This window comes from Artibeus jamaicensis, unplaced genomic scaffold (assembly GCF_021234435.1).
Source record: "Artibeus jamaicensis isolate MK-2021 breed Jamaican fruit bat unplaced genomic scaffold, CSHL_Jam_final contig_76, whole genome shotgun sequence".
In the NCBI taxonomy this organism is placed as follows: domain Eukaryota; kingdom Metazoa; phylum Chordata; class Mammalia; order Chiroptera; family Phyllostomidae; genus Artibeus; species Artibeus jamaicensis.
Genome location: NW_026521954.1, coordinates 27,222,632 through 27,359,789, shown reverse-complemented (window position 1 = coordinate 27,359,789; position 137,158 = coordinate 27,222,632). Strand labels below are relative to the sequence as shown.

At 62.6% G+C, this 137,158-nt stretch overlaps 4 protein-coding genes and 1 long non-coding RNA gene across 8 annotated transcripts; 1 reads left to right on the top strand and 4 right to left on the bottom strand.

Moving 5' to 3' along the window:
• Positions 1–76,355: 76,355 nt before the first annotated feature.
• On the bottom strand, positions 76,356–90,287 carry FAM53A (family with sequence similarity 53 member A). 4 transcript variants are annotated; one of them, XM_037126963.2, is made up of 7 exons: positions 89,552–90,287; positions 81,993–82,081; positions 81,320–81,448; positions 80,873–81,136; positions 79,747–79,804; positions 78,383–78,993; positions 76,356–76,937 (listed from the first exon to the last, which is right to left on the bottom strand). In XM_037126963.2, exons 4-7 carry the CDS (start codon positions 80,948–80,950, stop codon positions 76,674–76,676), a joined length of 1,011 nt encoding a protein of 336 aa, XP_036982858.2. In that variant the 5' UTR covers positions 80,951–81,136; positions 81,320–81,448; positions 81,993–82,081; positions 89,552–90,287; the 3' UTR covers positions 76,356–76,673. The 4 variants fall into 4 exon arrangements, with proteins under 4 accessions (XP_036982858.2, XP_036982857.2, XP_036982859.2 ...); XM_037126962.2 differs by having other exon boundaries at positions 80,873–81,109; XM_037126964.2 differs by lacking the exon at positions 81,320–81,448 and having other exon boundaries at positions 80,873–81,109.
• A 3,866-nt stretch (positions 90,288–94,153) lies between these two features.
• LOC119035601 (uncharacterized) lies at positions 94,154–95,472 on the bottom strand. The gene is made up of 3 exons (XR_005079843.2): positions 94,858–95,472; positions 94,692–94,743; positions 94,154–94,497 (listed from the first exon to the last, which is right to left on the bottom strand). It is a non-coding gene; the product is annotated as an uncharacterized LOC119035601 (long non-coding RNA).
• Positions 95,473–97,065: 1,593 nt separating this feature from the next.
• On the bottom strand, positions 97,066–107,212 carry SLBP (stem-loop binding protein). Its single transcript, XM_037126939.2, has 8 exons — positions 107,084–107,212; positions 106,867–106,983; positions 104,531–104,635; positions 102,439–102,498; positions 101,247–101,384; positions 100,603–100,752; positions 99,395–99,479; positions 97,066–97,945 (listed from the first exon to the last, which is right to left on the bottom strand). Exons 1-8 carry the CDS (start codon positions 107,140–107,142, stop codon positions 97,829–97,831), a joined length of 831 nt encoding a protein of 276 aa, XP_036982834.2. The 5' UTR covers positions 107,143–107,212; the 3' UTR covers positions 97,066–97,828.
• A 1,258-nt stretch (positions 107,213–108,470) lies between these two features.
• TMEM129 (transmembrane protein 129, E3 ubiquitin ligase) lies at positions 108,471–114,240 on the bottom strand. The gene is made up of 4 exons (XM_037126860.2): positions 113,646–114,240; positions 110,981–111,455; positions 110,162–110,321; positions 108,471–110,028 (listed from the first exon to the last, which is right to left on the bottom strand). The coding sequence occupies exons 1-4, from the start codon at positions 113,848–113,850 to the stop codon at positions 109,780–109,782; spliced, it is 1,089 nt and encodes a 362-aa protein (XP_036982755.2). The 5' UTR covers positions 113,851–114,240; the 3' UTR covers positions 108,471–109,779.
• Positions 114,241–114,422: 182 nt separating this feature from the next.
• On the top strand, positions 114,423–123,905 carry TACC3 (transforming acidic coiled-coil containing protein 3). Its single transcript, XM_053672357.1, has 16 exons — positions 114,423–114,508; positions 115,972–116,134; positions 116,292–116,437; positions 117,811–118,680; positions 119,333–119,408; positions 119,633–119,786; positions 121,057–121,109; positions 121,361–121,464; positions 121,712–121,805; positions 121,956–122,042; positions 122,396–122,472; positions 122,550–122,593; positions 122,715–122,875; positions 123,233–123,339; positions 123,418–123,538; positions 123,686–123,905. The coding sequence occupies exons 2-16, from the start codon at positions 115,973–115,975 to the stop codon at positions 123,749–123,751; spliced, it is 2,322 nt and encodes a 773-aa protein (XP_053528332.1). The 5' UTR covers positions 114,423–114,508; position 115,972; the 3' UTR covers positions 123,752–123,905.
• The last annotated feature ends 13,253 nt before the right edge of the window (positions 123,906–137,158 follow it).

Below are 137,158 nucleotides of genomic sequence, written 5' to 3'. Positions count from 1 at the left end.
TGGGGGTGCCCCCCATGCCTGAGACCATCCTGGAGAGCAGGGCTGGCTCCCAGGTAGGGACAGCTCCCTGGCCAAAGGCCCCCTGAGTCCTGGTGCAAAGCAGAGGCCTGTGACCACCCTCCAGGAAGCCTGGCTAGAAGGGGCCGCCTTGCCCCCCAGACACCCCACAGCTGGGGGGCTGGTATTGCCCCAGAACACAGCCCCCTGAGTCTCAGAAGCATCACCTGAGTGGAGGGGCAGGGCCTGGCGCCCACCTCAGGGCCTGTGCCGGTGCCACGTGCCCGTGGGGACTGGCACAGCATGGAGCCCAGGGCTCGGCTGCAGGCCTCAGCACAGAGGCGGGAAGCTCAGCTTCCTGGAGGGGCAGGGCAGCCTCGGAAGGCTGGCCGGGAGCGGTGCCGTGATCACCAGGCCCCGCAAGGCCAGGGGGTAAAGGCTGGAGGGGGGTAAGCCCAGGCGGGCGTCCAGGCACTCTGGGGGCGGGGGTCCGGGGAGCGTGGCCCAGGCGGGGAGGGGCTGCGTGTGCACAGGCCCTGAGGTCCGGCCGGTCGGGGCCATCTCCCTCCCGCCATGGCTGCTGTTTCCCACGGCGGGGACGGTCTTAATTCATTTTCAGGAGCTGCTGTCCATGGAAAGTAGCCTTTTATCTCCCCGAGGCCTCGTTCCAGGCTGTGTGAGGAGACAGTCGGTCGGCACCTCTGGCATTCTGCCCTGAAAGGTCGCCTGCAGCTGTTCCTGCCTTCCGCCTTGGCCTCACCTGCGGCCGCTGCCTGGGCCCGACTCTCAGCCGCTGGCGACCTTGAGGCTCAGCTCGCCCAGTCAGAACCACCCCGCTGGGAAGCTGAAACACCGCCCCGTCCTTCGCCAGCACTGGGCCCTCTCTCCCCCTGCCCACACCCCACAGAGCCCGTCCCTGGGGGCCGTCTCGCCGCGCTCCTCCGTGGCGAACCCGCCTGCCCTCACGCCTCCGCGGCTCGCCAGAGCATGTCATTACTGAGCTGGTTTCCGTTGAGTCTTCCCAGGCCGAAGCCACGCGACCTGTCAAAAGGGTCGCTTTTCTGCTCTTCCCTGCGGAGGTCCACTTCAGTCAGCTCGGCTCGGAGCCCAGCCCCACGGACCCGAGGCACAAACACCAGAACTTAGTTTCTCAGTCGTGGAGGCCGAAGTCCCAGGTCGGGGGCCCATGGGCATGGTTTCTCCGGGGCCTCCTCTGCCGGACCCCCGGCCTTGGCCTTCAGGCGAGAGCAGTCAGAGCTCAGGGCTGTGGCTAGGCTGGCCTGAGGGGGAGGGGGCAGAGGGCCTGGGGGCCTACTGGGGTCACTTTACCCCAGCCCTGGCTGGGCTGGGCTGGTGGCCCCAGCTCTGCCCGAGGGTCCTGCCAGGCTCCAAGTGGTGTCTCCTGCGGCTGGCGGGCCGGGTGGGGCGGTCTTGGCCGGGCTCACCCGCTGTGGCCCTGGTGGAATGTTCTATATAAATGTAAATTTCCCTCTGAGCTGGCTGCGCGCTCACTCAACAAGCTCCCCGTGTGGCGCTGTCAGTCCGATTTTCCACACTCCGCCTCTGTTTTCTGTCCGGGGTGCACTGGGTGGGCAGCTGGGGAAGTGCAGCCTGGCGGGCGCGGGCAGCCCTCCCAGCAGGCCCCCACCGAGCAGAGGGGGCGGGGGAGGAAGGGACTCCATTCAGGGCCCTGCACCTGCTCAGGGCCTCAGGGTCTCCCTTTCCCTCTGACCCCCATGGGGGCACCGCTGGGGTCTGGAGGTCCACAGGACTCGCCCTCTGGTGCCAGCCTCTTTGGTCAGGAGCCAGCGAGGCTCAGCCAGCCCTGCACCAAGGCCCTGGCACTGGGGGAGGGACAGGCAGGCAGAGCCCCGCAGCCCCGAGTCCGGCGGGGGCCGGCCTGCCTGCTCCCGCCTCCCTGTATCCTACCACCCTCCCCGGCGCTTGCCGCCCACACCTTCAGGGTGTGGGCAGCTTCCCTGGGCACCTGGCCGTCAGTGCTCTCGGGGCTTTGGTGGGGGAAGGCTGTCTGTCCAGGGCCCAGCTGCCGGCCCCACTGGGGACTCGGGCAGAGATGGCCCCAGGCAGGGTGCAGGCCGGCCCAGGACAAACCACAGAGGGTAACCTAATCCTGTCTGGGCACAGCCGCCCGCCCCCGCAGCCCACCCCACCCCCAGCCCCCTGGGCCGTGGGTCACCGCAGGTCAGTGCTCTTTCTGGCATTTCACACAAACGCATCTCCCCTCTGGTCCTTCCCCTTGGCACCACCACCTTGAGAGCAGCCCACTGGCGGCTCAGGACCACCCGCACGGAGCACGGGCGGGTGAGCGCAGTGGCGCTGGGCACAGGTGACTCGGCCCCGCGCGCCTGGCCGTGCCCGGGTGTCCATGCGGACCAGTGTTTCCCCCTCCTGGGCAAACGCCTCCGAGTGCTGTGGCTGGGTCTGCAGGCGCGTTTTTGAAGGATCAGCCAAGCCATGAGCCACTGCTGCCGTAGCCCCGGGCAGGGAGACCTGCCCACCCTGGGCACCTCGGCCTCCTGACGTCTGCCCACCTCCCCGGTGTGCTGGCCCTGGCGTGGCGTGGGTGTGCGCACCCCCAAAGGCGCAGTGTGGGGGGAGTGGGATGGGGAGGGGGGCGTCTTCTCATGGGCTCATTTGCCATCCCTGCACTTCTTTGGTAAAAAAAAAATGCCCACTCAAATCTTGCACCCATTTTTAATTGGGTTGTTTGTCTTCTTAGTATTAAGTTGTAGGAGATGTTGTTTTCCCTGTTTTAAAAAAATTGAGATATAATTCATGTAACATAAAATTCGCCGTTTTAAGGCGTGTAATTCTGAGGTTCTTTCGTATATCACAGGTTGTATAACTATCACCACCCCTAACTCCAGACCCCCGCCCACGGCCCGGACGGAAACTGTCCCCATCACTGCCACGGCCCTGCCTGGCAGTCGGCTTTGGTGACCTTGCTGTCCTAATGTCCTAACAGACGGAACCAGACCACATGCGGACGGACCCCGGGGCACCCAGGCCTCGGGGGAATGCAGCCTGGGGGGAGGCCTTCCCACCCCCTGTCTCTGCTCCAGGAGGCGGGCGGTGGGTGGAGCTCAGAGAAAGAGCGCTCAGGACTGGGAGGGGGCGGGGCAAGGGGAGGGTGCGGAAGGGAAGGGCTGGCTTTGGGCACACAGCTCCAGTCCCACCAGGGACCTGACCAGCCCAGGCCCCCCAGGGCAGGGCAGGGCAGTGACGGCGGCTTCCCAGGGACAGCAGCAGGGGCGGGGGCGTCTCTGCCTGGCACCTGCCAGAGCGGGAGCCGCCCACCAGCCTGATTGATAATGTGTCTCGCTCCAGGTCGTTTGCTTCTCCAAAGGCTGCAGAAATGTAATTGCTCTTTGAAGGGGAAAAAAGCCCTAAATAAAGCCATTAATTGCAAGCAAGTGGCTCCTCTAATGGGCAGTCTTATCGGCCTTGAGGGGCCCACACGCGTGGGACCCTGAGAGGGGCTGCCCAGACCGGAGGGCGGTGGGGTCAGCGAGCTGGAGGCCGACGCAGGGTGGAGGCGTGAAGCCCTCGCCGCGCAGCCCTGTGGCCGGTGGTTAATTGGAAGGATGGCGCCGGTGCCCGAGGCTGCTTCGGGATGCACTCTGCGGCTGATCTCTCTCCTGGGCAGATTAATTAAGTGTTATCAGTGAAAGGCCCGGTTAAAGGGCGCACGGTGGGAGCCGCTTTCTCAGCCACCGTCAGGCCTCCGGGGTCTGGGAGGAGCCGGCAATGCCAGGACCTCAGACGGTGCTCCAGGAGGCAGAAGGGGGCTAAGGACAGGGTGGGGCTGGGCTGGACGGGGGTACACAAGGGGTCACAGTGGCCACAGCTCCCGAGCCACCGCAGCTCGGACTTGTGGACAGTGGCGGGGACCTTTGCGCTGCACCACACGCGGTCACTCGGCCACCTGCCCCTCCGTGTGCGTTAAGTCCAGCTGCACCTTGCCATGGGCCCCACACCCCAGGCCCCCACTGGGCCCCATCCTGGAGCCCAGACCATGATGGCACCGGAGGGGTCCACGCTGGGGTCCAGCCCCCACTGGCAGCCGCTGCTGTTTCAGCCCCTGGGAGGGAAACACTCATCTGTCCAGTGTGCCGGCCGCTCCTGCCCATGAGTGTCAGGGCTGCCCCAGGGGAGCCAGGGCCGCTGGCCGGCCCATGCTCCTGGGCCTGGGGCCAGGGTGAGACTGAGCTGACACGGGTGGCCGCTGAGGGAGCAAGGCACCCCCGGTAGCGCCGAGTCCCCAGGCCTGGAGGACGTGCCCCTCACGGGAACAGAGTCCCAGGCCCCTCACAGGCACAGAAACAAGGCCTCTTCCCCGAGTGCCTGCCTCTGACCCTATCCCCTGCCTCTCTCCCTGGCGGCACTGGCACCCGCAGCATCACTAGACTCCAATGGCGTGTTGAAGCAAGGGTGCTGTGACGAAGAGAGCCCATGGTCACCACGGCTGCTCAGGACCCTGCTCCCAGAACCGGGTCGCTGCCGTGGAGTTGGGGCAGCAGTGCTCTGGAGCTCTGGGGGAGCCTGGGAGGGGAGCCCCCAACCACGCCTGCCCTCCCCACCTCTCTGCACTGAGCGGAGCTGCACGGCCCTTCCCTTCCCCCGTGAGCCAGAGAGCCCTGTGGGGATGGCAGGCCAGCAGACAGCTGTCCTGCGCCATGGAGAGCAAGTCATTTGCAACCGGACTTCGACAGACTTGGCCTCCAGCCCAGGCTTTGCCCTCTGCCAGCTGGGTGGCCTCGGGGTGGCTGCTCTGCCTGTGTGAAGGCAGAGTGTCCTCGTCCTGCTCGGCTGGGCTGATGCAGAGAGTAACTGTGAGCCAGGAAGAGATGGTGACGGTGATGGTGATGGTGACGGTGATGGTGATGGTGACGGTGATGGTGATGGTGACGATGATGATGGTGGTGGTGGTGATGGGTTCTCGTGTCCACCTCCCACTCCAGGGCCTGCGCGCCCCCAAATTCCCCATGAGTCGTGGACAATGACCCTCTCCTCCTTCCACTCCTCAGGAAGCCAGAGTCCCAGGTTTCTGGGCAGAGGTCTGGCTGGTGCTCGGGGACAGGTCTGGCCCCGACAGTCAGGTTGCCATGTGCTGTCCTGGCCCCCCGCCCCCCGGGACAGCTGGGCCGCTCCCTGCCCACAGGGCCACCCTGTCCCCATCCCGGAAGGAGGGTTTGCTGGAGACCCAGAGCTCAGTCACATGTGCCTGGCCCCTCGCTGTGAAGGACCCCAGCCCCAGAGGAGCCCCCAGCACACCCGGCCGGGCCCTCCCCGCTCCACTGTGTCAGTTCTCCCCTCGCCTCCCCCGTGGCAGCCCGGGTCTCTGAGGAATGAACAAAGAATCCCATAATTTCCCGGGCGCTGCCCGATGGGACAGTTTGTAATAAAATTGCTTCTAAAAACATATTTGCAAGTCGCCGGCACATTTTTTAAGCAGAATGATCTCTCGTGGTGCCTCTTCGTCTCCGTGAGTGAGTGGCTGACTTCCCGGCGCCTTCTGTCTATGCGTCTTCGCCAGGCTGCGCAGCCTCCCGTCAGCATCCTGACGTGTGACTTCCAGGCTTATCTGACGAACCCCCCCCCCCAGAGCCATGGGATAAGGCGAGGGAGGGGGCAGCCAGCCCGGTGGGGGGCTGGGCGGGGTCCTGGTGTGGCGGTTCCCGTTCCCCGGGGGGTGAGGGCTGGAGGGCTCAGGGCTGCTTTCTGAGGTGAGACTAATGCTCTGGACTTGACCGTGGTGCTGGCTACTGTCGTGAAAACGGCCACTGTGTGCGCTTGAAAGGGTGTGTGAGTTCTACCTCAGCGCAGGTGCTTGCATAAAAAAGAACAGAATTCGGGCGCCTGGGGCCTGTTGGGGCCTTGGCTTGGAGCCAGGCCAGCCCCCTCCCCTGGCCACCTCCCACCCCACTTGGGGCCACGTCTCTGGCTCCAGCCCTCTGGCACCTGCTTATCTGGGTCACTCGTGACGGCCCCTGGGATGCAGGCCTGGGGGGTAGGCGGCGGCCCCCCACATGGCAGCAGCAAGCAGGGTGGCCCTGGGGGTTCCGCACCTGTGATGGAGCTGTGACAGCCGAGACCCAGGTCTGCAGGACGTGGGGCGGGGCCTTCTTGGAGCCAGACTCCGCCCCAGGGTCCACCCCCAGGCTCTGGAGCAGCCAGAGCTGCGTGAGTCCTTAGGTGCCCGGAGCCAGAGACCCCTGAAGGGCCCCAGAAGGAAACTCAGCAGGGGGTCGCCGGGCCTGTGGGGGCTGCCCCAGCATGGGCTTGATGTGGGGGCGCAGGGGGCCAGCCAGGGGCAGGACCTCAGTGCGAGACAGCCGCTCCCTGGAAGGAGCTGTGGTTCCCACTCACTCTGGGGGCCCCTGCTTGCTGGAGAAGCTCCCCAACCCACTCTGTCTCCATGGGGCAGCCAGATGCCCTCAAGCCCCAGGCCCACCTGGGAGCCCGCTGTGGGTCAGCCCCAGGAGGGGGTCCTGAAGAGAGAGGAGGTGAGGCCCGCGCTGGACCCTCCCCAGGCCCGAGACGCGGACGAGGCACCTGGACGAGGCAGCAGTGGGCCCCCACCTGCCCGGCAGCCCCTCCCCAGCGCCCCGCTCCCCGGGGTAGAAACGGTGGAGATATATTAATTATATTTCTCCCCCTAATGGGCTGCTTCCTTTATGATGCGGGGACCCCGGAGTAAATTTTAAAATCAATTATACAATTACACATGTAGCAATAACAGCGCACACAGCTAATCTCCGGCGGGTCAGGGCGGCCACCCTCCACTAAAGCAGCTTTCATTAGGGGAAGGGCTGTTAGTGCCAGAGCCACAGAAGTAATGGGAGGGGGTGTATTCACGCCAAGTAACAAATGAGGGTGCTGGCGAGATAAGACGCGGAGCCGCTGCCTGGAGAGCCGGCGAGGCCCACGCCTCCGAGGGTCACCTGCGCCTGCCTGGGGACAGGAATTAATTTTAGACGGTTTCTGGGGCCTGGCAGGTGGGGGCTGCTGCCCACCCAGCCACAGCCAGGGCTGGTGGGGGCGAGAGGCCGGGAGCAGGGGAGCATCCCTGGCCCCCTCGCCCTCGCCGCTGCGCTCGCCCTGGGGTCCCCCAGGCTGAGAGCCCCCCCACCCCCTCAGCCTGGGTGACTGGAAACCTCACGGCTCTCGTGGCCACTTCTCACCACAGCCATTGCTGCTGGAGACGTGACCGTCCAGCACCCGTCCCGGTGTCGGAGGGGCCAGGACCAGTGCTCAGAGCAGCAGCTGCCGGGCCCACGGATCCCAGCGTCTGGGGGCGGCCGTCCCCTGGCACCCGTAGCCCAGGGTCATGTGGGGGAGGGGCGGTGTTGCTCTAAGTAGGCCTCTGCGGAGCCAAGGTGACAGCAGCAGTCGGCGTGGCTGAGCTGGGACCGAGAACCCCAGTGATTCCCACAAAAGTGAGCTCCGGGCCTGGCCTGGACTCCAGCAGGGCACTGTGGGGGCCGCCGTGTTGCAAGTCCCACCAAAGGGCTGCTGGTGTTTCCGGCCCCACGTCCCGGTCTGTGGTCACTCTTTGGTGAGACTGTGCCCAGCCTGCTTACAGCCTCGGTCCCTCTTGGGCCTGGGGTCAGGGGTTGCAGGGTGGCTGGGCAGCCGGGAGATACTTCTGGTGAAATGGTGGCCATTTGTGGGAGGTGACAAGGCCAGGCAGCAAGGCCTGGGTCCCCTGAGGCATGACTGCCCAGGTCAGGAGACACCAGGCAAAGCGGAATTTCATACAGTACCAGAGGTCCCCTCTCCCGCCCCAACCCCCGGGCTCACACTTGTTCCTTCCGCTGCCTGGACCTCGGGGTGGTGGCCGGCAGATGGGCGGGCAGAGTCCCTGAGTGATTATGGGCACGATTACCTCACATATAAATGAGCCGGGAGACACCACGGGTGGGCCTCTCCTTCCCAGGTAAGCAAATAGACCCCAATAAGGGGATCTTTGTAATCACATGGCGCTACACTGCTCAATGCTGACTTTTAAATACCGCAGGGCCCAAGAAAGGCGGCAGGGGCACAGAACGCGTGTTTCCCCGGACCGCGGCAGACCCTGTGCCCCGCGCCCACCGCACCCGCCGCCGGCCGCCACCACCTCCTTTGTGAGCACTACCGCTCCATCACAGCGAGATCATTTCCAAATTAAATTTTATGGTCCATTACTTACCGCCTCGACACCGCTCTAATGGAATCTTAAATGGAACTGACTTGATCTGTGTGGGCTGGCCTCTCAGTTAAGATGTTATTTAGTTCTAATTATCAGATAATGAACTCGGGAAATTTAATTTTTAATATTTGTATGTCGAAAGTCCATTGTGCTTTGCCGAGACTCTAAATTAAAAGTTAACGCAGGGCTAGCGCCGGTTCCAGAACACGCCCCCGGGGCGGGGGGCCGCGCAGCCCCTCCTGTGCGCCTCGTCTGTCTGTCCACAGGGAACCCACCGGACCCCACGAGCACCCGGCAGGAGGAGACCCAGGCCCTGGCCCCAGGCGGCACCACGGCGAGGGCGGACGCTGCATCAGGAGAGGCAGGGTGCAGCCCCCCCCAGAGTGTCCCTGCCCAGCCGGTGGCCACCACTGGGGTCCGGGGCCCAGAGACACACTCGGGTCCACTGTCTGTGTCTGTGCCGGCGGCCCCCAGGGCCCTTAGGCAGAGAGGGAGGGCAGAAGGAAGCAGGGCCCCCAGACCCTGGTCCTGGGGGAGACCCTGAGCCCACCTGTCCACTGACCCCGTGGACGAGGGGAAGCCCAGTGTGGGCGAGGGGCTGCAGTTTCATTCTGAGAAGCAGAGGCAGCTCCTCCTCCCCAGGAAGAACTGCCCCACCCTGTCCTCTGTCAACTGAGGGTGGCCGCAGGCCCACATAAGCAAGGACCTGGGTGAGTCACCATCTTGTCCCCGGTCTCCCTGTTCTTTCTTGCACCCTCGGCCTGGGACCCTGTGCCAGCCCCTCCCAAAGCTCTGGGCCCAGGTGTCTCCAGGGAAGCCAGGCTCTGCCTCCCTCCCCGCCCCGTGTGGGCCTGGACCAACACTGGGGCTCACTTTTGCTTCCTGCAAGGAGCTCACGTCTTGGGGGTCTGATTCAACCATTTCTCTGCGTCGGCCAGACTCGTGGGAGCTTTTCCTTGCCCTGAGCTCAGTGAGGGTAAGGGAGAGGAGGGCCTCTCAGAGAGGGAGAGATGGGCTGCCAGAGACCACCTGGTGGGCTTCCTGGAGGAAGGGGCCATGACAGGGAATCTAGAGGGTGGTGGGATTTAGCAATAGACAGAATCACAGAGCACAGGGTAAGGGCGGGGGAGACCATGGTGGGGCGGGTGCTACATGAGGGGACGGAGGGTGGACAAGGTAAGAGGGTTACGGGTCAGGGTCCTGCGGTGGATGACAGGGAGGAGGCTGGTGCGGGATGTGAGAGGCGGCCGCAGAGCTGGGCCCAGAGGCAGAGACCAGCCCTGTGCCCCCAGGCCCAGCGTTGCCCACCTAAACCCACGCTGGCCCAGCTGTCTGCCAGCCACAAGGTCACCTGGACTCCCTGTGGCAGGCAGCCGGCAGCCCTCCCTGTCGGACCCCGTCCAGGCCTCTGCCCTGGTCGGCGGTGAAAAAGGCCTGCCCATCACAGGGGCGTCCATGCCCGTCTCCGGGCAGGGCCCTCCTCAGCAGACGGCACCCTGCTCCTCAGGAGGGGCCCTCGCAGGGCAGGGCCGCGCCCTCTGTCTGCGGGCTGCCGCCCCAGAGGCCTGCTACCACGGCAGCCCCTGGGTTGGGATGTGGGGGTCCCTCAGGGGTGTCCCCCTCGGGGTCTCTGCACTTTAGGCTGAAGCCGCCCCTTTGTTATCTGCTGGCACCTCACTGGCCTCCACGATCGTGAGGCTAAAAACCACACCCACATCCGTGCTGCCCTCGGGGCTCCCTTTTCTCCATCCTCAGGACACTGTCTCTTGTCCTTCCGATGACCGCTGTTCTGACAGGAGGGAGGGGTCCCTCCCTGAGGTTTTGGTTTATGTCCCGATGGTTGGCGATGGTTGAGCATCTTCTCCTGGGGCTGCTGCCCATTTAGACACCATCGTTGAGGACGTGTCTACTCAGGTCCTTTGCCCTTCCTAATTGAGTCGTTTGGTTTGGGAATGCGCTATGTATTCTGAATATTAATCCCTTATCGGATATGAGGGGGGACCCCCCAAAAACAGAATTTATTCATTAGACTTCCGCCAAGATGGAGGCATAGGTGGATGTGCCGTGCCTTCTCACACAACCAAGTTTAGAGACAACTAAATATTAGCAACAGAAAACACAGCCCGAACATGGAAAATTGAACTTTTCGGAAGTCCGTTAACAACAAATTCTTCAGCCTGACCGGTAAGGGGCGAAACCAGCGGCTGGTGAAGCGGGGCTGCACAGGAGGTCTCGGTCAGACGGACTCAGGTGCGGAATCCAGACGCAGGGTCAGACCTAGTGAGTGACCCAGCGAGCCACCAGGCGAGCGACCATGGGGGAGACAGCTGGGCCCGGGGCTGCGTGTTGACTATGGTTGCGCATTTGTGCGCGGGTGGACAGGCGAGGGAGTGGGCGGTTGGACCGGGCCCAGCAGGTCCCCACACAAGCGGCAGTGGAGGGCGCCGCCACTTCCCTGCTCTGACCCCACCTCCACATACAGCGTCATAACCCAGCGACTCTGAGTGGCCCGGCCCAGGTGAACCACCTAAGGCGCTGATCCTCCGCATCCAGCTGTGGGAAGCGGCAGAGGGGGTCGCCATTTCCCCGCTCTGGCCACGCCCCCACATGCAGCGTCACAACCCAGCGACCTGGGAGTCCAAGGCGCCGCTTCTCACACTTAAAGGGCCCGAACAGACCAAGAATGGCGCAGGAGGATCTCAGAGCCCCAGAGCCAATAGATCTAAGCAATGAAGAAATATCAAAACTCACAGATGCACAGTTTAAAACATTGGTGATCAGGATCCTCACAGAACTGGTTGATTATACCGACAAATTAGACAAATATATGAAGGCGAAACTAATTGAAATGAATGGAATTGCACAGGACACCAATAGCAATGAAAAGGAAACTGGGACTCAAATCAATGGAGTGGACCAGAAGAAAGCAAATAATGGCCAAACAGAAAAGAGTCAAGGAGCAAGAATTCAAAGAAATGAGGAGAGTCTTAGGAACCTCCAGGACATCTTTAAACGCTCCAACATCCGAATTATAGGGGTACCAGAAGGGGGAAAAGCACAGCCACCAGTGGAAAACTTATTTGAACAAATAATAAAGGAGAATTTCCCCAATCTGGCAAAGGAAATAGACTTCCAGGAAATGCAGGAAGCTCAGAGAGTCCCAAAGAAGTTGGACCCAAGAAGGAACACACCAAGGCACATCATAATTACATTAGCCAAAATTAAAATGAAGGAGAGAATCCTAGAAGCAGCAAGAAATAAGGGGACAGTCACCTATAAAGGAGTCCCCGTCAGACTGTCAGCGGATTTCTCAAAAGAGACCTTACAGGCAAGAAGGGGCTGGAAAGAGGTATTCCAAGTCATGAAATTCACAGACCTACATCCAAGATTGCTCTATCCAGCAAAACTTTCATTTAAAATGGAAGGACAGATAAAGTGCTTCTCAGATAAGATCAAATTCAAGGAGTTCATCATCACCAAGCCCTTATTATACGAAATGTTAAAGGGACTTATCTAAGAAAAAGAAGTTAAAGAAACATGAACAGTGAAAGGACAGCAAACTCACAGTTATTAACAACCACACCTAAAACGAAAGCAAACTAAAAGGACAGCTAGATCAGGAGTGGAAACATAGAAATGAAGATCTCAAGGAGGGTTAGCAACAGGGGAATGGGAGGAGGAGATGGGGGGAGAAGGTACAGAAAATAAGTAGCATAGACAGTAGATAGAAAATAGATGGGGGGGGGGCAAGAATAGCATGGGAAATATAGAATCTAAAGGACTTGAGACACATGGTCATAAACTAAAGGGGGGGAAATGGTGGGGATGAGGGGTAGGGTGGAGGGGAATAAAGGGGGAATAGAACAACTGTAACAGCATAATCAATAAAAAATTTAAAAAAAAGAATTTATTCATTAAAAATTGTGCATTTACTCCTACACGTTTAAGCTTCAGTCCCCCTCAAAGTCTCCACTGGGTGCAGTGCACCAATCGAGGCCTTTTTTTCACTGCTCAGAACAGTTTTGAGCTCGTCAATTTTGATGCCTATTTGCGCTTCTGCTGTTTGGGTTTACCCTTTCCACAAGGGCAAAATGTTTCCCTTTGAGGACTTTCTTTCATCCAGGGAAGTGACAACAAAAAAAGTTGCTTGGGGTGAGATCGGGTGAACAGGGAGGGTGGGGCACAGGGGTTCAGCTCTTTTTGGTCAAAAACTGTTGAACACTCAGTGCAGTGTGGGCAGGTGCACTGGTAAATCCCCCATCATGAAGTGGGCAAACACACTGAATCCTCAAAACCAGTCACTGAAGCTGAACGCAGCCTCTCACACCACCAGCTGGTACACCAGTGCAGATGGTTCTAGAACATTCACCGGCAGTACCGGTGGTGGAAGCCTGTGCTACACTGTCACACCCTCCAAAAGACAATTTAAGGGGGGGGGGTTGGGTCCTCCTCAGATATGACTTGCAAATACATTCTCCCATTCTGTGGCCTTTGGTGCATGAAAGGTTTAGGTTTTCACGAGACCCAATTTGCCTGTGCCTTTGGTGGCATATCCAAGAAGTCTCGGATCCGATGTTGTGAACATTTGCCCTGTGTTTTCGTCTAAGGGTTTGATTGTTTGGGGTCTCACAGGTAGCTCCTGGACCCATGTTGAGGTCACTTTTGCATATGGCGCCAGTTAACAGTCCGACCTCTTCCTTTGCACGAGGAATCCAGGTTCCCAGCTCTGTCCCCACTGATTGGCCGAGGCGCCCTAGCCGGAGACCACGTGACCGCACTGGCGCATTCACCTCTGGAAGCGCTGTTCTGCCCCTGGGTCTCCACGCCACCTTTACGCCGGGGCCGCCCGATTTGGTTTCTGGACTTTGTGGCGAGTCTTGAAATCGGGATGTGAGGCCTCCCGATTTCGGGATTGTTTTGGCTACTGGGGTCCCTTGAGATCTAGGGTATTTTTTTAATTTCTTCAGGTACAGGTGCCGGAATTTTGGTAGGGTCGCACAGAATCTGTCAATCGCTTTGGGGAATGCTCTTGCCCAACGTGACTTGTTCTTCCAGGACCTGGACGCGGGTGTCTTTCTGCTGCGTCTTCTTCACAGCCCAGTTTTGCTGTTCTCGATACACAGTGGTCAAAGTGATCCCTGAGCACTAGGCTCTGTCTCTGCGGTTGCAAATGGAACTGCCCTCTTCGCTTCCTGCTTGTGTGGTGGGCGTCAGCGCGTTGCAATCTTCGCGATTAGTCCAACACCCGGACTTTTCCCGGAGCGCATGTGCCGACAGGTGCGTAGAACGTGAACTGCCGAGTCATGCAACACGATGCGTGTGTGCCTTCGTGCGTCCTCCTCCGGGCTCAGCCATGGTGAGTCTGCAGGCCGCTGGGCACCACCTCCCGAGGAGGCCACCCCACTGACTTCGGAGCGCAAGCCTTGCTCCGCCAGTGAAAGGAGGGTAACCCAGGGAGGGGCTGCGTCCTGCTGCTGCGCTCAGCGCCGAGCTCAGGAAGCCAAGCTGTGGAGCTGCGTGGACAGGCGATCGCTCCCCTTGTCGGTAGAATCTTTCCTTGGGTGGGTTTCTTGGAGCTGGCAGCCCCCGGGACCTTCTGGTTTGGCACCACCGTGTGTGCGTGTCTCAAGCAAACGCCTGGGCGTGTCACCACCGTGGGGTGTGCCGGGGTGGGACCTGCCGGAGCGCTTGGTTTGGCTCTGTAGTCACCCCAGTGTGTTGTCCGACGTGTTCAGACGATCCAGGCAGCAGCAGCAGTTCACGGGGTCCCCAGCGCTCCCCCCTCCCCCGCCACCCCTCCCTCCCCCAGAGGCAGGAGCCCAGTGCTGGGGCCGAGGAGAGCTCGCTGTACCGTCCCTCCCCGTCTGGGTTGATGGTGTCCCGTCGGTGCTCGAGATCACCTCGGGAGGAGCACCCGCACCCTGGAAGTCGGCCAGTGCTGCACAGCTGGCCTGCCACCGGCCCCTCCAACCGTGAATATCTGACGTTCAGGAAAGTGACTTGTGTAGCAAAGTCAGACAGCCCTGCTCCAAGGGGTCCCAGTCCTGCAGGGACACACGTGCAACCTCACAGGATACCATGTCCCACCCGCTCAGTGCTGAGCGCCCAGCCACATGCTCAGACACTCCCTGACATCTCCCGGAGGAATGCCGTCCTTCGGGACAGTGGCCTGACTCCTTCTGGGGGTCAGCTGCCTGCCTGTGGCGCTTTGGGTCGAGCTGTCTTCGCTGCCGACCAGGGAGCTCCGTCCCTTCGAGCGCTCCTGCCCACTGCAGGCGCAGGGGTGGGTGCCCTGCTCTCCCGGGCCTCCGTCCTCCCTGAAGAGACGTCTTCCGCGTTGCAGCGGCCCTGCTTGACAGCGACTCCTGCCTGGCCGCTGCTTTCAGACTCCTGTTTAAGAAGTGACGTGTCCCCTCGAAGCCACAGGGATCCTTCCCTGTTGTATTCGCCCCTTTAATCACTTGAAAATGACGTGTGTTTCTCTGTGGCCGTGCCTGTCAGGTGACTCCCTGCTCAATGCCCAGGGGCAGGACGAGGGCAGAGGCCACGCCCGAGAGGGCATGGCCAGGGTCAAAGTCCAGTCTCTCAGGAAGAAGTTGGAAGTGGACAACAGGGTCACTGGGCCAGCTGTGCCTCAGGGCCCAGTCGCCTCCCAGCACCTCCAGGCCATGGCAGGTGTGTGTCTGTCTGGGTTTGGGTGACAGGAAGTCCCCATTTACTGTTTCTGACCCTCCTGGAGAGCTCAGTCAGCAGCCAGATCATGGCAAACAAAGTGGGGTCCAAGAAGCCTAGGCCAGGGCCCGAGGGTCAGGGGCTGCTGTGTATTCTGCCCGCCTGCCATGGTCTTGCTGCCACACTGCCCCCTTGTGCTCGGATACCAGTAGCCACAGGCTGGTCCTTCCTAGGGGATGGGGGACTGCAGTGGCCTGGTGACAGGCAGGATGGACCGTGGGGTCAGCAGGAGCCCACAAGTGCAAAGGCCATGAAAGCCACAGGCTGGAGAGCAGTGGTCGTCAGGCCCCGAGGGCGCCAGGCAGGGGCTGCCCTGACTGACTGGGCTCATGACAGGGGCCTTGGGCCCCAGCAGGGCTCTGAGGCCACCCTCTCCACCGCAGGGTCCCGCTGCCCAAGCCCCTCCCTCCGGCAAATATGGGAAGAACCCACCTTTGGGTTCTGCCTTCCCAGGTACCACCCCGGCTCCAGCCCCATCTGGGCCAGCCCATCCTGCACTCAGGGGTCACCAGGCGCAGCGGCAGCAGCAGGCCTACCTGTGGCAGGTGGGGAGGTGGCTGCACCTGCCAGGAGGGGGAGGGGTGAGGTGGGGACAGGCCCAGGAACCTGGATCACGGCGCTCATCACCAAGGAGCACTGCCGGGGGGAGGGCGCGTGCAGAGCCAGCAACAAAACGTGGCTCCTGCTAAACAGTCACTATCACAGCAAGGCCCTTGGCCACGCCAGCCCCAGGGGCAGGATCGCAGGGTCGGGCCTGGGACACCTAGGAGGACAAAGGAAGATGGGGCGCCAGCTACAAGGGGTCCAAGTGCCAGAGCAGGGGAAGCCCCCCCCCCCAGTCTGTGAGAAACACCCAGAGGGAGTTGGGGTCACAGTGTTGAATCGCAGGCCCCACTGACCGCACCTCACAGGCTGGCTCTGACCAGCTGACTCTTGGCCAGGCCCCGGTGACCGCAGGGCCCATGCGCCGCCCCACAGCACCTACTGCCTCTGTGTTCCACGTGGCCCAAGGTCCCCGGTCATGCGGACAAGCCTCTGTGTCCCAGGTGGAGCAACCAGGTGCCCCTGCTGGACAACCACTGGGTGGGCATCTGGAGTGGTAACCCCTGTGCCCTGCAGCAGGCCCACCCCCAGGCCACCCTGCCTACAGTGGGCCACAGGGTCTCGGGGTGGGCTCTTTCTGGGGTGCTCAACAGGGGACAGGAAGGACAGGGCTCCAGCCAGTCCAGAGACATGGACAGGATGTGGCAAATGCTCCTTGCCCCAAACCCCGTATCTTCTGGCTCATGTTTGAGCTCTTAATTGCAATCAATAGCAGGGAAACAGTTCAATTCCCACCAGCCAGGCATCCACCACGACCAGAAGAATGGTGGGGAGGGTCATGCAGATGTGTCGGCCGGACAGGCTCCTTGTGCGGCGGCCCCAAATTATCCATTAGCCGCTCTTCCAATTAACAGGCAGCAGCCACCTCAGTCCTAAATCACTGCGCCGCCGCCCAGTGGGTATAAATCATGTCTTATTGCCACCGCGTCTGGGCGGCGTCTCTTCCACAGGGACCGTTCCTGCCCCTAAATCCCGAGGCTGCTGACGGCTGCCGCCTGCATCAGACCGCTGAGGCCGCCATCTGCTCACAGGAAGCGTAAGCCTGGAATCAGCGCGTCCTGATTGTAACTGGGCTAATTTATTGCTCGAGCACGGAGGAGCGGAATTTGCGGCAACTTCTCCAGCCACCCGGGAGCCCGAGGCCGGCCTGCACTTGCGATGGCGGCCTGATAAGGTCGGCTTCGCCGACACCAGCCGCATTGCCACGTGGTCGCCGGCCCAGAAGCCCGGAGGGAGAGGCGGCGGCACCTCCCTCGGGGGGATTTATTTCTGAATTAAACACGCGCAGCCCCTTCTGAAACCTATTCATTTTCACAATCAGCTTTCTCCCCAGTTGTAAACAGACTCTTTCTAAAACTTGTGCATGATTTTAATTACAGATAAGTTTCTCTTTAAAGGCCGGCATTCATGCCTGGGTTGCTAAGCTGAATTCGATACATCTCCACATTCCCGGTGTCCAGCGGGCACATAGGCCAGGACCGCCCAGGACCCGGCTGGCCCTGGCAGCTCTGTGGCCTCGTGCTGATCCAGTGCAGCAGGCAGAGCAGGGTGACATGCCTGGACCCTCCAGGACTGCCCTGCCCCCCACCCTGCTCCTTGGGGCTCGGGATGGGAGCAGCAGGGCTGCTTCCTGGCCTCAGGAGACAGACTGCCCAGTGGGGGCACCGACCAGCGCAGGTGGGCAGGCCTGTGGGGTGAGCGCTGGGGCCAGCTCTATGCCACCATGTCCAAGAAGCTTCCTTCTGCAGCCCCTCCTGGCAGCCCCACTGCCAGTGGCTGAGAGCCAAGCAGCCTCACCCCTTGGCCATGTGCCCACGGCCCAACACCTAAGCAGAGGCCTGGGAGGCGGGACCCACTCTATCGCCCCTGATGAGTGGGGTCTCCACTCCCCAGCAGAGAGTACTCAGGGCCCCGCATGGAGCCCCAGGCTTTTGGAAAAGGGACGGATTGTTCTCAGTGCTGCTGAGCACAGGAGAGAGTGTTGAGGACCCCAGGATGCCGAGAGGCCTCTAGGCACCTGTACCAGGGAGCACCGGCCTGGAGGGACCCCAGCTGGTCTCCCTGGCCTGGGTCTGCTGGTCACCCTGGGACGTGTTCAGTCAGATAGGGATTCGCTGGGCATCCTGAACGCACAGGCGCACTGTGCACACGTGTGTGCATGGGGCCTGTCCGTACTCCAGGCCCAGCTGGAGGCCACCCCACTGGTGAGGCAGGCTTTGCCATGCGTTCTGGCCTCCTCTGGCTTGAAGAAACGCCATTTTCCCCCCAGAAAAGATGACCGAAACCGAGCTGAAGATCACTTCTGACAGTGCCCCCTGACAGCGGCCCTGGCCCGGCCTGGTCTTTCCTCTGCGGGGACTCAGCAGAGCCGGTGGCTGTGCGGTTTTTCAGTGGTAAATGAACTGCCACGCCCACGCACTGTGTTCCTGCAGCCTCACCTGTAACCACTTTAAAGCCCATCACAGTCCCTCATTTTGCAGCACACTCGGGCCCTGGGCTCATGTATCAAGGGAGCCAAGTGCCAGTGACAGTTGGGCAGGGGGAGAAGCAGGGACAGCGTCTGCCCAGGAGTCTCTGGGGCTGCCAGCCCCCCCGTCCCACCCTGGGGACACCAGGGGCCCCTGTTCTGGGGATGCATCGCCCAGGAGAACCCAGAAAGGAAGCAAAAGAGAGAATGAAAGGGAAGCTGCCAGGGCCACAGGGCCAAGGCCCAGAGGGTCACCGGCGGTGAGCCAGGCCAGCAAGCGCCAGGGCCTCTGCTACCCGCATCACCCAGTACCAGCACCTTAGACAAGTGCTCAGGGGCCTGCTGCCGCCGCCCACTGGAGATCATGCAGAATGGCTCCCGGAACCCCACTCCTTATGCTCCCATGCTCCGTGGGACTCTGGCGAGGGAGGGGACTGCTGGGGCCCCAGGCCCATGTGCACCCCCAGAGGGAAGCACCCCCGCCTCCACTCAGTGCAGGCAGCCAGACCCGCCTCTCATGAGCACCTGCTGGCAGGTGCTGAGGGGTTGTGGCTGGCAGCTCCTGACTCCCCAGGACCCTCCACGGGCTCAGTTCCCGGATTCTTCTGGGCTGGTGACGTGGCAAAGTGGACAGATGGAGGAAGCAGAGAGACATGTAGCTCTTGCTGAACATGCTAAGAAGAGGCCCTCCTGCTTCTGAGGCCTGGCCCCTCCACAGACAGACGCGGAGGGACCAGGTCCTGGAGCCCCAAGTCCCACAGGTGGCCAGCCCCAGCCCCAGCCCCAGCCCCAGCCCCAGGGTCCTCCAAGTGTAAAATCAGTCAGCATGCTTTGCTGCGGGCCTCCAATTCCAGAGCATGAAGCCATTCCTTGCCTGGTGGGGAGCTAATGTCCAAAACGGGAAGGCAGAGAGTGCTGCCAGCCCTGCAGGCACCCAGTCCCCCCCCCCCCCCCGCTGCAGCTGCTCCGTGGGCCTGTGAGGGCTGCCGTGAAAAGCACAGGGCACACGAATGCACGCACAGAGGCTGGTGTTTGTCCCTTGGTAGCGCTCAAGCCCCTGAAAACAGTGTGCCAGCTGCAGGTGTTCGTGAGTCTGGGGCCAGCTCCCCTCCTTCCTGCCCTGCGAGGCCGTGGCCTGCAGCCAGAAGCCCCACAGCAGCCCCACGTGGGCATCACGTCCCCCACACAGCATGGCCCAGAGCTGCCTTGGGGGGCGGGGCTGCCGTCAGTCCTCCTCTGGCCCCGCCCACCCATCCTGGGCCCACCCTTCCACTGTTACCACTTTCCCCCTCACGGCCCCGCCTACCCGCTCCGGTCCCGTGGCTCTGGATGTCTTAGTCCTAGATCCTGAGTGGGTCTCTGATATCTGCCTCACAGAGCCCCCTGGGGCTTGTTTGTTTGGGGCTGGGCGCAGATGGGGGTACCCAGGCCTGGAGGCATGTTGTATGGCCTGTCACAAGGGAGTGGTGGCTGCCTCCTTTGCCAGACACACAGAGGCAGCCCGTGGGCTGTGGAAAGGCAGAACCTGACTCGACTTGTAGGCACTTGGAGCTAGGCCAGCGGAACCAGGGCCCACCCACTGCCCTGAGCCCCAGGGAGCACCCAGTGGGCTGCGGGATTGTGGGGAGGGGCCGTGCATCTCCCCAGAGGCGGTGAGGGGCAGGAGATGGGCCGGGTGTTGGGACGGGCGGTCCAGGAGCCCGGAGGGTCTCTGGGAGGCTGGGGCTGGGGCGGAAGGGCGTGGCTTGGACGCAGCAGGTCCAGGCTGGGGGGCAGGTAAGGGTGGGGCGCAAAACTGTCCCCAGAAGCTGATCCACCCTCGACACCCCCGCCCGGGCTGCCCAAGTCCAACGAGGAGACTGGGCTGGGCTCAAGTAAGGGGCGGGGCTCCAGGAGGGTGGACACAGGTTGGTTTGCGGGAAGGTGGAAGCTGCTCTGGGGCCCCTGGGAGTGTTGGACGCCGAGGAGCAGGAGGAGGGCGGGAGGCTGGCCAGCGCCCAGAGCACCGCGCCCCGCCTGCACGCGCGTCTCCAGTGATTTGGAAGTGTAGAAAATGGGATTATCCAGGAACAGATGTGCACGAAAGGGGTGAAATGGAAAGTGTTGCCGTGGCGCCCGCCTGTGATTACCTCTGCCGCCGTGCGCCCCAGCCCCCCCCAGCGCCTCCCGGCGCACGGAGCCCTGCCGCGGCGCCTCATTGAAATTGAATTGATACTTTGTGAACTTCATTTGTGAATAATGTGATCTGACAGGGACAAATGTGACGGGGGATTGTTTTCAAACCGACTCCAAATGAAACTTATTATTGGGTAAATACAGACGCCTTTGTCTGGCCTCTCCCTCCCCTCGGCCTGTGGCCTGAATATGTATCAGCCCCAGTAATTGAATTGATGAGCAGGGTGGGGGTGCAGGGGGTGGCCTCCCCAGGCCAGGGCGGCGGCGAGGCCCTGAGGCCGCCCTGCCCGAGCAGCCGGGGCAGCCCTGCGGCCGTCAAGCCTCAGATGTCCTACATATTAATTTACCTTCCCAAGCGTTCGCAGCGCGCAGCTCAAACCCAGTTAGCGGGATTGATGAAGGCGGCAAGAGGATGCGACGCACGCCGATTCCACCTTTTCAGCTTCGATTAGCTCAGCGCGGGCTCAGTCCCGTCAGAGCTCCATTACACGGCGGGGGGCCAGGAGGCCGAGCCCACGAAGGCCCAGGAAGGCTTCAGTGCGGCCCATTATCCGGCCTTCCCTGCTGGGCGGGTGGGCGGCACAGGCCCCCTCACCCAACCCTCCTGGAGCACCTGGCCTGGAGCCTCCAGCTGAGGCAGCCCTGCTCCCTGCAAAGTCCCCCTGTTCGTCCCTTCTCCCTGGCCCAGAGGCAGGGAAGGCTCAACGCCGCTGTGCAGTCAGCAGACCCAGGGCTCATCCTGGCCCCGAGTGGCGCCATCTGGCCTCCTGCACGCAGACCTGGGGTCCCGGCTCCCCACCTGCTGCCACCAGGGTGAGCATTGGGTGACAGGAAGCAGCAGCTGGCCCCGCACTGCCTCACCCCTCTCTCCTTTCACCATCCAAACAAATTCCCAAATGTGGGCCACACTGGTGACCTGCCTTTTTCAGATGTGGAAACTGAGTCCCCAAGCCCAGCCCCTCCACCTGGCCACCAACCCAGGACTCATGAAGGGGCTGTCCCCAGCCCTGCGCCCCAGAACGAAGGAGCCCTGCTGTCCCTGGGAGGACGGTGATGAGCTGCAGGGGCAACTCGGGCTGGAGATGGACCCAGGATGCTGGCCGAGGCGGTGAGTGTCCAGGAGCCCACCTGTTGCCCCACTTCCGCTGTGGGGCTCCCCCTGGACCTGGATGCCCCATCCACCCCATGTCCCCACCATCAGGGCCAGGAGGAGGGCCCTACAGCCCCAGTCCTCCACCCTGATGGATGTAGGGGTCCTTCCTATGGGTTCCCCACAAAGGAAGGAGCTCTGGGGTCCATCCGAGGTCCCTAAAATGCTGAGGGTCCTTCCCCCAGGACACTGGGGGTCTGTGGCTTGCACTGCAAGGCCATAGCCCCTGACTAGGGGCCACTGCTGGGGGGCTGTGTCCAGCCTGCCAGACCTGGGTCCAAGGTCACACGGGCCCTGGCTGTGTCTCCGTTGGTGTCACTGCTGGTCAGGCCAGAGGGACCTGTCAGCCGGGCAGCCAAGAGGGGGAGCTCCCTAAGGGTGGTGGGCTGCACCCGGGCCCCTAACTGCACACCCCTCCCCCTCCCCAGGGGGAAGATACAGTTAAAGCTCAGCCACCAGACGCCAAGGGGAACAGGCCACAGGAGGGGCACCCAGAGTCATATGGGACAGCGGCATACACAGCCATCAGCAGCCCAGGCCTCCTGGGGGCCCTTTTTGAAAGATTTTTATCTATTTATTTTTAGAGAGAGGGGGACGGAGGGAGAAAGAGAGGGAGAGAAACATCAATGTGTGGTTGCCTCTCATGAGCCCCCTACTGGAGACCTGGCCCACAACCCAGGCCTGTGCCCTGACTGGGAATTGAACCGGCGACTCTTTGGTTCTCAGGTGGACACTCAGTCCACTGAGCCACACCAGCCAGGACCACTTCTTTACTTTTTAATTCAACCATCGGCGCACCCTAAAACGAACCGCCTTCCCGCACGTTCCGTGTCCACTCAGCAGCCCGCCCTCTCTGTGACCCACATCCCTCCTCCCCCCACCAGCAGCCGCCCACCGGCTGCCCTCCCCGGCCCCGTTTCACACAGTGTCAGGACACACCCCAGGTGCTTGGGATGCCCTTCACCTGACCTGCCGGAGGTCGTCAGGGTTCAAGGCTCATCCAGGCCGTAGCAGGTGTTGGCGCTTCATCCCCTTGCGGCTGAGTCACGGGCACCGCAGGGACGGCCACGCTCTCCGCTGCCTGTGGGCGGTGGGCAGCCCTTGGTTGTTGGGGGCAGTGCTGCCGTCCAGTTCGAGGGCAGCTTGCTGTGGGAGCAGCAGCCGGAGAGGGTGCGGCGGGGAGGGCGGGCGGGGTTACCCCTGACCTCCCCACCCCCTCACCTGTGGCCAGCCCCGCCCTCTCTGGGCCGAATGACTCCTGCCCCTCGCCTGTCCCCTCCTCACTGGGCTCCTTCTGCGAGCCTCTCCGAGTGAGCCTGCTCAGCTCCTCAGGGCAGGAGCCCGGGGCCGTCCCGGCCCCACGGCCTCTGGATGAGGCTCAGAGCCCACGAAGCCCTCGGCTGCGGCCGCTCGCCCCGCCCCCGTCACCTGGTACCCGGCTCCGCCCTCCTGCACTGGCCTCTCTCCCCCGACTGCTTTTCTCCTCTTCTTCCTTTTGGCAAAATCCAGCCCCTTAGGCCCAGTTATGTCATTTCTTCCCAAGAGGCTTCCTAGTTTGGGTTCGACGCAGAGCCCTTTTGTGACGAGTGACATACACCAAACGGGACAAACACGGTTGTGTTTGCTTTGGGCCTGTGACGTGCGGGCCAGGCCTCTCACCCCCGGGCTCCCACCCCGCTTGGCCCCACGCCCGTGCGTTCCAGCTGGACCACGGACGCCTGGCAGGGGAGGCTGATTCCCTGCCAGACCCAGGCGGCGGGAGGGTGGGGGTGTGGTTGGACGGATGGGTAGGTAGGCGAAGGGACTAGTGGGGGAGTGGACGGGTGGGAGGGTGGGTGGAAGCCTGGGCGGCCAGTCACTAGGAAACGTTGGACCAGCCCAAATCCTGGGACACTCCACGCAGCACTTGACCCTCAAACCACTCAAGGTCACGAAGGATGAGACCAGTCTGGGGGCCTCCCCTCCAGGAGGCCTATGGCCGAAGCACACCAGCGGGGACCAGAGGGAGGTTGCGGTTCAGCTACCTGGACGGCAGCTGCTCTCAGACACCGGAAGCCGCTCTCAGAAGGTGTCAGATGGGGGAAGTGGGGTGTATCGGGTGTCCCCACGCTTCCTAAATCTTCTGTAAAATCAGTTCATAATAAAATGTTTTTTAAAACTTGAAATGGCGTCTGTGGTGGGTTGAGGGTTGTGTCCCCAAAGGTGCCGCCACCAAGACCCGAGGGACAGGCGCGGCCCGCCCACCTGGCTCCCACCCACACCAGCCCCCGAGGTCTGGAGACCAGCCTTCCAGGGTCGAGCCACCTGCCCGTCCGCCTGTGGCTCCCCCCAGACCAACATGGCAAGGGGTTGGCGCCCCCACCGCTGGGCCAGCCACCTGACCACGGAACTAGTCTTCATCGGACCGGGGACGGCGTGGAGAGTGCAACGGCCTGGGCGGGTGCCCCCTGTCGGGCTGCGTGGCCCCACGACACCCCCGGTGACGGTGCTCCCGAACGCCCTCCCGTTGGTGCCCGTCACATTCAGTGCGGCCAATGCTGTGGGCTCCACACAGGGGCCTGCTCCCAGCCTGCTGGTGGCCGCCACCCTGAACCAGACTGACAGGGTGGCCTCGGGCTGTGCGCCCTGGCCCCGGGATGGCCCCTGTGGCTCGCGTGAGTGCTCTGTCTGGCGGGGGGAGGAGGGGTCACAGTGTTACCCCCAGTCAGTGGCACCCCAGCACGGGTGCAGGAAGACGAGCCGGAGGCAGCTGCAGCGTTTTGGAGAAAGTTGTCCCCAGGAGCAAACACGCCCTGGGCTGTCTGTCCATGGGATCCTGTGCGGACAGATGTGGGGGCCGCTGCAGGCCTTGGGGTGCTGCCCAGGAAGCCGCACAACCCGGGCGGTAAAGGGGGCGCAGCCTGTTCGCTCGCCAGTCGCCCTCCGGGGACCAGTGGGGACATCTCAGAGGCACTGCGGCCAGCCCTCCGGGCTGACAGCCCATGACTTTCTGGTTCACAACACAAACTCCTGCTTTTCATCGAGAAGCTCCTCCTGTTCTCAAGATGATTCAGAAACTCTCAGAGCAGACCCCTCGCCTCCCGACACCCTTTCCTTTTTAACCCCAACAAGCCGTCCTGCAAACCCTCCATGTTGGGAACAGCCCAGGGGTGAGGCGGGGGTGGCTCCGGGGACACCCCAACCTCACCCGGGACAGCCCCACATGGCCGGCTCTGAGGGGTCGCCGGCTGAGGGGACACAGCCTCACGGCTCCGGGTGCGGGAATGGTGGCGTGCCCAAGACAGACAACGGGACCTCGGTGAGCCTCAGTCTCCCTCCCACGTGGGGCTGCTGTGACACCCGTGTCTGCGGAGGCTCCCTGCGCATGGCCCCAGCCTGGACCCCACAGGTGCGCCCAGAGGCCCAGCATGTTCTCCCGAACACCGCCCGGGCCAGGGGTGCTCAGCCCACCCGGCCCTGGGTGAGCGACAGGGCACCGCCGCTGAACTCCTGGCCGTTCTCGGCGCTCGTGGTCTCGGGGCTGAGGCTTGCGAGGGGTCTGCTGCCTGGCCTTTGCTCCCTGGACACAGGCGGTGGAGGGCCGGGGGTCCCCACACACTCCTGTGCTTCCCCTAACAAACACAAAGCACTTCCCCATTCCATCCTCCCAGAAACGTAGCCGTCCGCCACGGCACACCTGCCCCCACTTTCAGCCCTGCCGTTCGGGGAACCCGGCGCCCAGGGCGATGGGGCGGGTGGAGGCCTTGGCCGTGGGAGTGGAGCTCGGGCTCCGCAGAGCTGCCCTGGAAGGCCCTGTGGGCCTCCGCGTCCGAGGGGCGCAAGGCCATCAATCAGAGCGGTGTTTGCAGGACGCAGCCACAGCAGGTGCGAGGGGCCAGTGTGTCCCTGTGACGATTTCATCTTCCACGCTAACTTAAACACAAGAAAAACAGGCTTTCCAGCCCAGGGCCCGCTGCCAGCCAGGCAGACCGAGTGTTTGTGAAAATTCACAGAGTTTTCGTTTTCATGTTTCTACTGCCCCGGAATTGCGCTTACTGTTAAAATGCATGGTGACCACCACCAGCTGACCTCTGTCTGTCCACCCACCCAAAGGGAGAGGCCTGGCCTGGCCGGCGAGGGCCAGTGGGGGGGGGCTCGGGGCACCACCCCGCCACCAGCTGAGGGCTGCAGCCCCCCCACTGAGCGGAGCCATCAACCTCCTTTGCCTGCCCCACGGGCAGTGGGCTGGGTCCAGCCCCATGGGCACTCACGCTGGTTTTTTGGGGGACCCCTCCCGCTCTCCAGATGCTGCCCAGGGTGCACTGCCCCAGCTCGGGGAGCACAGTCAGGAGAGGCCTGGGGCTGGGGGTGTGGCGGGGGCTATAGCAGGAGCCTGAGGGGGCAGTGCCCCAACCTCGGTCCCTGTGCCTGTCACCATTGCCACCAGCACCCTCTCCCGAGCCAAGTGTCCCCCACCAGGACCCTCCCCATGGAAGCACTGGGAACAGGCTCCCAGCAGAACTGGAGGCCTCCTGGTGGGGGCCCTCGGCCTACACCCCCCGCAAAGCCCAGTCTCAGGAGGGGCGAGTGGACACAGGCCTGGGGTGGGCTGGGCAGATGGTCCCACATAGCAGAGGTGGGGGCACAGGCTGGCCACAGCGGGAGGCCTCCTGGATGCGTGGGCTTCGGGAGAACAAGCCTGGGAAGACCAGGTGTCTGGGGACCAGCCTGTGGGGCCCAGGGGGCCCAGCGCCTCCTCCCCCAGAAGCCCACCCTCACAGCCGCGATGCCCATCCGGCCATCCCTGAGCAGCCCCCCCACCCCGGGAGCAGCGCCTCTGCCTGTGTGCCTGTCCTGTCTGTCCCCTGGCACCCTGGGCCCATCTCAGGCAGAGTCCCAGCGTCATTCTGAGGGCACGTCTGTTTGAACACGTGAACGCACGAACGAATTCATGAGACCCGCTGCTGAAACACGTCACTCAAAGGACCCAAACCCAGCCCTCCCAGGGCCCTGCCGGTGCTCACCTGCAGCCACGGGCAGGAGGGCCGGCCTGAGAGCACCGCCGGACTCCGGCGTGGAGGCCTGGAGACTTGGGGCCATCGAGGGGCAAATAGTCCCCTGACCAGACCTGCAGCCCAACCTTCAAGGGGTACAAGGCGGGGTTCCTACTGCTGGGCTCGACCCAGGGTCGGCTCGCCCAGGGCATCTGGGGGTGTCCAGGAGGTTCCTGGCTCCACCCCCGCAGGGACACCCCCAGGCCCCTCGCCCCCACCCTGCTCTGTGCCATCTGCCAGCTCACAGAACTCTCTAGAAGCTGCAGTGAGCTGGGAAGGTGATCGTGGCTGCGCTGGCATGTGCGGAGGTGGAGCGGGACGAGGGGGCTGCTGCGTTTCCCTCCCTGGTGGCCTGAGCGGTTGCTCGGGACGGAGACACAGAGCAGCAGCCCCTCACCGAGTGTCATCAAACTGTCGTCTGTGCAGCTGTGCGTGGAGCTGTGTCAGTTAACGGCCAGGGCCCGGCCCAGTGTGCGGCCGGCGACCAGCCGAGGGTGTTTCAGCGAGAGGCCACTCCCCAGGCCTGGTGGTGACGGAGAACAATGGGCGGACAGCCCAGGCCAGAGGCAGGGGCAGGGCATCCCCGGAGGGTCCTTGCGGCAGGGGGCCGGACCTCTCAGGCCCGGGGCAGCCCTAGGTAGGGTCCACAGCCCCCTGGGGAGGCCCCGGGGCTGGGGGCCTAGCACCCCTCAGCTGACCTGTGGGAAGAAGTAGGGGGCAGCCCAGCCCCTCTGCTGATGGGAACCTGAGGCTGGGGGTGGGGAGCCAGAGGTTAGGCCCCCAGGGGGGACAGACCCACGCTCAGGGCCACCACCCTCCCTCAGCCTCGGACCCAGGAGTCTGGGACCGCAGGGGGCATGGCTTGGGTGAATTCTGACAACTGAGGCTGAGCTGGGCCGCCAGGCCTGGAGGGGGCTGGCCCCGCGAGTCCCCTGGACAGAGGGCCCCCAGACTCCCCTAGCAGACTCCCCAGCACCCACCTGGGGCTGGTGGCTGAGAGGCTCAGGCCTCGGCAGGACAGCAAGACAGCAGGCTTGAAAGGGACCTGCCCACAGGCTGGTCGCCCGCCTGCCCTGTGCCCCAGCTGGGGGACAGGGGCCGCCCTCCTGGCCACTGGGTCTTCAGAGCCCTGGGTGAGGAGCGTGCTTCCTCTCTCCTCCCAGAGAGGCCCGAGCAGAGGATGCGGCTGGGGGCCATACCCCAGGGCCGCTCGCAGAGGGACAGGCCCCACCTGGCCAGGCCACTGCGAGGGGCCAGGTGGGGTCAGTGCGGCCCCAAAGAGCCCAGGAAGGCCCCAAGGGGGCACAGAGAGAGAGCAGCTGGCCCACGCCCTGCAGCCACTGACCGGGCTGTGCTGGACGACTGTGGCCAGTGTCCCTTCTGCCTTGGTCGGGGGGCCACAGGGAAAGTCACCCCTCGGAGGGCCAAGGGGGGAGGAGGGTCCTGGCCCAGCCTTGGGGGTCCAGACTCCGAGGCCCGTGATCCGTTAACCGGGCGTGTGAGGCGGGCGATCGGAAGGTGTGTCCTACAGAATACTGATGTCTCGGTGCTCCCGCTCAGAAATACAATATTCTCAGGGTCTTTTTCATAAAGATCTTTATGGGTTTGGAAATTTAAACACCGTGGAGCCTGAGCTGAATCGGGAGAGAAAGTCTCTAAGCTTGTACATCTTAGAGGAAAGAAATTCAATTAAGTGGGATTTTAGCTGTTTCAATAAAATTGGACTCTCCCTTTTGAAGATAAGAGCTCCCAGTGCGGAGCCACCTTTATGAGCCTCGAGTCCCCACTTCTCCCAGCGGCGTAATCCTAGCTCAGGACACAATACCCACAACAGGAAATCAATGTGTGGTCGAATCCATTTGGAAATATAAAATAAACTAATATATGAGTGGGAAATTGACTTCCTATGGATTAAAAGCAGCACAAATAGTAGGAAATTCTAGCTTTTTAGCAGAGGGAGTGGTTGGAGGGCAGGGGCTCGGAGAGGCCGGGGGGGGGGTGTGCCTGGCGTGGGGCCCGCGGCACCGTCGCTCTCGGAGCTGGGAGCAAATCCAACACCGCGTGCAGCGGTCAGGATGGGGGGCTTTCACAGGGTCACCCCGAGCCCGGGCCGGGCTCCCTGGCAGGGTTAGGGGTGGTGCAGGCCCCCTGCCCAGAGGTGTGAGGAAGGGACCCTCAGCCCATGGATATCCCACAGGAGGCCCTTCTTTGCATCGCCCAACCCAGCCCCTGCCCCCGGCAGGACCTGGACCTTGGGGCAGGCTGGCTGTTCAAGGACTGGTGAGGACAGCCAGGTGGGGACCCTGCATGTCGAGGACACAGCAGCGCAAACAGGATGAGGTGGGCGGGACTGGACGCTGTTCCCCAAGGGAGACCCCCCAGGCCCAGGGGTGCCGGCTACCAGGTGGGTGTGGTGCTGTCCTTTTGCCCTCACTGCCGGGGGTGGGGTGGGGGTGGGAGGACAGTGTGTGGGCTTCTACAGCCCCCAACCACCCTCTACACAAACTCTTAGCACCCACCCTATCGAGAGAGCTCTGGGTGGGACCCCTCTCGCCCTGGAGGGCTCTGTTCCTTAGTAGCCAGCTGAGCTGCTGGCCCAGACCCAAGCCAGGTTGTCGGCTGCCTGACCCTGTCTCCCCACGGGCAATCGGAGCCAGGGAGCCAGGGTGTTGGAGATGGCAGCACTCGCCTGCTCCCCAGTGGACCCCAAGCTGCCCTGCCACCCCCCCAAAGCCAGCCGCCACAGCCACACTCCGTTTCGGTCCAGCCTGGGTCTGAGTCTGTTTCCAAGAAAACAACACAGAGAGATGACTCCTGGTCCCTTTGGCCTCTGTCACCAGGGAATTGGTCAGAAAAGATCCCACTAATGGAGGTGCACCCTGGTTCCCACCCACCCAGCCTCCCCCCAACTCGACCATGGGCTGGCCCCTCCCTTAGCTTACCCACTTCGAGGCCACTGACCTACCCCTCTCGTCAGCCGTCCACAGCCCACATGCTCCCCCACCTGCCCACTGATCCCTAAACCCACCCCTCCTGTCCATCCAACCCCTAGGCCATCAGGCCGCCCACCACACACACCACCTCTCCATTCCCTAGACTGTCCTCCTACCTGCCCATCCCCCTGCCACGCCCATGCCCTGAACCCCGCTGCCCCAGAGGCTCCCACCCATTGCCCAGCCGCCAACTGACCCCCACGGACTCCAGGGTCGCCCCGGGCCTGATGTTGCTGAGCAGCAATGGGTTCTGCTTATGGTAACGCCAACCTGGGACCCCACATAACCCCACCCTTGCTGTGCAGCAGTCTGGGGACCCTGCGTTGCTATCAACCCGGCCCCTCGCCCTTGGCACTCCTCCACTCCATCTCCTCTCTGGCCCAGGGCTCCGTCTCTCCCCTCCGCAGAGCGCCTGTCCCCACCACTGCCCTCCCCAGACTCCCCGCAGGGCCAGGCGGGTGCCCCTCCCGTGCCCTCAGGATGCGCCAACAGGCTCCTAGGTGCAGCCCCCGTTGGGGTCGCGACGGAAAAGCCTGGATTTGTAAACACTTGGTCAATATGGATTAACGCCACGAGGATGGATCTGGGACTAAACCAGAGAACCGCATCGGCTTCGCCCAAGGCCAGGCAACAATAGGTGAATTAGGTCATCATTAAATTATCACGCAGGAAAAACGCATCTTCGACCGCAGGGCGGGCAGAAAAATTAGGGTTATTTACAAAAACCGTACTGTTTGCAAATTTGCGCAAAATTATTTGTTCCTGACGGACTTTTATGGAGCTATCTGCACATTATCTCCGCCTGAGATTCCCGGCCCTGCGTATTAACGAATGCCTGTGCTTTAATTGGAAATGGAACCGGCCAAATTGTAAATCGCTTTTCTGTCATCTGTCAAGTGTCCACGCCGGCCGGCCCGGGGAGGGAGAGCCCGGGAGTGAGCCCCGCCCCCAGGCCCGCCCCGCCCCGCTCTGGCCCCGCCCCCCGCTCTGGCCCTGCCCCCGGTCGGCCGGCTCGGGCGGGCGGCGCCGCCGACACTCCCATCACAGGGGCTCAGTGCTGAGTCTGCAGTGGAACACGTGCCCCGGGTTCCTCCGCCATCAAAGCCCGGAGGGTGTCCGATGACGACCGGCAGGCGCTCGCCCGGGGAACACAGGGCGACCCCAGCCCCGGCTCTCAGCCTCACCCGCGGGTGGGGGGGGGGAGGGGCGGGGCGGACAGTGCGGCCCGAGGCTCCTCCCCCGGGGTCCTCCGTCCGGGAGGTGCCTGGCCACGGAATGGCCGTAGGGTGAGGTGGGGGCGGCGGGGACCAGAGGGCTCCCGGGAGCCGGGCGGGGCTGAGCCTGCCTTCTGCACAGGCTCCCAGTCGTGACATCCGTCACCAGGACCCGGCCTTGTGCAGACGCGTGGGTGCGGCTGACGCGCCTCTCCGTGCCTGAGGGCCCCAGAGCCGTGGCAGCCAATGCACTGGCCGATGCCGGTGGTATGGGGGCCTCTCTAACCAGGCAGCGCTGCTTTCTTTGGTTTATGAGTTCGTTGCAGTCGTGTTTTTAAGGACAAATAAAGAAGCAAACAAACAAGAGCAGAGAGGCTTGGCGTTAAAAGCTCAGGACGCAGTGGGTGTGACAGCCAGGGGCTCCTATTGGGCCTGGAATGTTCTTTTAGCTTATGGCCCCTGGATGGACGTGCTCAGGGTCAGACCCAGAGTGGCTCGCAGTCCCATAACTCGGCGAATCAGAACTTCCGTTACCACTGGGGCAGAGACCCAGGAGGGTGGGGTCCTAAGGCTGGAGGGGACACAGGGTGGACTCCAACGGACCTGGAGACTTTGCTCCAGCCCCCAGGGCCCCGGATGCCGCTCCATGCCAACGCCTCCCTGTGGTCCTCCTGGCTGGCTCCTGACCTCCAGCTGAAATCGGAGCCCACACGCCTGGCTCTCTGACAGCAGCCAGAGCCCAGGGCACCAGGCAGGCGGGCGAGGGGGAGAGGTGTGGACATGGATCCTCGGGGGTGGAATACGGGGGCCAGGACACCGGGCCAGGCGGTCACACCAGCTGGGAAGTCTGGAGTCATTCTTCCCTCTGGAGTAGCTGGGAGTGGCACTGAGGGTCTGAGTGGACCCTGTGGTGGCTGATATGCCGTCACATCCCCGGGGATGAGTAGAGGGGAGTCCGCACCTGGTGCTGCCTGAGGGTGAGACCAATGGCGGACGGGAGCAGCTGGCACACAGAGCCAGGATGACGTCCTGGCACCCGTCTGCACCGCCCTGCCCTCGCCGTACGCTTCTGTCTCTGAAGACTTGGCGGGTAATTTGGGTCACAGAATATTTAGGTGGTGTCCTGACCAGAGAGGAATTTGCTGGCAGGGCTGGGCATCTCCTGCCCACAAAGAGCAGGGTGCCCACTGGCTCGGTCTGTGAAAAGTTACAGACAGTTGAGCAGCATCACGAGGTTTGGTCACCGGAAGTTGGTGTGGGAGACAGTGCTGTCACTGGCCAGCTCGCTGTCACCTTCACCTCTGGCCAAGTGTCCTCACCACATGTTCCCAGGCTCCTAGGCCACTGGTGAGGCCTGCAGGACAGAGCGTCCTCTGGGGCAGGGCTCCCACCGGGCAGCCTGGGACGCTGTCCTTCCCCCAGACCCCACACAGCGGCTTCCGCCTGTCCGACCCCCTCCATTCCCCCAACGCCTGCACGCCCACCTCTTCGAATCACACTCCCTCTCTGAACATGTCCATGCTGCTTTTCTCGAATTCTACACTTTCAGCGTCAGGGGTCACTGTCCTGCTCACCATGTCAAAACCTCTCGCCCCACCTCGGCCCATCGCCGGTTTCATGACCCTGCCGGCCACCAAGGAGGCTGGTGCCTTGCTCTGTTGCTACAGGCGGGGTTTCCTGACCTGCGTGTGAATCGAATACCTGAGACATCCCGATCCTCCCGGGGCTTCGAGAGAGCCTCCTGGGGGCCCGGCACAGACAGGGTGGCACTCTCCCGGGGGCCCTGTGCCCTGCAGGGTGCTCCCTGACACTCCCTGAGGCATTGCGGACAGGGCCTCAGGGGGATCTGGTTGATTTTGCTGGACTGGACGCCAGGCGGGGCTGGTGAAGGGCTCAGGGCCCAGGGATGGCAGTGGAGGAAGGAACAGATGGGACGGGGTGGGAAGAGGCCCAGGGTGAGCTGGGTGCTCTGAGCCTGGCAAGGGACAGACCCAGGGATGGGAGGAAGGCTACAGCAGTGGGGGCTGTGGAGAGAGCGTCCTGAGCCGGTGCGGAGCCTGCCCAGAAAGACAGGAAGGGCGGCCCCACGGGAATTCCTGTCGGAGTGTTGACTGCGTGTCCAAGTGCAGGTGCCTCTGTGTGACACTTTCTGTTTCCACATCCATCTCTCTGAGCGTGTGTCCGCAAGTGTCCGTGTGTCTGCCTCCATGTGGGCGCACTGGGTCTGAGGACAGTGGATGGAAGCTGGGCTCAGGGTCCCGAGGGCCACCCTGATGGAGTGGCCAGATCCCTGAGAGTCTGGACCAGAGGGCGGGTCAAGTCAGCTGAGGGCGACCTGAGTGGCCCCAGTGGCGCTGGTCCAAGGGTCAGAGGCAGGAAGGTGCAGGGGACGCTCCCAGCCCTACAGGCAACTCCCAAAGCCAGCCTGGGCCCAGCCCCCGCCCAAGTCCCCAAGGCGGCGGCTCTTGTCCACTTACCGGCCACGTCTGCCCTGGGGCGGGGCCTCTGACTGGGCAGCGCTGGGCGTCAGGCTGGCCAAAGCACCTGCCCAGGCTCCCCTCCTGGCGAGCCAGGCGGCCTCCGGTGTCAACTCTGTGTGACTACCTCATTGATCGCCCGGCTGGGTTAATTAATTAGGGGTGGCTCGGAGGACCTGGGCGGGCTGCGGAGGACCCGCCTCCAGGAGCCGTATTAGTACATAAAACGAGTGTTTAAAACGCACGCGGCCCGACCACGCGGCGGGGGCTTTTCATTAAACAAACCTATAAAATTACTTGGCTCATTATGTATTTTCTCGACTTCCCTGCCGTCCGCTCCCACCCCACCTGCCTCCTGCAGCCTCTCTAAGTGCCTATTTGAAATCAATTTCTCTAATAATGGACTTAATGAGCTCATCAATTAGGGCTGCCATAACCCAGTGTAGCCGAGCTCTGCGCTTATCAGTTAAACTCTGGAACTAATTTCCATGCTTCATCTATCACGGGGCCCCCGAAATGCCGGGCTGCTGCTCCGGCCCGATAGGGAGACCCCGGCCCTTCCCTCGGCCGAGAGGGGCGGCCCGAGAAGACAATGAGGACGGAGCTGCCCCTGGGGCCGAGAGGCCTGGCGCAAGGCTGGGCCGGCGGCGTAATTAGCAGGGACGGATGACACCAGCGGAGATGAGATGATTGTTCCACACGGAAAATCCCAGGACGCCTTTCTGCCCAGCCCCTCCCCCTCTAAATAGCACCTACAGGCCGCTGCTCAGAGGCTTGTGTCTTCCCAGACTCCATGGAGCCCCGGCTGCCAGGCCAGGGCTGGGGTCTGGCTCTGCCGGGAGAGCCAGGAAGCAACACAGGAGCAGAAGGTTCTGGAAGCAGGACCAAGGGCTGTTGGGAAGGAGTGTGTCGGTGGCAAAGCTGTTGCTGGACACGTTGAGGTGTGTTCTCTGTGGAGAGGGAGGCACCAGGTGACCCAGAAGGGCAGGGGGGAAGGGACAGCAGCCAGGAGACTCCTTGAGTGGGCAGACGGGTGAGGCGGCCGCCTTCAGCAGAAGCTGGACACTGAGGACACCCCGGACAGAGCTAGACGAAGAGGCGGGTGGATGGGCAGATGAACACGGGACCGGCAGTCCTCCTGCCCCAGCGAACAGGTTCACATGAAAAGCCCCCCCCAGGGCCGGGCAGGGGCAGCCCTGGGACCCACCTTGGTTGCTGCATGACCCCCCCGAGCCCCACCCCATCTCCAAGTTGAGGACTGGCTGCCTGAGAGGCACAAGGGGACTGGGTTCCAGATCCAGAAGAGTCCGAGGGCCTCCCTGGCCATACACCCTCTGGGGGAGGCGAGGAAACCAGCCCTTCATCTCAGGACGGCCTCAGGAACCAAGGCACAGAGCGTGGGCCACCCTCCGCACACGGAGCATTCGTCCAGCTTGTCCGGGACCTCGGCTCCCCCAGGGCCAGCGCCCGGACTGTGCCCCTGCTGTCGCCCCACCAGGGACCGGCCCCAGACAGCTGGCCTGATTGCCCTGAAGCCCCGGGTGGCCCCTCGCTCTGCCTCCCACCCTGCACGCCCAGCCTCAGGCAGAGCCAGGGTTCCCGTCCGCTCCTGTCGGCAAAAGCCGTGAAAGTCCAGGAAGGCCCTGGGCCCAGCTGGGCAGCAGGTGGGCCACCCCAGGGTGTCTGCACCCCATCCAGGGACAGAGCCAGGCCCCACTCAGGAGCAGGGTGGGTGGGGTGCACTAGGAGAGGAGGGTGTGGGGGAGCCAGGAGCAGGGGTCGGGCCCCCAGGGCCCAGGAGGGGGTAGCAGCAGCCTCCCAGCTGTGGGTGTCCAGAGATCTGCCGTGATCAGCCCGGCTCCTCTCACCCTCGAATGGCCTTTCACGGGCGTTATCGGCAGCTCTGGAATCCCTGATCCCCTGGCCCCCCTGGTCTCCGTCTCCTCCTGGCTGCTCCCCAGGCTGCCCCACGTCTCCCCCTGCAGGCAGGCACGTGCCACCACACGGTGTGGCCAGCCTGCTGGAGACTCGACAAGCCCTGACTGCTCTGCCCTAGCCCTGCCTGGGGGTGTATTGAGCTGGAGTCCCTGGAGACAGCTCCAGATGCCGCTGAGCTGCCCGGGGGGGGGGGGGGGGGGGAGACAGTCCCCATGGCTCTCAGCCAGGTGAAGGCCCCCAGATCCCAGGACATGACCGCGAGGGCTCCGCTAGGGGAGGGTCCCACCCCAGGCCCGGGGGCAGTGTGCTGCCTGGCGGGTGGAGGGGCCCAGCTGCAGCACCCGTGGGAGGTGATGGGGGCCGCATGGGCGTGAGGCCAGGACAGGGCTCACCACACGCAGGGCAGTCCCTGTCCGGCCCAGGGGTGCCTGGGGCCAGTGGGGCTCTGAGCAGAGGAGGGGCACAGTCCAGGACAGAGGTGACGTGGCCTCAGGTTCAGTGACAGTAGGAGGTGACACAGTGAAGCCCACGGGTATGTGGGGACGAGACCTGCGACGCATGGCTGGGTCGGGGGCACTTACAGGTGAGGTGGGAGGGGAGGCAGGAGAGGGCGGGAGTGGGGAGAGGCTTTTACAGGAGGAGGGAGAGGTCCGCTGGGCCAGGTGACCCCGAAATGACCCCGGGCGAGGGTGTAACTTTGGGCTAGGGCCGGTGGGATGAGTGACCCGGAAGCCCATGGTGACCAGACACGCTGGGGAAGGCTGGGGCAAATGGAAGGGCCGGGGGTGGGGGTGTGGAGAGGGGGGCAGGACACGGCGAGTCAGACATGGAGAAGCTGTGTCCACGGAAGGGGAAGGCAGCCGGGGACGCGGGAGGGAGCCTGTGGGCCTGGGGCGGGCAGGACACGGGGGCCTGCCGAGCCCTCCACCACCCCTCAGCCCCCAGGCGCCCAGCCAGCCGCAGACATGACCCCTCCGCACCTCCACCCAACACCCCCTGCAGCCCCCGTCCCTCCCCAGGCACCTGGGGCCACGCCCTGCCCAGGCCTCCCAGTCCCCACGTGGGGCCACCCTTGGCAGCTCTTTGGGCCCCACATCTGCCCTCAGCCCATAGCATCCGGGCCTCGGTCACCGCCGGCTCCCTCGGGCCCCCAAACCTCAGGCAGAAGGCGCCCACCGAACACGGAGTGAGTGTTAGAGGGAGGGGAGTACGAGTACGAGGCCTGGACCCCCTGCCAGGTCACACCCACTCTCTTCTCACAGCCCCCCAGACTGCAGACAAGGGACTTTGGAGTCCTGAGCTCTGTCCTCCCGCCCACAAGCCCTGAGGCCACTCTGTCCCCATTTGTAAACCCAGTGGCTCGCCCATGAGACTGAGGGTGCTGCGGGGGAGTGAGGGGGGGCTCCTGAGCCCAAACCCAGCTGGACTCTGCAGCAGGGAAGCCAGGCGCCCCTTTGCTCTCTGGCTGTGTGGGCCCGGGTAGGAAGGGCCACCCAGGGACCGGAGCTCCACAAAGTCCCTGCCCCTCTGGGAGCCATCGACTTGTTGCTAGTGGCTCAGAAAGGGCTGTGTTAACCCCAGGTGGGGACCCACCCGTAGGTGGGACTGCTCCAGCTGAGGCTGCCTCTGTGTGGGTGGGGACCCAGCCCTGGCCCGGGCTCCCGGTGTGGTGGCCGAAGAGTGGCCGGCCACACAGCCTGCTGGCCACAGACCCCATCCGCAGCCCCGCTGGCTGCGGCTCCCTAAGGACCCCTTGGCCAGATAGTCACGAAGGGGCCACACCCTGGTGTCCCCAGAGGTGGCAGAGACCAGCTTCAGGGCATCCACAAGCCTGTGCAGGGCTGGAGTGGGGCCTCAGACGTGCCCCCTCCGAGGGGAGGGTCCGTGGGGAAGGCAGAGCTGGGCCGGCGAAGGCACAGGGGAAGCAGGCCTGGCCAGGGGCCGAGTCCAGTGCTCATCAGCTGGTCACCGGTGAGTGCGGTGGAGGCGCGCTGGGGTCCCCCAGAGCTGGACGGGACTTCAGATCCAGAAAAATGACCCCCTGTTCCCAGGATGGGGGTGGGAGGGAGGCTCACCTGCAGGGGGAGGGGGCGAGGTCTAGGCCAGTCTCCCGGGTAGCGGCATGTGCCTGGGGTGGGTGGCATCCTGCATTTCTCCCAGGAATGAGGGTGGCCCCCCTCTGAGCCGGTAGCCCTGGCCACTCTGCCCCCACTTCCCAGGCAAGGGCAGGGGCAGGGCCAGTGTGGGAGGGGGCCCAGGTCACTGCGGGCTCTCCACTCTGCCCACACACAGGGAGCGGCCGCCCGAGTCCGGCCCGACTCCCTCGGGCGGCCCCCCGCCGGCAGGGACAGGGTTAAGAGTACGCGCGGCCTCCCTCCCGTCCCTTGAAATGGCTCCCTGGTTCCAGAATGACTCTGCTTCCCCTCTTAATCTGTATTTTACGAGTGAGAAGCTTTGCATTATGCAAATCGCTAGATAGGAACAGGTGACATTTCAGCAGAGAACACGAGCGGGCGCGGGCCGGCCGGGCGGGCTGCTGATTTAGACATTAGTATTTGTCACCAGGGTGGTGGGGGCGGGGCGGGGCTCAGCGGCTCACACCTTAAGGTGGAAGTCTGCCACGGCCGCCCTTCTGCCAAGGGGGCCTTGAAGGGATGGCTGCCCCCGCGCAGCTGGCCCCGGTGCCAGGCTCTGTTCGGTGGCCTGTGGACAGGCAGCGTGGCCCCAGGCACAGATGAGGAAACTGAGGCACGGAGAGGCGGAGCTGGAGTCTCTGGCCGGACAGGGGACAGGATCCAGGCAAGGCGGCAGGTCCAAAGTCCACGGACCCTCTGCACCATCCTGGGGGCACCGTGCCTGGGCTGGCCCTGCGTGTCCTGCTGCCCAGCACAGCCCATGGGGACGCAGGCCCCCAGATGTTCTGTGGACCCCACTCCACCTCTGTGCACAGACCCCAGACGCCGCCCCCCACCGCTCCCCCAGCCCCGCAAACGCCGGACCGCCGGGCTCCACGGTGCCGCCATCCGTCATCCCGCTGTCAGAAGCAGCCACCGTCCATTTCCCAGGAAGTTGTTTTAGAGGAAATGGACGGGAGAGGGGAGCCAGGGGCCAACACACTTCACAGGGGCACCCCAGCCGCCTCCTCCAATTTCCTCTGCCTGATGGCACCTGCCCGCCCTTCCGGAGCCCCAGCTCCCTCCGGACTTGGACCCCGGAGAGCGGTCCCGGCCGCTGGCCACAGCGCACCTCAGAGGCCCCGGGCACCCTTTCCCCGGGGCTGTTTCGGAGTCTGAGTGGGAGACCTCCCATGCACGCCCAGCCCAGCTCTGCGGACAGCCGTCTGGAGGCCATGCTGGCCACGCTCCCGGTAGAGTTCGTGGCCCCCACACCCCCCCCCCGTGGGCCTGCAGGGCGAGCAGGGGCTGGGCCAGCTGCCACCATGCCCTGCAGAGCCGACGACCCTCCAGGGGACCAGACGAGCCGCCCCACCGCTGAGTCTGGACCAGCAGCAGCATTTCCTGGGGTCGCAGAGGCTCCGGCTCTGAGCAACCTTTGAACTCATGGCCTAGGTGACCCACCGGCCTTGCAGCTCACCTGGCCCTGACAGGGACAGCTGGGCCCCCTGTCCTCACTACCCCTGGTCTGCCTCAGGAGGGGCGGGCACTTCCAACAGAGACTGTTGAGCTCCCCACCATGCTGAGGGGTCCCCTCTGGGCCCCGGGAGGGCGACAGGTGGGCTGAGGCGGAGGTAAGTCACCTGGGGACTCAGGTGGGGGTGACCTCCTGCTGCCCTTGGGCTCCAAACCCCCCACAGAGCTTGAGGAGGCCCCGGGCATGAGCAGGGGGTCCCCTCTGCTTGGGCTGCCCCGGAAGAGCCTGGCACACAGGCGGCTCTCAGTGAGCGTGGATGGAGGCATTGGTTCTACTTAACAGCGCTCGGTGCTGGCGGCCCCGTGTCCAGGCGACGGCGGCCCTGCCTCACGCCAGGGCTGTGGGGCCTGATGCTCTGGCCACTGGACTCTGAGGATCTGAGGCCCCAGGACCCTCGGCCCCTGTCCAGCGCCCCCCACCGCCCAGCACTGCAGCTTGTCCAGTGAGGCTCCTCTGCAGGAGCACCTGCTGCCGTGACATTTACGTGGCAGAGAAGGTTTGAAATTAGCATTAGAAGAGGGAGCTCTCCCCACCCGCCAAACGTGGTCACTTCCCTCCAAAGACCAGGCCTGCGGGCTCAAGTGGAGCTGTTGAGGGGCTGGGAACCGTAGGAGGGAGGGGGCGGGGGGCCATCACCCTGGCCACCTCCTTGGGGGACAGCTGGGACCAGAAGTCAGTGTAAGGCGTCCCCAGCAGCAGAGCAGCCGCCCAACCCCCCCCTGGGGGGGCACCAGGTGTCCAGGGAGGAGGCCAGGGCTCCTCACAGGTGTGAGAATATGGACAACCCACATGCGTGACCACACACAACTCACACACACATAACATGCTCACACAGACTGTGCCGCCTCCAGCTTACCTCCCCCAACTCCTCCCCCCACGCCCCGCGGCCCCTCCACACTGGAGCCGGAGGGATTCTGTGAAAACCTGCCGTTTGGGGGCAATTTCAGCCTTGGAAGTTGCAGATAGCACAGAGCCCCCCACAGGCTGGAGCACCCCCTTTGTCAGGGGCACAGTCATCACAGCTGAGAGCCGAGCACCCACCCGGCATCTCAGCTACCCCCAGGCCCTCTGCATCCCACAGAGGGCCTCCTGCTGGCCTGGGATCCCCAGACGCCACACTGCCTCTCAGGCCTGACCTTAGGGGGGCGGCCCTGCCCTGCAGCCCCTCCCACCACCCCGCTGGGAGTCTGTCTCTCTGTCTCTGATGGCTGAGAGGACCCGGAGGGGCCATGCCCCCTCGTTGCTCACCCAGGTCTTGACCACTCTTCCCTGCAGGCCGTGCCAGGCGGTCACCAGAGCCTCCCTGCCCAGGGCATCCGGTCCATGCCAGGGCGGACCCTCCCAGGCCCCTGCCCTTCCTCCAGAGCACCTCAGGCCTCTGCGGGCCCCTCCCCTGCTCTGAGTCCTGCCCTCCATTCTGGCTCTCTGTCTTCTCTCGTCCACGGGCGTCGCCCCCTGGAGAGGCAGACTGTCCCCTCCCTGTCGTTGCTGGCCCCTCACTGGCTCAGGCCGCCACCACCGGCAACAGTGGCAAGGACGTTACTATTACTCAGCCCCTGATTCTCTGCAGTCTCGGCCCCTGACCCCCACGCAGCGCTGTGGGAAGTGTGGGCGAGCCGGGCAGTGAGTGGGGAACAGGAGAGGAGCGGGGCAGACCACAGGGGTCAGCAGGTCACAGAGCCTCAAGGCGGCTGGGCGGCAGAGCTGGGCTCATGTGGGTGGGGGTGCAGGCTGGGGGGGCGAGGGGCAGGGGGCCCCGACGTGGGGGAGGCAGAGGAGGCCTCAGGCACCAGCTGGGTGGCCATCCTGGCCACAGTGAGGTCATCCCCAATCCCAACAATCCGGACCCAAGGGGTTAAAGTGCAGGGTGGGTCCAGTGACAGGCCAGCTTCTCGTGAGGTGTCCTGGACACCCCGAGACTCGGCTTCTCTAGGTGACAGCATCAACCCCCACCTCCTAGAGGGGCCGGTCCGCCCAGCAGGAGGGACAGGGCCAGAGCCCACCCGACAGCCCCGCCCCGAATGGAGGGGGCGCAGGGGAGCCGGGACATGGCGGTCACGGGCCAGCAGCAGCAGCGGAAAACACGTGGGCAGGCCCTGTCCCACAGGCTGGGTCCCCAGGGCACAGAAGGAGGGCGCCCCGGGTGCTGGCCCAGGGCTCTGCTGACGGCTGAGAGCGGATAGCGGGCGGGAAGCCTGGCAGCCCAGGGCCTGGGCGGGACCCCCTCCAAGTGCCTGGGGGTGGTCGGTGCTGAGGCCCCGCCTGCCCTCAGGAAGCCAGAGGTTGGGAGGCCTGGGTAACTTCCTGTCCCCACCCAGGAAGCAGCTCAGTGCCCTCCAGCCCCCAAGGAGCCAGGGCCTGCACGTGGACTTGGGGAGACAAGCTGCCTGCTGCGGTGGGTTGCAGCGGGTCACCCAGACGCCGCACCCAGAAGGGACCCGGCCCACCGGCAGCTGCCCCGAGGGGTGGGGTGGCCTGTGGCCTCCGGGAGGCATCCGGGGAGGGCGAGCCCCTCTCCACCCTGCAGCCCCGCAGCCTGCGCTCCACCTTAAGGGGCTGTGATCCGCCCGCGCACGGACGAGCTCACGCTAATATCGGCTCCAATAAAGAGCAAATCAAGACCGCAGTCGGCCGGTCTTATCGCGCGGTGAGAACTGATGGCTGCAGAAGTCATAAAGATCCTATTTAATCTCACGCCTATCTATCACCGGGGACGTCTGCGCCCTCTTCGTGCTCATTACGGAAGCAAAGCGGCCCTGGCAGGAGCGAGCGCGGATGAAGTGCTCGCTGGGATGTGGCAGCCGATCCGCGGGGGCGGCGCCGCCCGGAGCGCGGGCTGAATTATTCCATAACCGTGATTTGAGGGGACAGCCCGCAGCACCCCACGGCTGCCTGCGGGCGGCGGCGCGTCCCGATAAAACATCCTTCCCAATTTGCGGCTGCGCTTGACCAGGCTGCCGCCGCCTTCGAGCTGTCTAATCACGCCATCAGCGCGCGCCAAGGGGCTCGATTGGGACTCAAATGGAAGGAGATTGGAAAACTACCCTCAATTGAAATTACATTTGTAAATGAGGCAGAGTTCTCTGTTCAGAGTGGGGACGCCATGGTAACTCTGCCTGGGAAGTCGTAGGCAGAGGCGGGCGCGGGCCGCCCAAGGGCGGCTGGAACCGGAGGGACCGGGGGCGGGGCCACATGGGGGAGGGGCCGTAGCTTTGTACCCCGGAGGCACCGCTCCAGAGAGAGTCAGTCTGTGGTGGGCCTTTGGCAGCATCCCTGAACCCCGCTGCCATCTCCAAAACGGGGCACAGGGGGGCCTCACGTGGGAGGGGGCGCAGAGGTGTCAGAGCTGGAGCCCCTTCCCCTGCCTCCCAGCGCAGGGCGGCAGGCTGCTGCCGGCCTTCCTCCCTGCCCTGCACGCGCTGCCTCTGGCCCCTCCCTGCAGCCCTCCGTGGACAGAGGATTCGCGTGTCCCCTGACCGAGGGGGGGAGTGCATCCTACCCCCGGGGCTGGGTCTGGAGCTTCGCCAGGGGAGGCAGTGTGAAGAGGTGGCCACAGCCCAGCTCTGGGCCACAGTTCAGACCAGGCTGCCTGGCCCAGGGCCCGTGGCCGGGACGGGTGCCCGGTCCATGCACACTGACTGGGGGAGCGAGGACGGCCAGGCATGCGTGGGGCAGGCGGCGCGGAGGGGCAGGGCCGGCTGGCTCGGAAGAGTCACTGAGCTCCCAGGGAAACAGCGAGGTACTGGCCCCCGAGGTCCTAGCTGCCTGGACCCCGGACAGTGACAGGGTCCATGCAGGGGCAGGAGGGGACGCAGCCCTTGGCCCCGCCCACCTGGGGTGGCCTGGGCAGCGCCTCCCTGCAGGCCGGGCCTGTATGTAAATCAAGGCCTAATTAGCCCATCCAGGGTTTGTGTAGAATATCATTTTTTTAATTACCGGCGCTGGGCAGGTCTGGCCGCCGCCGGTTGTGGGGCCAATTACCATAAATCCCGAAGTAACAATTAGCGACGCCGGCACCCGCGCACGTGTCTCCACTGTTATAATTATGCCGGGGCGCTTGTTAATTGGCCTATCTGACTCTTTACTTTTTATGCTGCTCATCTGCTCATTACCGCGGCCATTTAATTCAATTAGCACCTTAATTAGAGGAACAGTCTTGTCCAATGTCGGGCCTTGTCAGGGAGCCGGCTTGACGAGCACACAAACAGGCGGCGGGGGCCTGGGCGGCGGGCCGGGGGGGCTAGGCCGCCTCCTGGCAGCCAGGCTGTCCAGGGACCCCTGTGCCCTCGGAGGCCGGGAGTGGAGGTCTCCTGCCCCCCACCCCCCCCCCCGGTCCTGCAGGAGTCCCCTCTCCCCCCCGCTGCGACCTCCACATCCCCGAGGGTCGCCCACAGCCCAGGACGCCCCCGCAGCTGAACTGGCCGGCTGGGTTTTGTTTTGTGCCACTTTATTGAAATCGCTATTCCCTGCCTATTAATTCTCCTAATTAGAATTAAATGAAGCATGCTAAATTGCTAGATTAACCAATAATTAAGCAGCCACCACACTAAAACTGAGTACCCTGTGCAGCCGACTGTCCCCTGGCCCCACTTGGGGTGGGGGGTGGCACAGTGCGGCAAGGGGGGGGGCCAGGAGCTTGGCCCAGACCTGGGGTGGCTGGACCCACCATGGGAACCCCCGCCAGGCCCCTCCTGGTGGCGGCGTGGCTGCAGCCGGCGGCTGTGTGGGCTGAGCCATGGCCTGCATGGCCCTGTGGGTGCATGGAGGGCATTGGAGAGCTGTGGGCGTGGGGGTGCACGTGCTCCTGGGTGTGTGAGGGTGAGGGGCCCAGCATGGGAGTGTGGCTGCAGGTGTGTGTGAGCATGCACGGGTGGGTGAGAGAGGACACAGCTGGGGAGTCCCCCGGGAGCCTGTTAGGGGAAGAAGGGGGGCCCTCAAGGTGAGCCCCGCTGCCGTTGATGGGAGGGCGGAGCAGCTCCAGTGAGAAGCCAGCCGGGGCTGGGGCCCTGGGAAGACCCCAGGAGACCTGGTGGCTGTTACTGGGGGGTGGGGGTGGGGTGCCTTGCCTGCATGACCAGGGCTGTGACTTGGCACAACAACTACAACCCAGGACACCCCAGGAGCCTGCCCCCCACGGGAGAGCTCCCTGCCCCATGGGTGACCTAAATGTTGGGGACCCCAACCTGAACCCTGCTATAGATGAGGGGAAAGCAGGTCACAGGTGAGGGAGGAGGTGCCAAAGCCAGAGGTCCCTTCCCTCCCCCACCCACCCCAGCAGGAAGGAAGGAAGCCAGGGAGGGGGAGAGAGGGGAACAGAGTGTAGCCCAGACCCCCCCAGCTCCCACTGGTGCAGGAGGGGCCAGTCTGCCCTGAGCATCCCCACCCTCCCAACTGAGCTCCTGCTCAGGGCGCCCCCAGGGACCCCACACCTGGGAGGAGCTGCTTCCCAAAGGCCACCTGGAGTCCCAACCTTGAGTCCCTAGATTTTCCGGGGGGGAGGGGGCTCACCCCAAGGCGTGCTCTGCCCCCTGTGTACAGGGCCCCCTGGTGGCCACACTGGGCCCTGCAGTGGACCACCAAGTCTGCTTTCACGGGCTCTCTCCCTCCGCAGCCCCTCGGGGTCCCCCAGGTCCCTCCCTGCCCTGCCCTGTCCCCCCAGGCGCCCTGTGCTCACCCTCCGCACCCCTACACTCCAGACCCAAATTCAAGGTCAGAGGTGGCTCTGCTACTATCCCGGCTTGAGGCTGCATGGGCTTACCAGCTGTGTGGCAGGTTCCGACTTCCCTGTGCCTCGGTTTCCCTGTCCGTGGAGGGGGAGGATATAAAATCCCAGGATCACTGAGACGAGTGAGTGAGTCGATATTCAGATGGCCCTGGATGTGCTCGCTCACGGTGCTGTGAGCCTGGGGTGGGGGGCTGGCTCCCTGCCCCCTCTTGAACCCCTGCTGGGACAAGCGGGGAGCCAGGGACCTCAGGGACACCCCTGGGGGCCAGCCCCATGCAGGGCTTGCTCCCCTCGGGGCCCTGGACACCCTCCCTCCAGGCAGCAGCTCCATATCAGGGGCCCGGCCGTAAACTTGCCTATAACAGCTGCTCCTGCAGCCGGAAGATATTGACTCGGGGAGAAACAATAGCACGAATAAAATAAAAATAAAAAAGTTAATTATCCTTTGTGTTTGTAATTTAATTAAAGATGCAGTAAAGTTTTACTGTTTTTCCAGGTGATGATGTTTAGGGCCCCGAAAAGCTATTTGTGCTGCTGAGATTAAAGTGCATTTTAAAATGTTCCCCCAGCACTTTCACATTTGTTGATAGATTTTTAAATTAAACTTTAAATTGTAATCTAAATTACCTCCAACAATTCATGGTCCCTGTAATGAACTCCCACCGTTCCCGCTGTCGCCCAGCGATGATGGAGAGCACACGGCGCGCCTGCGGCCCTGGCGCCCGGAGCGGTGGCCCGGCCCGCTGAGGTCCAGCCCAAGCCCAGGGAGGTGGAGCAGGGCCAGGGGGGCCGCTGGCCCCTGGGACACCCGGCCAGGCCCGCATCGGGGAACATGCGGCTCCCCATGGCTGTGAAGGCCCCCCCCCCGTCCCCACCCCGTGCCCCCAGGCCGTGCACGGCACCCCGCCACCTGCAGCACCTCCGCCCCGCGAGCTTCCAGTGCCCTACGGGGCGCGGGGCCCTGGCCGCAGCGCCGGGGCTGGGCAGAGTTTTGTCATCGCGCCCCTGCCCTTTGAGAAGTGACAGTGGAAGACAAACCCAGCTCTGAGCAGTGGCACGTGAGTGCCCCTGCGTGCAAGCTTACCGTACAGGCGCTGCCAGCCAGGCTCCCGACCCCGCAGGGAAGCGCAAGCTCGTCCTTCTGCTGTGTGAGAGCACGCCCTCTGGGGCGTGTGACACCGCGGGGTGTGCGTGCACGCTCATAAATGCACGTGTGTGTGCGTAGATGTGTGTCTGTGTGCATGTGTGTGCCCTGCGTGCATGCACAGTCGTGTGCTGGTGTACATGTGTGTGCATGTGTGTGGTATGCCTATACGGGGGGTGCGATTTTAAGGAATCAGCTCGGGGGGTCAGGGGCTGGGGCCCAAACGCCCACAGGTGGGCCAGCAGGATTGGGGGGCGCAGACCGGGGGAGCTCGAGGCTTCAGCGTCCAGAGACAGAGCCCCTCCCAGGAGGTCAGTCCCTTCCAAGTCTCTCCGCCCACAGTGCGGGGGCCGCCAGCAGCACTCGGAGCCCATCCATCTAAACGCCAGTCTCATCTCAGAAGTGTCTCCCAGCGGCACCTGCCCGGTGCCACCAGGCAGCTGGACACCACGGCGCGTGGGCACATGCACACGAGATGAACCGTCACCTGCTTTGTTTTGGGTCTGGCAGCTGCTCGCTCTGGCTTCCTGGACTTCCTGAGGTTCGAGGTGACATCACACATGTGAGGGATGTGCCTGGGGGCTCAGGTGTTCAAGCTGTAGAAACCACACTCAGCCCTGGCTGGTGTGGCTCAGTGGATTGAGCTCAGCAGACTGAGCAAGCCAAAGGATCGCAGGTTCGATTCCCCGTCAGGGCACATGCCTGGGTGGTGGGCTAGATTCCCACTAGGGGGCGCACAAAAGGCAACCGCACATTGACGCTTCTCTCTTTCTCCCTCCCTTCCCCCTCTCTGAAAATAAATAAACAAAACAAAACCACACTCACCGTCACTCTCCTTCCTTTGCCGATACAAGTGTTGGGCCTGGAGCTCCCAGCAGGCTCGGCCGCCCACCCTCCCCCACCCTCCCCCACCCTGCCGTGGCCTCAGGGGCAGCTGCAGCGGGTGGTGGCCCCACCTGGGCTGAGACCCAGCCCCGCCCCCCGGGGCCGTCTGCTCCACTCAGACGTTGGTCCCACCCACAAATGCCCTCTGACCTCCTGCAGCCGCACTGGGCACCCGTGGCCCGGTCGGGTTGACGAGAACATTAACCGTCCTAACACGAGACCCTCTGTTTTTCATGTCCTCTGGGACCATCATGGGCTGTCCCCCGGGGGTCCCCCAACCCGGAAGTGAATCGCGTGGACCCAGTGTTGAGCCAGCTTTGCATTCCTGGGACATAACCGTGCCACAGAGATTGATACTTTGTGACGTTTTAATCAGAAGGGTTCCTGTCTTTTCTGATTTTGCAATAGGGTGTTACCAGCTCATAAAACGAGCCGAGACTTTTGCTGTTTTCTATTCTCTGGAGGAGTTTGCGTTAAGAAATAATGGGCCTTTCCGGAAGGTTCTTGGTGAGAAATCACTTGTGTCCCCTCTCTGGTTCTTTCATGGCTGGGGGTCTGTTTAGGTTTTGTGCTTATTCAGGTGTCAATTTTGGCATTTTATGTTCTTCCAGAACTGTATCTGTTTCATCCAGGTCTTTAAAAACACATCAGTGGGAAGTCATTCATAGTTTTGCTTTGTGGTTTCTCACTGATTTTCCATTTTTCATTCGTGTTTGCTGTGTTTGCTTCTCTGCCTTGCTGGTGGTCTCCCCAGGAGTCTGCCTGCCTCGCCGTGTGCACAGGGCCAGGTTCAGCTTCGTGAACACTTTCTGGCTCTTGAAGATGCTCCCCACCTTGGTGACTTCTGCGGTTACCTTTTTCATTTCCACGTCATCTTTTAGTTCTTTTTATAGCTTCTTGAGCTGGACACTCAGCTCACCCCTTTCTAGGGATTCTGACTGAGCGATGCATTCACAGCCACAACTTTTCTCTCCAAATACAAGTGCAAAACTGTGCAAGGAATCCGATCGCTTTCACAGCCTCTCAGGCAGGGCGGTGGGGGTGGGTCTCCGTGTGGGAACCACACTTGCTGGTGGCTGTCCCGGAGGACCACAGCCAGCCTGTCACCAAGAGCCACAAACTGCACAAACGAATCCGTGTTCTTCATGGGACACTCAAACTGATCGAGAGATAACAGAGGTGCATGCATTTATAGCCAGTCAAGTTTAAATACTGCACTTTCTTTCCATGCATTTAATCTGTCACTTTATCAAACCGGCGTTGAAAGTCCCGGCTGCCACCGAGTCGTACTGCATTTCTCGGCCGAGGCCACACACGCCCTGAGACCGCGTTACTTAATGCTCGTGCATCTGCGGCCCTCACACCTCCCTGGTCTGTGGCTCCTCTGCACCCCTGTGTGACATTCTTCTTGGTCCCTTATAATTTTGACTGCGATTCTATTTTTTCGGGTGCTACAGTCACTACTCCAGACCCTCTCAGCTGTCATTTGCCTGGAGCATGTCTCCTCCCTGCCCTGGTTTCCGACCCCCCCGCCCCCCGATCCTGAAACTGTCTCCTCGATGAGCCTCCCACGCAGCCCCCGCCTCCCGCCCGACCCCGGGGCTCCGCCTCCGCCCGCCCAGCCTTGCTCATTCACACTCCTCGGATCTGTCCTCCTGTTAGATGGGCTTTATGCGTCTTGTGGGTTCCAACCTCCCTACCTGGTAAATATATTTTTCTTTTTTCCTTTTCTATTTCTTCAGGGTGGCAAAGACCCTGCCCCCTCCCCCATGGCCGCCTCCCCCCACACTGACCCCTCTGTGGACACACTGTGGCCTCTGCTCCCCTTGCAGGGGGAGCCAAGCAGGGTGTGGCGGGAACGGGGCGGCGGTCAGTCTTGCTGCCCACAGCAGCTGCGGCACAGCGCCACCTGCACGACCGAGACCTCAGTCACACTAGTGTGAGACAGCGAGTGGGTCCTCGTTCCATTTGGACACACGGCCTGGCCAAGACCCCACCTCGCCTGGGCCTCCTTCCCCATGTGGGTTCAAGGCCCACTCAGGGGCTGGGAGTCCCAGGAGCCAAGAATGTGGGTCCCTCTAGAGGTGGTCGGAGGCGTTGCTCAGCAGTGGAAGGACCCCAAGTCCCAGACTAGGGCTTCAGCAGAGGCGCCCCTTTGTTCGTGAGTGGGGGCGCCGGCCCGCAGCTCACCCGGCAGCAGCACAGGTGTCCAGGGCCTCCCTCTGGGGCGGGGAAGAGAGTGAAGAGGGGAGACGCATAAGCCCAAAGCCGTGGGCCGCCCCCGACCTCGGGCCCAGGCCTGGCACGGCCGCCGGGAGACAGATGGGCGCTGTTTTTAGGACAGGCGCCGCGGCAATCGCCCCCATTTGTTCTCGTGCGGCTGCGCTGGGCTGCTGTGCCGACGGGTGGATGCCGTTCTCTGAGGAAGACAAACGGGGAAGCTGGGCCCTGAACCTCTCGATACCATCGAGCGCCTCGGCGAAAAAGTGCCACGTAATAATCTGGTGAAGGTTTTCTAAATTAAGAGCAAACCGATGGCCGCGGGGTGTCGCGGCATCAGCCATGTCTGACAGCGCCCCATCCATCTTCGAGGACGTGAGCGAAGGCTCAGGAGGACACCTCGCCTCAGGGCCTGCCTGTGCCCCACGTGGCCGGGGCGTGGCCAGCGTGGAAGGGACCCACACAAATCACCTGGGAATCGCTGGCGGGTAGCGGCCGGGCTGCAGGACTCCCAGGCCGGTGGAGCAGGTGTGCCCAGGCGGGGACCTGCCACACTTGCCCGGGCTCAGAAGTGGGTCCTTGAAGAGTGTGGAGGCCACTCAGGAGCAGCCAGTGGCCGTGACCCCCCCCCCCACCGCAGCGTCCCCACCCCCTGCGCCTCCTGCAGCCCCACAGCTCTGCCAGGCGCCCTCTCCAGACCAGGCCAGGCGGCAGGGCCCAAAGACCCTGGAAGCCATGGGGTGGGAGCAGGTGGGCACCAGCCACAAGGCATCAGAGGTGCCGGAGGGAGGAGAGAGCCCCTGTAGCCCCACCGTAGGCCGGGAGCCAGGGGGCAGCGTCCACCCGCCCTGGCCAACAGAGGTCAGGGTGCCGCCCTCCGGGGGTGCGGGCCACGGCGGTCAGCCAGCACCGGGCTGTGTGGACAGGGCCTGGTTGGAGCCCTGCCCTGCCTGTGGGGCCGCCTGAAGGCTGAGAGTGGTGCCTCTGGGTGCAGCTAGTGTCCTGAGGGCTGGCGACCTCTGCTCCTGGGCCGCCCACAGAGCTGGTGCCCCCCCGCCCCTCGCAGTGGCCCTGGCCTCCGGGCACCAGCATCTCTCAGGTGCCCGGAGCTGTGGTTCCAGCAGCCGGGGTGACGATGGCGACTCTCCTCGCTGAGCTGCCGCACTGGCAACCACGGGCCTGCGGCTGCCCCGCACCCCCCACTCCGGGCACGACCCTCACCCCCCCAGGTCTGCCTCAGGCCCCTGTCCCCCCACCTCCGGTCTGGCCCCCAGCACCCGGGGTCGCCCTGCTTCCTGGGCTCCCTGAGGCAGCCCCGATGGTCCCTGGGTACAGACCCCAGAGGCCGAATGTGCCCGAGTCCAGAAGCAGGAGGCAGGCACCAGGCGGGGAGGCCAGTGGCTTTGGCCAGCCCCTCCCAGCCCCCGAGCCGGCCCCTGTGGCGTCCAGGGAGCGGCTGGCCACGCCACAGCCTTTTAGGGGTCAGCGGGCCCACTTACCCTTCCTCCCGGGCAGCGCCCCCTCCTCGCCCCCCTCGGTTCCCACGCCAGGCCCAGGGGTGGCAGGGGAGCCCACGGCCCCTGCCAGCTCCCCACCAGGCCCCGCAGCCCCGCCCAGCGCCCTGGCCTGACGCCCCCCCCCCCCCCCCCCGGGAGATCAATAGCTTTGGAAATCTGAAAAGAGCCCAAACAAAGAAGTAGGCTTGTAAGTACCCGGCTTGTATCAGCTGATAAATGGGCCCCTCTTTAAGGGACTTATCTCTTTAGGGCCCGCGGGATGAGGGATGGCGTCATTTGTCCTGCCCGCTCGTCCGGACCAGCCGAGCCGGATCTATTTAAAAGATAGTGTGATACCGTCGACAGCAGTAGACAGGGTAATTGCGGAGCGACGGCCAGGGTATAAATTACATGGCTCTAAGTGGCGGAGTGGCCGCGGGAGAGGGGGGCACTCCTGACAATTTACTCGTCCCCGCGCCCCGCCGCCCGCTTATCACGGGCCAGCAGAAGAAACGCACTCCGGGTGAAAAAATTAAGTATTGATCAAATTAACAGTTTTTACTGATCTTTTTAAGGGAGAAAAGGAGTGGAACAATTAAATTTAGAACACAAAGGATGGGCAGGATAACTCTTGACCCCAGCGTGGCAAAGTCTGTGAACCAACAAGCAGGAGATACAGTCTCGGCAGTTCCGCTGTCCCCGGAAATCCGCAGGGCGGAGAGCGCCCGCCGCCGCTCCAGGGGCTTGGGCTGGGAGGGGCAGCCCCCTGGCTGCTGGGAGAGGCGCTCCGAGGGCCCCATGAGGAACAGCCCCTGCATTGTCCCCAAGTCCCTTCTGCCTATATTCCCTTGGTCCCTCAGGCCCTGGTTAAAGAGCTGGACACTCAGGGGTGGCCCGGCCTGCAGGGGCTCTCACCACACGGCTCCAGGGGGAATGGGCAACAGGGGAGCTTACCACTCCTGGCACAGCCTGGAAGGCTCCCTGGAGGTGGCAGTAAGGGCCAGGCTGGGGGTGAGAGAAGGAAGGAAAAGGACCCACACATGCCCAGGTGTGAGTGCAGCAGCCCTTGGACCTGAGGGGACTCGGCACAGGGCCAGGGGTCCCGGGAGAGGGTGACAGCAGCTTTGCTGCCAGGGGCAGGGCCTGGGTGGCTGTCAGCTCTGTAACAACCGTCGATTTGGGTCTTTTATCTTTCTGGTCCTCAAACTTCCTGAGACGCAGGTCTCTGACTTAATAGTTTTGAAAGGCATTTAAGGTCTAGAAGCCTCCCGTCTCCTTCACGAGCATCCACCACAGTGCGGGGGGGGGGGGGGGGCCCGCTGGCTCAGGGAGCCCAGCACCCACGTGGGGTCAGAGGGCAGGACAGGACACTCAAGGACCCCCGGGCTCATGGGGAGGGGAAGGTGCCGACCTCCGGGGCCACAGAAATGGGGTCTTTGTGTTGGAGGCCGGAGGGAGCGGGCCCACCCCCGGCAGGACCTGTTCTGGGCCAGGTGTCCGGAGGGCCCACGCTGCCCTGGGCCACCGCCCGTGCTGTGGCACCTCGGGCATTTTAAGTGGCTGCTGGGGGTGGCCGGTGTGGGGGGCTCTGGGAACAGCCCACCTGTGTGAACTGGGGTGTCAGACAGCCAGCAGATAGACGGCACCCGAGCAGACACCGCCAGGCCCTGGCCCCCCCTGAACCGCCAGGGAGCAGGGCCGGGGGCTCACCGCACACCCAGGGCCAGCCCCACCCCCAGCCAGCGCAGCCTGACCGGGTGGGAGCCGAGGGCCGTTGGGGCCTGTCTATGGTCCACTCGGGCCCTCTGTCTCCTCCTCCCCTGACCTGCCAGAGGAAAACCCCATCCAATGCCTAGCGGCTCCTTGGGCTGCATGGCCCTTGGGCCACTGTCCGTCCAGGAGGCCAGGCAGGGGTGGCGGCCTTGCCCCTCCGGCCGCTGTCCTGCTGAGGAGGCTCAAGGTGCACCCAGTAACGGGGACAGGGAACGCTGGTGGCTCAGAGATACCCTGGGGCCACCCTGAGGCCACACCCACAGAAGCACCCCAAAGCCACGCCCCAGGGGCGGGGCCCTGTGTGCTCCACCCAGAAGCCGTAGCCCCTCACTCCCACCGTCCCTTCCTCAGGGGAAGGGGCACGCCCTCCGCCCCGCGAGGAGCCTTCAGCGCACTGAGCCTTCGGTGGGTTTGACCGCCGCCTGGCACGGCCCCGGGCTTCCTGCCGCCTCTGGGGGTGGCCCCGGGGCCCCCACTCACGTGAGTGTCAGACACTAAGGGGGAGCCCAGAACCTTCTTGCTTTTGTCAAAAGGACTTGCTTTTTTAAAAAAGATTTTATTCATTTATCTTCAAAGGGGAAAGGAAGGAGAGAGGGAGAGAAATATCAATCTATGGCTGTCTCTCATGGGTCCCCTGCTGGGAACTGGCCTGCAACCCAGGCATGTGCCCTGACTGGGAATCGAACCACGATCCTTTGGTTCTCAGGGCCGCGCTCAATCCACTGAGCTACACCAGCCAGGGCAGAACTTGCTTTTAATGAAAGTAAATTTTCAGAAAATTATGGGTTCGCATGAAACCACCCACAGGATTCCAATATGTCCTTTGCCCACTTTCCCCCAGAACTAGTGTTCACTCCAGGGTCCTCTGGGGACCCAGCCAAGACTCCAAACCCCACGGCCCCCACCCGCCCTGCTACGTCCTCTGTCTGTCCGTCCCCACAGCTCGGTCCCGTCCACAGGGCCGGGTACAGGGCCCAGGGGAGACCTGCCCTCGGGCCCGGCCCTGCTGTACGAGTGCCCAGGGAGCCGCAGGCCCCTGTCTGCTGGCCCCTGCCCTGGTGTGGACCCTCCCCACTGAGGGACCCCTGTGCTGTGTCCAGCTGTTCTACCAACTGCTTCTGAAATGACACTTCTTTAAAAAGGAGAGACAGAGAGACAGGGACGGACAAAGGCAGAAAGGGACGTTCCGGGGCCCGCAGCTCTGGGCCCTCTGCCCTGGCCCGTCCAGCCCATCAGTGAGGTGGCGCCCACTCCAAGGAGGCAATGGCCCTCTGGAAGCGCCCAGGCCGGGGCAGGGCAGGCGCCCAGGGCCAGTGGCCTCTGGACAGCCCCACAGGGGCGACGCTCCTGCTGTGGCCAGTGCAGCCGAGGGTCAGCCCGGCCAGCCGGCTCCCACAGCAGTGGCCCTGGGCTGCCTTCCACATCCCCCTCTAGGGGCCACGGGCAGGGTCCCGAACCCAGCGCGGTCCCCAGCAGCCGGCCCGACAGGGCTGCCGAGGCAAGGCCAACAGTGAGCGCAGGGCCAGGGTCCTCCTCTCAGCCCGCCACGGGCACCACCGCAGACCTGTCTGCCCTGGGCCCCCCACCCCACCACAGACACCTGCTGCTGAGACCCCCTCTCCCGGAGGTCAGCAGACGCCCTGCAGGGAGCGAGTGGCCAGTGCCGACCACAAGGCCCCACACAGCCTCCGCTCCGGGGACTGACCCAACAGGAAGGGCCATGTCCTCTGCCGCTGGGTGGGTTCAGGGAAAGCGGCTGGAACGGCACAGCCTGGGCCCCTCCGTGAGCCTCCGGCCATCCTGCCAGGACCCCGGACGCCTTGGGCACGGCCGCTTGTCCCTGACAAACTCGGGATCTTGCCAAACTGAAGACAGAATCTCCTGAGGGCAAGGGAGGGAGCCACGCCCGGGCCCTGCAGTTCTGCCCGAGACTGTTTCCATGGAAATTTCCTGAAGGCGCCCTCGGAGAAGCCGCACCGCCCCCTCCATGCCCCTGCTCGGGCCGCGGCGTCCCACAGGAGGCAGACAGCTCCTGCTTCAGCTTGGAAGCACAGGGGGGGGGTGGCGTCACCCCACATCAGCACCCAGACTGCCGCTTTGCCCCCACAGACCTCAGCAGGTTCCACGCACTCACACACCCCACTCTGGTGCCCCCCGCCCAGATTCCAGGCTCAGACCTGAGGCTGACGGGGGTGAGGTGCTCCCACCCCATGGGGGTGAAAAAGAAAATCGGGAAAACACAGAGAGGAGAGAGAGAGACGCTGCACTGAGCCCGCGCAGGCGGCGCGTCCCGAGAGACGATTTTTAAGCGTGAAGAATGGCTGTCTCTGGATCCTTCTGGAAGCCCCCCCGCCCCGAGTCTGATGCCTTTTCTCTGCATAGTAATGTGTCTTTAAAAAAAAAAAGGAGCCACTGATATATGTTACAAGAAGTGTATCTCTTTCACCAAGACAGAACATTTTAATTCCCCGACACCTTTTAGTGATTGCTTCAATTTCCGAAGATTTTGATAAAATCATGCGGTTTAGGAGTCGCAGGCTGAGCTCCTGGCGCGGGCTGAGTGTAATGAAACACTCCGGCTCCGCAGCCTTCCTGTGGCACAGCCCGGCTCCGGGGGCTAATAAACGCCGCGTGATAAATGTTGGAGCCGCGGTTGTAAAAATATACTTGTAATTGGGTTAATATGCCTTAAAATACTACCCATCAGTTATCTTTCTTTCTCCTCTCTGCGGCGTGCACAAGGGTGCGTGCGTGCGGGCGCCGCCTCTTCCCACCCCATCCTGCTCCCCCATCCCCCCCGCCTGGCAGACCCTTCATCACCACGACAAGATGTTCTGCAGGTGCAGGGGACACAGACAGCTGCCCCGCACCCCACCTGGCACTTGGCTGAGCTGACAAGAAGCAGAACCTGTCGGGGGAACTGGGGGACTCTGATCACCCCGAGGACAGGTAATGAGTGCCTCCCCTCCTGGGGAACGGCCTGGCCCTGCCGGTGCCTTGTGAGGTCAGGGGCTGGGCCCAGGGGGGTCCTCCCCACAGACATCTGTCCCAGAGGTGGGCCCAGGGTGAGAGAGCTGAAGGTCCCTGGTGAGGTAAGGCCGAAGAAAAACATGAGTTGTGAGCAGGGTGACTAGATGGGAGGGTGGTGGGTGGATGGATGGAGGATGGATGGATGGATGGATGGATGGATGGATGGATGGATGGATGGATGGATGGATGGTAGGTGGATGGATGGATGGATGGAGGATGGATGGATGGATGGTGGATGGATGGATGGAGGATGGATGGATGGAGGATGGATGGATGGATGGATGGATGGTGGGTGGATGGATGGATGGATGGATGGATGGATGGATGGATGGATGGATGGATGGTGGATGGATGGATGGTGGATGGATAGAGGATGGATGGATGGATGGTGGATGGATGGATGGATGGATGGATAGAGGATGGATGGATGGATGGATGGTGGATGGATGGTGGGTGGATGGATGGATGGATGGTGGATGGATGGATGGATGGATGGATGGATGGATGGATGGATGGATGGTGGGTGGATGGATGGATGGAGGATGGATGGATGGATGGATGGATGGATGGATGGATGGATGGATGGATAGAGGATGGATGGATGGATGGATGGATGGTGGATGGATGGATGGATGGATGGATGGTGGGTGGATGGATGGATGGAGGATGGATGGATTGTGGATGGATGGATGGATGGATGGAGGATGGATGGATGGATGGATGGTGGGTGGATGGATGGATGGAGGATGGATGGATGGATGGATGGATGGTGGGTGGATGGATGGATGGAGGATGGATGGATGGATGGATGGATGGTGGGTGGAGGATGGATGGATGGGTGGTAGATGGATGATGGGTAGACAGGGGCGGGTGGGTGGACAGGGAGAGGGTGGAGGCTAGAGAGGTGGTTTGCTGCTCATCACACAGGCTACAGAACACCTAGGTCAACCTGGAGCAGTGGGCTAGGTTTGGAGCTCATGTGTGGAGGTGGGAATGTTCTGGAAAGCCCTTGACTCAGACCAGGCAGGGCTCCCCCTGCCCCTCGTGGCAGAGGCCTTCTCCCCATGAGCTCACATGTTCGTTCTCCCTCTGGGTCCCGGTTTCGCCCAGCACCCACCCTTGCGGGCAAAGAGCCTTCTGCACCCATCACGAACAGTTCACTCCCTCTCTGCACCTACCTGGGCTCGTCCCGCGAGCCTTCGGTGCCCAGTCCTTGAGGAGGCCGACAGGCCGGCAATGCTGCCAGGGTCAACTGGGGCACCCAAGGGTCACCAGGGGTTCAGGGCCGACTGGTGGGGCAGGTGGAGAGGGCAACTGGACAACTGGACCACACAGCGGAGAGGAGGGGGTATTGGGAGTGAGGGTGGGGGTGGTCAGCAGACTACACCTGGGCCGTCTCAGCATGGAATCTTCTGGAAGCTCCACCCCACAGGGGATAGGCCAGCTTGTCTGGAGCCCAGTGATCAGTCTGTCCCCCAGGGCTGCCCCAGGGGACACTGGTGAGAACACAAGTCCTGAGTGACACCACCCATTTCACAGGCGAGGAGCTGGGGCAGAGAGGCCAGCTGAGCGACCCCAGCAGCAGGGACAGGAGGCTCCAGGGCCCAGGCCCAGACCCGGGCGGCAGGGGTGGCGGCCGCAGCCAGTGCCCAGTCTGTTTTGAATGAAAACCACGGCACGAACTGGGGACTCCCTTCTAAAGGGACTCCTCGGGCCTCCCCACGGCCCCTCCCCCTGCCTCGGCCCCACCCCTGCTGCTCTGCGGGCATCAGACCTGCACTGCCCGGGGCGGGCAGCTGGCCCGGCTTCCGGGTGCCCTGGAAGGAGGACCCCTGGAGCATATCCCCCATGGGGGAGCCCCGCGGTGGGTACTGGGTGGTCCCTGTGGGCCTGTGCGGACCCTGTCGGGGCAGCCGTACAAGGACAAGGCCAAGGGCTCCAGGTGTAGCTGCCACCAAGGTCACCCCAAAATGGTGGGCACAACCCGAGTCTGGGGCCAGCTCCTTCCTCTGCTGAGGGTCTGGGGGACAGAACCGGGGAAAAGCCCTCACCACCTCCCTGGGGCCGGGCTGGGGGGCTGCGGGCAGAGGCAGGGTGGGTGTGTAACTGGATAATTCCATCCTAAGAGAGGGTGGGGGCCGGCCGGCCGGCTCCTGGAATTGCCTCTAAATGAACATCTGCTGGGGGTGCGCTGGTGGGCCCACCGTGGCGGGGGCTCGGGGGTGGCTGCTGTCATTTCCCAGGCCGGGAGGCAGACACCGGCTGGGCTCTGGCCACAAAGGCCGCGCCGGCCGCTGTCTGCCTGCTCCTGTGCGGAGTGATGAAACTTTAAGTGAATCACTGACCTTTCTGGGATGACAGGTGACCCGCGCCATATCGGAGGGGGTCTCGAAATTGCTGCTGCTGCCCGAAAATAAACAATAAGAGAAGAGCGTGATTTGAGAAGATTGACTCGCTTCAACCCGAGGGGAGGGAATCCTGTCGGGTCGCCCGCAGCTCTGCCCCTCCCGTGAGGGCTGGTGAGGCAGGGAGACCCACAGGGGCGCCGGCCTTGGGGACCCCGGCTCTCAGGGAAGGAGGGGTTGTGGGGGGTGAACTGTCCGGCCCCCCGCCCTCGAGGGGACGTCCGCCCGGACCGCACGCAGCTCCTGCGCCCTCGGGGCCAGCGCCAGCCCCCCTTCCCCGCCCCCGCCACTGCAGGGTCAGGACGCCGCCCCCACCTTCCCAGGCTGGGCTCCAGGGGCAGCGCCCACCCAGGGCCCACTGCGGCCGGCTGCCGAGTTGCACACAGCGCAGCTTGGGCCCTTGGCAAGGTGGGGGGACCAGGGCCAGCGGGGACCCTCCCTGCCCCTGGTGTCCTTGAGGGAGACACGGGCCGGGGCCCATGGGTGAGGAGCCGCTGAGGCACAAAATGTGCTCCCTCACCATCTCCGTCTCAAGCCCGCAGGGGCGACCCAGAGGGGAGGCTGCCCCTGCGCAGGTGACCTCGGGCTCCCAGGGGCTCACAGAGGGTGGGAGGTGGGGCCGGGCTGATGAAGTCTCTCATCCCAGGCTCTGCCACCTGCCTGGGACTCGGGCCACACGGGCTGGTCCCACCCGGCAGCCAGGACCGGGAGTCCCCGTCGGCAGGGCCCAGGCCGGAGCCCAGCACAAGGTCCCTGCCCCTGATCCGTGGGAGGCCACTGGGCTTCCTCCTCCCCTGCACCCTCCGGAACAGGCTCTGGCTCCTCGGGCCCCAAACCCAGCCCCACAGGGGGCCAGTCTGGCTCCACCCGACACAGGCAGCCCCCCGACACTCCCCGGGGGCACAGCTGCCGTGACGGGAGTCCCACCCTCCTGCAGCCCCTCGCTTGCAGGTGACCTTCGGCATTGCCCTGAGGCCCCCCCAACCCGCACGGGACGCTCCTCCCCCGCTGCCCCATGAACTCCTTCCCCTCCCACCCTGTGAGCTGGCCCTCACCTGCCACCCCCAAGCGTGATGGCCCCACCCAGAGGCCTGAGAGCAGGGCTTGATGTGGGGGGAGGTCCCACGGGGCCCGGGGAGGGAGGCGGCCCCCACAGCTGCTGGGCCTGGAGACAGGCTGACCCAGTGGGGACCCTCTGCACCCCCTCTCCGGGCTCCACCCGGCCCTTCTCTGACCACTCCCCCCGGGGTGCTGCACACAGGACCTGCTGCAGCCTCGGTCCCTGGAGCTCCGTCAGGGGTGTGGACTGGGGCGCCCTCTGCACCCGATGCCCCTGAGGAGCGGCAGGGTGCCCCCAACACCCCGCGTGGCAGCCAGGTTTCAGGGCGAGCACACGCGGCTGCCGTGCTCCCTCACAGTCGTCTCTAAGCACCCAGCTCAGCGGCCTCAGGCACGTGCCCACTGGGTGCAGCCGCCGCCAGAACTCTCCAGAACTCCCGTCCTCCCACCCAAGCCTCTGTCCCCGTTAAAGCCTCACTCCCCTCCCGCAAGCCCCTGGCAGCCACCGGTCGGCCTGCGTGGGTGGCCACCTCGGGGACGCCAGGTCAGTGGGGCCACAGGGTGTCTGTGACTGGCTGGTTCATCCTCGCTGAGGCTGGTGTTGGAGCGCCCTCCCCTTCAGGGCTGAATCCCACCCCCTGTGTGGGTGGCCCCCGTCTTGCTTGCCCATCACCCACCCGTGGGCAGCGGGGGGGCCCCCACGGCCCAGCTGCAGTGAGTGAAGGTGTGTGGGTGTCTCCTCGGGTCCCCGCTCTCAGTGTTGGGGGCACACGCCCAGAAGTGGAGCCGCTGGGTCCTGTGGTCGTTGTGTTTTAGATTTTTTAAGAATCTCCATCCTGTTCCCAGAGGGGCTGCATAATTTACACCCCCACCCACAGCGCGTGGGGGCCCAGAGCCCCACCTCCTCCCGCCCTGGCATCTGGGTTTTAGGGAGCAGCTGCCCTGCTGGGCAACGCTCCTGGGGGTCCATGTGGTCGTGCACAGGTGCCGTCACCGGAGTGGGCGGAGCACCTCGCTGCCGTCCTGGCACGCCCGCCGACAGGCACCCTGTCAGGAGTCCGGTCTCTGCGTGGCCCCCCCACAGCAGTGCACAGCAGAGCCGGGCCCCCACCCCCATCCTGTGCCCCAGGGAGACTTTCTGGACGACTACTGTCCACTGTCCTGACAGTGCTGAGCACCGGGCCAGGTGGGCCCAGTGAGCGAGGACTACACAACGGCACCGGCTTGGCCGCAACAGGACCGGACGACCCTCCTTGACGGGCCTCCCAACCTGCGAGTCGCAGGGAGACCAAGCCGCCCGGGCCCCTGACCCGGGGAACAAAGTGTCACCAGTGCCCCCCACACCCTGACCCGTGCAGCCCCCCTGCCCATCAACCCCCTGTCCAGGCGGTCCCCTCGCCTGCTCCTTGCTCACCCACTGGTTTAGGGGTCTCTGTGAGGAGCAGGTAGGTGTGCCCCCAGGAGGAAGGCCCAGCCGGCAGACGGACAGTGGGAGGTAGACAGGCCAACACCCCAGAGGCCCCACTGCAGGGTGAGGCCCGGAGCAGCCGCCCCCAACATGTCCTTCGCTGGCTCCAGGGCTCGGGCACCATGGTGAGGGCTCAGCCATCTGCCAGGGACCCGCTGGTGAGAGCGGGGGGGTCAGGGTGGAGCCCGAGGGTGGGCGGAGGACAGAGGCCTGGCCAAGGGACAGGGCAGAAGATGAGGCACCAGCTCCCGAGCGGCGGGACCCGCCCCAGGCTCCCCTCTCGGGTCCCCAGGAGCAGCCGAAGCCCCCGGCTGGTCCTGCTCTCTGGGCCCTGCACCTTTGTGGGAACACCTGGTGCCCCCACAGCACCGGCCCGGGGAGCCTGGGACGTCCGTCACCCCCTGTCCTTCAGCCGCCTGGCGCCTCGCCCGAGGGGGAGCTATTTGGACCTGCCCAAGCTGAACAATGCAATATCCCCACGGAGCTGAGGAGCTGATTAATAATTTGGAAATGAAATCGATATGGCTCTGCTTCCCACTCCTGGGCGGTCCCTGTGCCCTCGGACGGAGGCGCAGGGGCCGAGGGGGCGGGGGAGCCGGGGCCTGGGTGGGCCCGGCCCAGACTTGCCCCAAATTCGCCCCTGGGCCCTGGACCCTGGCTTCCAACCTCTGACCTTCGGCCATGACTCCCGATCAAGCCCTTTGTGCCTCAGTGAAGGGTGGCTGCCCAGCCCTCCTGGAGCCTGGTGACAGGCAGCCTTCGCCTTAGGGCCCGAGGTGGGAGCACAGTGAGGGGACTGTCCACCCCCTGCCTGGGGCCCCCCAGGGAACAGAGCCTGGCTGGGTTCTGGGGCTCCCCCTCCAGGAGCCCCAGGGGGCGGGCCCACATCCCGTCTCAGCCCTCACAGGGGGGCCGGGCTGCACACCCACTGCCCTTGAACCCGGCCCGTGCCCCTGCCCCCGCACACCCTGCAGGGTACGGCCAGCACCCCACTGTGCTCCCCCCACGGGCCCAGAGCCCGGCAGACATGCAGGAAGCCTGCTGTAGGGGCCGACGCTCCTTCCTGGCTCAGGCGGTGCGGCCCCTCCTCCACCGCCCTTGTTCGCCTGGGTCAGGGGGCAGGGGGTAGGGTCCCCAGGCTCTCACAGACCCTCTCACTAAGCCTCACTCCAGTCCAGCTCCAGGATGTCGGCTGTTTCATCTACGCCCCACCCCCACCCCATCTGTCCCCGAGACCAGCCACCAGCCACAAAGGGCGGATCAAGCCTGGCCCAGGACACCGCTTCGCCACTCCCAGGGTGCCCGCTGGCCTCAGTGGCCACAGCCGATGGGCACCCTGGGCCCGTGGAGGACAGGCGCATTGCTGGGGTCTACAGTCTCCGGGCCCCTGACCGACGGGCACTGAGGCCCGAGCAGGCGGGCTGTCACTGCACAAGGCGGTGCCGGGTGCCAATGGCACAGCAGGGCCACTGTGGAGGCCGGGCTCCCAAGTCCCGGGTCTCGTTGGCCTGGTGGACACCAGGCCAGCATGGGGCGGGGAGGGCTGCCTGCCCGGAAAGCCCTGGCTCTCGGGGGACACATGGGGACAGGCAGAGCCGAGGACTCCGGCCCAGCGGCGTCGGGAGTCGAAGTTCCTGACCCACACTGGGCGGGGGAGGTGGCTTTATGGGGCCATTGACCAGCGCGGCATTGATCCCCGAGAATGTATCGCACAAATCATTTTGCACTAAACTGCGGGATCAATGGAGAAATCTCCCGGAAAATTTATATTAAAGTCTCTGTTTGCCTAAATGAGTTCCCGGTGCCCATATTGAATATTTGGCTGATGAATTGAATGGGTTTAAATTTGAACATTGCAGACCCATTAAAGAATGAATTCTTAAATCAAAGCCTGCCATTTATGATTGAAATGAGATTTCTTCTGTGATGGGCCAGCCGCTGTATAAATCAGCTGTGCGTTTTATACCGAACCATAAACAAGATATAATTCTTTTAAATACACAACAGGTGCCCTAAATCTTCTGATGCATCTTGTGTTCATCTGACACGTGAGTGCAGCCCTCACTGCGGCGGCAGCTGCGTGCCCTGGGGTCCTACCCGCCCCGAGACCCCTCCGCGGGCCCCCAGGGGCCACAGGCGGTCAAGGCCGGGCACCGCCAGAGCCCCCCACGTGTGCTCCCCACCCGACCCTGGTGAGCAGGCACACGCACTCTCACTGCCCGTGTGTGCGCACGCGCCAATGCGCCCGAAGGGCGTGAGGAAAGCTGGCACGTGTGGCCCACGCCACACACATGAGCTCTGCACACACGTCGGCTGGCCACACGGGCCGTCACGCTCTGCGGGGCCACCGCGGACGTGGGCTGCCAGGAACACGCAGGCTGGGCCCTGGGCCTCCGGTCCCGCCCGTGGCCCCCACAGAACCTGGTGTCAAACACGGGGGTCCAAAGGCAGTTCGTTATTTTCCTCTTTTGTGAAATTTAATGTCCACATTCGACACCAGCGCACGTGAGTTTTGCTGTGCAATAATCTCAAAACCACTATTTTCTAAAATGCCCCTAATGATGGAGGATCGATGGCTGCTGTCTCAGGGAGAGGTGGCGCCTCTGACCTGCGGCGAGGGTGCTGGTCGCTGCGGTTTCCGGCACTGACCCCGGAGCGGCCGCCTCGCAGCCGTGGACAGACGGAACCTCGCCAGCAGAGGGACTCCCTGGGAGGGTCTGCCAGGGCCGTCAGATAAACCCTCTTAGTAAACAAATGCCCCTCAGCTTCTCAAAGGAGGGTCTGCCTTCTCCATGCTGAGCACCGGGGTCCACACCCGTGGGCGTGAGACGTCTCCCCTGCATTGCACCCCCCCATCCGCAGGGCGAACCCCGTGTCCCTGAGCGGCCCGCGGCTCCTGGCGGGGGTGAGAGCTCCTCCAAAGCGCTTTGCTCTCCAACGCTCACGGCCGCACAAGTTCCAGAGTCTCCGCGGCGGGTCTCACCTGGTACCGGTGTAAATACAGCCCCTTCCACTTCCCCGCTGTGGGCCTGGAGCCGCCCTCAGCCCGTGGACGCTCCTCGGTGCCCATTGACTCTTCGTGCAGGATGCGAGCCTCACGCCGTCCTGAGTGGGGGTGGGGCGGGGTGACCGGCTTCTGACAGAGTGCAGGGGAGTGACGATGCCTCTGGTGCCTCGGGGTTGCACCGCTGCCGCCCTGGCTTCCTGCATCCAGACCAGCCTCTGACGAAGGGGCCAGCGCAGGTCTGAGGCCTCCAGGGAGCAGGGCACAGCCCCAGCTGACGGCCGGGCGGTGACCGACCACGTGACGACCCTGAGCACAGCCCCGGCTCTGAGGCCCCCAAACCCCTGCCCCACAGGGACTGTGTGAGGACGTCCACAGCCAACCACGGTCACCAGCAAAGGAGCACTAATCTCAAGCACCGCATGCCCTTCCCCGCCTAACGCTCTCTGGCAGCGCTTGGTCATCCGTCTGGGAGCCAGTGCCGGTCCGCAGGAAGCAGACGCAGCCGCCCGCGCCTGGCAACCAGGCCCACGGGTGAGCGGGCTGCGTCCTGCGCGACATCCCTGCCCCCTCACGCCGCTCGTCCTGCACCCCGACCTCCCCACGCTCCGCAGGCGTGTCCCCTGAACTGTTTTCATGAACACGTGATTTTACAAGTGAACACGCAACCCATGCTTTTAAATGTCTACTCTGGTTACATCGGCAACAAAACCATGAATTTGAACTCAGTTCCTACTTGGATCCAGCTCTCGGGAGACCATTGCCAGGTCGACGTTCAGCGGGGGACGGGGCGGCCCTGGGCACCTCTCCCCGAGCCCTTTCCTGATGGGGAAGCCGCCTCTGCGGGGAGTGGCCGCAGCGGAGTCCTGTCGCCAGCTCTCCCGGACTCTCCACCCGTGACCTCACCGCTGGTGCAGAAACCCCACCCGGCGCCTGCCCTGGAGGGAACATTGCCCCGAACCCTTCTGAACCAGACGGGGGTGGGCTGGCACTTCTGGGCCTCGGCTGGGAAAGACTGCAGCCCCCCAGCCCTGCATTGGGCGTCCTCTCTCTCCCGTCCCTCACGCCAAGACCCGTCCAGCAGGGGGACAGTTCCCTCACTGAGGTAGCCCAGGGCACAGCCTGGGGTCCCTTTGGAAGCTGGTTCCCCCCCCCCCAGCAGCCCTGCAAGCCACACTCGGACGGCGGGCCCTCGGCAGACAGGAGACCGCGGTTCCGTCTGCTTTGGCAAATGGCTTCGGGGGACTCGTCACAGAACACGGGTGCGTGCACTGAGGATTCCGCCACACCGAGAGCTCACACGTGGGCTCGACACTCAGAATCCCGTTCTGTCGCTGTGAGCACCAGGCGAACGCTCAGAACCAAAACTGAAGCTCACGGGACTGAACACACGGAAACACGAGCGAGGCCTCCGTGGGGTGACAGAGAGGGACGAGTCGGGGCGGCGCGGCCCGCCACCCCCGGGTGAGAGCTCCGACTGCTCACCGTGTAAACCCCACCCCAAACCCCCAGCCCCGCCACCTGGGACGGGGACACAGATTTCACACAATCCCAGCCAAGACACTGGCCGCCTTCTGTGACAGTCCCTGAGCTGTGTGGGCACGTGGGAAGTCTACCCTGGCCGGTCTGGGAAGAGAGGAGAAGATCGGCCCGGCCCGTGTGATGTCGAGACCCCTGTAACTCCGTGGCCCCGCACGAGCAGGGGGTGCAGCCAGGCCCACTGGCTCCTGATGGGGCACTGGTGTCCGTGGGCAGGGGTGGGGGTCTCCTGGCGGCAGCTCGGGAACAGCGGGGTGGCGCCCGGGGCGGGGACGGCTGCATCTTCCTGCACATACCACAAGTAACTTAGCTGCACTGAGGACCCCAAACCGTGGACCTTCCAGGGGACAAAGGCCACAGGAGAAATGTCCCCACGGCTTGGGGACCACCTGGGGGTGCACCCCAGTGACCACGAGGTGGGGTTCTATCTAGACCCAGTCCCCCACCCCATTTGCTGACGTTGGGGGGAGGGTCCGAGCCACACGCACTGTGACTGTCCTTCACCTCCCGCCCGGCACCCAGCACAGCTGCTGAGGGACGTGGGGCCCATGGGCGCGACAGCCAAGAACCAGCCTCCAGGCAGGTGGGCAGGAGCAGCAGGGGGTTGGGAAGGGCCAGCAGAGACCAGGGCGGAGGGCGGATGAAAGCGTCTCTAGGGACAGAGCCCGCTGGGGCGAGGGCGTGTGACTCTGTGCCCCAAACATCTGGGGTCACAGCACTGTCCCCTGAAATGCCCACCTCAGACGACCCGGCACGTGGCCGGGGAGAGCAGGGTCAGGGCCCGACCCCGAGCCAGCTGCGACCTGGCTGCGGGCAGGGTGGCCGGGGGAATGCGTCTGTGTCTGGAGTGACAAATTCAGCCCCGACACAGGCAAACTCCAGGTGTGTCCCCTGGAGGGACAGCAAGGGCATGGCCTTGGAACCTCCTGTTGGTGACAGAAGGAGCCGGACCCTCCGGTCCCCAGCCAGCAGCACCTAAATTAACCCAGTCAGTAGGCAGGCGCCTGCACCCACACAGGAGACACCCAGGCCTGAGCCCAAGCAGGAGGGAGGAGAGGAGCCGAGCCATGGGGCAGTGGGGGCTGGGGGGCCGTCCGGGTGGCAGACTGTCTGTCTAGACGCCAGCAGCGCTGAGACCCAGGGGGCCAGGGGAAGGTGTGCAGTGGGGGTCTCTGCAGGGAGCTGTTTCCACATTGGGTGGGTTCCCCCTGGTTTCTGTGGGAAATTGTGCTAGCTGCAAACACCACCAAAAGCCCACACAGCACTACCAACAGACGGACCCTCGATCGGGGCCCCTCCCTCTCTCAGGAGAAGGGAGTGGGCGGCGGGCACCCCAGAGTGGGTCTGGGTCACCTCATCTTCAGAGACCAACGTATCTGTCTTCCTGCTCCACCACCGTGCACATAGCTTCCTGCCTCGAGGTTGCCTCTTGGTTCAAATGGCTGCCAGAGCACCAGCCATCACCCCTCTGTTCAGGGAGCAGGAAAGAAAAAACATGAGGGACAGAAGGAGCTTCCCCCAGAGGGGTCAGCGACGGGTACAGAGACTCCCCACAGTTCTGCCCATTTGTGCACATCTCATTGGCCAGAGTGGTCACGTGGCCTCCTTACCCAGCTGCAAGGAAGGGTGGGAAGGGGTGGACAACGGGCTTAGCCTGGACGGGCGAGGACTCCGCAGCTTGGGGTGGAGGGCTCTGTGGGGTGAGTCTGCCCCCCGCCCAGCAGAGAGGACAGAGGGGAAAGCCCCACAATTCCCGGTGCAGGACAGAGGCCAGCATGGGCCCCTCCCTGTTGGGCGCAGCAGGGCCCAGCACTCTGCCCAGGCGCTCTGGCTTGGAGACCAGCCCAGGTCTGCAGCGCACGCATACAGGACCGGCGCGGGCTTGCACAATCCCTGTCACTGTCGGCAAGAAACAGGAACCCAGCCTCCGGGCGAGGCTTGGACTTGGACTCCTGGGAGGAAGGCGGAAGGCAAAAGGCGGAGCCGGCTGGAGCGGCCCCTTCTGCTGGGGACCCCTTTCGGCCCCTTGGGCTCCCAGCTGGGCCCTCCTTCTGTGGGCCCCCAGCCCCCCACAGCCCTGCCCTCAGAGCCCACAGTGTGCCACACAGGTCCTGTCTCCGGCCCTCCACCTCACCCCCACCTGGCTCAGCTGCCAGCCCTCAGGGTCTCCACTGGCAGGCACCCCATTTCCAAGCACCCAGGGGTGCCCTGCACCCCTGGGGGAGCCTGAGGGCAGCACAAGCCGGAAGGAGAGGTCCCCACTGGAGCCCCGACGGGACTTCACGCTCGGTCTGCAGTGGCCCCCCAGCCCCACACCCTAAACCGAGGAGGCACCATGCTACCCCATGGAGCAGACAGCAGAGCAACCGAGGCGTGGCACGCCAAAGTGACCTGTCAGTCTCACACTGGTGTCCCGTCCCCACGCTGAGGTGCAGGGGGCAAGGCCTGTCTGCTCTCAGAACTGGCGCTGACCAGGCCCCGAGAGCCCCTCCCGGGTGGGGCGGCGGCCTCACGCAGGTCCCTGCCTCTGCCAGCCTGGCTCCTGGGCCGGCCGGGGTCTCCAATTCCCCTGTAGGGACAGTGCTGTGGGGCTTGGCCATGGCCTTGGTGACACAGGCCCAGGGCTCGCCTTGGCCTGACCGGAGACGGCCCGTCCCGCCGGCCAGCAGACAGGCAGTTTCCAGGAGCCCACTGGGTCGCCCACCTTCCCCAGCGCCCGAGGCCCAGCCAGCCCCTCCCACAGCGGGTGCGGCTGCGCCCGTGACCTTGTGATAACCCAGGTGCCATCCGTCAGCGGCCGGCCGCCAGGCTCCGGAACACTGCAGCAGCTCATCTGAATTCAAATTACCCCGCACGCCGTGCCGCGGTGCCAGCCATAACTCAGCGCGGCGAGGAGGAGCGGGGCCGCCCGCGGATTGGACATTACCATACATTCCTGGGGCGTCGGGCAGGGCTGCTAATGAAAATATCAATCAAAAACTCGGCTGACTTAATGGTCAATTTAAATTAATTAATTGGGGAGGAGAAAAAAGTCGAGGGGGCAACTTTGATGGGCTCCGTCTCCAGCGGGCAGCGGAAGCTTCGTGCCCGGCTGGGTGCAGCCCCCCACCCTGGAGGCAGAGCTGCCCCCTCGACTCCCCTTGGGGGTCCCCGGGCGGCCCTGGGGCACCCATGTCCAGCACCCACCTGGAAAGGGGCGTGAGGGCTGGCCTTCCAGCCCTGGCAGCTCCTGGCCGGCTGCAGGAGGCCCGTCCGAGTGCCCAGCTTCGCCATCCGACCTGGTCTCCCCCTGTCAGGCCCCCTCCCAGTACTGAGGCAGCGGGGGCTGCTGGCCAGCTGGGCTGGGCTGGGCCGCCCCCGCTCAGGTCTCCTCCTGGGCTCCTGCCGCCCGTCGAGACTTTCCCCCTCCTCCGTGAAAGGGGACGGTGGCGTCCACCTTTGGACACTGCGGGCCAAGCTCATGCAGTGACGTCAGGGTTGGGCGCCCAGAGGCCCCTGGGAGGGTCAGTAAACTGACTTCAAAACGCAGAGACAAGGCAGTGCCCAGAGCACTGGGGGCGGCGGGTGTCCCCTGGCCCTTTCAGCCATGTGGTTTGGGGGGAGCTTCCACAGGCCCCAGTGACAGGACAGCAGGGCCCCCCAGAGACAAGGACAGAAGCTCGAGACTCAGGGATGCTCAGCCCCAGGTGTGAGGCCCCCAGAATCGCTGGGCAAACCACTGGGGTCGGGTTGCAGTGGACTCCTGGGAACCCCCGCCTGACCCACCGACGGCCTCTGAGGTCCCACGAGGTCTCCCCACGGAGCGCTGTGCCCGTGGAAATGAAGATCCTCCAGGACCCCCAGCAGCTCACGCCGGGCCCCGACAAAGGCGAGCACAGACGCCCCGCTGAGCCGCCTTTCCCCACAGGGGCCCAGGCTAGAGTCTGGGCACCTGCCCGTGGGGATGGCCAGGCCCCGGGGTAGACAGGCCCCCGGGGCAGGGGCTACGGTGTGGACCACACTGAGTGGCCCCACACAGGGCCGGGCAGGGCAGGCAGCGCCCAGAGTGGGGCCCGATCCCAAACACTAGGCACTAATCAGACCGATGGGAGACCGGCCCAGAGTGAACAGGCCCTCAGCCCTCCGGATGCAAGAGGTTGGGGTGAGGCAGGAGGGGACCTGGGTGCTGCCCCCAAGTGGCAGCAACGAGAGTGAGTGGGGTCAGAAGGGGTCAGGGTGGGGTGCGGGCTGGGCAGATTTGTCACTCGGGTTTGGAACAGGTGGTGCAGGGTTTGGGATCAGCGCTGAGGCCTCCACTGTGGCTGGACCGGGTTGAGGGAGAGAGGGCCCCCACCTCCGCTGGGTGGGGTCCGAGGGAGACCCTGCCCAGGGTCCAGGAGGGGCAGTGACGGGCACGCAGAGACTCTGGGGTCCAGCGCCAGGCTGGGGCACAACTGCCCGTGGACTGTCGGGCCCTAGACTCAGAGGCCCGACCGGAATGTTGCCTCTGGCTCCACCAGGCCTGCAGGGGCCCTGGCCTCCTGGATCAGTGCCCCCCGGAAGCCCCCCCACAGCCTCCCAGCCTCCCAGGTCCCCGAAGGGCACACGCTGGGGGTACAGGCTCCATGGCCGACCCGGCTGGGCCGGCCCTGCCCAGGACACAGGCAGCCAGTTGTTCGGCAGGTAACTGTCCCTGACAGCCCCACCCTCGGGGGACGAAAGGAATCAGCCGTGAACTGACTAAGGGCCCACCTCCCAGGACCCCGGTGCCAGGGTCTCTTCGCCAATAACCGTGGGGTCCATGTGCGGGGGCCTCCGATGGAGGGGCCCTGAGGGTCCTGCCCAGCCCCCCCGAAGTCCACCCACTTGTTACCCAGCCCTCTGCGCCAACCCCCCAGGCCAGGGCCAGGGCCAGGGCCAGCACCAGCGTCCACACCAGGCCGGGGCCAGCAGGAGCTGCTGTGAGACCCAGAGGGCTAGGAGCCAGGGAGGGAGCCCAGCCAGGGGTCCTAGGCTGCACTGGTGTCCCCCGCCGGCGCTCCGCTCAGGGCCCCAAGCCCCTCACCCCTCCAGCGCTGGTCCAGAAGCAGACCCTCTGGGGTCTCCCTCAGCAGGTGGTCCTCCCAAGGTTGTGCGGCAAGTTGGTGGAAGCCTGGGGCTGGAACCTCAATTTCCCTGGGCCCCTAGAACACCCGTTCATTGCAGAATGACCCCCGGGAAGTCCCAGCTCTGATGTGAGCTGGGTGGCCTCAGGCAAGTCCCCAAACCTCTCTGGGCTGAGGATCCCATCTGGAGATTGCAGCTTCCAGCCACAGGGTGGAGGGTGCCCGACGCCCCAGGGCCACACTCACAGCCCCTGGAATGAAGAGCACCCCTCCTGCAGGCCCAGCACCCACCAGTGCTCTGCCCAAAGCCGTGGGGCGGCCCCCACAGCGGGAAGGGGCTCAGCCCGGGAGCAGCCACCTCTGTGGGCACCCTCCCCCGCCCCAGGGTGCGGCTGCACTGGCCCCACCCTGCTCCCCCCACCCTGGGCTCATGACAAGCCCCCTGGACACCTGGGCCTCCCAGGGCTGGGGGAGTCCCTTCCCTGTCCACGTCCCCCAGACGGTGCCCTCGCTGGGGAGTGGAAGGGGGCCCCCGAGGACCCTGGGGTGGATGAGACCAACAGAGGGACCCCATCAGCACCACAGCGGGGGCCGCTGCCCAGGCCTGGGGACAGACCCCCCACTCCACAGTCCACACACCCCACAAGCCTGGCACAGGAGGCCTCCCTCACCCCAAGGGCGACCTTTGCTGCCACCCAGTGGCCGCTGGGGGCAGCGCAGGTGGTGTTGTCCCCCATGAAGGCCATTTCCATTTCCATGAAATGTCCAAAATTGGCAAATCCACAGAAGCTGCGCAGACTGGTGGACGCAGAGGCACGGAGGGGAGGGGAATGGACAAAGGGGGGCAGCTGGCAGGGCGATGGGGGCAGGGGATACAGGGTGGAGCCAGACAGAGGGAGGGGGAGGCCACACCACAGCGTACATGGGTGTTTAATCGTTTTGTGAATTTCAGCTCAAAAATATTTTTAAACCACAGTTTGGATGCATAGTAATATATAAAAGCAATAACCAAGCAATAAATCTCTTCTACTCTAACATTAGAAACGAAGTTTTCAATTAGTTATTTTAACACTTACAAACAGTCACAGAGACCGGGCCCGAGTCCCAGGGTGCCAAGTGCACCCAGGCCCGGCCCCTCCGGCTGCGCGCCTGTGCCGCCGCCGGGGAGCACCTGGCTGCCCAGGTGCTGGCAGTTCGACCCCACCTCCCCTCCCGGCGGGGCCCGAGTCTCTGCGCACTGTGCTCACCACGCGGATGGCACACCACCGCCCTCTGCAGGTCTGGGCCGGCATCACGGGGACTTCCTTCCCCGCGGTGTCCTGGCTTCCCGTTCCCGCCAGAGGGGGGCTCCCAGGCAGGGGCCAGCGCTCGGTGGCCCACGAGAAAGGCCCTCTGAGCCGAAGGGAAGTGGCCGCCGGGCAGGGTCCACGGCATCGGAGGCAGCCTCTGAGATGTCATGACCCCTGCGCTGGGCTGCAGCTGGGGCTCGCTTCTAGTGAACAGAGTGGCAGAGGGGACGGGTCACTTAGAGACCAGGTTCCCCAGCAGTGGCTTCCGCCGGCTGGCCCGCTGGACCCAGTGGGTTCCGAGGGGACGTCCAAGGCCGTGCGAGGAACGGCATCTCGCAGGTGCGTCAGACCCCACAAGCAGGGCCGGAGCGGCCATCGGGCAGCCAGGTGCTGGGCTCCGCAGTGTCCTCAAACTCCCCCCGCCACACAGCTGAGGCAGGTACCGGTGATGAAGCGAACTCCCAGGCACCGCCTCACACCCAAGAGGGCGACTCTCAGAAATAAAACCAAGGGACGGGTTTGGCGAGGATGTGGGGAGGTGGGAGCCCCGCCACACTTCTGGCAGGAACATAAGATGTGGCCCTTTGGGGCGTTTACCCAGGACTGAAAGCAGGTCTGCGCCAGGTACCCGGACAACCACGTTCGCCACGGTGGAACGTGGGAGCCACCCACACGCCCCTCCATGGGTGAGCGGTAACGAGACGCGGTCCCTCCTCAGCCACAGAGAGGGAGGGAGTTCTGGCACCTGCCAGCCTGTGATCGAACCCTGAGGACACGATGCTGTGTGAGAGGACACAGAAAAAAGGCCACACCCTGTGGACTCAGGAGACGCGGTGGCCAGGTCCAGTGATGGGAAGGGTGGGGTCAGCCCTGAAGCCTGTGTGGTTTGCCCAGGAAAGAGAAGCGGCTTTTCCTTTTCACCCATCGCTGTATTGATTTCCGTATTTTGAGTATGTTGGCTGTCTCCCCCTGCTAGAACGTTGATTCTTCTCAGCTAATGTCTGGTTTGACGGCTGTCAACTTCAGCTGGTCTGCCCACCTGGGGAGCATCGTCCAGCGAGAATGTCCAGCATGAAAGCTCACAAACCATTTTTGACACATTCGGTCAATCACAGCACCTTCTGCATACACAGTACAAATGTTTTGTGTTTCAGTTGAGTTTTTACCTTTCTTAAAATAATAAAGCATAATATGCTGAAAACATTGCCTATTTTCTTCCATCCTCAATATTAAAAAGGCTGCACAAAAATTCCCCCATTTTGGTAAGTTTCTTTAAGTGCACGGCAACCGCCACAGTACAGTCTAACAAAACCGTTTCAAAGGAAGTCAAAGAGCAGCAAGCGGAAGGAGCGCCACCGTCCGGAAAACACCCCAGTTCGTGCCAGACGACGCTGTGCGGGGTGGGGGCCGGGGGAGACCGAGCTGGGGGGGTGAGAGCCCTGCAGAGTGTGGGGGGCAATGCCCAGCGGTGTGAGGGCCTGATGCCACCGGGCCGGGGGCCTGGACCCGCTTCACCACCGTAAAAAACAAAGCAAAGGGAGCAGGTGTTTGTTTGAAGTGGCAGTTAAGGTAAAATGTGTCCCCGGGATGCCCTGGCCAATCAGACCAGACTCTTTGTAGGATGACGAGGGTGGGTCGGAGGATGACCGCGTGAGGACACGGGGTGGGACAGCTGTTCACACCCCAAGGGGTGCGGCCTCGGGGGGAACCGCCCACCACACCTGCGGCCTGGCCGCGCAGTCGCCCCCCTGCAGCGCTCGCTACAGCCGCCCGGACGGTGGGTGTGCCGCTCATGGGGGGACACCACACGATCGCCCGGCAGAGGGACCGGCACCAAAGGCCAGCGTCCACTCATGACCTCGTAGCTGGTGAGGATAACACTGAACCTGCTGTTTGACGGCTCCAGGCCTGCCCAGGGCCACCCAGCTCTGCTTCTGGCCTTCCAGGTTGGGGGAGGGCCCTCCCAACACCCCGAGTCCCCAGCGAGTCCCTCCCAGTCCACCCCCATGGACGCAGACCCCTCTGAGCCTGTCCACCAGCAGTCCAGGCCCACAGACCTCAGGGGCGTGAGCCCCCGGGGACCCTATGTACGTGGGGGGCAGGCCTGTCACCCCACCCCAAGTGCCCGAGACCCCGGGGTCCACAGAAGAGACTTCAGTGAGGATGGGGCCTGACTGGGCACTCACCGGCACAGTCTACACACTACAGTGCACACACATGTGCATGCTCCTGTAAATGTGTGGGCATAGCCGCACATGTGTACACACACCTGCACACACGTGTGCGCTGCACACATACCACAGATGTGCACGCGTGTGGGTGTGTGCACGTGTTTGCACATGCACGTGCACCTCCCCATGTTACCAGAGGTAAGACACTTCCCTCTCCACACACACACACACACACGCACACGCACACACTTACAGCGTGCTCTCTGAGCCGGCCGCAGCGAACAATCAGAGGTCCTGTCATTTACACCCACACAAGGGGCCCAGAGACGAGCGGGACGGGGGGCTGGCAGTTTGGGGGTGCTAAGCCCCTCTCCCAGAGGAGTCCCTGGCCGGAGGGGCCATGACGGGTGACCTGACAGCCACACAGAGAGAGGATCCACAGCGGAGCCCACACAGCAAGAGCTGGTGAATTCGCAGCCTGAAGCGTTTTTATCGCTGAGCCAGAGAGAGAGGCTGAAAATGAATGCACCACACCTTCCCCAGAGAGCAGGGAAGGAGCATCGAGTGGGCCCAGGAGGTGGGGGTGGAGACGGGGGCGAATTCACGGGTTGGGAATGAGAGAAACAGGAGCGCGCCTCAGCGAACCGCAGGGCCGGTGCCTCGGAAGGAGCGTGTGGCGGCCGGCCACACACGGGCAGGTGCAGACCCAGGCTGGGTGTCGGGGCTGCGGGGCCACGAGGCTGCGGGGCCCGGATGTGACCAGCCACACACTGTGCACTCCCGATGACACGGACAGTTTGCTGTTACACGGTGCCACCAACAGGGGGCCCCAAATAGGGGTCTGGAATGGGGTCCAGAACTCCAGGTGTCCAGGAAATATTAGAAAGACATAAAGGATGTCCTCACCCCCTCCCCTCACAGGTGGGAATTAGGGGAAGGGACACATGGAGCAGGAACATGCAGAGCTGTTTTGAATAGCAACAGCTTTGCAGCTAACCCCTGCCATGGTCATTTAACACATCTGTAACCTTTCACTGGCCGCAGAGATATGTTAAGTAGCTGTGGCCATGCTTTGAGTGGGGGATGGAAGTGACTTCCACCCAAGATGTAACTGGCCCCTGGCTACTCCCCCTGGTTACAGTGCGCATGCGTGAGAGCTTGGCGATGACTGGCTTCACACCACGGGCCCACACCTGCCCGGACTTACTATGGCAGCCCAGTAAAGCTGGACGGATGCTGGAGTGCCGGCAGCTGTGGCTGATTGTGGGCGGAGTCGGAAACGGGGCTGCAGAGGACTGGCCGGGGGTTTCTACCGAGATGCGGTAGCCATTGTGGGGAGAACTACATGGCTTTGGCCAGAGTGGGGACCCCTGCAGTCAAGTGAAGGCAAATTCCCAGGGGGCAGGAGAGGGTCATGCAGCTTTAGCAGAGAATCACCACTCAGCTGTGGCAGAGTGGAGACTCCCTCGAAGCTTTGCCAAGGAGAACCACGCAGCTCGATCCTGGCGGACGACACAGCTGATGGTGTCGGGAGCCTGAATTGACTTCTTTTCCTGAGCTACGGTGCCCAGTTCAGGGCTGAGGGAGAAGGGAGCGCTGTGTGCATCTGTGGGTGTCCTAAAGGACTTCGATGTTCTAGTGAGGACATTAGGTCACTACTCTAAGTCTGTATAGCTATAAATAAACATTTCCTTTCCTTTTCACAAACCTCTGGCATTGAGACACGCCTTTCCTCTGGTGGCAGACAAGCGAACCTGGGGGGGGTCCTTTCGGTAACAGTATATCGTACCCCCCTTTGGCCCTGCCCTGTGCTCTGTTACACTAAGACTGCGTGAATGACCAAATCGACAGAAAGAGCCTTTAACACGCTCTGCCCACACTGCGGAGAAATAGCCGTGGTGACTGCTGTCTGGCGGGGATGCCCTTCCTGCCCACAGGACACCAGAGCAGAGCCCGGCCGTGGGGGTCAGCCCAGCTCAGGAGGGGCCAGGTCTACGGCGGGGGAGAGAAAGCAGACAGGCCTCCCCTCCCCCGCTCGCTGTCTGAGGGCCAAGGGTGGGGTGGACGCTGGAGAAGCCGGACCCCACTTGCCTGTGACCCTCTTCACACGAACAGAACCCTAGCGGGGTCAGAGGGAGAGGTGGGGCACAGGTGGGAAGGGCCTCTGAGCGCCATCCCTGCCCCCGCAGTCCCCTCGGCACCTGCATAAGGACAGGAGGCAGGGCGGGCAGTGGCCACCACAGCTCCCCCCCCGCCCCCGTCCCCATCAGGTTGACATCCCCCATCTGGCTGCCGCCAGGCCGGTGTGTCTGGCTGTCCCTGCGTCCTCTCCTTGAGCCAGCGCAGGCGATGTTTTTCCGGGAACTCCGCTGTTCCCTCTAAGCTGTTCCTAACACCCCCTCGTCACCCTGACGAGCTCTGCGACACCTCGGGCTCCACCCTTTCAGTTGGAGTGGCTGCTGGCTCAGTCTCTCGGCCGAGCCCAGCAGACCCTCAGGGTGCCGGGCGTCCAGGGCGAGACGCCACTTTGCTCGTTCTTTGCCTGTCGTCTTTTTCCTTGGCCGTCTCTTCCTCCTGGTTTGGGACTCAGCGCCTCCACCTCCCGTGTGGCTGGGTGGTGGCTCTGGGAGCGGGCGACACTGCCAGATGCTGCCGTGACCCCACAGACTCCTGTCCCATCAAGACCTGCCGCTGGCCGCTCGCCACCTCACAGTGTCGCAGCAGAGCACGCCACAGGCCTGCTGAGGACAGGAGGCGGCTCCCTGCCCGGGGCGCCCGGGACTCCTGTCTGCCACCCTTCAGCGGACGGGCCCAGGCAGCAGCAACCAGGACACGGGCCTGGAGGCTTGGCCCACCCCACCTCCCAGCCCCCCAGAAGCCCCCAGGGAGCGGCAAGATGCCGCCCATGCACCCCTGCACCCCCCAGTGCCCTTGATTCTCTGACATTAATAAGAAACCACAGAAGCCACTTCAGGTCTGCAGGACGTAGCCAGACCGGGCGCTACGGGACTGTACCCTGAGGCACGGGCGGGGCCTCCGGGGCCACCAGCACAGTGTGAGCGGTGGGGACGTGCAGGGGGGACCCCGATGGCAGCCTGACCGGGACCGTGGGGCGCAGGGGCTTGGCCTCAGGAAGGCCCGTCTGGAAAGCCGCCACTTCCTACCGCTGACCTGCGGTCCCACCCACCCAGTTAACGACAGGACTGCCACGAGTGACTTCCTCCACTCATCTCAGAGAAAGAAAGAAAACTGGGAAAATCCCCCACAGATTATTTCCATCACCATCAGAAACTCCTTCCTGGTCCCCGAAGTTCCCAGGCCAATGTCTTCCGTGCAAACTCGGGGGGTACAACGGCTGAACCCCCCACTGCACCCCGGCCCACTTCCCACCTGGGAATGAGAACCAGGCCGAAGTCGCACGTGCAAAGCAGATGTTTTTATTGAAGTCGCACCAGGTGCTGCCAGGACCAGCACTCGGCCTGCTCCGCACCGCAGGGCCCTGGCCTCGTAGCTGAACAGCACGCGGCGCCCTGGGCCACCGCAGGCCCTTCACAAGGAGCCGGCCAGGCGCGGCTCTGCCGGGCAGCAGAGCGCCCTCTGAGATCTCACCTCCGAATAGAGACGCTTCCCAGAACTGTCAAAACCGAAACAATGCAAAACACCCTTCAAGAAAGAGTGAGTCAAAATCACGTCCAAAATACAAGGCAACTGGGATCCGTCCACATCCTGACCCCACGGGTCAGTTGTTCTCAATCTGCTCCAGGTCCAGCGCCCCAGGGTCCAGCGGCAGGACGCCCTCCTCCTCGGCGCTGTCCCAGGTGCTTGGGTCCCCACTGCCCCTGCCCTCGCTGGCCACTGGCTCCCGAGGGCCACAGGGGCTGGAGACTGGGGTGACAAGGCCGTGTGGGTCCCGTGGGCAGGACCCGGCCATCTTCGCTCTGGGGTCGTCATCGTCCTCGCCTTCGAAATCGAGGGAGCCAAGGCTTTTTGAGTTTTTTAGCGTCTGCAACAGAAAAAGCAGGCGCTTAGGGTCCCCCCTGGAAGGGTCCCGGGAGGGGCACCCCACGGAGGTCCGAGTCACACTGAGTGTCCCTGGTGCCCCATACTTCTAACACGGGCCCAGGCCCTCAGCTGGGGGCGGACAAGGCCCAATGGGGGCCCAGGGGGGCCCAGGTCTGGCCCCACCCAGGACAACACCCAAGACTGTGAGCGCCTGACCCCTCAAGCAGCAGGGACACCCAGGGACGAGAGTGTGTAGCTGTCACACCCAGGGACAAGGCCACCTCACACTCGGGAGAGGCCCAGCGTGGCCCTCCACCCACAGGCAAACGAACATAAAATATGTGTTCCAAAGTCAAAGGTCAAGACTTTGGGTTCTGAACTGTAAAAGGTCTTTCAACTCGTGTGCAAGCAGGCAGTCTGTGGACACACAGGGCACTGCCCAGGCTGCACCCCGAGGCCAAGTGACCGGGACGTTCCCGTGGAAACCAGAGAAGCTCCGATGAGCTACCTGAGCGAGTGCCCTTGACGCCAGGGGCCGGCCGGCCATCGTGTCTGCCCCCCTGCCGATGCCGGACAGAGCAGATGAGCCAGGTAGTGGCCGCCTCCAAGGCCAAGGCTGACCTGGCCCGCGGCCGCCCCACACCCGGGCTGGGCCGGTGCACTGACTGGCCCGGCCAGTCTGTCCTCAGCCCCATCGGGGCCTGTTCCCTCGAGTCCCTCCCTTCAGGCTGCACAAAAGCTGCTCTCAGAAGCCTCAGTAAAAGCCAACCCACCTCAACAAGGGAGCATCCGGTCTGCAGTCACGGCCCGGCCCCACGTGTCACCTCCCCACGAGGAGCCCCAAGTCCCCGGGGGGACGGGACACGGTCCAGAGCACACAGACACACCCCAGGTGGCCTCTCTGCCCGTCCTCCTCTCCCCACGGAGACAGAGCCGCCCAGTGCCGGGCAGCTGGGCCCGCCCTCCAGCTCCCTGCTCCGCTGTCCTTGGGCCTGCAAGCCGAACTCGGCAGGGGCTGGGCGGGCAGCACGGGCCCAGAGTCCCCGGGTCTGTGAGCCGGTCCGCAGCCGAGGGCCTCACGCACCCTTTCCCGCAGAGTGAGTGGTGGAGGGCACGGTGCAGAGCCCTCGGGGAAGCGCGGGGGCGGGGCGGAACGAGTGCGGCCTCAGACGCCCTGGCCCAGCTGCCCACCTCCCAGACTCTCACCCAAAGGGCCACCAGGGTCCCCACTCCTGGAGGAGGGGACTGGCTGGCGCTGAGACTGTGGTGCTGGTTGGGGCGCCCTGGCTCCGACCACACTCCCGAGGGCTCCGACTCCCACCCCGCCACCCCCCCGCCGTGTGGGCACCGAGGACATGGTTGCAGGCAGGCCCGCCTCTCCCAGGGCCACCTCGTGGAGCAGTGGCACCAGCAGGGTGGCCGCCTGGACACAGGAAGAGGCCTCACCTGGGTCATCTTCAGAAAGTCCAAGGACGGGCGTGGCCACCGAGTGTCCTCTTCCCGCCGGCGCTTCAACTGGCTCTTCCTCCCGACGAGCACGCAGGGCTGCGAGCGGCTCCGCAGCAGGCCCAGCCGCCAGCCCAGCTCGGACGGCGAGTCCACGTGGGCCAGGTGCTCCTGGGACAGGGACAGGCGGCGACACCAGGGTGGGCCTGCGCCAGCCCCACTGTGGTCCAGGAAGCTGCTGCTGGCTGAGGCCGGCCGGGCCCCAGGGGGCGAGCTGGGACTGGCCACGGGGCAGGTGCCGCCGGGCAGGCAGGAGCTCCCACCGCTGTGGCACCGCCGCTTGGAGACCGCAGTCCAGACCCTAGAGCCACCAGGGCGCCACGGAGACCGGCAGCGGGCCCGCTCATCCGGCTCCGACAGGGAGCGGCAGTGGCGCTTGCTGGGCGGGGCCGAGGGGGGCCCGGGGCTCTCCCTGACATCCCCGGAAGTGACCGCCCCCAGGCCCACGCTCATGCCGCAGGGGCCCAGCAGGAAGGGGAGTGTGGGGCCCGCAGTGGCCTGGCTTCTGCTGGACAGTCCTCCACTCAGGGCCTTCCCGGGGCTCCTGTCTCCTAAGGAAAAAGGAAGGAGAGACACAGGTGAGCAGGAGGCCCCGCTACCCTCGGGGTGGAGCCGCTGTCACCGGACACAAAGCCGGGCCTTGCGGCTGAGGCACAGGTGCTGCGGACGCCAGAGCCCCCACCTCGGGCACACAGGCGGTCGGCGAGGGGCCCCAGCTGCGTTCCCTGGGCAGCAAGGCCCTTGTGCCCCTGCCCTCCCCCAGGGTGCAGGGAGGACCGCGGGGCGGACCGCGGGGCGGACCTCGGGGCGGATGCCGTGGCTGTGCCACCACCTCCACGCCCCCCAGGAGTGCCTCCAGGGGAAGAACCGCTGGGGAGGGCCACGCCTCCCACTCCCACCCCGTCACTTTGCTGTGTCCGCTGCAGCCCCCCACCTGAGCCTCCCAGCAGCACGAGAGGGCTGCACAGCCAAGGCGACCGGACGGGGCGGACGAGACCCGGCTCCCACCACCTACACGTCACGGGACACTCACGAGCACACCTTCCCCCACTCCCACACTCACCCGGGGGGGCTGGGCCCCCTGTCCCCCCCATTCAGACCACAGGACACCTGTGTGCGGGTCCCCCAGCAGACCCACCCACTCCAGGGCACGACTCCCCTCGCCACAAAAACGCTAGAGCTGCAGGGTGTGGACCCGCAGTGGCCGCGGGATCCAGGCGCAGGCCTTTCCGGTCAGGGTGCCACCCCTGCCCCAGGCGCAGGCGCTCCGATTTGCTCCCTGGCCGGGGCTTGTGAGCACTCACCACAGGTCTCGAAAGGGGACAGAGGGCCACTTCTGTCGTCCGGTTTCTCCGCAGAACACTGCGTGATAAGACAGAGAAGTTTCCCATGAAACTCCGGCCGCAGTGGGAACTCCAGACACGGTCCGCTGCATCGCCGCCAGGAAGTCTGTCCCCCGACGCTGTCTCTCTCGGTGACCAAACAGAAGAGCCCGGAGTCCCAGACGCCTTTCCCACTCCCCCAGCCACGGCCTTCAGGGCACGGCCAGCCCGGCACAGCCACGCGGCGGCCTGCCTCCTGCCCCCGCAGCTGCTCTGCCTCGGCCCATGTGCACCTCCACCCCTTCCCTGCTCACGCAGCCCCCCTCTTCTTACTCGAGATGCTCGCAGCCTGACCACACTCGGCTGTGTGAAGAGAACGGGAAGCCATGAGCGTGTCCCCTCCTGCTCCTGCAGCGCCACCCGCCGGTCCCCTGAGCTGCACACGTCCTCGAAAACCTCACCACTCAGCTCTGCTTCAGCGAGCCCTCCCCACCGGACACCCCTGAGCCTGGCTCCCCGGCGGCCCTGGTCCACGGCTGTGGGCACAGGCCCCGAGGCAGCTCGGCCTCCTGCCCCGTGGGACGGAGCACCCGCGTCTGCCCAGCGGACCCCCCGTCTGCCGTCTGCTGTCACGACGGGCCCCGTACCTGGCACGCAGGACTCGGGTCCCCAGCCCCCCTCTCATCACCTTAACAAGCGGCAGCCACAGAGCGAAGGCCGGGGTGCGGAGCCAGGCAGCTCTGAGCACCCTGTCTCGGGGAGAGCAGGGGTCAGGCGCTCAGCCCCTCCCGGGACCTACTCCGACCAGAGCAGGGTGGGTCCCGAAATCCATGCTGATGCGACCCTGGACCACGGCCCATGGACACGAACTTCAGACCCAGGTAGAACTAACCAAAGGCACCAGGCCAGGGCAGAGCCCATTCGGGAGGGGCCGCCGCAGGGCGCTGGCTGCCAGGGCAACACTCAGGCCGCACACTTCGGCATGCAGCTCAGACTCTGTTCACGGCCAGGTTTTTTAGTGATGCTGAAAACGCACCACCACGACAGGCTGACAGGCTCTGGGACTGCGTGCCCCCACCCCCACCCGAGCCTGAGGCCCCCGGCTCACCGGGCCAGCGTCGCGGCTCTTGTGGGCAAGGTCGTCCAGGCTCTGGCTCTGCAGCTTCTCAGTGATGAGTGTGACCATGGTCGGGGCGGCTCTGTCCACACCGCCGGGCGCCGGGGCTCCGGGACATGGGGCTCCTCAGCTGGCCTGGCCGCTGCGGGGGGTGCACTAGCCCTCCCAGCCGCACCTCCACTGCGCAGGGGAGCGGTCCATCTCCAACGCCTCCTTGGAGCTCCGCGTCTGGTGCCAGTAAAGAGACATCACTGCCTGTGACCACACACAGAACCGCCCGGGCAATGTGTCTGTGCCATGCGGAGCACCAGCTGAGCAAGACACCTGTCACACCCCTACTGACAGAGGCTCTCCCGCTGGCAAACACCCAGGCTGGTTCTCTGCGGGGAAATGGGTGAAAGCAGCTTCTACCTGAAGGACGGGAGGCTGCACACGCACCTGAGAACGGCTCCTCCCACAGCCCGACTGAAGCAACAAGGAAGGCCCCTCTGTGCTCCAGACGGACGGGGACAGCAGGGAAGACACGGCAGCAGCACCCGGAAGCCGGAAGGTGTTGGAAAGCTGAGTCTGAGCCAGCCGTGCAGAAACCCAAGAGCAGCCTGTAAACTGCTGGTGCCCACCTCCCCGCTGACCAGACACCCGGATGCCCACCTCCCCACTGAGCACCTCCCAGTGCAGTGGAACACCCCCCCCCACGCCATCCAGCGGGGCAGCAGTGCAGGGAGGGCGCAGAGTCCGCGCTGGGAGGGCACTGAGCCCCGGAGAGGCAGGGGCAGAGAACTGCCACCAAGAGCTGTCCCCTGCGCTCACCAACAGGAGGGCCCAAGCCCACAGACAGACAGTGCCCGCCCACAGTCTCCGGTCTCCTCTTCACTCCTGCCCCTTGCCCCGGGCCCCAGGAGGGGCGGGCACACAGCGGGCACTCCACAGACAGCACGGAGGGTGGGGCCCGCCCTCGTCAGACGCCCGTCTCCGACCTGCACCGTGACGAGAGCCTCCTGGCCGGCTGCTCTCTCCGCCCTCCTTCTCGGTGGACCCGCCTCCGAAAGGCGCTGTGAGGGCCCCATTCCCTGATTTTTCATCTCAGTTTCTTAACATGGACAGTACACACCTGTCCAGCCACACGAGAGGATCCAGGACTGTCGAAACGAGAGACCACGCACCGGGGGCTTGGACAGCAGGGGCTCACGGCTTCGCAGCCTGGAAGGCAAAAGTCAGGTCACGGTGCACACAGGCCCCCGATCGCTCTCCCTGTGGCTGCGTCCAGCACCCGGGGCTTTGCACTGGGACCCACCCCGCTCCAGCACCAGCGCGTCGCAGCCCATTCCCTTTGTGGCAGCCCTGCCTCCAAGGCCACGTTCTGAGCCACTGGGACCCGGCTTCGCCGGAGCAGTTTTCAGGGGACACAGTGCAGCCTGTGACAAGCCATGTGCACTTTCCCCGGCAACGCCCGCAGTCCCCACACCGACAGCGCGGCACAGGGGCGAAACCGGCGTCTGGTGAGGGGTTGCACAGGAGGATTCGGTCGGACAGACCCAGGCGCGGAATCCAGATGCGCAAATCCAGACGCACGGGTTCCAAACGCAGGATTGGATCTAGTGAGCGACGGAGCAACCCACCAGGTGAGCGACTGCAGAGGAGACAGTGGGGAGCGGTGCTGCGTGTTGACTGCGGTCGCCTATTTGCGCGAGAGCGGACAGGCGAGGGAGTGGGCGGTTGGACCGGCCGCGGTGGTAGTGGGCGCCGCCATTTCCCAGCTCTGACCACGCCTCCACATACAGCGTCACAACCCAGCGACCTGGGAGTCCAAGGCGCCGCTTCTCTCACTTAAAGGGCCAGAACAGACCAAAAATGTCGCAAGAAGACCTCAAAGCCCCAGAGATAAATCTAAGCGACGAAGAAATAGCAAAACTCTCAGACGCACAATTTAAAACACTGGTCATCAGGATCCTCACAGATCTGGTTGATTATAGCCACAAATTAGAGAAACATATGAAGGCGAAACTAATGGAAATGAATGGAATTCCACAGAAAACCAATAGCGATGAAAAGGAAACTGGGACTCAAATCAATGGAGTGGACCAGAAGAAAGCAAATAATGGCCAAACAGAAAAGAGTCAAGGAGCAAGAATTCAAAGAAATGAGGAGAGTCTTAGGAACCTCCAGGACATCTTTAAATGCTCCAATATCCGAATTATAGGGGTACCAGAAGGGGGGAAAGGCACAGCCACCAGTGGAAAACTTATTTGAACAAATAATAAAAGAAAATTTCCCCAATCTGGCAAAGGAAATAGACTTCCAAGAAATCCAAGAAGCTCAGAGAGTACCAAAAAAGTTGGACTCAAGAAGAAACACACCAAGGCACATCATAATTACATTAGCCAAAATTAAAATGAAGGAGAGAATCCTAGAAGCAGCAAGAGCTAAGGGGACAGTCACCTACAAAGGAGTCCCCATCAGACTGTCAGCAGATTTCTCAAAAGAGACCTTACAGGCAAGAAGGGGCTGGAAAGAAGTATTCCAAGTCATGAAATCCAAAGACCTACAACCAAGATTGCTCTATCCAGCAAAACTTTCATTTAGAATGGAAGGACAGATAAGGTGCTTCTCAGATAAGATCAAATTCAAGGAGTTCATCATCACCAAGCCCTTATTATATGAAATGTTAAAGGGACTTATCTAAGAAAAAGAAGTTAAAGAAACATGAACAGTGAAAGGACAACAAACTCACAGCTATTAACAACCACACCTAAAACAAAAGCAAACTAAAAGGACAGCTAGATCAGGAGTGGAAACATAGAAATGAAGATCTCAAGGAGGGTTAGCAACAGGGGAGTGGGAGGAGGAGAAGGGGGGAGAAGGTACAGAAAATAAGTAGCATAGACAGTAGATAGAAAATAGATGGGGGGGGCAAGAATAGCATGGGAAATATAGAATCTAAAGGACTTGAGACACATGGACATAAACTAAAGGGGGGGTAATGGTGGGGATGGGGGGCAGGGGGGAGGGGAATGAAGGGGGGAATAGAACAACTGTAACAGCATAATCAATTTAAAAAAATAAATTAAAAAAAAGGAAAAAAAAATGAAGAGAACCAACTATACGGCAAAACGTATTTGCCAGTGATATCTCGGACAAGGGTTTGATGTCCAAAATAAATAAAGAACTCATACAACTCCCCTACACACACACACACACACACACACACACACACAACAATAAAAAAACGGACAAAAGACCTAACAGACACTTCTCCAAGGAGGACACACGGAAGGCCCAGAGACACAGGAAAAGATGCTCAGCCTCACTAGCCATCAGAGATGCAGACTCAAACTACAATGAGATACCACTTTACACTGGTCAGAATGGCCATCATAACCCAATCCACAAACAAGCGCTGGACGGGTGTGGAGAAAAAGGGACCCTAGTGCACTGTTGGTGGGAGTGCAGACTGGGGCAGCCTCTGTGGCAAACAATACGGAATTGCCTCAGAAAACTAAAGATAGAACTGCCTTCTGACCCAGTGATTCCACAGCTGGGATTATACCTTAAAAGCCCTGAAACACCAATCCGAAAGAACCTATGCACCCCAATGGTCATAGCAGCTCAATTTATAATAGCCAAGTGCCTGAAGCAATCTAAGTGCCCATCAGCAAATAAGTGCATCAAAAACTTATGGTACATTTACACAATGGAATTCTACACAGCAGAGAGAAAGAAGGACCTCCTACCCTTTGCAACAGCATGGACGCAACTGGACAGCATTACGTTAAGTGAAATAAGCTAGGTGGTGAGGGACAAATACCATATGATCTCACCTTTAACTGGAACATAATCAACAAAAGAAAGAAGAAAGCAAAATATAACCAGAGATATTAAAAATAAGAACAATCTAACAACAGCCAGGGGGGGCGGTGGGGAGAAGGGTTTGCAGGAACCACTATAAAGGACACATGAACAAAACCAAGGGGGAGGGTGGAAGCAAGGGAGGGAGGTGGGTTTGGCTGGGGTTGGGGGGGAGGGATGGGGAGAAAATGCAGACAACTGTAGCTGAACAACAATAAAGTAATTTATAAAAAATAAAAAGTAAATAAAATAATTATCTTTTTTAAAAATGAAAAAGAAAAAAGAAGATCAAAACTATGAACAATAAAATGGCAATAAATGCCTGGCTAGCATAACTCAGTGGGTTGAGCGCTGTCCTGCAAACTGAACGGTGAGCAGTTCAACTCCCTGTCAGTACACAGGCCTGGGTTGCGGGCCTGGTCCCTAGTTGGGGGCGCATAAGAGGCACCCACACACTGATGTTCCTCTCCCTCTCTTTTCCCTCCCTTCCCCTCTTCCTAAAAATAAGTAAAATCTTTTTTAAAATGGCAATAAATGCATATCTGTCAACAACTGAATCTAAAACAAAACTACACACAAAGAAGAACAGAGACAGAGTCACGGATATGAGAGCTTTTTGGTGGTTGCCAGATGGGAGGGGGTTGGGGGCGTGGGGGAGGAGGTGAGGGATGAGGAAGCACAGACAGTCAGATACAGAGTGGAGCAGCCACACGGACGTGAACTACAGAAATGGCGTTCCCAAAGAACACACCCGCACGACCCGCAGACAGGAGCAACAGTGAGGGACTGCCTGGGGGAGTGGGGGTGCAGGGTGGAGGGGGCCGAGGGGGGGAAATCAGGAAAACCAATAGCATAATCAGTACAACATAATTTTAAAAAGAAAAGAAACAATAATAAAACTTGACAACTCCCATTTGGTTGAAGACATCAGGACCCTCTTTAGCCCCTACTTTTGGACCCCCAGCCTCCACGCAGGTTGGGGTGCAGCTGTCCAGCGGGGTCCTGGGGCTCTCCCTTGCCCTCGTCTCCCAGCTTCCTGAGTGGGTGTCCTGGGTGGGTGGGTGGGGAACGCCCATGCCGCCTCTCCTTGGATGCCTGCTGGGCTCTCGGGGTCTCCTCCCGACCGGTGCTGGAGGAGTTCCCGGGGCCTCGCCACTGCCAGGCTCCTTCCTCCCCCTCCCCGGTCTGTTTCTGGGGCCGCTGTTGGTCTGACCCTGGCCTCCTGGGCTGGCCCTGGCCTTCAGTCTCCACCAGCCTTCCTGTTGCTGCTGCTCTTCTCCCAGGACTGCCCTCCATGTCACCTGCCAATGACACAGTGATTTCTGTTTCCTGTGCTCAACCCCCAAGGCCCGCCCCACCTCTGAACACTCCAGGGAGGCCCCCTGCAGCCGTGCCCCTGCGCAGGGCTGTCTGCTAACCATCCGTGTGGGCCTGCACCGCACTGCTCCAGTGCCCTCGGTCCCCTGGCTCCTCTGGGGGTGTCTGTGCCTGCCACCTTGGTTCTCCATGCCCACTGAGACAGAGGACCTACGGTCCACGCTGCCTCCAGCCACACATTACCCCTGCACCCCCACCAGCAGGGGCTTGAGACACAGGAGAAGCTGGCAACAACAAGCAGCATAAATACATTTGTGCGGACAGCAGGGCTGGAGCCCCAGGTGGGGGGCCTGGAGTGGGAGCTACCCCCACCCCCGAGTCCCGAGCAGGGGCCTGGCGAGGCCCTCAACCCGGGCCCTTCACAGGTGACAGATCAGATGCCAAGTGTGAATCTGGGCCCTGGACCAGCTGCGCACGCCTGTCCACGGTGGCCTCTGCAGCATGGAGCAGGACGGGCTCCAAGTACGGCTCGGTCTGCTGTGCCCAGACCTGAACAGCGGCACTCAGTCCACAGTGTCTCCCAGGAAGGGGCCGGTGCCCACCCGCTTGCAGGCCCGAGAGCACCAGGTTCCTGGGGCTTTTCACAGCAGAGCCCCCCAAATCCAAGGAGCGTCGAGCTGAGCCCACCCCATGGCCCACACAGTGGCACCATCTCAAGGTCGGCGGAGCTTTCTTTCTCTCCAGTTTTCTCTCAAACAGCACTTGGCTAATGACCTGCCGTCTGGCTGGACACAGTCAATAACTGGCCACCTCGAGTGCAGCGGGCTAGCACAGGACTGTAGCTCTTTGACCCGCCTCCCACTAAAGGGTGGGGGTGACCTCCCTGTGACCGTGACAGAGCCCAGAGGACTTCCCTGCAGTGGAACACGTGCCACAGCCACTTGGCTCTCTTCTGGGACACGCAGAAAGCCCTCAGCTGGGAGACCCCAGGGGGCGACCAGAGAATCAAGGTCGGAGCCCCTGCGGTCCAAGTCCTGGGCCCAGGTACAACGCACAGAGCAGGGATGCCTGAGAGGGACACTCAGCCCAGCCCGCTCGGCGCAGCCTGCACAAGATACCCGGGCGAGGACTGCCAGCCACGTGCTCCAAAACCCTGTACCCCTGAGGCCACGGGCAATGACTAACAATGCAGGTGGTCTGACGCCACCAACTCTGGAGACAGTGTGCTGCCTGCCACAGCAACCACAGCAGTGACCCTTAACAAGGCGGACAGAGCCAAAGGCCGCCTCTCCATTGGAGCCAGGGAGGCAGGCGAGAAGAAGGACATGGCCGTGCAGGTGAGGGCAGTGCAGACCACCACAACCGCCTGTTTTCATCTGGCGGGACCCAGGTGCCGCTGGCTCTTGAACAGGACACATGCAGGCGCCCTGCGCAGCAGTCCCGAGGGAAGCTGGGGGGGGGGCCCTATGCTGGTGCCACCGCTGGCACTGCCGGTGGACTGCCTCCAGGACTGCACGCGTCCCTCTGAGGGCTGCAGCACAAGGACAGAATGGCCGGTCCCAACCCGCCAACGCCTCGCTGACTCTACGGCCCGCAAGCAGCAAGTCTGGACGGCAGGACATTGAGTTTAAAAGTGCACAGAAACGAGGCCTCACATGGAGCTTTGCGAGTCAACGAGGCGCAAAGTCACGTCTTAAAACGGAGGCTGTCATGGTCACCGCTCTCCTGGTGCAAGCAGACACGTAATTTCACTACGACAGAAAGGACACTGGTGGGCTCCCACCGGCTGGACGGAAGGCACAGGTCCTGACTGCGGCCGGCTGCACCCTGGCTGGGCTCGCTGGGCCTGTGTTTCCTTGACTGAAAACAGAAAAGAACCACCCACTTCAAGCCACAAGGAATCAAATTAAACAACACGCAAGAAAACGCCCGGGTTCCTGACATACGTGTTTAAATGACTACCACTTATAACAGATGCTTTAAAAAGTGTGAAAGTCAACTCTCCCTTAAAAGATACTGCTGTAGAAAAAGCTGAAAGGGCCCTGACTGGTGTAGCTCAGTGGATTGAGCTTGAGCCTGCAAACCAGAGTATTGCGGTTCGATTCCCAGTCCAGGCACATGCCTGGGTTGCAGGCCAGTTCCCAGCGGGGGACACACGAGAGGCAACCATACACTCATATTTCTCTCCCTATCTCCTTCCCTTCCCCGCTAAAGAGAAATAAAATCTTTAAAAAAAAGAAAAAGCTGAAAGGGTCTGTATTTAAAAATATTGGGTTCTTCCCAGCCCGTGTAGCTTAGTGGATTGAGCACTGGCCTGTGGACCAAAGGGTCCCCAGTTCAATTCTGTCAGGAGACACTCCTGGGTTGCTGCCCAGGTCCCCAGTAGGGGGCGTGTGAGAGGCAACCACACATTGATGTTTCTTTCCCTCACTTTTAAAAAAGTTTTTTTCCATGTTTGCCATGCACCTGGGAAAAACACTGAAGTGTCCCCTGGTTCTCCTCTCTCCTAATGAAAGCAGAGGAGCCTCCCCAAACGCCCGCTCCCTGGGCAGGAGGGGTAACTGTCTCTGTGACAAGGAGACGTCCCAGGGCAGCCACTTAAAAAAAAAAGACAGTGACTCTGGCGTTTTCTCCATTGCGTACGCCCCACAGCAACAAGGACTGTGCTCCCCTCTGTGGCCCCCGGATTCAACCTAAATCAAACAATGTCACAGGTGGGCCATGACGATGGCCTCCCTGCAGTGGGAGCCTCAAAGTGGCACCACACAGTGTGCAGGGCGACAGAGCCCCAGACCAGTCCCAGGCCATACACGTGAAGGGGACGAAGAGGGGTCATCTACTGAGCCACAGGAGGGGACCAGGCCTGCTACAGCCACTGCCCACGACCCACAGTGGAGTGGGAGGGGACATGGGCCAGACCCAGAATTCCTGAGCAGGGGAAATGCCACGAAGACTAGAACTCCTGCACTAACTAACCCATTTTTAAAGAAAAGTCACTGTTTCCATACAATTTCAATTTCAGAGGCATACTCAAGAACTTCGAAATAACCAGGACGAAGTGTTCCTACATTCTCTACCTGGTAGAGTCTACCATCAGTGCGACAAACAGGCTGCCCCTCTCTGCTGGGACCGGCTGGGACCCGGGTCACACTCAATCACAGGGAGTGAGGTGATGGCTGACTCGTCTGAAGAGGCAGCATCTATAGACTCAAGTTCAATTCCTTAAATACCGTAAAACTGAAGCAGGCCCTTGATGTCTAACCCATCTTTAAAAAGTTTTCAGCGCTGAACAATCGTCAAAGAGTCGACTGGAGGGGTTTTCTGACGTGTTTAAAGTTGTGGAAGCTCAGAATCAAAGCAGCGGTACTCGTGACAAAATGCAAATCGTCCTGCCTAGACGCACTCCCAGCAGTCCCGTACTGGGAAGACAGGAAGAACAGGCGAGACCAAGCACCGTGCACCCGCAGCAGCCAGCGCCTCCCTCCACCGCCCAAGCCGGAGACTTACGCCGTGCGCTGCGTGCAGTCACCGTGCACAGGTCGCTGGGAGGGTCCGGCCTCCCACGTCGCTCAGACCACCTTGGAAGCTCCCTTAACGCACAGTGTGTCACGTCAAACTTCCCGCTTCTCTCGCTTCAAAATGACCAGCACACCAGCCTCGGGAACGAAGACAGCTCAGATAGGCGACACCCACGTTGGTTCAACAAGTGGCAGCGCGGCCCAGGCCCAACCCCTTACAGCCAGGGAATGCGTGGAGGGCGAGGGGTCCTTGGGCGCACGTGCAGTCCCGGGGCGCGGGGGTCCCGGGGCCAGTCCGAGGAGTCTCGCGCGAGGCGAGAGTCCCAGTCCCGGTCCGAGCCCCGGGGCCCCGTGCCCTCAGCGAACCAGCAGCCGCACCCTCGGGGTTCAGTGGCGAAAATGCTGGCACCGACCCGGGTGGCAAAGCATCCGGCCGCCCTGGCCCGGCTGTGAGCGCTGACAGCAGCCGGACAGTCCCGTGCAAGTTCACACGCGGTCCCGCGCCGGCGCGCGCGCGCACGACCCCGAGGGGCGCGCACGCACGGGCGTCGGCGCGCTGGTCGCCGCTTCGCTGGCCGACGCCAGGCTGGTACCTCAGTGTGTTCGAGCAGCGGCGGCCACCGCCGGCCAGGCTGAGCGATTGAATCGCCGGTCCCGCAGGCCACGCTGTTCCCGCAATGCCCAATGCGCTTCAGCCGTGAAGGACCACACCGTGCGGCTACGCCCCCTCCTGCGGCGCTCATTGGCCGCCCAGCCGCGGCCATGGCCCGCCCACGACGCACCGCCCCTCAGCGCTCAGGGGGAGGTGGGGCTGCGCCTGGATGGGCGGGGACTGAAACGCCAGGGGCGGGCCCATGCTGTGGGAAGGGCGGGGCTGCATCTGGGTCGGAGCCTGCGGCGGCAGGGAAGGGCTGCACCAGTATAAGGGCGGGGCATGCGGGGATGTGGGTGTTTTCTAGACAACTTTTTCCGCGATTGCGAAGGCGGGCAGCAATTGCGACTTGAGGCAGGGGTAGGTCTCCGGACTAAGAAGACCGGTGTATCTGGCTGGCAGGAACGATTTGTTCCCGCCGGCCACCTGGCCATTCCAGGGTATCTGCCTTGCAACTCCAGGGTCCCCACTTTCAGGACAGAACCCACTGTGCCGGTGACCACAGTGTGACCTTGAGCAAAGTCTCTTTAGGAGCCTGCTATGGGCCATCAGTAACACAACAGGGCAAAAAACAAGGACAAGTTATAAGGCCTGGAAAGGAAGAATTGAAAGTGCCGTTATTTATACCAAACCATGTTCTCTACAAAGAAGTACCAAGAGAACATAGGGCCAGCATGTGATAATAGCTTCTGATGTGGACCATAGTCCACACACAGCAGTGGGGGCTGAAGCTTTTCACTCCTGACAAACGGCGGAACGTCCGGGAAAGTACCATCCTCAACAGTCGGGTTCCTGTGCGTAGACGTGAGGTTTCCAGACCTTTGCCCGGAAGGTGACGGACATACCCAAGGTTTCCTCTGAATGGAACAGCGAGAACGCCTTGCTCCTGAACGGGAGACAAGCGCGGGCATGGCGGTCTCACCAACCACCTACAGGTTCTTACGCCTCTCTGCTCGCTTCCTCATGAGATTTGTCACTGCTGAGTTTTAAGAGTTCTTTATACATTTCAGGTGCAAGGCCTTTGTCGCAGACGTGCTTTGCAAGGATTTCCTCCTGCAGCTTATCTCGTCATCCTCTTCCCAAGGCCTTTCACAGACAAAAACGTTTTCATTCTGCCCCAGGGCCAGTTCCACAGGTTTTCCTTTTGTGGATTGTGCTTTTGGTGTCAAGTCTAAAACCTCTGCCTAACTCTAAACTCCAGTGATTTTTCCACAAATGTGATACTTTCACACTTAACACTGGAGTCTGGGGCCCACTGGAAAGTAACTGCTGGTGTGTGAGGTGGAAGTTGGGATCCAGAACTGGGCCTGTGTAGCCTGTTCACTGGGACTCAGGGGCCCCTGGGGCCTCTCCGCCACCGTAACAGCTGCTGCCACTGAGCATTAATTAGTGAGCAAATGGCATCCACGCTGTCCTTTAATTCTTAGAACCAGCCTATGAAGTAGACACTTATCCCGGTTTTATGGACAGCGACACGAAGCCCCGTCACACAGCTAGAAGGGACAGAGCTGGGCCTGGATGGCAGGTCTGCATTCCTCGCCCTACACAGAGCGCCTGACACTCGGGCCGGGCAGCGCACTCCAGGGCCCTGTCCACTCAGTGCCTTTCCTGGGAGGCCATCCCTGAAGCCCCCTAGTGCCTGTATCTGGAGTCTTTGCTTCCCCCCCACCTACGCTGAGGAAGCATTTTTACATTTTTACGTGAAGCTGTATGTGCACCTTCTGAAGGCATTTTACTACAGAAAGCAATGGTTCCTTTAAGAGCTTACAGCGGGTACTTGCCAACTTCCCGCCAAGATGGAGGCGTAGGTAGACACACCATGCCTCCTCCCACAACCAAAATAAGAACAAAAATTTAGAAACAAAATAACCACCAGAACTGACAGAAAATTGAACTATATGGAAGTCGGACAGCCAAGGAGCTGAAATAGACACATTCATCCAGACCGGTAGGCGGGGCAGCCTTCCGCAAACAGCAGGGAGGGGTCAAGGCACAAGAAGTGGTGACACCGGGCGCGCAAGACAGCAGAGGGCGGACCCTGGGTGCGGGGTGGCAAAGCGAGGTCAGCTGACCGGGCAGAAGTCCCACATTCACGTGCAGATAACAGGGGAGCAAGACAGACCACAGCCCAGGGCCCCAGCGCTGGGAAATAAAGCCTCAAAACACTGACTGAAAACACCTGTGGGGGTTGAGGTGCAGGGAAAAACTCCCAGCCTCACAGGAGAGTTTGTTGGAGAGACCCACAGGGTCCTCAAACATTCACAAGCCCACCCGCCCACCCAGGAATCAGTACCAGAGAGGCCCAGTTTGCTTGGGGGAAGTGGCAGAAGGGACTGAAATCAGAAAGAGCGGAGCAAGTGTCATTGTTCCCTCTCAGACCCCGCCCCCACATAGAGCGTCACAACCCAGCAACTGGGTTGCCCAGCCATGGTGAACACCTAAGGCTCTACCCCTTATATGTAACAGGCCCGACAAGACAAAAAAAAAAAAATTGCCGAAACTGAAGAACAGATCAAAGCTCCAGATATAATACAGCTAAGCGACCAAGAGATAGCCAACCTATCAGATGCACAGTTCAAAACAATGGTGATCAGGAGGCTCACGGAAATGGTTGAATTTGGTGACAAATTAGATGAAAAAATGAAGGCTACAATAAGTGAAATGAAGGAAAATGCACAGGGAACCAATACTGATGGGAAGAAAACTGGGGCTCAAATCAAGGGAGTGGACCAGAATGAAGAAACAACCAAACAGAAAAGAATGAAGAAACAAGAATGAAGAAAAATGAGCAGAGGATTAGGAACCTCCAGGACATCTTTAAATGTTCCAACAGCTGAATTATAGGGGTACCAGAAGGAGAAGAGGAACATCAACAAGTGGAAAAGTTATTTGAACAAATAATAAAGGAGAACTTCCCCAACCTGGCAAAGGAAATAGACTTCCAGGAAATCCAGGAAGCTCAGAGAGTCCCAAACAAGGTGGACCCAAGGAGGAACACATCACAATTACATTAGCCAAGATTAAAATGAAGAGCCCTGGCTGGTATAGCTCAGTGGATTGAGCGCGGGCCTGCGAACCACATGATCGCGGTTCGATTCCCAGTCAGGGCACATGCCTGGGTTGCAGACCAGTTAGTTCCCAGCAGGGGACTCATGAGAGGCAACCATACATTGATATTTCTCTCCTTCTCTCCTTCCCTTCCCCTCTAAAAGTAAATAAATAAATAAAACTAAAAAAAAAAAAAGAAAGATTAAAATGAAGGAGAGAATCCTAGAAGCAGCAAGAGATAAGGGGACAGTCACCTACAGAGGAGTTCCCATCAGATTGTCAGCTGGTTTCTCAAAAGAAACCTTATAGGCAAGAAGGGGCTGGAAAGAAGTATTTCAAGTCATGAAAGGCGAGGAGCTACAACCAAGATTGCTCTATCCAGCAAAGCTTTCATTTAGAATGGAAGGGCAGATAAAGTGCTTCTCAGATAAGGTCAAGTTAAAGGAGTTCATCATCACCAAGCCCTTATTTTATGAAATGTTAAAGGGACTTACCTAAGAAAAAGAAGATAAAAAAACATGTATAGTAAAAAGACAGCAAACTCATAATTATTAACCACCACACCTAAAAAAAAACAAACTAAGCAAACAACTAGAAAGGAGCAGAACCACAGAAATGGAGATCACACGGAGGGTTAGCAACAGGGGAGGGGGAGGGGGAGAAGGTACGGAGAATAAGTAGCACAGACGGTGGGGAGGGCAAGAATAGTATGGGAAATGTAAACACTAAAGAATTTAAGACACATGAACATGAACTAAAGGGAGGGGATGGGGGGGGGAGAGGGTGTGCAGGGTGGAGGGGAATGAAGGGGGGAAATGGGACAAATGTAATAGCATAATCAAAATATATTTAAAAAACATTTTTTTAAAAGAACACAACAGTTTGCATTATTTTAAGTTAAAGCTATGGGTTGAGAGTTTATCCTCGAACACATCACTCAGCAATTAAGAACTTCTCAGCTGGAGTCCACTGTCCAGCTGTGGAAGGTGCAAAATCCTCCGGCTAGTGACCAACCGTGCAGTCACTGCCGGTCAAGGCAGGCTCCCGGACAAGCACGCAAGGAGGAGGAGCTGGAAGGTCCGGCAGCTACGGATGAAGAAGCAACGCACTCCGAAGAGTGACCTCCCTCCTGGGGCCTCGGTCCGCGGCTCCATGCTGTGGAGGCTGCTGCACCTGCCGGGCACGCACCTACCTGGAGTGCGAGCTGTACAAAGTGGCTTAAGTCCAATGAAAGCCTTCATGTGAAAAGCAAAGAACACAGCAACGACAACTAAGAAAAAAGCCTCCAAACAAACACCCCTCGAGATTCTGAAAGTTAATGTGCAGCCCAGTGATCCAAAAGCACGCCCCCCACACCGAGCCCCCACATGCACACAGCCGACCCGGGCTCATAGCAGGGAGCTCACACGGTGCTTCTCAAGGCACTCACGGTTGGCCGAGTCCGGAAACGTGACTTGACCCAGCAGGCCTTTCAGATTTGCCTACATGGGGGGCAGGGGGGAGACCACACTGTAAGCTCTGCAATCATCAGAAGAGCTATCACCTGGGTCCAGAAAGCCAGAAGTGCAGCCTTTGGGTCCAGGCTATTGACTCACCTGGGTGCGCATCACCATGGTCCTACCAAAGGGACAGAGGTGTCAGTGACTTGAGGGCCAAGTTGCTGAGAAAGAGCACCTGGAGGGCAGGGTCCTGATGGGCCAGAATGGCCTCACAGTGCACGAGAGCAGTGAGTGGGGGATGGGGGGGGTTGGACCACCACCCCGACGGACCAGCACGTCCATTGATACACGGCACCAGGAAAATGACTCACCAAGGGGACCCAGGCAGCCGTCAGCCTGGAACTGTGAAGAATTCATCAGACTGGACAGACTTAATTCAGTTCCCACACTTCCCACTTCCACACACCAGGCCAAGACCAAGGACACCTCCATCCCAACCAGCTGGTGGTTTGTAGCTCACACAGAAAATTCTGGATTATGTTAACAGCATTAAAAGACAAGCACAAAAGCCTGGAAGATCGATTTCCTTGGGGCTTCAGAGCCTTCCAAGAATTGAAATGTGAAGGAAGAGCTAGCAGCCACAGCAAATTCTTCTAGAACCCAAGTCAGATATCATGCTCCTGCGCAAGACCACCCCAGCTGCCCACCTCACTGATGGAAAGCCCAAGTCCACGCCACAGCCCCGACCCCTCCCTCACAGGCTCCCGTCAGCCCGAGCACCTTGACCCGGTTTGGAGCCCCACACCCCCCCTCCCCAGGCCTCTGGGTCTTGCCCTCCTACAGCATGAGCCCCAAGTCCAGACCCTCACCCCGAGACTGGCGCTCCTGATGGACGACCGTCAGCCTGGAGACCTCTGAGCAGAGAGACGACACATCTGCCCTCTGTCCCCACCCCCGGGCACACGCACCCCCTGGCACACCACGGTAACTGTCGCAGACACTCCTGATGGCAGCGGTAGGTGGGGCACGGAGGAAAGGAGTCCTGACCACAGCAGTCTCTGATGGCATCAGGGACCTCTGTGCCCCACCCTCTGGAGCCCCCTTTCCAGGAAAGGCGCCTGCCTGCAGCTGCGTGGTTCTCTCAGCCTGCGCGCTGTCCTTTTCAGTCCGAACTGGCAGCATATTTAACGTGATTCTTTCAGAAGCTCCGTAGTCTCCTGTGAGGGATACTGGGGTTCCTTTGACAAATGCCACACACACAGGCCTCCCCAAAGCAGCCCTGCCCTGAGGGACAAGGCTCCCGTCTCTCGGGAGTCCTGTCGGAGGCAGCACTCCAAAGAGGCCTTAACAATGCTTTGTCCGGCCACAGACCCCGTCCTCCTGGCTGCCCTCTGACCTCAGCTCTGCTCAGAGGCCATTTCTTGGCATTAGCCTCACCGCCGTCCTGAGACAACGGGGACCGCCCGAGGCCGCTCTGCACGGGGACCAGCAGCCGCACTGCTGCTACCTTGGAGTGAGGGGCAGGTAGCCAGAGGAGCCTTCCGAGGTGACCAGCATTCTCACTTCGGTGGTGTCACTCCCTGTCTTCCGGCACCACGCTGGCATGTGACATCCCTGCCCTCCCCGCCCCCACTGCCCAGCCTCCCGCACCTGGGAACTTGGCTGCAAGCCTGCACACCAGCCCTCTCGCGGCCTTTGCACCTGCTGCCCTGTGTCTGGGGTAAGTGCTTGTCCCCAGTGGCTGTCCCTGCTAAAATGCCACTATCAGGCCTCTCCCAACCACTTGTGTCCCAGCACCCGAGGACCACCCCCCACTCCCTGACCCTTTGACCTGACACCACATTTAGTATCTTGTCCCCACTGGGGCACCACTTCCTGCAGGTCCCGTGTCTGCCGGACTGTGCCCGGCATGGCATGGGCTCAACAAATGCTGGATGACCGAGGACAGCTTCTGCCCTTCAGAAACGCTTGGAGCCGAGTCCCGAAACCCTTGGGAAACGGCTGAAGCGAGTTTTGAAGGAGTGCTTGGGGCCTGTGGCCGGGGCGGTGACAGCGGGCAGGGTCCAGTCCAGCACTCCCTCTGCTGGGGGGGGGGGGCGGTGTCCAGGGTGAGCGCCGGCACTCACTGCACAGCCCGCTCCAGTTTCGGCTCTGAAGCGGAGGTAGGGCCTCCTCAGCAGGTAAGTGGGGTGCAGGGGAAGGGGGGACGCGCACACGCATTAACAAGCCTGGGCCACAGTTCTGGTTCTGCCCCTGCCGTGCACTGTCCCCGCCCCCCCCATCACATGGCGAGGACAGAAGCTCACTCGGCTCCTCCGAACACAGAAACTGTCTCAGCAGCTGGCCCATTTGGCAACGCAGTCATTTGGTTAAAGGTTCTTTTTATTCTTGCAATCTCATTCCATACAAAAGCAGCAGAAACAGAACAGTCTTAACAAGAAGTGTACAGCTGAGTATTTGGACAGAAAATCTGTGCACGTCATCACGTACAGCAACTTTACATGAACCCCTTTGCTGCCCTAACTCTCGGAGTATGTCCAGTAGAAGGCCCGCCTCACACTATTTACAAGCTCCCCATTAGGACTGTGTAACTTAATAAAACCTATTCCTTCAGTACCTTTGACTACTCAGTGCTCTGTACGTGGGAAAAACCACCTTGACATACTGACAAAAGGCCAAACACTAAGTTCCCATAAAGATGTCAGAGGATCTGACTGGGCCAACACCCAGATACCAGCGTGGAGAGGCGATGCCACACTGGCCCCTGGACGCGGCGCAGCCCACGCCGGACGTCTGAGCAGCGGCACCCTCACCCTGAGATGCGGGCGGGGAACCAGCTCCAGCGCGCGTCGGGCAAGCGCGCGATGGCAGGGACTGAGTGGCGAGTCTCTCGTAAGGTTGCTGCAAGGTCGATTTTTGTTGGATTTAGTTCCATTTATGACTTAAAACATGCAAAATCCACTCACTATACATAAAATTGTTTCTTAAGAAAATAAGGCAAGAACAATTCACCAGGAGATAACAAACTATCAACAGGAGCCGCCGTGTGATGAGCACACGCTTGCTTGGCGGGCCCTCCACCTGGCAGGCAGGGCGACGTGCCGTGCTCGGCCACCACGTGGCCCGGTTAGCTCATGGCAGAGAAGTCTTTCAGGGGTTCGGTTAAACAGGCTTCCAGGTCGAACTCGTCCTCCAGCTGGCAGTCCACGTGTCTGACTTTGGTGGGTGTGCCCGAGTACATGTCCTGGAACACAGGCGGTGGGTGGTCACGGCTGGCCCCACCCAGGCAGGGAGTGCCGCCTCCCATGGCCCCAGCACCCCAGGCCTAAGGCTGGTCACTACGAGCAAAGACCCACAAGTGCTGGCGTGCACGAGTGGAAACTTGTAGCTAATGAAGTGTCAAGGACGACATTTAACTCTGCTATAGAGGGACGCGTCAAATCCCTACCCCACTAACCACACACCCCCTCTCCCCCACCCCCCTTACTGAAAACTACGGGACCCTGTGAGGCTTCTGAGCCTCGGCCACTCAGCTGGGATGGGAGGCTCGGGGGCTGTTGTGCAGGCTTGGTGACAGCTGTCCTCATGACTGGTAAGGCCACCACACCAGACTACCCTGAGCAAGGGGGACGAGGACAGCCCCTTGCCGAGCCCACACCACAGGACAGCGGAGGCCACTGCTGACGCCACAACCTGCAGGAGTCCGTGGGAGCTCCGCCGGCAGGCACACCAGGCACGGTGCGAGCAGGCTGGGCGCGTGCACCGCAGTGCCGGTCGGGCTCACAGAGCCAGCGCCTTGGGGCCTGGCGGCAGGGACCGGAGCTGAGCGGGGGAAGAGCAGCTCTAGTGCACAAGCTTCCCAACTGCTTGTGCACCGTCCAGGATGACCTCACGGGACGCCTGAGTGTCCCACAAGGCCGAGCGGGGCTTCCCAGCCGAGCCTACTCTCACACTTGCCACACTCATGTGCAAGCCCATGTGTATAGCCCATGTGCAGACACTAGGTGGGCTCCTCCGTGACAACGATAAAGGGACTGACCTTTCACTTTTACGATGGACAACTGACGTGGATGTGCTTGGACAGAAAAGTCTGCAAGAGCCCTGGCCAGGCAGCTCCGTCTGAAATGCCAGGGCTGTGGCCTTGACCCCCATTCAGGACACATGGGAACAGCAGCCTATGAACACGCCCACAAGGGAGCGTCGCACTGTGTTTCTCACGCTCTAGTTAACTTTTAAAAAGAGTCTGCAAAAACATGCACCCAGCCAAAAACTATGGAGTTGAAAATGCGATTTAGTTGCTTTTAATTTTGGAAACCCACCCCCCTACTCAAAAACATGGGGTCTTCTACAACTGGCAAACGGGGGGAACCCCTAGGCACGCTCGCTGGCGCAGATCCAGCTCAGCCTGGAAGGAACGCTGGTGGCCCCGCCTGCGCAGACGCTGGGGCCAGAAGGGAAAGGCCTTTTCCTTTTCAATGAAAACGGGATTAGCTGGACTGAACCAAAAACCTAACCCAAGGCCACTACCTAGAAACGCCACCAGTCCTCCCGCTGGTCAGCCGAGAAGGGGGAGGGGCCCCTCCTCACAAGCGTCACAGTCACACTGCAGCGAGACTGCAGCCTACGAAGGGCGTGCATGGCCGACAAGTGGCCTGAGACACACGCTGAGAGGGAAGCAAGGGAAGGCACTCACGAAGTTGTTGTCCTGAGAGCTCGCCTGGGACTCGGAGCTGCTCTCTGCGGATTCCGTCTCCATCTCCCCGAGGTCTGCGGGGCGCCTGTGAAACCAAACAGGCCTCAGCCCGAGCAGAGCCAGGAGACGCACGCCACAGGCAAGTTCCACAGGCCTGATCACTAAGGCCACGCGGCCCCATGACAACAGCTTTCCAGGACACGCCGCCTGAACTGTGCCCACCCAGCCGGGCAGAGGTGTGGCTGTCTCACCCACGAGAAGCGGCACACACCCACGAGCACCCCTGCCAGCAGAAGCAATGACTGTCGGCAAAATCTGGAGGCAGGGGCAGTGACAGACCAGATGACACCTCGTTGCTAATTTCTCCAATTCTTCACTCATGAAGAAAAGGGGACACTGTCCCACTAGCAAAAACATTGGCATGACATCTGTGAGGCCACATCTGTAAAGCCACGTTGAAAGTCGTCGCAAACACGACAGTTTCTAATACATCTCCCTCGCACAAAGCAAAAGTTCAAGGAACTACAGGAGGCGGCGGAGCGAGGCCGAACTCTCCACCTCCCTGTTCAACCGCATCCTGACCGCGTGGCAAGTACTCAGGCCCCAGATCTTCCCAACGGGACACAAATTTAAAAACCAATAGGGAAAAGGCAAAAACCTTCCTTAAATTTTAGTGCGATATAAATTAGTCAAGTAACTTTTAGACTATTAATCTTAAAAGCAAATAAAAGAGGCCCTGGCCGAGTGGCTCAGAGTGTCGTCGTCCTGACAGCCCAGGGCACAGACAAGACCCAGCGGACACTGCAGACGGAAGTGGGACGACAGGCCCACACTTCTCTCCCCCACTTCCTCTCCCAGGTCTATGGTCTCAAATAATAAGTAAACAAAACCCAGCCGGTTTCCAGACTTTCTAACCTGTTTTGATAGCTGATTGCCACGTGACAGCTCTTTCGGTCAGGGCCCGGGTTGCAGAAATAGAGAACAGAAGGCGATACGAGCCCTGACCCACGTGGCTCAGCGGGCTGGGCGTCCTACTGTAAACCATGAAGGTCATGGTTCACTTCCTGGACAGGGCACACGCCTGGGTGTGCAAGTTTGGTCCCCAGTCAGGGCACATACGAGAAGCATCACATACATGCTTCTCTCCCTCTCCCTCCTCTAAAAAATAAATAGATAAAATCCTTAAGAAAGAAAGGCAGTAGACATACATTTCTTGAAAATCACATCCTTCTTCAGCGGGAGGGTCCCAAAAATGCAGGGCCACCTTCCAGAGTTTGATCTGCTGGTCCCACGAGCGCCGGCTGTACTTTTTGAACTTGTTGGGGGTCTTGGGGTGAATGCCCGGCTGCCGAAGGTGCCTGCGGGAGAGGAAGGTCATCCTGGGACCGGCCCAAAGACCGGCCCAGCACTGCGATAACGAGCTAACACTACAGGCTGGGCTTCTCCAGACGAGCAAAGCGCCGGCTGAGCGAGCACCGCCTCTAGGACTCCTCTGACGCTCTACAACCTGTGCTGAGAAAAGTGTGTCCAAAGCCCGGTCCTTCGGAGGACGGAACATCCTAAGGTGTGTGCCTGTGAGGGAGCAGGGAGCACGAGCTGCCTAAACACACGGGCCGTGCTCATGGCGCCCTCGGCAAGATCTGTGTGACATGAACTTCGCCTCTTCCCCACCGTGTTTATAATGACTCTATGGCTATAACGCAGCTATGAGTCCTGAAGAACAAGATGTTTATCTCATTTACTTAGACCTTCCTGCCCATGGTTTTTCCAACACGGGCCCGGGATCAGCTTTACCACCTGGGTGTCTGCGCAGACAGAGGGCCCGGCGTGGCCGGGCCGGCCACCGGCCTACCTCGGGACCTCCCTGATGTAGCGGTCGTAGGCCATGGTGTTCTTCCCGTAGTTGATCTGCTTCTGCCTCCTCATCAGGACGCTTTCATCTGTCTCCAGGTCAGCCGGCACTGAGGACGGGGTCGCCTTCGAGTCACAGCTGGAGAGGACGAAAGGACACCGGAACACCCTCACGACCAAGATCGCGGTGCAGGCAAGTGCGGAAACACAGCAACGGAGGGGTCTGTCCTCTGGGTTCCAAACCAATAACCGTGGCACAGTCCAGAACTGTGCATGGCAATCAAGGACAGAACAGACACTGGCTGGGCCGGAAAACTCGTTTGGATTTTTGTGTACCGCTCTAATAGAGCCCCAGTATTTGTCTTTAACTTCGTCAGAAACAATTTTATTAGGTTGTACTGTGACACCTGTCATAGCAACATGCGTTTAAAAAAAAAAACTCACTGCCCTGGCTGGTGTAGCTCAGTAGATTGAGCTCGGGCCTGCGAACCACAAGATCGCGGTTCGATTCCCAGTCAGGGCACATGCTTGGGTTGCAGGCCGGTTCCCTGCAGGCCAGTTCCCAGCAGGGGACGCATGAAAGGCAACCATACACTGATGTTCCTCTCCCTCTCCCCTTCCCCCCTAAAGATAAAGAAATAAAATCTTTAATAAAAAAAAAACAACTCACCAAAACTGGTGAATTTTTGTGCAACCGTTTTAATATTCAAGATGGATTAAAACAAACATTTCTGGCCTTATTATTTCAAGGCGGGTAAAAATGCAACTGAAACACAGAAAAAAGATTTGTGTAGTGTGTGGAGAAGGTGCCGTGACTGACGGAACGCGTCACACGTGCTTTGCGGAGTCCCTGGCCACTGCTGACCTTCCGGCCAAACGGCCCCTCGCTGTGGGGCCGTCTTCTGCATCGGAGGGTGTTCAGCAGCGGCACCGGCCTCTCCCCACGAGGAGCCACGAGCAGGACACGGCTGACGTCCTCGACATTCCCAAGTCAGTAAAATTACGGGTGAAAGTGAAAAACATGTCTTTTGTTTTATGGAAAAACTAACTGGACTCTCCGGCCAGCCCAGCACAATGCCCCCACCAGTGAAGAGCGGACTCACTGGTAAACGCCTCCAACACCCCAGCCCCGCCCTTCCTCGCGGACCAGCCGCAGGTCTGTCCACCCAGAACAGCTAGCAGACAGCACCTACCTTCCCAGGGGGGACTTCCGCTCTCTTCCAAAGTCATTTATGAGGAGTTTTCTTTTGTATCTGGAAGCCGAGCAAAGGTTGCGGTTGTTAAAAGACATAGAAACGGACACCTTCGGCTCTCACGGCAGCCCGGGACGTGTGCTCCAGTGCCGTGGCTGCCGAGTGGAGCAGCCCAGGCCTGCTGTGCCATTTGTCGTCTGAATGTCCCTCAGTCACTTTCTTCTAGAAGACAACCAAGTGCCCAAAGCCAGCGGTTCTGAGAGAAAACCACCGCACCGGTGCCCACGGGCCCCTGGGGACACAAGCTTCTTGAGGCCAGAGAAGCCCTAACACCGGGGCCCCGACCCTTGGGCTGCACAGCAGGAGGGGAACGAGGGTGAGCCAGCAAACTGGTCCTTGGTGCCAGCAAGGCTGGGGACCACTGCCCTAACAAGTCAGCTTCGGTAGCAAGACCCCAACAACAAGGACATCTACCTCCCCGAGCCCTGCAGCCTTAAAACACACGTGCCTGTGTTAGCTGGGACCAAGGGCTTCCCACGAACGGCACAGCTACCTGACAGAGGCCTGTGTGTCTGTGGGGCACGATCACCGCCTCGACCTTGGAGGGGGCCCAGCCCCATGAGGCAGCGGCCTCCACCACGGCGATGGCCCGATCCTCTGCCACTGGTACTGAGGACCGCCTCCAGCGACAGTTCACACGCCTGTCTCAGCTGTCACGTGGCAGTGACCTCCTTCCACAGGTCAGCGGCCGCCCGCTTTTGGGGCCCCGGGGGCCAGACAACTGGCTCATCTCCGGGGCTTCCGCAGCAGCACTGACCACACAGCTCCCGTGGGGACTGAGACACTGCCCGCCCCACATCTCTCTCTAGGACCCCCGAGTGACAAAAACCCCCTTCCAAATTGTCAGACAGCTGCCAGGTCACCCTCCATGAAGCACAGTGAGATGAATTCTCACAGCCCCCTCCACGGTGAGGCCGCCGCCCACCCCCAGCACCCACATGCCTGGAGGTTACTCGGGCGGTGGCACCCTCACAGGGGTGTGGTGGACAGAGGGGCCGCAGACAGAGTAGGCCTGCTCTGCAAAGCCGGACAAATTTGAGACCTGTGACATAACCAAGGAACACGGAGCGGTACACCTGCATGACTGAAGAGTGGCAGGGTCCCCAGCAAGGGGTGACAGGGTGGGGGCATGGAGCACCCCGGTTACTGAAAGCACTGTTACGAGCCTTGGGAGCAGAGCACAGAAACCACACGGACCAGGGCAAGCAGCCGAGCTCCACGGCCAACAAATCAAGGCCCACCCAAAAAAGACAGGGGGTCTGGAAGGCTGGGCCACGTCTGCCGACGCCCAGTGCCCTTGCTCAGCCACCCGCACGTCTCCACGCCCGTGCCAGCACCTTCCCCATGCAGGCGGCTGCAAACGCCACAGCCCCGAGGCAGTGGGGCCACGCCGCACCGCCCACCCCCCTCGGAATCAAGAGCCAGCTCCTGATTCAACACACTGGGGCTCTCACAAGCCACGGCACTGCAACTCCAAGTTCATTCAGCTGGGCGTACACCGATGGGGAGAAAGGCTCTCAAACACTAGTGAAACGTCACTGAGGGAGACGAGCAGGGTTTACGGGGGCATCCCGAGCCGGCAGGCGCCCAGGAGGAGGAAGCAGCTCAGAGCTTGGGAGAACCGGAGCACAACGGCACAGGGCTCCCCCACCAGGCTGGGCCGCCGCCTGCACCAGGCGTCAGTCAGGAGTGTGCCCCCTCTCTGTAGAGAGCACCTCCCGTGCCTGTGGGCCCGGCATCCCACAAGGCAGGCTGGGCAACATCACGGTGGTCCTCTGCCAGCGGGCCAAGGCCCGCAGGCATGGCCACCAAGACAGCGGTCTTCAGACCTCGGAAAGCAGACTCATCTGGGGGCCCCACCTGGAGTTTCCCTTCCAGCAGGCCAGCGTGCAGGGCACCCTGAGAACCCACACTTCTGCCAAGTTCCCAGGAGCTGCTGACGCTGTGGGTCTGGGACTAGACTTGTAAGCCTGCCTTGCTGTGTTCTGGAGTGGACCAACCACAGCATTTCGAAGCCATCTGAAACACGTACCTTGCGATTTCTTTGTTCACTCTGGTCCTCATCTCGTCTTCTTCCACAGCACTTGCCCAATCCAAACATCTGGACCGGGGTTTTGGGCCTTCAGGGGTGGTGAAGCTGCAGAGAAAGAAAAATGCGCCCCGAACCATGACACGCTGTCTGTGTCCTTTCAGTTGGGACACAAGAACACAGCCCAAGGGAGCTTGGGGAGGGTCAAGAGAAGGGGCGCCGCACTCTCCCCCGGGGCCTCCCTGGCTGGCTGCATCTGAGAGGCTGCGCAATGCCTCTCTGGGCTTCGGTGGAACGTGCTCTGTGCACCCACCAGGGGCCAGCTTGGGCTACACCGCGAGGACAGAGTCCAAGGGGAGGCAGACGGCGTCAGCAAGGCCTCATCTGCACTGAGAAGGGGCCTAAGACAACACGTTCTCTTCTTTGCAAAATGAGTTCATTTTCTGGTGACCTTAAAGATTTCATGCAACACACTTAATGCTAAACAGAGTGACCAACACCATGAAGTGACTTAATAAACAATGACTACGATTTACTTGCAGATGCACAAGTACTGATTCAGAACACATTGCATCACAGTTAAAACTGGAGTGGGGAGGACAAGATAAGACACAGGAGTCTTCACTGCATTAGGACTCAGTCCATGGGGAAAGGCAGCCCCCAGGGCTGGGTTCCACAGAATACAGCTCAGCTGCGCCTGGAACTTAAGGAAGTCATCAGTTGAGATTAGGCAACTTGAAAACGTAAGGCTCAACACCAGGAATTCCGACCATTAGAGTCGATGGTCTCTCCAGATTAATGTACACTGACATTTTCACAATCAGCAGCCCTGTGTGCCCTGTGTGCCCACCAACTACATGCTTTGGAAGCAGAGCAACAAATGATTCGTCCCTTTATGAAGTTATCGTTTCTTCTCCGGTTGCCCTGCCCAGAGAAATCCAAGCTGGATTTCCAAAAGTAACTTTCCAAAAACTGTTGGCAGAGTAGGAACCCAAATCAATGACCCCAAAGTAAGATGGACCCTGTGGCTGGGTCACGGACGCATAGGTGCAGGCTTGACCACCAGCTGGACACGGGCAACCCCACAGGCAGGTCGCATGGCTCAGGTCTGGTTCCCTGGCCTCGACAGATTCCTAAACGTTTAATAGGTGCTTACCAATAACCTTCTGCTGTATCTCCTATTCAGTAACATCACAGACTACCTTCTGTGGAGCTAAAACCATCTCCTAGACAAGGCAGGTTACGCTCACCCTGTTCTACCCTCAGTCGGGAGTACTAGCAGGGAAAGGACCCCAGGTGGACCCAAGCCTGCACCCTGTGACCACATGCAGCTGGCCCAGGGCCAGGCCCCACCCATAGACCCCACTCTGGTGGCCGAACAGGGGACTTAGGACAACAGTTACGCAGAACTGGCGGCAGGAGAAAGGGCCAAGGACGGGAGCCTTCCAACGGCACTGGAAGAAGGAGGCCCATGTGGCTGGTAAGCCTGTGGGGCACTTTAAGACTTCAGAGCTTGATCACAGTGGTGATGTCGGTCCCGGTCTTCAGTCCTCACATCTAGCCCAAGGCCCTGCAGGGTCCCTCCTGTCTCACCTGTCCAGCTCTACAAGCCATTCACCTCGCACCTGAGACTCACAGGAGCGGCCTCCAGCTACTCTTGGATCCCATTAGCTCTCAAAGTCATCTGCTCACCTGGCAACTTTGGAACCTGACCGCCGACCCTTCCCCAGACCAGGTCCAACTTGGCCAACAACACAGCTGCTCAGCTCTAAAACCCCGGGGCCTCTCTGTGCCCCGGAAGTCACTGGCACGCTCTCGGACTCCTGCCTCCAGTCTCTCCTGCACCCGTTTCCGGGCACTTCTGCTCAGTCTTCCAGCGCCCACTTCCTCTGCGCGTCCGCGGCCCGCCTGCGGGACAAAGGCCTCGGCGCCTGGACGCTCCCAGGGACCAAAGGGCCAGCGCCGCCGGCCTCAGGCGGCCCGCGTCCCCCCTCACCCAGCACCGGCCACCAGCACAAAAGCGGAACCTCCCTGGGTGACCTCACTCCAGCGCGCCGCCCGGCCTAGAAAATATGTAAATGCTGCAAAAGGCTCCAGGGAGAGAAGCGCTCGGCTGCCACCTCGGCGGCCTCGACACCACACCCCCCAAGGCTGAGCCTGCCCAAGTGCCCGGGATTACAAAGGGGCGGCCGGCTAAGGTGATGACACCCTCCCCCGGGGCCCCTCCTGGGGTCCTCAAAGACCACGCAGTCGCGCTGGGTGGCGCCGGAGCCTGACACACCGCCACCGTAACCATCCCGCCGCCGGCGCCTGCTGCCCGGAGTGCGCGCAGGGCTCACCTATCGGGTCTTCGGTCGTCCGCCGGCTTCGCGGGGACCTCGGCGTCCTCCGACACCCCATGCGGGCGGTCGGCTCTGCGCTTGCGCCCGAGGCTCCATCTCGCTGGGGGCGGCGGGCTGCGGGCGAGAAGCCGCGTCAAGACGGGCGAGCGGGACCGCGCCCCCGGCCGCCCCGTGCCCCCGCCTGGCCCGCCCGCAGCGCGCGGCCCGCCCTCACCTGGCGTCGAGGTCGCAGCGGCTCCGGTACCTGGGGGGGCTTCGCGGGCTGCAGGCCATTTCAGAAGACAGGCTGCCAACACGTCTTCTCCCGCGGCGCAAACACACTGCGCGCCCCGCCCCCAACCGCCTTTATCCACCCCGCCCCGCCCCGCGCCGGGCTGTCCCACACCCGGCGGACGAGACCATCGGGCCCGCGGGGGGAAGCCCGCTCGGACGCGCGCCGCGCAGGCGGCCTAGGTCCGCAGGAGACGCGAAGCCTCCGTTCGGACGCCGCCGGCTGCAGGCGGGCGAACGCCGTGGGGCTGACTGAGCACGCGACCCTGAAAATATCGCCCCTCGGCGTGGAGGCGCCCGCAGCCCTCGGACGCCGATTGGACGCTCCTTCGCGGGAGGGGCGGGGCATTGGCGGGAGATTCAGAAGCACGTGACGCGACTGCTCGCGGCGAGGCCAGCGGCTCAGCCCTCCCCATTGGCCCAGGCCCGGGCGGGGACTGTCTCCGATTGGTCCACCGGGAGGCGGCATTCCGCGCGCTGGCGGGAACTAGAACCCGGAAGGGGCGGTAGCGGGGACGCGCGAAAAGCTTGTTTTCACTCCTTGCAAGTCTGCGGAAACTGGTGAGTTGGGACAGCTGCTGGCGCCGCGCCTCGTCCGGTTCCGCCTCCCAGCACTGCTCCCACGGCCACTTCCAGCACCGCCTCCCGCGCTCACCCCGCCCCACCCCACCCAGCAGAGAGCCCTGGCCAGTAAGACGACCCCAGGTGGGAAGAGACCTCGGATTCTGGACGCAGAAAAGTCGAGTTTTTAAGTTTGTTACCGATTGTAGGGAGAGCGAAACGTCGACTCGTTCCATTACGCATTCGTGCTTGTATGTGCCCTAACTGGGGGTCGAACCTCAACCCTGGCGAATCGGCGACGCTCTGACCCGCGGAACCGCCCAGCCAGGGCTCTGGATTTTCAGTGACTTACATGTCCCTAGAACTATTTCGGGTCTGGCAGTGAGTGTTGGGGAGCTCACCCGCTCCCACCCCTGAGCCTGGGCCACCCAGGCCCCCCACACACATGGCCACAGGACAACTCAACGGTACGGGGAGGCCTGTGCCCTTGAGCCACCGGTGTTCCAGGCTGACCTCAGCCCCCGCCCCAGGTCACCACCCCTCCAACCAGAACACCCTCCAGGGACCACTGGGCCTGCTCCCCTAGCCGCTCTGGAAATGGGCTTCGCAGACCTGCACCCCAGCAGGAATTCAGAGGGGAAGTTCTCAGGGGAAGCCTCCCCTTTCTTGGACACAACCCCCACACTGAAATGTGTACATTTTTAAGATGGCTTCTCCCCACCTGTTACCAAAGCTTGAATATCAGGAAAAACAGTCCACTAGAGAGAAAGTGCATTTAACTTCAGGCTAAGGTTTTATTGAATACTGTGTCACTTAGCTACAATAGACTTATCTTTATAAAACTAGGTCATTTCCTTTCGTAGAAAAAAACTGCCCCATACTGGCCCTCCCCAGGCAGCACCTGAAACTCCAGGCTGGGCTGGGAGTTGCTCCCCGTGCCCCTCTATTGCCTTCACCTGCTGAGCACCCCAAGGGCCCACACATTCTCCCCCACTAATCTCTGGGTTTTGGCATGGCCCTGGGTGAGTTGGACCAGCTGGGTGCATCACCTCTGCATAAAGGGGCCAGTTTTAGAGGGGCTCACGAGGCACAAGTGTGAGGGCGCCAGTGGCCATGCGATCAGAGCAGGGCCCTGGCACTGCCCCCACACCTGCACCAGAGCTCGCTGAGACACCGGTCGGTTCCTTGGTTGCTGGGCATGTCCCTGCTGAACCAGGTGGGCCCTGTGGGCTGTGGCCAGTCCTGTGCTGCATCCTGACTGGTTTGTGTAAATGCAGGATGTCACTGTGGCACTTGGTCTTCAGCTTGCTGCCTCACTGGCCAGGAATCTGAAGCTCGGCTCTTCCCTGGACTCTTGGGGGCAGCAGGAGGCATACAGGCAGTGATTCTCTAGGGGATGAGTGGCCCTAGGAGCACACAGCTAAGGGACAGGCGACTGAAAGCAACCAGTGACTTGCCTAGCCCCTGATGGGAAGCTGAGTCCCTGTGGGCAGGGAGCAAGCAGGGGCCCCTTCATCTAGGAGCAGCCACCAGGAAGCCCTGGGTGGTGCTGTCACCATACAGTGACACCCTAGGTCTCTGCTCCACTGTTGGGTTCTGCCCCAGGTCCTCAGAGCAGCCTCCATGGGGCCAGCAGCCAGCATGGGGACGGTAGCAGAACTGACCACAACCCGTCCCGGATGAATATGCATCTGGCATGTAACCAAGGGGCAGATGTGCTCCATAAAATTAAGGCAAGTGGCCCAGGTCAGGGTCATCTGGGACAGACGCCAGTTTCTCCCAAAACAGCTCAAGGGGCCAGAATACCCAGGCAAAGGGCCCATGCTGTGTTCTGTGACCTGTACCACCCATACCCAGAGGGGTGGGAAAAGAAGGCAGCAGAACCCAAATGACCCATCCCACTGCCCCCACCCAAACTTTGGCAGAGAACTTCCTTTCTAAAAAAAAAGCCCTTGTCCTTCTGCAGCTGGGTAAGGAGCCCTGGGCCTGGAGACCTGGCTGCTCCCCAAGGCAGCAGTGGGGGCCCTGGCAGGGCTGGCAGGACCCCCACGGCTGCTCCCTCACCCTGACCCAGCCGACTCAGCGCACCGCACACACGTCCAGGATGCAGAAGCGTGCACGGCAGGTGGGGCAGGGCACTCGGCTGGCCAGCCAGGTGTCAGGGCGCTGTGGGTCCTGGCGGCTGGCAAACCACTTGCCCATGCAGGTGAGACACCACATGGGGCGGCAGTAGCACTGTTGGCACTCTCCCTCAGCCGCTTCCTGGCAGGTCTTCACCAGCTTCACACTGGCACGTGTCTGCATGCAGCCAATGCACGCCTCCAGCTCCTACGGGTAGCCCAAGGAAGTCACAGGAGACCACCGGACACCCCCAAGGGGTCCCCTGCTGCAGCCAGGGACCTGACTCATGGGGGCCCTGCAGTAGGAGCCCACCCGCCACCCCACCACCCAGCCCCCCCACCTGGCTGCTAGAGACCGCGTAGGTTGGGTTGACCTCCACCAGGGAGGCGAATGTCTCCAGGAACAGGTCGCCCAGGCTCTGGCGGATGACCACGTTGGCTGCTCGGAGGATGGGCGCCCGGATCTTCTCACACAGCTCGCCATACTCCGTGGAGTTTAGCCTGCACAAGGCGGGGCTGCTGAGCTGGGGCCACTGGACCCTGCAGGGCAAGACCCTGTTCCCTGGTGGCCTGGCGGGAACCCTGGGACAGGCATCAGGGAGGCCAAGGCTGTACCCTGCGGGGACCAGGGTGCCCACAAACAAACAGAACATGGAGGCTTCGGGCACAGCCCAGCTGCCCAGTGAAAACCAGCCAGCAAAGATGGCTGTAAGGCCAGAGCCAACAGACCCAGCACCTGGCCTTTGCAGGTTCAAGAGCAAGGCGTATCCCAGCAGGGGCCCAGCAGACTGATATGACCTGAACAAGATGGGAGGACCTCAGCTCCAGCCTAAGCCTCAGAGGTGAGGCAGCCACCAACCCTCTGTCCCATCCAGCCCCCAAAGGTCCCAGTGTATTCCCCCAAGAAAGGGAAGAAGGCAGCTCAGAGGACACAGCGTGGGTAAAGGGGAAGCGCAGGGGGTACCCATGGGGCACAAAGGGAACAGAAGGCCAGGGAAGAGGCCTGAGGTGGGTGACAGGAGCCCTGAGCAAACGTCACACTGGAGGGGCCACTCCTACCCGTCGTTGCCTCCCAGAGGGACACAAAGACTAGAACCAGGTGCCAGCTGAGCACGAGGCCTTGTGGAGTTCCAGCCTCGGCCCGCCACAGGCCCACCTACCGGATGTTGAAGGCCTGCACCACAGGGCTGCTGCTGGCCACTCGGATGGTGAGAAGCTGCACAGGCAAGTTCGAGTCTGGTGAGAGCTCGTGTTGCTGTGACTCCGTCACAGTCAGGTGCACATCCTGCTGCTGGGCCACGTGTACACGGTACGTGGTCACCTTCATTACCCACGTGTCTGTCACGATCACGCGGGCACCCGGTGCCCCTGTGGCAAACTTGTCAATCCTCCGGAACTCAGTGTTGACAGAGGAAGCAACAGCCTGCCAGCCTGACTGCGGGAGGGCGTAGAGGGCCAAGGAGCGGGCCAGTGGGTGGCGGGCCCACCCATCCTGGTACCAGTAGTAGATCAGGGTGCCAGCAACAGTGGGCAGGAGCACCGCCAGCAGGAAGAAGAGCCGCCAGGCCTCTGGGGCCTGGCTGGGGGCGAAGAGCTGCTTTTCCGAGGCTGCAAAGCACATGCCCACATAGTAGCCTGCAGAGGACAGGGCGGTCTCAGTAGAGGTTGGACTGCCCTGCCTGTGTCCTCCCTGTGGGGCCCACTGACAGCCACAGTACTGTCAAGGGAGCCCTGCCCAGGTCACTTCCTGTGACCTCGCAGGGGGCCTCTTCCTCTCACACCAACCCTAGAACTGACCCTCTGCCCCGATCACCAGATGGGTCTTAGCCACCTCCATGGCCTGCCTGGCCCAGCCCATGCCCACGGCAACGACTCTGAAGGTAAGAGGAAAGTGTCTGTAACTCGCTGCTTCAGTTGGCGCATGTGAGCACTAAAAACCAGCAAAACCCAGGAAAGGCGAAAACAAATGCAAGGCCTGGTGGCCCCACCCTCTCTGAGGAGGCAGATCTGAGTGTGCCCGCCCTCAGTGGGACTTCAGGTCAGTGAGGCCAGACCAGGGCCAGTGCCCCACGTTGAAATTGACGAGGCAGATGCGCAGGGCTGCACTGGCAGGTCTGAGGTTGCGAAGTTAAGAGGAAACGTCTGACTGAGCTGGTCCAGCTGCGACATCTCGGGACAGCCTGTTATGCTGCAGCAGACACTGTGCCTATAAACGTTCAGAGCTGTTCCAAACAAATGGTGAAGAGAAACGGGAGCTGGGCCTGGTGCCACAGGACAGGCTTCACCTGCATGTTAACAGTTGTCAGATGGGAGCGGGTGGGTGGAGAAGGCGAAGGGATTGAGAAGTACAAATTGGTAGTTCTGGCGCTAGTCAGTATGGCTCACTGGGTTGGCCATCATCCCGAAAAGCAAAGGGTTGTGGGTTCAGTCCCCAGTTGGGGTGCATGAAGCAATCAACAGATGTTTCTCTTACATAGATGTTTCTCTCCCTCTCTTTCTGTCCCTTCCCCTCTCTCTAAAAATAAGTAAGTGACATCGAATAAAACTGGTAGTTACAGAACAGTCAAGGGAGCCCTGACCAGATGGCTCAGCTGGTTGGAGCATCATGCCATACACCAGGCTGAGGGTTCAATTCCCAGTCGGGGCACATGCCTAGGTTGGTTGCAGGTTCCATCCCCTGTTGTGGTTGCAACTGGGAGGCAGCAATCGATGTTTCTCTCTCACATCAAAGTTTTCTCTTTCTCTAGAGTCAATATACACATCCTTGAGTAAGAATCTTTTTTAAAAAATAACAGTCAGTGCACAGCACAGAGAGCGGAGTCAGCAATGTTCTATCAGCTGCGTGGTGCCAGGTGGGTGCTGGACTCACACAGTGACCACTTGTTAAAGTCTGTATCTAATCACTGGGTTGTACCCCTGAAACTAATACTGTATACCAATACTGTAGTTGAAAAATAAAAAACTATTAAGGCAGGCTCCGCTAACCCCTCCAGGTGTGGCCTCCTTGAATCCCTCTACTTCCACGAGTTCTGGTTTCCCACAGACAGCCCCCATGCACTTCTGGCCTGGGGTGGGGGGCCCTCATGGCTACTCTCCACACCCACCAGGGTTGCTGCTTCCGACTGCCAGCTGAAAACCCCTCCCTCGGTCCACAGGGCTGTGGGCAGGCAACAGCCAACTGCTGTCCCAAGCCTGATTGTACCCCCAAGTCCTCCAGAGATCCCCTGCCTGGTACCCCACTCTTCAGCCAGTCCTCCGACCAATCAATCAGCTGACAGACTCGCCCCCCAGAGGCCCATTAGCACCGAGGTCACTGCCCAGCACAGCCCCTGGGCAAGGTGGGAGCGTGCTAGCCACACACGGGCTTTCCAGTCTCTCCTCCTGTGCCAACCCCAGGGGTGGTGTCATCCACCCGTATCTGCCTGCCCTTGCCACACCCACCTTCCAAGGCCTGGGCCAAGAGCACTCCGCTCTGAGTTGGACTCAGTTAACTTATGCCCCTCTCCTGGGAACTGCCACCCACATGACTGTTCCAGATGCGCACCAGCTGGGCGAAGCATCGCCTCTCCCTAGGGCTGAGCCTCCGTTTCTACCACTTACATACGACCAGCTGCTGCCAGTAGGGAACCCACGAGCCGCTGGCCAGCAGCCTTGGCTCTCGGGGAGACCGGAGATCCCAGAACCCTCCCTCGACTCTTCCCCAGAGAGAGTGGTCACAAGGCCCGGCCACCTCTGGGGTCCCAAAGCTCCACCGCGGGGTCGACCGCTTTCCCCCAACACACAGGGGTATACCGGCCGGGAGAGCGGGGCGGGGGACGGCCTCACCCAGGGGCAGCAGGGAGTGGCAGAACAGCGTCGCGGCCGTGCGGCGCTGATGGTAGGGCACGAAGGCGGCGTCTTCGCTGCCTAGCCAGCCGGACAACAGGTTCTGCACCGTGAGCCCCGCCGAGTGGAACTCGGTGGGCGTGAACACGAAGCAAACGGCAAACACCAGATAGGCTAGAGTAAAGGTGACCTCGGGGCTGTCCATCGTGCCGCCGCCGCCGCCCACGGAGCGGAAAACAGGCCCCGGCTTGCCCGTCGCCAGGCGCCGGTACGCCGCGGGGTGCCCTGGGAGATGGAGTCCCGCTACAGACCGGCGAGAGGCATTCTGGGAGGTGGAGTTCTCCCACCCTGGACGGAGCCCAAATCGTGAGCCGCCGCGCCAGTCCTCGCGAGTGTTTGGTTGTCGGTCAAGACCTGCCTCGAAGGCGGTGCTGCACCTGGTCCCATTTTACAGCTGGGGAAGCTGAGACTCGGGCGAGCGGCCCTCAGGCCCCAGCCTCTTCGCGCAGTACAGTCGCACTCGAAACAGAGCCCGAGATTCCCGGTCAGCAGAGAACCCCGCAATCACCGCCCGCATGCGAGCAGCCTTCCCCTTCACGTGCTCTGCTTGACACTGCTCCCAAATACTTCCGGCTCCGGCCGAAGCCGGTGTGCCCCTCATGCCGGAAGCACACCCTCTGGCTCGATGGAGGGGCGTAGCTGGCTGGCACCTCCTCCTATTGGCTGCTGGCTCCCCGTGCGTCCCAACCACGCGCTGATTGGCCGCCCGCGCCAAACGTCGGTATTTGAATCGGTAGCGGGTGGACTGACTCCGGGACTCAGCGCCTTCTACTCCATCCTCGACTGCGCGCGGCGGCCGGCAGGTAAGGCAGCGGGCTCCGGGTCTGGGGCCTCCGTTCGAGGCTCTGGCCCCTCTGGCGGCAGGTGGGCGCCGCCCCTCCCCTTGGCTCCTCCTCTGTGGCTGCTGCTGGCACCGCCCCTCCTCCCCGAGCCCGCCGTCGCTTCTGTCCGCCAGTCTCCCGGGCTCCTCGGTCTTCTCCGCCGTCCTCCAGGACGGTTCATCTGTCGGGCGCGGACCTCGGGCCTCCACCTTGGTCCTCCGGGACCGCATCCAGTCTAAATTCTACACTAAGTTGCTACTGGCAAGGGCACGTCTCCGCCCCCAGCCCCCTGCCGACGCCCCTGGACCCGCCTCCTCACTTGGGGGCCCCTCCTGCTGGGAGCCCTACCCCACCCATCACCGGCTCCAGCTGCACCCGACGCGACACCTGGGCTCACGCGCTCCCCACCCACCGAAGCGAAGCGCAGAGGCAGCCTCTGCTCCCAAGCCCCTCCCGTGGTCCCTGTCTCAGGAGGAGCCCAGACTTAGGGAAGCCACCAACCCTGTGCTGCTCTCTCCCCAGGCAGGGCACTGCAGGAAGGGGCCGCTGCCCCTTTTACCCAGCTGCTCAGACCAGAAACCTGAGTCACCCTCGACTTGCCTTTCCTGCTTCAGCACTGAGCTTGGTGGCCTGCTGGCCAAGCCACGGCTGACCCCAGTTCCTGCTGCTGCAGGGGCCACCCACTCCCCGCCCCCACGCCCTCCAAGCCATCTTGTCCCACCCACCCCAAACTTTCTTTCCTGGAGCCCTTGTTCCCCCTGCCCCAGCCACCCTGGCCTTGCCCTTCCAGCCACAGCCCCCAGGGCCCCCACCCCCAGCAGGAGCCCTGGCGTCCCCCAGGCAGGTTGATGTCCGCCCAGTGCTCTGGCATCTTCTAGATTGAGAATGTGACCATGCCACATGGTCACTCTCAGCAGTGACCATGCCAAAGACTGGGAAGGAAGAATGTGCTGTCCTAGAGCCTTCTGGGCCTGACCAGAGGCCCCTGTGGTTTCAGAGACTTGGTTCTGATGTAGAAGCTCCTCAACTCCCCACCTACTCACCTTGCCCCTCACCGCTAGTTTCGCTCTCCAGCACTGCCTCTCTGTCCCCCAATGACTTGGCCACCACCTCCAGCCAAGGCCTGTGGGGTGGGGGGCGGGCTTTTTCCACCCCAGGTTTTCTCCCAGGCCAGCACTTACCTGTCCGCTGACTTTCACCCGCAGAGGTTTTGAGTGAGAATTCAGTCCTTCCCTCTCACTGATAGCTCCTCTAGCTGTTGTCCTGGGAGGTGCAGGCTCCCCAGCCCCGTGGAGGAGTCCCAGTCCCCTGAAGTAGGACAGGGACTGCCTGCCGAAGGACCCTGCCTGAGGCATGACCCTCCTTTCAGGGGCAACTCTCACTGTCACCTCTATTCCTCCGGACAGTGTAGCCCTCACAGTGACCCAAACCGTCTGCTCTTGCAGAATGAGTCTGCTGATCTTCAATGACGAAAATGTCACTGGTGACAAAAGTACAGAAAACTGTGACTTCCTGTTTTCACCACCGGAACTTAGCGGGAGGTCGCCTGTTCTCCGTGTGTCACAGAAGGAAAATGTGCCACCCAAGGGCACGGCCAAAGCTACGAAGGTGAGTGCAAGAGCGATCCTGTGTCGCACCTTTGGTCACCCTGGAATCTGCCTTCCTGGTGACTTCACTGAGCTGGCAAGGCTGAGCGGGGTATAGCCAGTGGAGTAGTGGGGACTTGAATTATTAAACAGGTGCTCTCCTCCTCCCTCCCCCACAGGTGACCTTTCAGACACCCCTGCGGGACCCACAGACACACAGGATCCTGAGTCCCAGCGTGAGCAGCAGGCCTGACACTGGTTCTGCTCTGGGTAACACCGCTGCATTAGAGAACTCTCGTCATCAAGTCTGGACCCGAAAAGAGAAGTAAGTGTCAGTGCTTTTGATGTCCTGCATTTTGTGACGTCTCTGACGGACTTGGCAGACAGTGGTGTGGTGCTCTCGGCCACCCCACTCGAGTTTCTTCTGGTTGGTACTCTGAGTCTGTGCAGGATGAGGCCCACCTTTCATTTCTCTTTCTTTCCCCTCCCTTCTCTAAAAATAAGTAAATATATTTTTTTAGTTGCTTTTTCTTTAAAAAAAATTTTTTTTAAGATTTTACTTATTTATCTTTAGAGGTGAAGGGAAGGAGAGAAATATCAATGTGTGGTTGCCTCTCCTGTGTCCCCTGCTGGGAACTGGCCTGCAACCCAGACGTGCCCTGACTGAGAATGGAACCTCGATCTTTTTGTTCGCAGGCCCGCACTCAATCCACTGAGCTACACCAGCCACGGCTAAGGATTTTTTTTTTAAAAAGACAATCCACTTGTGTTATTTTATTTAAGCGAATAACAGCAGTCATCAGTCACAGCAGTGACAGGAGACTCCTGCACTTCTACCCACCAGAGCGCCAGGCCCATGAGGCCAGGCGGTGTCTTGTCGGTGGCTGTGTCCCCAGCCCCTGGTCTCACTCCTGGGGGCTGCCTCCTGAATTGAACCAGCGACCTTTCGCTCTTGGGGACGACACCCAGCCCTGGGCCACAACAGCCAGGGCTGGGACTTTCTTTCTCTTTGGAAGAGATTTCAGGCGTTCGAGTAAAGCACCACTGATGGCCCCTTCGCCCAACTTGACCAAAACATCTAGGGGCCCCGTGCCCGGGGCCCTGCAGGGGCTCCTCGCACCTGGACCTGTCTCTCTCCCCAGGTCTCCTCGTTACTTTTCAACTTCACTTTGTACTTTTACTTTTGAAATTCAACTGAAAGAGATGAGAGCAACTCAGACGCTGTTCCCTTATAGCGACCCCAACTCAGAAGGGGGGCCTGGTGGCCCGGATGCTGCCTCCTGGCTTTGGGGGCCCCAGAGCAGAGGTGGGGGTGGTGGGAGAGGACCCAGCAAGGCACCCCGGGAGCTGCTGAGGGCAGTCCTCTGGCCCTGCCGCCCTCTCCTCAGTGCGGACACGGCCCTCGAGAGCCCTGACTGTCCCGACTACGGAGCTAGGGGTCCCGACCGGAAGGGTAGGAGGCTAGCACAGAAAACCTCACCTCCGAGTGTTTGTCTGTCATGCTTCCGCTGAGGCCTGCGTGTCTCCAGCTGGCTCGCCAGCAGTGACTTATGGGAACACACTCGTGAAAACATCCTGAGGACAGGGTTCACTGAACGTCCTTTTTTTTCTATCTTTAGCTAATGTTTTCAGTGTAGACAAAAATCTACTCACAAAGCCAGCAGGTTGGTTAGTGTTGACTAAGTGTGTTTCCAAAAGCCAACAGTTCACCAAGGAAGTGGACCCCCCAACGGCGGATGGGACTCCGCAGAACGGGGCGGTGGCGGGCGCCCACCCGCCTCCAGAGGGCGTGAGGCCAGCCGCTGAAGACAGGCACTCCGGCGGGCCTGCCGCCGCTCCCCAGACCCAGCCCGGCCTCTCGGGCTGTGCCCAGGCCACCGCAAGTCTTGGAAGCCAGACGGCATCTCCACAGGGCATGTCTGGCAGCCCTGGGCGAGGCTTGGAGGGAAACGTCAGTTCTGATTCCCTGGACAAAGCCCTTACGTCCGCCCCAGAAGTTGTAGAAGAGCCTGCCAAGGTCGTGTCCCCAGACAGAACCACAGGAGACCCCTCCAGCGGACCCCCGGCTTCCTCAGCTGGGGCCACTTTGCTCCCCGGTACTCATCCCAAAGTGGCCCTCAGAAAAGACCTCCTCACAGACCCGCCTGGGCCCCCCGCCAGCCCTGAGGACACCTCTGGCCCTGAGGACACTGCTCTGGTGGGCCCTCTGCAGGCTGGAGGGGCCGCGGCCCCAAGTCCTCAGAAGGAGGAGGCCAGTGGCCAAATGGACAGCTCACCCAGGAATGGGCCCGTAAGGCTAGAATCTGACTTTTCTGATGATGCCCCCAGCAAAATGCCACCTCCACCAAGGAAGCTGGGGAAGGGACCAGCAGCGACACAGGAAAAGGCCCCCACGGAGGTGGGTGAGGCTTCTGCTCCTCCTCCTCGGGGGTCGTACAGCCTGGACTGGGACAAGCTGGGTGACCCCGACTTCAACCCGTTTGGAGGCGGTGGAGAGGCCTGGCCCCCAGAACGCCCCCAGAGCAGGCCGGCGGGGCCTGCGGCTGCAGAGGACTCACCTCCAAGCCAGTGAGTGGGGGGTGGGGGGGACGGTGTTGCTAAGGCTGGTCCGTGGTGCATGCGGGAAGACCTGGGACCACAAATGCTGCTCACTCACCCCCAAGAGGGAGCCACAAAGCAGGGGGCTCTCGTGGAAGAGCAGGCCTGCACCCTGCTAGGTCCCCACTGCAGAGAGGAGCCTGGAGGGGAAACCAGGGCTTCGGAGCTGTCAGCGGCTGTGCAGGCAGTCCCCGAGGCCCCAGTCCCCGTGTGCATGCCCCTTGCGCTGCCCACCGCCCTAGGGACAGCCGCTCCCAGGCTGCCAAGCACTGGGTCCTAAGGGAAGCTTACCCAGTGCCCAGTACTCACTTGCATGCAGACCCCCTGACTGTCCCCAGCTGCCCCTGGGTCCTGGCATCCTGGCACTGCCCAGGGAGGCTGCCCTCATCCTCATTCAGCTTCTTGACCAGTTTTCTGGTAAAAAGGACAAATGAATCTCAGGGCCACTGTCCCCCGAGTGGAAAAGCCCTCGGAGCCTGCTTCCAAGGACTCCTCCTAGGCCAGGTGTTCTCACGGGAGTGGGCGGGCTTCGCCTGGCTCTCTGGGTGAAGGAGGTGCACAGGGCAGGTGTGGTTCAGGGCTGGGGGGGGGGGCACAGCCCCTGTTGACCTGGTCTCTTTAGGCAGGTGGCTCCAGCCTCCACAGAGGGCACGCCTGTGACACAGACTGCAGTGTGGACCTCGGGAGCGGCGGGCGAGGTACCAAGTGTGTGTGCATCTGAGTGTGAACTCGTCTCTGCACTGTGGTCACCGTTTGCACGTTGTAATAAAGCAGGGCGTGGCCATTGGTGACCGGGCGGGACACACCCCTGCCTCCACCCTCTTGTCCTGACGGGACCGGGCGAGGCTGGGGATCCCTGGGACCCTCGACTTTGTGAGGTGCTCAAACAGAGCCGTGCAGGTGACCGTCACCTCCCTTCCAGGAGGGCATCAAGACTTCTGCAGGGGCAGCGGCCACCCCCAGCAGTCCAGACCGCAAACCCCCAGCCTCGCCGGCAGCCCCAGCGGCCCCAGCTCTACAGGGGCCAGAGCCTGCCTCAGACCTGAGTGAGGAGCAGTTCCGAGACCCAGCCGAGGGTACGTTGCCCGGGGCTGTCACTTGTCCTCCCGCCATTGGCTCCGGGAGCAACATGTGCAGGCAGCTCAGCTCCCTGGCATCGGGGAGGCCCCCGTGCGGCAGCTGGATGGTGCCAGGGACGGCCAGGGTGCGAAGGGCTTCTGGGGGTGGCCATCGCCAGCGCATGCTGGGCAGCGTGCAGAGGCGTGAATGAGGCTGTTACGGTCACAAGCACGTGGACACCTGGGCCTCAGGGGTTGCTGGAGAAACACTGGTCAGTGGGCTAGGATCAGGGTCGTGGGCTCTGAGTCTGGCCTCGCTGAGCAGCCGCAAGTGCACAGAGCAACGCTTTGCTTGCCCGCCCTCCCCCGCTGAGCGTTGTGAGCACATGGGTGCGTCTCCTGTGTCTTCTGGGCGTCGGCACCGGCACCCACGCGGCTGTCTGACTTCCCACGGGCCCTTGGGGCCTCGCCGGCATGTGCTGCCTGGCTCCTCAGTTCCCACTGGCCCCATGGCCATGACGCGCTATCGGTGCTCGGAGAGGCGTTCCCTGGTGGCCCCAGCACGGCGGGCACCTTCGTGAGTCTCCGGAGAAGGTCTGCCTCACGCCCTCTCTGAGGCTGTCCCTGGGCTGTGTGCAGACTGGAGAGGGGGCCGGACCAGCTGCATGACGGGTAGCAGTCCCCTCACCCCGCAGGCGGGCTGCCTCTCCACCTGGTTCACGGTGGAGGCCTGGACTCGGACTGTGACGTCCGTGTCTGTTTTCCAACTGCCGTGGGCGTTTTTGGTGTTTAGTCTAAGAGATGGGCGCCCGAGGCCTGAAGATGTACCCTCACCTTCCTTCTGGGGACACTCTTGCTCCAGCTCTCTCGTGGCCTTTGGCCCATTTGGCACGGACTTCACTCACGGCCCGAGGTGCCCGGGTTCCCGAGCAGAGGCCAGGTTACTGGAAACGGAGGGGCTCTGCGGGGGGGCTGTCAGCAGCGGGTCTCACCCAGGGCGGCTTAGCCCCAGGGGCCCGATGGTCGGCACAGCCCCGCCCAGAGGCCTGACCCCAAGCACCAGTCCTGTGGGGCCAGACACCCCGACTGAAAGCCAAGGACCTCGGGTTCTGGTCCGGGTGGGCCTGGGCAGGTGGTGGTCGCTCGCAGTGGGCACAGTCGGCGTGCTGGGGGCGCTGGGCACACGCTCCGAGTACCGAGGGAGCTGCAGGCTGGCTCCGTGTCGTGGAGGAAGCGCCGTCGGTTGCGTGGGGCCCGGGGGCAGTGGCGGCTGACGTGCTCCCCTCAGTTCTAGGCACGGGGGCCGACGTGGACTACCTGGAGCAGTTTGGGACCACCCTGGTGAGTGCCTGCGCCCGCCGCAGCCGTCCTGGGGGGCGTCTGGGGGAGGGACGTTCACTAGAGCAGCCCGTGCCTCAGCTGCACCTGGGCAGCCACGGCCTTCAGCCTGCAAGGCCGGCGGCCCGGCCCCTCCCTGCTCGCATCCAGGGGCCTCCCAACGTGTGGCCGTCTCCCCGGCCCTCTGGTCGCTTCCCGCGCAGGGCCGTTGTCCTTGGGTGACCAGGACCCTGCCGACACTCCTGCCCCTTCAGTTTAAGGAGTCAGCCCTGAGGAAGCAGTCCTTGTACCTCAAGTTTGACCCGCTCCTGAGGGACAGTCCTCGCAGACCGGCCCCCCTGGCCCCCGACATGGGCAGGTGTGTCAGACGTCTGTGGGGGGGGGCTCGGGTGTCAGAGACGTCAGGTCCAAGGGGTGTCACAGCTCGGCTCCGAACGGCAGGCTTTGCACTGACACCCCTTGGGGGCAGGGGGGCCACCTCACATATGACTGGGAACAGGAAGGGTTGGGGCAGTGGCACGCAGCTGGGGACCAGGGACGACAGGCCCTGGGGGACCTGGGCCCACCCACTCTGGAGCAAAACGGCGTGTGCACTTCTGGTGTAGTTCCAGCGCGCAGGGCACCGCTGCCCCGTCCTCAGGGAGCCCGCCCGAGGCCAAACTGCTGGACCTTGACTTGCCGGGAGCGCAGGACCTGCCCGTGAGTGTGTCGCTCTTTGTCCTGCAGAGACTCACGGGTGGGAGGGCCCTGAGGGCTCAGGTCGGTGGCTTTGGGGGCTGCTCAGCCGTGCCTTGTCTCTGGTCGCTGCCTTGTTGTCCCGGAGCCTCCAACCCTTCTGCTGCCCCCCAGGTGCTAGGCCCACCGCCGTGTGTCCTTGGACCAGGGGCGCCCATCGTGGACGTGCTGCAGTACAGCCAGAGGGACCTGGAGGCAGCGGTGAGGACAGGCGCCGGGAGGGGGAGCTCGGGGTGCGGGCCGCCCTGGCGCCACTGCAGGGAGGGGACTGGGGGTGTGCACTGGGCAGGGGCCTTGGTGGGGTCACCCGGCTAGCAGGTGCTCCCAGGTGTCCCCACTGGCGACTGGGTTCCACCCTGGCCTAATGGCCCCATGTCCCTGCCCCGCTTCAAGTTGGCCCTGGGGCCAGTGGGGCCCCCGGAACACACCTGCCCTCAGGGGGAGCTTGATGGGCTCTGGCACATGACACCCCTGGGGCCTGAGCTCGCAGCAGCACCTGGTGGCCCGGCCTGCTGACGTCCAGCCGGTGAAGCACCGGGGTGTGGCTTGTGCAGGTGGAGGCGGTGCAGAAGGAGAATGTGCAGCTGAGGAGCCAGTGCAAGGAGCTGCAGGAGAAGAACCTGGAGATGGGGTGAGACCCGGGGCTGGGAGGTTGGCAGGGGCCCCAAAGAGCCGGCCGCGGTGTTCACACACTTCCGCCTCCTGCAGGAAGGTCATGGACGGGTTCGAGAGCATCGTGTACCAGGCGATGGGTGAGTGTGGCGCTTCTTCAGGGCAGCGTCTCCCCCTGGGCCCCCAGGCCCCGCGCCAGGACAGCAGTGGGGGCAGGGCCTGCTCTGCCGCCCCCCAACCTCGCGCTCCCCCCTTTTCAAGAGGAGGCTCAGAAACAGAAGGAACGGGCCAGAGCCGAGACCGAAAAGGCTCTGACAGAAAAGGACCAGCTGGCCTCAGACCTGAGCTCCCTGGAGAAGTCCTTCTCGGACCTCTTCAAGCGCTTTGAGAAGCAGAAGGAGGTGATCGAAGGCTACCGGACGGTAGGTGGGGCTGAGGCCTGGCTCTCCAGCGGGCAGGAGCTGGAGGAGGACCACGAGGTCCGGGGGGCGCCCTGGGTGGGGCTTACAAGAGTCACGCAGAAGGTGACCGGGCAAGGGACGGCTCTGGTGCCAGGCAGGGCCCCATAGGAGGTGACAGCAGCCAGAGGGGCCAAGGGTTGGACCTGGTATTCGGGGACGGGGAGGCCTGGGCTGTGTGTGGAGGGGCCTTTTCCAAGAGAAAACCAGGATGTGCCATTGCCCTGCTCACCTGAGACACGGCGGGACCTGCCCACGCCTGGCCCCAGGCCCACCCCCCGAGTGGAGGCCTGCCGGCCATGACACCCTCTCTCCCCAAAGAATGAAGAGTCCCTGAAGAAGTGTGTGGAGGGCTACATCGTCAGAGTCGAGAAGGAAGGCCAGAGGTACCAGGCACTGAAGGCCCATGCGGAGGAGAAACTACGGCTGTGAGTTCGGGCCCCTGCGGGCAGTGGGGGGGGGGGGCGCTGGGGGCGGGGAGCTCAGCCCACCTGGTGTGTGTGCAGGGCCAGCGAGGAGATCGCCCAGGTCCGGAGCAAGGCGCAGGCAGAGGCGCTGGCCTTCCAGGCGAGCTTGAGGAAGGAGCAGATGCGTGTGCACTCGCTGGAGAAGACCGTGGAGCAGAAGGTGGGGTGGGCCAGAGGCCCAGGGCGCGGGAGGGACCAGCCCCCTGGGTTTGGGTCCTGCCGGCTCCCAGGCCAGGCGGGCGCCACCAGGGCCCCCACAGCCCTGCCTGAGCCCTGGGAGACCCAGGGCTGGACATCTCTCTTCCAGACGAAGGAGAATGACGAACTGACTCGCATCTGCGACGACCTCATCTCCAAGATGGAGAAGATCTGATGACGGGGTTCCTGCTGTGCACCCCCAGCCTCCTGTCTGTCTGTCTGTCTGTCTGTCTGTCTGTTGGAAGTTTTTGTGTTCTTCTCTCCTCACTTCAGCTCCCTTTTAAACTAGATTGCTTTAAAAAGATTAAATAAAGTTTCCCTTGAGTTTATTGCTGCAGTCGCCTTGTCTTGATTAAAACCGAGGTTTCCAGCCGTGGCCACAGCTGCCGCCACCGCCGCCTGTGCCTCAGAGCTGCCAGCAGGGCGGCAGCCTGCTCTGTCCCTGAGCCCAGAGCCGAACCCAGTGGACTGGGTTCTCCGTGTGAAAAAGTTAGCAGGCAAGGGACGGTCAGCCCTGTGCAGCTCGGCGAGGCCACAGCCCGCGGGTGGTGTGCTCGCTGCTGTGTGGCTGAGGGTTAACACCTGCACCACCCGTCCAGTCCGTGGGGAAGGTCTGTGCCCCCCAGGGCTCACTGCAGACAGCTGGGTGCCACAGCTGAGACGGGCTCCCCAGCTCCGGTCTGCCTGCGGAGCCCTGACCAGAGTGGGTGTTCGAAGCTGGGGGCAGGGGCTCCCTCTGCAAGCTCCCACAGAACGGTCTCGGGACAGACACCAGGCCCCGTCCCCCAGCCCGCTCCAGAGGAGCGTGTCACACACTGGACACCGGGGCCCACAGGCCCCTCACACTGCCGTGTGGTTCAGGGGCTGGGATGCAGAGGGGCTGCATTGCAGAGTGGTGGTGGGGCCCCAGACGGGCGCAGTGGGAGTACGGCTGCCCCAGAAGCCCTTGGGCTCAGGGCAGAGGCTTGGCCTGCAGCCCCCAGACACAGATGGGCCCGGGCTGAAATACAGCCCTCTGCTCTGAGCCAGCTGGAGGGCACGGGGCTCCTGTGTGCTGACCCAGTGGGTACAGGTGGCTGAGGCTGCAATTCTAACCATTCCCAGGTGAGGCCCGGAGTGCTGGGCCACAGAGCTCCTCGTGCTCCCGGCACAGGTGCAGGGAGTGAGCACCACCCGGGGCAGCTAAGGCAGTGCTCCAGCTCAGGCCTGGGGGGAAAGCCCGCAAAGGGGTATTTTCTCTGGTCAGTGGTGCAGGGGCCAGGGGTGCATTCCCCACACAGAACCACAGCCAAGTCCTGCCCAGTCAGATCTCCCTCCAGGGCCTGAGGGTGGGCAGCAGCAACATGCCTGCCCACCACCAGGGGGCGCTGCCAGCCGTGGGCCATCATGCAGGGTCCCCAAAGCACCTGCTGGTAGCATCCTGACTTGGGAGCTGTAGGGCAGCCCTCTGGCTTCCGAGCGTGTGCCCAGGGCCCCACAGGTGGAGGGCACCTTTGTTCTCAGCACATTGGAGGGCGGGGACCCAGGGGACACGCTTGCCCCTGCTCCCCACGGACCCCAGGGCTCTGGCCCTGACATCTGCTTGTCCCTGTGACAGCTTGTCTGGCCTCCTGGGACCCCTGATGCCCTTTCCAGTGAAGCCGCTGGAGGTCCTTGTACAACCGGTTGCACACATCCCTCCTGTGGTCAAGGGCCCACCTGCAGTGGCTCCGGCACCAGGTGTGAGTACGGAGCCCATAGGCCGGGCCAGCCCGACGCTGCCCCAGGCCAGAACTTCTCTGCTTCGCGCCACCCGGGGGGGGGCTCCCCCTCCACCCAAACCAGCTGCAGCGGCTGGTGAAGTTCTGCCTCAGCAGAATGCTGCCCCTCCCAGCAGCAGCCCCAGTGGCCCACCTGGCCCTCTGGCCTCCCTGCTCAGGGACCTCATCTGCTGGTGTCCTGCTCAGCAGGTTTGTGGGGTTGCGGCCCCCGGAAGGCACCCCTCCTAGAGCAGACACGATGCCTTCCACTTCACCCAGCCCCAGGGCGCTCGCCAGCTGCAGGGGTGTGGGCAGTGGGTGTGGGCCCCCCAATCCAGGCCAGAACCCCCCGCAAGTCCTGCTACTCAGAACAGGGTTCTGTCCTCTCCTCACCATGCTGGGCCCCTCCCTCAACAGGCAGCCCCCAACCCAAAACTGTGACTCCTTCCATATATGCCCCACCCTGTATCAGCCCCACCCCTGGCACCCTTTCCAACAGCCCCTGGACAAGAACCTCCCTCCCATGCACAGGGACCCCATCCTCACCTCCATTCCTAGACACAAATGGGGTGCACTCCACCTGGGAGGAGCTCCGAGGCCGAGAAGCCCCCTGGGGCTGGCCAAAGCTCACTTCACAGACCAGGAAATGGACCAGTGACCACTGGCTGGGCAGAGGCGGGGCAGGGCGCCTGGGGTCGGGGTGAGGGCGGACAATGGGCCAGTGGGGCCTGCAGCCCCAGGGCCCCGAGAGCTGCCCACGTGGCCTCGGGCCGCCCTTCTGCTGCACAGTCGGGGCTGCTCTGAAGGGGCCTGGAGGGGTACCCTCGTAACCCGTCTCTGCCTGCCTGGCCTCTCCAGCCACTCCGAAAACTGCCCAGTGCCCTGTCCCCTGCCAGGGCCTCTGAACCAGACCCCGGGACTCTGCCTGGACAAGGCCACAGGCCGCTGGGCATCATCCCGGCCCGGGAGCCTCTCTGGACAAAGGGGCCTTGTGCAGCTGAATGGATGTTTATCCTGGAGCCTGAGTTAACTCAGGGCTGCGAGGCCAGGCGGGGGCCCCTGGCACTGGCCTGCCGAGGGTAAACATGACCCGCGCCGGGCCTTCGGAAGCCTGGACTCTTGTACCCTGTGTCTCCTGCACCGCGACACACCAGCGGCATGTGGCCTCCTGCCAGGGGGAAGCTGTCCTGGGGCCCACCTCCGGGTGCCCATCTCTAAGCAGTGCTACCATGTGGACAGAGCACCCAGGGTCTGCCCCCCAGGCCCACCCTCCTGGAGCACAGGAGGTGCAGTGTCGCCAACCCCTGCCCCCCCGTGTGGTGGGCCTGGGGGCAAGTCCCGGGGACCCAGATCAAGACCCCGCAGCATGGCTGAATTTCTGCTTCCCCCCAAACTCTTGTGTTGAAACTTCGAGCCAAGGGGACAGAGTGTGGAGCTGAGTGGGGTGGGGCGAGGCCATGAGCCAAACCCCTGGGGGATTTGTGCCCGGGGAGAGGAGGCCGAGAGCCTCCCTTCGCTGTGTGAGGTCAGTAACCAGCTGTGGTGGGAAGCAGCCCGCACCAGAAACTGAACTGACGGCCACTCTGACCGAGGACGTCCAGCCTCCAGCACCGTGCAAAGTATATCTGCTGTATGTCAGATATAGTATGTCTGCTGTCTGTGGAGTTTCGTTACAGCAGTAGGTGCCTCCTGAGAGGGCCACAGAGTCAGTCACAGTGACCCACTGCCCACCTGTCCGTGGCTGGTGGCCCGCAGGGGCTCCAGCCTCAGCAGAGAAGCCCGGGCCTGTGGAAACCACTGTCCCCACGCCCTGAGAGGGTCCGTCTGGGGCGGAGTGCCTGCTGGCATCTCCCCGTGTCCCCTCCAGCCGGGCCCTCCCTCCACGTGCGGCCCATGTGTGCCCAGGGCGCTGGGAACACGTCCCTGGTGTTTATATGCATGATGGCCCACTCTGGAAGCAGGAGTGCACTCGGGGACAGCCGCCCACCGCCACAGCTGCTGGGGCTGGAAGAGGCCAGAGAGCAGGGTCTCAACTCAGCCCAGGCTCCTGGGGACACTGTTAGGGCCGGTGTGGGCATCCTGGCTCCTAACGGTCTCCCATCACCAGTCCCCGGACCCCAAGACCCCTGTGCTGCCCTGGCCCCAGCTCTCCTGACCCCCAAGACCCCCCCACCCCCCCCCACCCCGCCTCCCCTCAAATTCTGAGGCCCCAAGTTGCTGGGGCTGAGCAGACTTTGCTGAGCTGGGAGGCCTGCAGGGGGCGCCAATGGGCCAGCCAGAGCCTCTGGCCCCTCAGCCACCACCTCCGGAAGGCCCAGCTGAGACTCCTGCATGGGGTGGGGGTGTCTCCCAGACTGCTGTGCTGGAGAGTGGGGGGACGGCCTCCACCCCAAGCCCATGGGCGGCAGGCGTGCCGAGTGGGTGGGCGGGGCCCAGGGTCTGGGCAAGCCGAGGGTGGGACAGGGTCTGTGGCCAGGTCTGGTCTGGGCACCCCCCTCAGGCCCAGTCCTCATCCACAATGTTCTGGGCCACCCCTGGTGGAGTGGACACTGCACCCCGGCCCCGTGAAGCACCAGCCGGAACTTTTTCGGGAGTGGGCAGGACCCTCAGGCGGCCCGTGGCCTGGCCCTGGCCCCAAGCCAGGTGGGTCGCAGGCGTTCGTAGAGTGAGGGGTGGGTGTGTGGCCCCAGCGGCCCCAGGCCCGCTGGCTCTAGGGCATCACGCCCCCTGCAGACAGCAGGTGGGATGTGAACGAACATTTCTGACATTTCTGAACGAGTGTATGAATGAACGAGTGGGCCAGGCTGTGCACATCATGGAGGCGGCCATGTCCCCTCGCCCGCATCCCCTTCTCGTGTTCCAACGCCCACTCCTCAGCTCCGCAGGGGATGACAAGACCCGCGCTGGGCTGGGTTCCCAGGCCAAGCCCCTCTGCAGGGGTGCAGAGTGGGGCAGGAGGGACTGTGGGGGAGGGCTGTGTGTTTGTTTGTTTGTTTAATCCTCAGCTGAGGACTTTTTTTCATTGCTTTTCAGAGAGAGAGGAAGAGAGAGGGAGAAACATCAGTCAGTGGCCTCCTGCAGGCAGGCGGACCTGGGATGAAACCCGTGGCCTTTCAGTGACACAGTGGCGCTCCCGCCAGCTGAGCCGCCCGACCAGGGTGCTGTGCGTTTATTTTTGACGGGACAGCGTGTGAGGCGCTCAGCCCGGCCAGCCCAGGGCACAGGGTCCACCTGGGGGTGACTCTGGCCTGGGCCTGCCTAGTGTGCGTCCACTCTGAAGTCTGGAGGAGCCTGCTCGGGGGCCCTTCGGCAGGAGCCACTGTGTGGCCTGAACCCCAAGGGGCCATCTGCAGGGCGAGCCTTTACCGTACGGGGAGATGGAGGGCACAGCCGGCCCGAGGGGCCCAGCAGAGGGCGCCGGTTCCCCGTGTGCCCTGGGAGAGGGGATTCCGGGGCAGCGCCTGCGGACAGAACAAGGACAGCCAGGGGCAACCCTGGAGGTGGCTTCTCCCTCCTGGCCTCCGGGGCCCAGCAGCGACAAGGCTGAGAGCGTCCACCGGGGTGTCTCATCAGCAGAGCTGCCTCCCCAAGGCAGTTGGGGTGGGGGGCAGCGAGGGCAGGGCCCTTAGCTCTGGTGGAGCCCACCCAGCCTTCACCAGCCCACCAGGGAGCAGGACCCCGAGGCTCTGGGGCTGCTCTCACACTGGGCCCTTTGCTCCCGCATGTGAGGACACGAGTGGGGAGCCTTCCCCGCTCCAAGCCCCGGGGGAGCCCGGCTGTGGCGGCGGTGGCTGGGGGCTGACAGGGAAGGCAGAAACAATCAAATCCAGAGCATGTCTGGAGGCGGCGGGGCAGGGGCGGTGAAGAGTGGGGCACCTGCACCTTGGGGGGCTCCAGGTGCCCCTCTAGCCAGTGTCCCCTGACCCCCACACCACACAGGAAGGGTCGCCCACCTCTGCTCAGCACCTAGGCTGGGGCACTCAGTCCCACCGTGCCAGCCAGGCAGGGGCTCCGGGGAGCCCAACATGTTCAGGGCCAGAGCAGTAATGAGCAGGGGCTTTGGGCCTGGGTGGTCTGACCCCCACCCCAGGAGGGGCCGGCCCCTCCACGCCAGCGAGGCCTGGCATGCAGTACTGGCAGCCCCCTCCCCAGCTGGCCAGCCCTGCCCCTGCTCTGGGGCCCAGGCAACCCTTCACCCTGCCTGTGTCACACAGACCCTCAGGGACCGATGGCCCCCAGGCCCCTCTGGATCTGGAAAGCAGCCTCCCACTGGGCCCAGTGCCACCCCCGCAGCTGGGCCCAGCCTCGGCCGAGGCTGGGCCGTCCTGTGCCCAGCACTGGGCGGGCTGGCCAGGGGTGGGGGCGGGTGCAGCTCTGGGGGGGCCTTCGGAAATCAGAAACACGTGGCCAGGCCGGGCCAGCATTGCTGTGTCCCCGCGTCCACCCTCAGAAAGCTCACCCACGGAGCTGGACCAGGCACCCGGCCGGGGCCCAGGCGGCAGGGGTCTGCTGGGAACCTCCTGCCCTCTCTACTTTCCCACCAAGGACAGGCCGTTGGTCCCAGGCCCTTCACCGCCCAGCTCGGCTTGCTTGCTTTGTCTGCCTAGAGGCTCATGACTTTGCACCCAGCCTTGTTGGTTGAAGGTGGACCTTTGGAGCCGAGTCAGAATTGCCCACAGGGAGGCACCTCCAGCTCCAGGAGCCCAGCATCCAGAGGACCTGGGTCTCCAGGGTCAAAGACACACAGTCCCCAGCCACTGGGAGCCCAGCCCTTCCTGAGCCCTGGTCAGTGACTTGGCCACACTCCAGCCAGGAGTTGGGTGCTGGGTCCATTCCCTGCGAGAGCACCCAGCCCCTAAGCGCTGCCTCCAGAGCTGTGGGTCCAGCGTCTGGGCCCCAGGCTGCCACGGAGTCCAGCACTGCAGACCGGGCGGCACCGCTCACCTGCTGTTCCTCTCTGTGGGCGACCCCTGCAAGCCAGCCCAGCTGGGCGGGGCAACCTGGAAGAAGGGGCTCCTGAGCTGGGCTCTGCAGGGGCAGCGGCTCGGCCAGGCCGGGGCCTCTCTGTTCACAGCAGCCAGTCTCTAGGGGCTGGCCGTGCTCCCCCCAACCCCCGGAAGACCCCACCCTGCGGAGGGCCACTCGGGCCAGGCGAGTGCGGGCCAGACCTGCGCCCGCCCGGACGTGCCCCGGTGCCGCTCCCCCCGGGAGCGTCCCCGAGCCAGGTGCTGGCTTGCCTGCGGGCAGCGTGATCTCATCCCTCAGTCGGCAGGGCGGGCCCTGGCGACATCCCACCCCACAGGCGACGTGACTTGCCCGAGGTCCCAGACATCCTGGTGGCTCCCCACCCTGCCCGTCCGTCCCCCTCCTCTGTGCCCTGGAAGAGCCCGGGGGCTCCTGAGCCCGCCTGTCCTCACTTGGACAGTGACAACTGGGGAGCCGAGGGCAGTGGGCCCAGCCCAGGCTTGGTGGCCCTGGAGGCCGAAGCCGGATGTGCCAGGAGCAGGGGCACAGGGCTGGGCCCGACTCTGCACTTCGGGGCCTGCCTCTCACCAAGCAGGAAGCGCTGGGCTCTCCCCTCGGGCCACTGGCCAGGCCTCCTCGGCGTCTGGGAACCCCCCCCCCCACGCTAAGGAGGCAGGAATGCGCCCTTGCCCCAGCCCAGGCTTGCCTGGCCCCAGATGCCCCACCAACCCAGCCTGACAACACCCCCCCACCCCGCCCGCCCCCGCTCCCAGTTGGGAGAGGCTGGCTTCCTGGAGGAGGTGCCGGGGCCTCCCAGAGGCCAAACTGGAGGGGAGGCTGGTGGGCCAGGACTCAGGGCAGGACCTTACCTTGGGCCACAGGGGAGGTGCAGGGAGATGGGGGCCAGATGACCTGGCTTTGGAGCCCCAGCCAGGGGGCCCCTACAGTCAGGCTCCACACCCCATCTTCACACTGAAGACCCCAGACCCCAGAACCAAGGCCCCTCTCTTCCACCAGAGCGGGGACCAGGTGGGGATTGCGTGGGGGGGGGAGGCCTGGGCACCCCCGCACCTGGGTGGGAAACCTGGCCTGGGACCCGGGTCCAGAAACTCGATGGGTCCCTGGGGGGCTGAGTGTGGGGTGAAGGGTTCTGAAGGGTGGATGGCCGGATGGCGACCTTTGGGGCCTGTCCTGCTGGGGAGCTGGGGGCCCCTGAGTCTGGGATGTGGGCACCACAGCCGAGTGGGGGGTGTGCTGGGAGTCCAAGAGCCAGCAGCCACCAGGCTCTGGGGGGTGACCGTCCCTAGGGACCAAGGAGCTCAGAACCACCACTTGCTCAGGTGGGGTGGGTGATGCGGCCCCACCTACGCCAGGGGTGCGCCACCATCCCCCTGCCCCCTAAGAACCTGCTGGAGCAGAGGCAGTTCACCTGGCCAAGTCCCACTGGCTGTCCCCAGGGGGTGACCTGGGCAGGGAGGACCTGAGGCCCCACTGCAGGGAGCAGGCTGCTGCTTGAGCTCGGGTGGGAGTGGGTCCAGCAAGCTGAGAGGAGCAGGAAGGCTCCCTGGATGAGGAGGCAGCGGCCTGCCCAGAGCCACCGGCACCTTCCCCCGGGGCCACCGCTCCGAGGCTCCGGTGAGCTGTCCTCATCGGAACCCAGGAGCCCTTGGTTTGGCAGAGGTTTCTGGGCAGGAGGGGCTGGCTTCGGCCCCTCATACCCAAGCCTGTCCTGAGCCCACATGCTTCTTGGGGGGCCAGGATGACCCTTCGACCTCACAACTGGGGCCCATGGCAGCATCAGCACCAGGTGACAGGCCTGGAGGGTAAAGAACCAGGGAAGGACGGGCACCAGGGAGGAGGGGCCGGGAGCAGTGCTGCCCGCCACTCAGGCTCAGGGGGCCCTGCGGGAGGACAGACTGCTGGGGACAGGGCCACACCCAGGGCCTGGGAGAAACCAATGCGGAGGGTGCCACCCCCCACCCCATGCTCCCGACGTGAACAGGGCCCCTGGGGACAAGAGGCAGCGGGCCCAGCGAAGCCATCCAGGCCTCTGAGGCCCTGGCAGCTTTGAAGCGGCCCCAGAGGGGGGCAGGCGGGGATCGGACGCGCCCCATGCCAGCGTCAGCGCGATCAGTTTCAAAACCAGCCTGGATTCTGCCCCAGCCGAGGAGGGAGCGTAAAGACCCAATATATTTTAATTATATCTTTGAGGGCCACAGCGCAATCATTTCCAGATGGGGGCCCTGCTGCCGGCCTCTCCGTGCTGCGCCTGGGGAGGGGGAGCAGGGGCCAGGCCCCCTTGGGGGCGATGGGGGCCCTGTGGCCCAGGGCTCGCTGCCCAGCCCACGCTGGGACCAGAGTGGCTGTTACTGGCTGTGGTTCCCATTCTGCAGACGGGAGCCTGAGGCCCAGTCCTGCCCTTCCCAGCAGGAAGGACCCCGGGGCGGCCGACTCAGACCCTGTAGCAGAGGCCTGCGGGGGCCATAGGAGCCAGTGTGTCAGGGCTGTGGGCCACTTGCCCAGGCCCCAGGCCAGGAGCCGGCCTGACCCACTCACACGGCCCCGGAAAGCCATCTCCACGGGGAAGGGTCGGGCCTTCGCTGTCCTGGCTCCGGGTGAGTGGGGCTGGTCCTGGGCCTTCCGAGTCCCCACCACTGCCTGAGACCCAGGGGTGGGCAGCGTCCTGCAGGCCCTTTGGCTCCCTCCAGGCAGGAAAGCGCCCTGAGGCCCAGCAGCCTTCCCAGGCCCCAAGCGAGAACCGGGGCCCAGTGAGGACGGAGGTGGCCGCAGCCTGGCCTGGGGCACTGCTTGGACCTGAGGTCCTGGTGCTGCCCGCCGGGCAGTCCCAGCCCCAGGGTGCACAGGGCAGGCTGCAGAGAAAGGTCGCTGGGCGGTCAGTGACGGGCGCTTCGGAAGCTGGCCTGCTGCTAACGAGATTTGCCCGTCAGCTTTCCTGGCTCTGGCGTCTGCCGGGGCCGTGCTCTCCACGGCCGGCTGCGACCCCCACCCCAGCTCTGCCCAGCCTGAGTGGGCAGGGCATGCGCAGGCCCTGGCTCCTCGCGTGGCCGTCAGAAGGTGGGGGTGTGGCAGGAACCTGGAGAAGCAGAGACTCCATCTCCGCCCAAGCGCCAGCCTGGGAGGAGCAAGTGGGCAAGTTGGCACAGGGCGCGGGGACAGCAGCTGCCAGGGTGTTGGTGGCCGGGGGCCAGGGTGACCTTGGTGACCAGCTCGGCGAGGCTGTGGGGTGAGCAGCGGCCCTGCCCGCTTGTGGAGCCTGGTTCACGGGCTGCTTCCGCCCCCAGGCAGGCCCTGCTCACGGGGGTCTGCGGGCGGGGTGCGTGGGGACGCTGGGCCCTCGCCAGGCCTGTCTGGTCACTGCCGCACCAGGCTGGCCATGCAGGTGGTGCGCTGTCCCTTTTCATACCTGAAAACGCAAAGACCAGGCCCCCACCAGCTCTCAGCCCCGGGGCCTGGCCCCTGACGGCCACTCTCAAAGCCGCCCCAGGTGTGGGGGAGCCGGTGAAGGAAAGGCCGCAGAGTCAGGGGTCGCAGTGCGTGGGTGGTGGGTGGAAAATGAGTTGGTGCAGGCGGAGGGGAGGGAGCACCTGCTGGGGACTCCCGGGTCCTCCGGGACTCCCGAGGCTGCACCGCGGGGTCCTGGGGCTGCTACACGGACACGGACACGGGGTGGGGCTCGGGGTGGAGGCAGGCCAGGCACGGCTGAGGTGGAGCTGGGAAAAGGGGCGCCAACCAGGACAACACAGCTCCGCCACCCAGGGCCTGGGTCGGGGCCCGGGACAGCGCGAGTCTCGGGTGGAAGCCCCTGGGATGGGAAGTGGGGTCCCGCCTCGCTGATCCCACCCACGTCCCCTCCCCTCAGCGAGCCTTCCTGTGCCGGCTCTGGGCATCCCAGCCAAGCCCCGTTCCCCCCACCACCCACAGCAGCCTCCTGGGGAGAAGGGGGCCCTGCGATCCCCACCGGCTGCTCCTCCTGTGGCTGCTGGGCCGGGGGCCCACCGGCCTTTCCACCCCTGGATGGGGCTGGGGGCTTGGACAGAAGGACAGGCTGGGCCATCTGGCAGGGCGGCCGCGGTGTCTCCTCCCCCCCTCAGCGGGGCTCGGCCCTCCCCAGCACCCCACCCTGCCCTCCTTCCCCCCAGCAGAGATAACGGGTGAGGAGGCAGAGATAAACCTCTCCTCTGCCCCGGGCCCTCATTGCCCGCAAATCCCAGGAAGTTCCCGCCCCATCCTGAAACCCCATCTGGAGCCTGGCTCCAGCGAGAGCGGGCAGCAACCCCGCCCATCCGGGCCTCCGGGCCTCGTCACCCTACAGGAGGCCCCAGCCTGCCGTGCCCAAGGGCGGCACACCCACCTCAAGGATGACAGGACTGAGGGGTCCAGGCCCCCGGGGTCTCCCCTTGAGCATTTGCTCTGACATGGGGAAAGTCCCCTAGGGGCGCCCACTCCTCAGAGGCCAAAGCAGGGGTGCAGTCCTTCCGTGACCCGGGCCCCGAAGGACCGGGCAGCTGGCAGGTCCCGAGGTGCTGGGTCTATGCTCCCCTTGCCTCAGACACCCCGCCCCCAGGGCCCCCCGAGTCTGGGCTCTTCCTCTGAAGGGCTGTGCACGCCCGCCCCGCGGCCCAGTCCTACAGACCAGAGCCCCTGTGGGAGGTGGGACTGGCCGAGCCTGCCCACCCCAAGGAGGGGGCCCCAGGGGACTTGGGAGGCACACTGGGAGCAGCCAGGAAGGTGACTGGGGGCACAGCGGTCTCTGGCTGCCTCCCCCTGAGTGAGGCGGCCCACCTGGCCCGGCCCTGGGGCCCAAGGCCACAGCTCCAGCTCACACTTGAGCTCTGGCAGCAAGGTGGGGCCAGGAGAAGGGTCACATGACGGGGGCGTGGGGATGTGCCAGTGTCCCTCCGGCCACCGGAGCAGACGAGCACACAGAGGAAGAGGGGCCCTGGCTGTGGTCACCTGCGGGCGGGAGCAAGGCCGGCAGGGCGTCACGGACACCTAAGTAGCAGAGGCCACGTGGTGGGTGGCAGTGCCGAAGAGGGGGATGCCCCTGACCGAGGCGGGGCCTCGCCCCTGGCCCAGAGCGGGAGGCCATGGTGTTGGCCATGGCATTGGCAGGAGTGGCCCTTGGTGGGCCTGGGGGCTTGCGTGGCGCCGTCCGGCAGATGACTTAATCGCAGGCGGGCTTTGTCCCCCGAGCCCGCTGGGCCTAGATCCTCCGCCAGCCCTGCCATTCGCCCCCGCCCCCACCCCCACCCAGCTCCTAGCAACTGGCAGCCGAGCGTGGGCAAATTGGAGGAGGGCCGGGGGCGCACTGCGGGCCTGGGAACAGCACGGGGGTGGCCCTGGGCGCGGCTGGGCACGCTGCCCCAACCGGACCTGGGGGACGGCTGCCCCGCAGGGCCACACCAGCCCCCCAGGAGGGCACCTTGGGAGGGGCTTCGGGCTGGCACCCTGGCAGAGGAGGCGCCGGGGCTGGGGCTGGGTGGGCTGCGTCCCCGCTCTCCTCCCGGGCTCCCACAGGCGATGCTGTCGCAGCTTTAGAAAGGGAGACAAAGGCCCGGGAGGCCCGGGCGGGCGGGACACAGGCCGGAGATGGGGTTTTAATGACCCAACTATGGCGCGGCAGCGAGGAAGCTCGTTAACCCTGTCGGGCCCTCGCGCTGGGGACGCCCGCCGCCTGCTGGGCCCCCACCACTGACCCCAAGAGGCCGGGAACAAAGTTAAAATCTCTCCAAAGAGAGTCCCTGACACCCCTACCAGGGAGCCTGTCTGTGGCCGGTGTCCTGCCAAAGGTGCCGAGGTGAGGGCTCAGACAGGCCAGACACAAGCCCAGAACCCTCTGCACTTAGCCCTCTGCTCCCAGGACTGGCCGGCCCCTGACCTCCGAGGAGGAGTAGCTGCCGCCTGCCCCGTGGGAACCTGCTCTCCCACTGGAAGCCCCTCTCCCCCCTCTCGTGGGAGCGGGGTAGGGGGCCTCCAGCCTGGGGCCCTGTGCAGCTCATGCCAAACAGTCCTGGAGTCTCCTGGCCCCTCCTGCCTCAGTTTCCCCAGCCCTGAGATCGGCGTGTGGTGGGGAGGAGGCTGTCTGAGTGACGGGACCAGTCTGCCCGGGTCCCAGGTCAGGGCCCTGGTGGGAGGAGATCTGTGGGGGCCCCAACAGCCCCACGATCCGTCCGTGTCTACTCCCCCAGCCCCTGAGGCAGCATCACCCCCATGCCCCACCGCCTCTGACTGCCTCCTGCCCGTGTCTGCCATCGGCTGTGCCTTTGGCCTTGCTTCCTGCCCTTGGCCAGCCCCTGGGGGACCTGAGCCTTGTTTTCCTGGAGGGAAGGTGTCCAGGGACCTAGGGCAGAAGTGAGGCAGCAGATGGAAGTTTCCAGTCCAAGTCACACCGGACAACCCACAAGAGCTCCCGAGGTGCTCCCTGTGGGGCACCCAGAGGGGGCCTGAGGCCCAGACAGAGCCGGTCTCTCCCAGCTGCCAGGTCCCTGTGCAGAGAACCCACTTCCTGGGCCCGAGCCCACCCTGGGCTGGTCCTGCAGCCGAGCCGAGGCGGGGCCACAGGGCTGAAATCACAGACTTCTGCTTCGGGGCCGACTCCCAGAAGTGGGCTCAGGTCGGGGGGTCCTGCAGCCTGGGCAGCAGCAGAGGTCAGGGGTTCCCTGCTCTCCGGCCCCTACCACCAAGGTGTCTGCAGAGGACGGCGTGACCCGTCCACACAGCCGCAGCCCTGAGGGTGCAGAGGAGGCCAGCAGGGGCTCCAGGTCTGGCGGGGGCCCCGGTGCTGAGTGTGGTCAGACTCCAGGGGATGCCCAGCCCAGATGCCCACTAGCCAGGTCCAAGTGCAGATGCCACGTGGA

Excerpts from the sequence above, each read along its gene's own strand:
- TACC3 (XM_053672357.1), top strand. The coding sequence starts at position 115,973 with ATGAGTCTGCTGATCTTCAATGACGAAAATGTCACTGGTGACAAAAGT. Across the intron at positions 121,110-121,360 it reads AGCAGTTTGGGACCACCCTG|TTTAAGGAGTCAGCCCTGAG; the intron begins GTGAGTGCCTGC and ends CTGCCCCTTCAG. Across the intron at positions 122,043-122,395 it reads AGAGGGACCTGGAGGCAGCG|GTGGAGGCGGTGCAGAAGGA; the intron begins GTGAGGACAGGC and ends TGGCTTGTGCAG.
- FAM53A (XM_037126963.2), bottom strand. The coding sequence starts at position 80,950 with ATGGTCACACTCATCACTGAGAAGCTGCAGAGCCAGAGCCTGGACGAC. Across the intron at positions 79,805-80,872 it reads AGAGCCGCGACGCTGGCCCG|TGTTCTGCGGAGAAACCGGA; the intron begins GTGAGCCGGGGG and ends CTTATCACGCAG. Across the intron at positions 76,938-78,382 it reads ACTTTCTGAAGATGACCCAG|ACGCTAAAAAACTCAAAAAG; the intron begins GTGAGGCCTCTT and ends TTTCTGTTGCAG.
- TMEM129 (XM_037126860.2), bottom strand. The coding sequence starts at position 113,850 with ATGGACAGCCCCGAGGTCACCTTTACTCTAGCCTATCTGGTGTTTGCC. Across the intron at positions 110,322-110,980 it reads GTGCAGGCCTTCAACATCCG|GCTAAACTCCACGGAGTATG; the intron begins GTAGGTGGGCCT and ends CGCCTTGTGCAG. Across the intron at positions 110,029-110,161 it reads ACGCGGTCTCTAGCAGCCAG|GAGCTGGAGGCGTGCATTGG; the intron begins GTGGGGGGGCTG and ends GGCTACCCGTAG.
- SLBP (XM_037126939.2), bottom strand. The coding sequence starts at position 107,142 with ATGGCCTGCAGCCCGCGAAGCCCCCCCAGGTACCGGAGCCGCTGCGAC. Across the intron at positions 104,636-106,866 it reads GACGACCGAAGACCCGATAG|CTTCACCACCCCTGAAGGCC; the intron begins GTGAGCCCTGCG and ends CTTTCTCTGCAG. Across the intron at positions 97,946-99,394 it reads GCTCTCAGGACAACAACTTC|GACATGTACTCGGGCACACC; the intron begins GTGAGTGCCTTC and ends CCTGTGTTCCAG.